At 41.5% G+C, this 144,179-nt stretch overlaps 1 protein-coding gene across 3 annotated transcripts; it reads right to left on the reverse strand.

The window, feature by feature from the left end:
* Positions 1 to 9,355: 9,355 nt before the first annotated feature.
* Positions 9,356 to 102,424, reverse strand: PMEPA1 (prostate transmembrane protein, androgen induced 1). 3 transcript variants are annotated; one of them, XM_032217617.1, is made up of 4 exons: positions 101,674 to 102,424; positions 25,335 to 25,489; positions 17,359 to 17,412; positions 9,356 to 17,267 (listed from the first exon to the last, which is right to left on the reverse strand). In XM_032217617.1, exons 1-4 carry the CDS (start codon positions 101,774 to 101,776, stop codon positions 16,737 to 16,739), a joined length of 843 nt encoding a protein of 280 aa, XP_032073508.1. In that variant the 5' UTR covers positions 101,777 to 102,424; the 3' UTR covers positions 9,356 to 16,736. The 3 variants fall into 3 exon arrangements, with proteins under 3 accessions (XP_032073508.1, XP_032073507.1, XP_032073509.1); XM_032217616.1 differs by having other exon boundaries at positions 9,356 to 17,270; positions 101,674 to 102,423; XM_032217618.1 differs by lacking the exon at positions 17,359 to 17,412 and having other exon boundaries at positions 9,356 to 17,270.
* Between the last annotated feature and the right edge of the window lie 41,755 nt (positions 102,425 to 144,179).

The raw sequence follows: 144,179 nt of genomic DNA on the forward strand, positions 1-144,179 counted from the left end.
TCCTTGCAAGTTCCGCCTTTGAGTCAGTTCTTCATTCCTGGTGATTGCCTGGACTAGCCTCTGAAGTTGGCAAGGTTTCCAGAAGTGGTTTGCCATTTTGACTTCTGGGGAAGAAATGGTGGACTGAAGATGCCTCTGTGGAAAATGGAGTTGGTGGGCTTCAAAAACTTTAGCAAGGAGTTCTCTGCCCGGTTGCTGGGTGGGCGTGGCCCTGGTGGGCGTGGCCTACCCAGTCTTCTGCACCACAGCTGGGGTGTTTTTGTGCCCTTCCTGGGCTCCAGAGGCTTTTTTCGAGCCTCCTCAGGCTCTGGAGGCCGGAAATGGGCCGGTGAACTTCCTGAACTTCTAGTAGGCCTGTTTTTTGCCCTTCCTGAGCCTCCGCATGTGCCCTGTACTTACCTGCATCCAAAATGGGCCACGTGGGCACTCCTGGGAGGGGCAGGGTGTGTGGGGCCAGCCAGGAGTGGGATTTGGGGGTGCTCTGAACTGCACAGAATCTTAGGTAGTGGTTCTCCCGAACTCCTGTAAACCTCCAGCAGTCCACCCCTGAGTTGATGACCATGGGTGGAATGAAGAGTCAGAGGGTGCACCGACTCTTTGATAATTCCCCTCTAAATAAGGAGAGGAGTTGAGATTGCCCACAAGTGCTCCAGACAGCTGCCTTTTGCAAGTAGATGGCAACAGACTGGTCTTCAGTGGGCTTAGAGCTCTTGGAGATGAGGGAATAGCCATCTTGCTCAAACCACAGTTGGTGCCTTTGAAAGAACATTAAGCGTGCATACTTCCTTTTCTAAACACATTTGGAAATTGCTTGTTAACAGCTTTTAAGCCATTAAGAAGTTTTGGATTTGGGTAAGACGTTTTATCGCACTAGGGTGATTTCCTTCAAACCTTAAGTGAAAGAAGTTTTGGCTACAAGTTTAAGAACTTACTTTTTTTCTTTTTGAATAAATGGCAAAAGGGTGATTAAAACTTTGATTTTAGAAAGTTAGAATGGACTAAGGGCCCAAATACATTTGAAATAAGATTTTGGAATTAACTATAAAGAATCATTCCTATGGGAAAAGGCTTCTGCTTTGATTTAAAAAAATAATAATACGATTTTAAAAATTGGACACTAAATGAAACTAGAGAGAATTAAATCTTATAATTAAAGAAGAAGAATATCCAAACTTGACTCACCATGACAGAATGAAGTAAACTATTTTAATATTGGGCAGATACTGAAGCATAGTTTTGAACAATGAACTCAGAAATTAATTTCAATAGTATCTGCAAGATTTTAAATATGGTTTATAAGTGAAGGTTATTAAGGAAGAGAACAAGTTCTACCTGAAAGATTCAGATGGATTTGAAAGTGGATCGAAAAGTTTCAAGCTACAAGAATGATGTGGAACATGTTATTACTCTGCACATACCAAAAAAAACCCCATCTATTATTTTAATAATTAAAAGGGATTTACAAATAATAAACCAAAAGAATAACCTAGGTAATTTTCCTATACTGAATTTACAAAAGAGATTTGCTTTGAAGAATTTTGTGGGAAGGAACAAAGAAAACATGAAGAAATAAAATTCTAGGACGTTGCTTGAAGATACTACCCATCAAGATTGTTAAAACTGCCATCTGTCAGAAATAGTATAGGTTGGATTAAATGACCTACAACAGTAAAGCGGGAGCAGGGCAGGGGGGGACGTACGCACACGTGCCCACTCCCATAGCTATGCATCCTCCCCCACACATGCATGTGTGACCTCCCATCCCCCCACACTCCCTTTGCTTTTGGCACACGATGGCACGGTGGACCTGCTTTCACCCTCCCCAGGCTCCAGATCAGGGATGGGTTTCAGGCGGTTCGCGGCGGTCCCCATGAACCGGTTGGTCGGCGAACCCGGAAGTAAGTAACTTCCGGGAATGCCGAAGGATCCACCCGCCCGCCTGTGTTTCTTACCCGGTTTTGACGAGTTCTGCGCTTCCACGCATGCGCAGAACGCATACAGCGCCTGCGCGATCCTCCAGGAGCAGCTGGAGCATCGCACAGGCGCTAGTACGCATGCGTGCACTGCACGCATGCACGAGGACGCCGCCGGCCCCGTTCCAACCGAACCGGTTGGAACGGGGCGAGAAACCCACCCCTGCTCCAGATGCTTTCTTGGAGAGCCTGGGTAGGGCAAAAAAGGCCTCCTTCCCCAGAGGCCTCCGGACGCCAAAAATGGCACATTTGCCAACTTCCGGAAGGCCCATTTTTCACTCTCCCCAGGCTCCAGAGCCTTTCTAGGAGCCCGGGGAGGGCAAAAATGGCCTTTCCCATCCCCCATAGGCCCACCGGAGGTCGGAAACAGCCTGTTTCCTGACTTCTGGTGGGCCCAGAAGGCCCAAAAAAACAGCTGGCCGGCATGTGTATGCACGCTGGAACTCAGCTTGCATGCTCATCAATATGGCTTGCCACCCGGCAACCTACAAGACCCCTTCCAACTCTGTTAATCTGTATCTAAAACTATACTCCCCCTGCAAAAACAGCCCACTGAGAAATGGGTAGAAATAATGGTGAGGAAAGGAATATCCTGAGAACTTAGGTGAAGAGAATAGAACGAAATCCCCCGGAAGATGGGCTACCGGGCCACCTTGGAATTTTTTTTAGCAAGAGCAACCTTTGTGATTTTCCCCTCTTATATTTCTTATTCTGATCATTGCAAATACTATTGGACAAGGGCTGTGATCTCTTGTCTGTGTATCTGCCACAGATGGCCCAGATTTGGAGAGTTCAGTTTAGTTTGATCCAGGAGGATTTGCATAGCCAGCTGTTTTTGAACTGCTTTACCATAAAATTGTTCGTGCTTGTGCTCAGTGGCTGCAGATTGTCTTAATGAATTTCATTACTGCCCCCGGTTTACTTTTTGTAAAGAATTTTCTGTACTGAATCTCATACCCTGTTCTTTAATAAGAAAAATATGAGATTTCCTCTCTGCTTTTTCCAGACAATGCAGAATTCAAATGTGTTCCAGATATTTCATCCTTTCCTTGTTCCAGCCCCATAACCTTTGAGGCTGGATAGTTATGCCATTTTTAAAATATTTTTTGCAACCACTAATGTTTTTTTATTAACTATGTTACCTAGTTTGGGTAATGAAATGCCTGCAAGAAAATAACAATGCTCAGAGAGCACCAAGCACCCCCGCTCTTATCTCTCTCTTTATTAATACAGACACTTTGTGGGTTAAAGTCGCCTTCATTAGATGCCCTGTAAGAATTGACTTCTTACAGGGCATTTTTATTGTTATTCTAAACAGAGTTGGAAGGGACCTTGAAGGTCTTCTAGTCCAACCCCTGCTTAGGCAGGAAACCCTACACCACTTCAGACAAATGGATATCCAACATCTTAAAAACTTCCAGTGTTGGAGAATTCACTACTTCTAGAGGCAAGTTTTTCCACTGATTACGGTAATTGTTTTAACTGTCAAGAAATTTCTCCTTAGTTCTGAGTTATAGTTATAGTTATAGTTTTATTGATTTGTATGCTGCCCACTCCCGAAGGACTCCGGGCGGCTTACAATAAAACAAGGGAGGGGAATAATACACAAACAACATTAAAATATACAACAGTCACAATCTCCGGGGGGCTGAATATTACGAGAGCCCCCCGGCCTGCTGGAGCAGCCAGGACTTAACAGCTTTGCGGAAGGCCGGGAGGGTAGTAAGGGTCCGGATCTCCACGGGGAGATCGTTCCAGAGGGCTGGCGCTGCAACAGAGAAGGCTCTCCCCCGGGGAGTCGCCAGCCGACATTGGCTGGCAGATGGAATCCGGAGGAGACCTAACCTGTGTGATCGAATCGGTCTATGGGAGGTGATCGGCTTCTCTCCAAGATTAGTTTCCACCCATTGCTTCTTGTTCTACCCTCAGGTGCTTTGCAGAATAGTTTGATTCCCTTTTCTTTGTGGCAACCCCTGGGATATTGGAACACTGCTATCATGTCTCCCCCAGTCCTTCTTTTCATTAAACTAGACATACCCAGTTCCTGCAGCCATTCTTCATGTTATAGCCTTCAGTCTTCTAATAATCTTTGTTGTTCTTCTCTGCATTCTTTCTAGAGTCTACACATCTTTTTAATCGTGGCGACCAAAACTGGACACAGTATATCCAAGTGTGGCCTTACCAAGGCATTATAAAGTGGTATTAACACTTCACGTGATCTTGATTCTATCCCTCTGTTTATTCAGCCTGAACCGTGTTGGCTTTTTTGGCATCTGCTGCTCACTGCTGGCTTATATTTAAATGGTTGTCCACTAGGACTCCAAGATCCCTCTTACAGTTACTACTATTGAGCAAGGTACCACCTATATTGTACCTGTGCATTTTGTTTTTCTTGCCTAAACTTTAAAGGTTCCTCAAGACTGGTTATTATATTTAATAATTAATTTAACCCTTTTATATCTTAAGTATGATAAGAAAACTATGCATATTTCAAACATGGTTGCATCACAGATCTGTATGGAGACTTTGTATTACTGGCAGATTTATTCTCAAATGATAAATGAGAATAAATAAATAATAAATGAGAAATGAGAATAAATGGCCAGGATAGAACTGGTCATTTTTAAATCAGTTAGTAGGCAACAGATAATGCCTACCTTGTCTTTTTAATAAATAAACAAAGGCATCAATAAAAGCCTGCAAACAGGGGGGCGTGGCCTGTTGCCGAGGAGGGCTCCACCGAGCTCCTCAGAGATCTGGTCTGTATATCTAAATAACATCATAGATAGCACCCCTTTTTGGCTAAGAAAGGGGCAGGGAGGGTAGCTCCGTAGACTAGGGTCTATTCGTAAGCCACAGCCTTTTTCTTTTTTTGGCTGTGGAAGAGATTAGATCCAGCCGAAGCGGAGCTTTTATCTCCGGCCAGTTCTTCTCAGCTGCCTTTTTTTTTTTTTGGCAGCCCCAGACAGGCTAGCCCCCCCCAGGACAAAACAAAGTTTTTTTCAAGCTAGATTTGATACGGGAGGGTACCACCCCTGTGAGATTTATGCTTTTATTACTATCTTAAATACCAGCACCATTCGTCTTAAAGACTTCTTTGTTTAAATAGACTACAAAATGGCGATTTCTCTCCGTGGATGATTACTGGATGTACTTAGCCGGGCTTATCTTCCTGCAGACCGCTCCTTAACAAAATAAACTCTTTTTCTTTGGAAATAGAGGGGAGCGAAGCGCTGCTTACTTGTTTATTTATTATGGCACCCAGATCAAAGAAGCGTCTTGCTACAAATGTGTCTAAAGAATTTAAAGAATCTTTTTTGGAAATACAGCCTTTGTCTCCTACGCCCTCTACTGGAGAAGTTTTAACACAGGAATATCTCTTTAAAATTTTTGATGCCTTTAAGCAAGAACTTAAGGAATTTGTATTGCAACTTTATGATGATCTAAAATCTAAAGTTAATCAAATGAAGGCAAATACGTTTGCAGCCGTGTCTGCCCTGTCGGATTACTCTGCTGAAATAGAGAACAAATTGGAAAGTCTGGAGAAGGCTAATTTTGATTTGACTACCAATATTCAAATTTTACAAGAAAAAATTAGAAATAACGAAGAACAGCTTATGATGCTAAATTTTGATAGGAAGGCATTTTCAATAAGAGTCAGGGGATTCCGTGAAAAGGAGCAAGAGAATTTGAAACAGACCTTTGCTGAAGCCTTCAGCCATGCGCTGGGAAGCCCGGGACTTAACTTTGATTGGCAGATTCGGAAAATCTATCGCCAGAACTCATTGACAGCGGAACAGCGACAGCTCCCGAGGGATATAATTATATATTTCTCTACCAAAGAATCTAGAAACGCGATTGTGCAAAAGTTTCATAATAACAGTCTCCGAGTTGATGACCAGGACGTGATTGTCTTCAAAAATATACCTTCCCAGATGTTGAAAGCAAGAAGGGACTACACCTTTTTAACTAAAGAGCTTAGGAGTCAACAGATTCGATACAGATGGGAGGCCCCTGCCGGCATCACGGTTACATTTGAGAATCAAAGATTTCGTCTTAATTCTGTTTCAGAGGCTCAAGATTTCTATTGTAGGATTCTGAAGGCGGGATTTCCTGATGCGCTTGGAAGAGAGGAGAGACAAGCGGAAGGAGAAAGCAAACGGCTGGCCATGCGGCTGCAAGATGGAGGGGGTAGCCCCTCCTCCCTCGGAGAAGCAGAAGAACGCAGATCAAGAATTTAGATACTTCAAAAGACTTCCTAAAGTTGAGGACTGAATGGGGGTTTGAGACCTCTCTCCGGTAGAAAAAGTGGACTAATTCTTATCAGAAGGGAAAGCTGGGTGAAACTACTTTGAGCTAGATTCTAAAGTAACGTTAGCATAAATTTGATAGTGGTTAAAAGAATGCGGAATGATTTATGTTGTTTAAACTTTGTTAGATGGGACTATTTTAAAATAGAAGGTTAACTGACTCCTGCTGAAAGTATTATTTGAATATGATCCATGCTATTTAACTTTTATTTGAAGGGAAAGTTGGTTGTAATAGTTTTGAGTTACATTTCAAATAAACGCTAGTATAAATTTGATAGTGGTAAATATTAGACAAGCAAGAGATGAGGGTAAAATGCATGTGGAATGAACTACGTTATTTGAGGTAAATACTAGACAAGCAAGGGAAGAGGGCAAAATTTATGTTGTTTAAAGCTTATTAGAATAAGAAGCCGCTTGGGATTATTTTAAGATAACTGTAAAAAGAATGCGGAATGATTTATGTTGTTTAAACTTTGTTAGAAGCGACTACCTTAAAATAGAAGGTTAACTGATTCTTGCTGAAAGTATTATTGGAATATGTGGAATGATTTATGCTACAAATCGCTCTGAGTTATATTTTAAACAAATGGTAGTATAAATTTGATACTGGTAAATATCAGACAAGTGGGGGATGAGGGTAAAATACATGTGGAATGAACTAAGTTATTTAAATTCTATTAGAAGGGGAAGTCGGTTGGAATTATCTTAAGATAGAAATTGATTCCTGTGTAAAGTAATATCTGATCTACGCTGCTTAACTTTACTAAGAAGGGGAAATCTGGTTAGATTATTTTGAATTACTGTTTGAAAAAGGGGTAAAGAAAGATCACTTACGTTGTTTAAATTTTACTAGAAGGGAAAGTTTGATTACTTGTCTGTAAAGTTATATTTGAATATATGGCATGAACCACGTTGCTTAAATCTTATTGGAAGGGATCATGAGGTTTAGGAAGGGAACGGGAGAGCCTACAGAAGGTCGGGGTAAATAGCAAAGAAGTAAGAGATGAGAATAAAATATAGATAGAATGATTTATACTATTTAAGCATAGATAAAGATGGGGGCTGAGATCAACACAAAGAGTGGTTTCTTTTTTTCTTTTTTCTCTTTTCTCTTTTCTTTTTTTCCTTTTTTTTTTTTTCCTTTCTCTGCTTTTCCCTTTTTTTTTTTTTTTTTTGATATATTACTTTTATTTTTTAATCCATATGTATACAAGATATTTTAGATAGAAGGTAGTGCCAGGTGTGGGCCCTGGGAAGTCGGGAGGATTAGGGATGGGGATTGTGGGGGGTGGGGTGGGGGGTGTTAATATAGTTTTAATAAGAACAAGAATGTATTTATATACGGTGGTTCTTTTTTTTTATTATTATTATTATTTTCCTTGGTTCACTTTACTTTTATCAGATCAAACAACACTCGAATAAAGGCATACACCAAGGAGGGAGGTAGAGGGAAGGAAGAGGGAGGAGTAAGGAAGGAGTAAGGGGAATATAAGGAGTATGTAAGGAGGGTGTCTGGGGAGTAAGGGGAGAAGGAAGGTTTGAGGGGAAAGGGAAGTAGGAGGGGAGTGTTAGAGGGAGAAAGGAAAGTTGGAGGGGGTAGATGGGGTGTATGGAGGATGCAAGGGTTAGGTGGGGTTGTGAATGATGAGTTGTGTTTCCTTTTTATTTGTTCGTTTTATTCCCTTTTTCTTTTTTTTTTCTTTTCTTATAGTAAATACCCTGTATATAAATGATTGCAAATGGAATGTGAAAATTGAATAAAATATTTTATACACACAATAAAAGCCTGCAAACATTTGAATTTTCTAGTAACAATTTTGATGTGATCACTCTGATTTGATCAAAATAGGAAGAGACAGGGAAGTGGAAGGAAAAAGCTAAAGATCCTCAAATGAACTACAATTAGAATACATAAGTTAATTGAAAATAAACCAAAAATGAAGACACCCCCCCTCAAAGGTTAGATTCAGTGGATAACGGGTCACTTTTGCTGTCAATTTTCTGTGTTTATATGTTTCTAACTGAAGATGTGTCAGGCACAAAGAATCAGGACCATCTGTTAGATTGCAGCATACAACATTTATTCAAACCTACACACATAAGAATTCAGTCAACTAAGGCTCAGCACTAAATTGGCACTACGTAATGGTCAAAGGAATTCAATGGAGGTGGGGGCTGCATTTGGATAGTTTGCGGCAATGTAAGGACTCTAAGCTGATGACATATTTAACTCCGTCCCCCAGCTCTACCTGTTCTTTTCCTACAAGTGTTGACAGGGAACAAAAGTTTTGAACTTCTGACCATCAAACATTATCTTCTCAGGACAAGAGTTGTCATCTCTACGAATACCATAATGTAAACCAGGAATGCATGTTTTCAAAAAAGAATGCACATTGTGTATCCTTTCCATACACAACATATCCTAAACGAGCATATATTCCAGAGAGTGGATTACAGTTTATTTGAAGAGGACAAATCTCACATAATCTGATCCACTGAAATGCTGTTATTTTTTTTAAATGCAAAAATCATAACCAGGTTCTTTTTTTAATTTGTTCAAAACATGGATGGTGTATCTATTAACCATGGTGGGCTCAGTGGTTAGAGTGCGGTATTGCAGGCTACTTATGCGGAGTGCCAGCTGCCAGCAGTTCGAGTCTCACTGGCTCAAGGTTGACTCAGGTGGCGCAGTGGTTAAATGCAGCACTGCAGGCTACTGCTAGATCAGCAGTTCAGCGGTTCAAATCCCACCGGCTCAGGGTTGACTCAGCCTTCCATCCTTCCGAGGTGGGTAAAATGAGGACCCAGATTGTTGGGGGCAATATGCTGACTCTCTGTAAACCGCTTAGAGAGGGCTGAAAGCCCTATGAAGCGGTATATAAGTCTACTGCTATATTGCTATCCTTCCATAAAATGAAGACCCAGATTGTTGTGGGCAATATGCTAACTCTGTAACCACTTAGAGAGGGCTGTAAAGCACTGTCAAGCGGTATATTATTCTAAGTGCTATTGCTATTTTGTAGAGAAAACAGGTTTAGGTGAAACAAACCAAAAAAGGGAAGGCAAGCAATCCAAAGTATTGTAAAATTTATTGTTTTTAAGTATTGCAGCTTTTTAAGGATAGAATGACATATCATTGCCACTATTGGTTACTGTTACACAAGAAGCATTTTACAAGAGTTGTGGAAATTGGCATCAGAGTACATATTCATACAAAAACAGCTAAGTATAGATAAGTACTGCATTGCATGTGCTGTCTTTTGTTTACATAAGGTTTTTTTTTTTAAGTTGAACAAAAATTCAGGATACAGGACTGCATATAATAAACTTCAAAGCCAAAAGCAATGCAACTGGAAATTGAAGAAAATATTAAAATACAATGAAATGTGACTATAAGGCAGGCAAATCAGGACTTTTAACGTAGTACTCCATGAGCTTCTATATTACAGCAAAATAATCTGAAAGCACAATTTATGGAAAAGTTTAGTTTTTCTTCCCCAATCCTTTTAGTTTGTGTATCGTATACAGGGGAAAATTGTGTGCACGTATGTTTGCGTGCATAGTGTTGCACAGGTCATACTAGAGAATACAGATTCTCATCTTGGCTAGAAAATTTTATGCTACATATCTAGCTTTTAAATTTGATTCTTAAAGAAGAAAAATTGTGGATTTTTTCCCCATTAAAGGTATCATTTCATGAATGTTTTTTCCCCAAAATTCAGCTGTAAGTAAAAAGATATTCTCAAGGGTGATATTTTTATTCTTCTCATCACTTATGACCAATTTTCACATCCTACCTTAATAAATCCAATTTCTAAATCTTAAGATTTACAAATGTAGAAACTGTGAATCGTGTATAATTTTAAGAACCTGCTCAAACCCGCCACTATTATTTCCAAATCCATTATTCTCCATCACAAGAGTTGTTTTCCACTGGATTTGGTCTTAATAATGCTTTTTGACTTTCTTATGTACCAGGAAATATTGATCTTTTTTCTAAAATACAACCTGATTTGACCATTAAACCTTTTAACAAATAAGCAGGTAGATACAGGTTGATAAATATAAACTAAGCCTATTTTTTCTGCCATTCAACTTTGCTAATTTGACCTCTTTCTGAGCTGTCAGCCTCCATTCTATAGTCAAAGGCTAACATCTTATTGGTATTTTGTCAAATAATCTTTTATAATTCTGGCTTGTTGGTCAAGAAAGATCCAGATTCATAGAACTTAATGAGCGCCCCCTCCCCACCTGGCTTGGTTTTCAATTTAATGGGAAAGAAGATAATTTCATAATATTCTTCTGTTTTTGATGAAAAAGTCTACTCTGTAAAGTACATATAAAAGAATTCTTAATATAATTTCTATCAGGAGTGAAAGAGTGTTGGGATCACGTTTGCAGGACTGGAAAAAATACAAAAGTTTATAAAGCAAGATTACCGGCTTATTGGTGCAACGGACTTCATCACAAAATTATTTGCAATAGATGCGGAGATGAAAAAATATGGTAGAGAAAGGTGAACTGATTCGGGAACCTTTAAAGCAGGTGTGAAAAAAGGAAGCCCAGTAAATAGGGACTCCTTGTTCAAGTGAATTCAGGTTTTTGAATTCCTATGGTCGCACTTCTATTAAGTGCAAGGGACCCAGCAGAATTCCTAGAATTGATTCACAATTGGTCAAAAATCCAAACAATTGCAGAATTGCACGGCATGGGAATAAATTATTTTCGATGATCAAATGTCTGCTTTCCATGTAGCAATGCTTGTCAGAAGAGGCAATGGCTTAACAACAACCTGTGAAGTTGCATTTGTGTTATGTTAAAATGCACACTCAGCTTCCCAGTTTTTTTTTTTAGTGAAAGGACAAATGGGGTAATAGATACTTTCATGGCTGAGGCCCAAATACCTTGAATGGGGAGAAGATGTCCATCTCAATAAACTATTTTAAAGAGAGATCTCACTGAATAAGAATACACTGGGGCCTTCTTAACCCAAGATAGATGTTGAAAGCCCAAACGGGCAAGTCAATGGATGGATCTGCAACAATCATGGATATTAACAATGTGGTTGGTTGAGTCAACTAAATACTCCCATGGGAAGTACGGACACAAGGGGAGGAAGAGAAGATAATTAGCAGCTCAGAAAAAAATAAGCAAAGTTGGACATTTCATTTTGTCCTGGCGTAATAAAACCTATCTGTTTTCTTTGTTGGAAAAGATGCCATCTTTTTTTTTCTGATCCTGCTCTTGTCTAGTTAATAGAAGCTGACACAGAGAAGTGGAACTAAGTATTTTTTCTCCCTCATACCACTTCATCCCAATGACGGAAAAGTCACTTCTTTTCTTCACTGCTATGTATCAAGTCTTCTGATAAACGTAGAGAAGAGACAGGAACAAAGTTGGCAGCTGAGTTTTAGAATATCAGAAACACTTGTGCAAACCACTCCTTCCACCTCTTTACGATTCCTATTTATCCCTTTCTTTCTCCTCCACTGTTGCGTTTCGTTTGGCCAACCTCACAAGGCAAGTGAGGAAAGTTTGCTTCCACCATATTATGGGGGAACAACCCTGGCAAACTTAGAAAGGCTCTGGCCAACCGGTCATGCCCCCCCCCTCCACCCATGCCATTGCACGGCCATGATTGTAACATGCACCCAGCGATGCCAACTCAACACCAGTCCCAAATTTTGGTTCATTTTGTACAAGGCACTCCCGTGACTTAGTATCTTGCAGCCATGCTGATGGTTCTTTAATTATGGTAGAGAATTTAGGCATTGTATTTATGTATACAGGTGTCTAGTAAAAACCACAGATCCAAGGAGGGAGAAAAAAGTTTTTAAAAACCCACAAAAATTACTGTTTACTAATTTTGGCTCAAGAGGGTTTCTTTTGGTTGACACTCTTGATTATATTCTCTACCACAATTTTACTACCTACTAGGGTAGGATATGTGCATAGCAGGTATTTATGCTACCTACCAAGCACATGGCAAAAGATGAGCAAAGAGTGCTTCATGTAAATAAATACATTAGACTGGATGTAAAGGAATCAAGTGTACAGACTTAAAAAAAAGAGAGAAAACTTGAAATCCCAGGATTGATCGAAAAGAAAAGTGACCATACTATGGAAGTTCCTATCACTACCAATGATAGAATCTCCCCCTCTTTTATTTATTTTTGCAAAAGAAAAAAAAAAAGGGAGGCTTACTGTTTCTTTTAATAAGGCACTAAATAGACATGTTACATAAAGGAAAGATACATTTTTTAAAAAGTCTATAAATTCTTTGACTTTCACAGGAAGATAAGAGTTATTCCTTGTTTTTATCTTTTTAAAAAACTGCAAATTGGAGTTGTTGTAAAGCTATTATTAAGGAGCTATATAGAGGGAGGTTGAGGTTGTCTATTTCTAGGTCCCCCCCACAAAAGGTGGCATTTTCTTAAAATGTTCATTTCTATAGTTTCATTACAATCCCTTTAATATATATATTTATATATTTATATATATAAATAGCATCCCAAATTATTTAAAACTTTAAAACACGTCAGGTTGCTCTCAAGACTTTCTTCTTCTTCAAGTAATACAAAAATCACATAAAAACAAGAGTTATTGCCTTTATATCTTTCATTTATGTTACCTTCCTAGTTAGCATCTGGCAAAAACCAAATTACACCTCCTTGTATACACATACAGTTCCCTCTGCTAATTAGGTCTGGAACGGTGTAGTCATAAAGTTTGCCAACTTCTCAACTGGGGCCCCCCGATAGCTGTTCCTTGATCACAGGGGTTCCAAACTGGGGTGGGGTGTGAGACGATATTCCAGGGGGTATGAAAACTTGGGTTTAGATGTTTCAAAATTATAGTGTATAGGCATAATTATATGCATATCATTATCTATTTTTGTAAGGGGTGCGAGAATATATCAGAAGCGTTCTAGGGGTGCGAGGTATAGAAAAGGTTGGGAACCCCTGCTTTTATCAGCAGCTAAAGATGTCCAGTGAGCTCAACGGCCTTTTTTCACAGTTTTGATCAAAGGCGGATGATATAATTGGAAACAGGAATATTGATACCCTTTAGTGATCAGCAAAAATCGAGATAGTAGTTTGGAACTGGAGACACCGATGGGCCTGTTCTCCTCAGTCTGTGCAAATAGGGTGAGATCAAGTTTCTAACCTCCACTCTGTTCAAAGCTCTGCTGTCTACCCAGGATGGCTTTTTTTTGGAAAAACCAACGACCTTCCTAGTTAAAACTTAAAACGTTGTGCATTGTCTAGAGAAATCCAGAGATTGATAATCTGGAAATGTTTAAACAATTTCTTCTTCTTCCTCTTTGTCATTTATGCCTTTCACTTTCTGTTACTCAAATCATATATGAATTAACCATATGGATCAGTGGTGGGTTGTTAATTTTTTACTACTGGTTTGGGCGTGCTCCTGCACACCCTCATGACACTTCTGCTCATGTGCAGAAGTGTTCCCGGCAGGTGGGCGGAGCCTCCCGCTACCGCTACTACCGGTTCGCCTAATCCGGGCGGAACTGGCAGCAACCCACCTCTGATGTGGATTAAAAAACAACCAAGCAGACCTTTAAACCTTAGAAAAAGGGTAAACAAAAGACAAAATGGTTTATCCAAAGAGAGGGAAGGAGGGAGGGAGAGAGAGAGAGCGAGAGCAAGACAATGCTTTAAAGAAGCAGATGACATGAGCTGATTTGTTGGTTTGAAGGTTAGATGCACCCTTGATCCAAAAGGATCCAGAAAGTAGGTGCACCCTTGATCCAGAAGATCCTGATTGCAGATGGCAAACACAGGACAACATTGCTAAGAGGGTATAGATTTGCTTCTAGAAATTGAACATGATATCTTTTGCCTTGAATACATCATGGTAGCTGAAACATTTCCATTTACATGTCTCCCCTAGTCCCCAGCTGAAATAAATAAAACACGGTTAACAATCAAGGGCAGCAGTCAAGAGAGGAAGGTAATTTGACAAGGGTGATCTTCAGGACCCCGTCCTTTTCTTTCAGGATGGAGTGACACATGAAGATAGATGGAACTTCGGACCATGAAGCACAGGGCTGCCTGCAATTTCCTGAAAACCAACTATTAGGCCCAAGTGCCTGGTGCTATTGTGAACAGTTAAGTGGAATGCTGATTTAGTGGGGGATTAATATCTTCCCTATTCTTTTTTTTAACCCTGCTTTTTTAGTTTGAATCTGAAATTTGGGGCGAGTGGTTTCTTTCCTCCACTTAGCAGGATGCAAGGTAGAACTAGCAAGCTGCATTTGGCTAATCTGCAGACTCAGATTAGCAGATGTAAAGAAGGGCAAGGCTCATCTTCCTTTAACCGTGGGATAAACGAAAAGTATTTTAGAGTAAACTCCATTTGTGGACCCAAGAGGACAAGCGTAGGCTTGTCACTGGTCTCTCCTCCTACTTAAAAAATTATAAAAAATTGTTTAAAGCAGCACAGGGACCATGGCTTTGCCATGGGAGCAACCTTCACTGATAAAATTTACTTAAAATCTTTGCAAAAACCAGGGTGGCTGGACCATGTTGTCAGGAGCACTATGAATCTCAAAGGCAGGACTTCTGAATCTTAATGTTCCTTCACTCCTTTTATTATCTTAAGCAGAGAGAGAGAGAGCCATATTATTTTGTTATTAAAAAATAAAATGATGACAATTAGAAGCCAACACCCGGTCATTAAAAAAAAAGAAAATAATTTAATGACCGGGTATGCTTTTATGGCTTTCCTGAAATTAACAAGACAATAAAAACAGAACAGCCATTCCAATTTGCCTTTTGGAGGGCTTGATTTTGCAAAATGTGAAAGACCTAGGTGCTTCAAAGTTCTGGAGCAGATAAGTAGTTTATCTACGCAAGAGATCGCCTTTGGTTTCAACCCTGAGACGAATTCTACTCTAATAGAAGAGGAGAACAAGCTGTAGAGAGGTCAAGGGGAGAAGGTCTTGCTTAGACATTGTTTTAACTGCCCACCAACCCAGGATGAATGGCTCTCCAGCCCAACTGGGATAACGCATGGTGCTTAACATTTTGTACGATTAAGCTCTTCATTTTGAATCCTTACTTTTTTTTTCATGCTTTCAATAGCCATAAATCAATTTCACATGATAAATGTTCCCTTAAAAAAAAAAAAAAAACAACCACAATGATTTCATAGGGAATGTAGGATGATGTAAGCATTATGCTGGCTTGACAAGCCTGGAATGAACACCCAAGTGCAAAAATAAAATAAAAATAAAACCCAGTACAAAGAAAATACATAAGCATCGGATCAATGGAGAAACATATACTCACAGGTGTAGAAATGGCCTCTTCCCCTTTTGAAGCACACCCTCAAGCACAGAGGGGGAAACTGTGGGGCTTGGGCGCAATTTACCTTGTTCATTTCTTTTAAAGGGGCAATTTTTATACATGCTCGGCCCCTTCACAGTTAATGAAATACATGTATATATGGTGCGTTCTAGTCTCTTTTATAGGCATCCGTCTGTACTTGTCGATCGGTGTCAAGGAACTACCAGAGGTCTAAGAGAGGGTCATGTGACTCTGAAGAGTTAAAAAAAGAAAATTTTGCACAAGATGCAGTCCTTCTCCCCCCTCCCCCCATGACTCTGTTCAGACCTCAATGTAATTTCCTCAACAGTTTTATGGTAGACAGGATATAAGAGATTTCTAACCAACACAAGCACTGACACATTTATATTAAAAAATAGTGCAAAATTTCAACATTTATATAATAATTCTAAACCCCTGCTTTTGTTTTTTTTCTTTTTTTCCTATTGTTTTTCTCTTTCTCACTTTTTTTTTTACAACGCCATACATGCTTTCTTGAGTTGGCTCTCAAAAGTTGCCATGTTTTATATTCTAAGTTCAGAAAAAAAACCACAACAAATCATTCCCCCCCCCTCAATAGGCCTCTTCTAATATAAAAATACTCCTGCTTCCCACCCCCACACACATACAGTTTCTCTTATTTTTTTTAATATATATATTTATATATATATTGCAGATTTTAAACAAATGTTTTTGTGCAAATATTTTTTTTCAATCTTTAAAGTTAAGTGAAATAAAACAAAACAAGTCGTAGCATCCACACACGCGATTCAACTAGATACAAAACTGGGGAAAGGGAAATGGAGGAGGAGGAGGAGGAGGAGGAGGAAGAGGAGGGGAAGGACTGCTGTAGATTTATTTAGAAAGGGGAAAAAAATAAAATCAAAATCTTCCTATCAGAGCTCAACAAAGAAATGTTTTTGCAAGTTTTGTTGGCTTGTGCATTCAGACCAAACATAACATGTAAATATTTATACTACACAGAGGTGGAGAAGGGCGTTTGGTTTCACCCCCCCCCCGCCTCCCCGTCTCCATATACTACCCCCCTCCTATTTATCAAGAAGTGCAGAGTGTTTCCTTTCTTTTTTCTTTTCTTTCTTCTTTTAAAAAGGGTGCCCTTTCTGTTTGTCCTTCTCTTTGTTCCACATTGTTGTGCTCTCGAGATTGCTGATGGGCGAAGGCGAAGGGAACGAAGGAACCCCACTGTTGTTCTGCTGGTGCTGGAAAAACGTAGATCCCGGGAAATGCCCAATGACCTCATTGTACGTGGGAGGAGGCCCTTCCATTCGGCTGTTGCTCCCGTAGCAGGTGGCACTGATGCCCGAGTTGCTGCTCGGAGGGCAGGGCCCACCGTAGACTGAATTATCTATCAGGTCACTGTCAAAGATGGTTCTGTTGGGAGGGGCTCGGACCGACTCCCTGTTGAGTTCCATTTGCTGCTCGGGGTCTCGGAGCTGCAGGGTGCAGGGCCCCTGATAAGGAGGCGGCTCTTCTCCATCCGACAGGGAGATGGTAGGGGGCAGGTCAATTTCGTGCTGCATATAAGGGTAGGTTGGCTGGAATCTGTTGAAGCGGTCTCTCTGCAAAAAGGATGGGACTGCTAGTCTGTCGGTAGGCCTTGGTGTATAAACTTGCTGCTGGAGAGGAGGAAGAGGAAAAATACATGAGGTTGCCATGCAAGCCAAGGAGCAGGACTTTATCCACTATTTCATGTCCGTTCCTTACCTCTGTTACACCATTTCCTGATACTGTGCTTTCCGAAGGCCATAAGCTGCCATCCTAAAAAGTGGAAGGAAGACAGCAGGTTTTTAGAATAGAATAGAATAGAGAATGGAATAGAATAGAGAATAGAACAGAATAGAGAATAGAATAGAAAATAGAAAATAGAATAGAACAGAATGGAGAACAGAATAGAACAGAACAGAGAATAGAACAGAATAGAGAATAGCATAGCATAGCATAGAATGGAGAATGGAATAGAATAGAATGGAGAATAAAATAGAATAGAACAGAGAATAGAGAATAGAAGAGAGAATAGAATAGAATAAAAATGGAATGGAATGGAATAGAATAGAGAATGGAATAGAATAGAGAATACAATAGAATAGAATAGAGAATGGAATAGAATAGAATACAGTATAGAATAGAATAGAGAATAGAATAGAGAATAGAGTAGAATAGAATAGATAATACAAAAGAATGTAACTTTATTGTCACTATGAATGTACATTAATAGGTATATATTAAAATGAAAATTCGACACATTTAGCTCACAAAAGGTCACCACCTCCAATATAATTTTGTATTTATTTATTTTACTTATTTTGTTTATTTATTCATTTTATTTATGTTTGTTTTGTAATGTTATATAGTGTATATTGGAGGTGGTGACCCTTTGAGAATCAAGAGGTTTCACATGCAATCCTACACAAGGCTTATATTACCAATTTTGTCTTTTAACATCCTCCCCCCCCCCCCCCCCCAATTTTTGCAAAACTTAGGGACAAATATTTGATCCTGCCTATTGTGGAGAAGTTTGAGGAACACATCTGTCCCATTTTGCACTCTGAAGAAAAGTCAATTGTCAGGCCTGGAAGCCATCTTTTGCATGGGGGGGGGTGTTACTTGGAACCCTGACATCAATGATATTGAGCATAACGGGTCAAGAGACTATAGTTGTCTTAAGAGTGGAAGCTGGCAGAACAGATTCTTGTCTAATGATATTTCAGAAGGTTTTGAATGTGACAAAATTCAAACTGTGTTTTTCATAGGTTTAAGATCTCTCTGAGTTGCAAAGGAGGGGTATCACATTAGTGCTACAACCTATTTTAAAGCACATGCATATTAAAAATGATAAGCATTCATTAGTAGTGTGTGGCTTTCAAATCCAAATGCTGATTTAGGGGAAATTAAGGAAAGTGAGTGATTATTTATTTATTGAACTCTTCTGGCAAAACTACTCCTTTTCAAAAAAGTATTTTCAAAATACACTTTGATCTGCAACATACTATTGAGGGCATTGTTAAAAAAAATAAGAAAATAACCACTGATTGAAATATCTATTTAATCTTGTTATTCTTCAAGGGTTTCAAGGTGACATCCCTGTATTTTCTCTATTAAATCCGCATAGTAACCCTATAAAGTTGATTAAGCCCAGCCAAAGGGAAACAACTAGTCATCGAAGACAAAAAAAATCAACACAATTCCATATTCATCTTGCTGCTTTTTTCAATATATTGGTTAAGTAATCAGGCCTTTATGGTAAACTATGTTTCTATCATTATTCTTTATTGGTGGAAGCCAGATTTCAGCAAGACAGCTCAATCCATGGCTTTTATTGAGACTAATGAGTATCAAGTATCCTTTGTTCTTAACCTCTTGTTAATTAGCAGTAGAAAAGACACAAAAAGAAATGAGTGTGATTTCCTTCCAAATTCTCCATTTCCCTATTATTTCTGTCTCTTCTTTCACTGAAATGCACTTAATGCTTTTTTTGTCAGGGACTGGGAAATTCCTATTGCAATTTTTCTCCCCCCCCCAAAGAATTTATAAGACAAAGCAAGCATTTTAGTGCATATTTAAAAGCTTAATCCACATTGTTTCACCTTGCTCTTCATGAATGTCTAAAACAGTTCTTCCCAGCCGAGCCCTGTTGCAATTCAAATGCATTTATTGGTCATTAAATTTAAGAGGACTGTCTAGAAAGTTGTAAATCACAAAAGAGACTCTTCTCAGGAGAACTGGTTAAAATGGGAGCTGTGGAATACAGTAAAGACAATTAGTTTTAGAACTTGGAAAAGCCCAAATGCACTGGAATCTAATCATTTATACTCCTTTAAGCTGTGTCATTTGCTTGCAATTTTCATATTCTAGCTCTATAGGATTATAAACATTAGATGTGGATTTTCCCTTTATCCAAATCTGAACTTCCCCAGGGGAATTTCATCAATGAGTTCTCGGCTTCTTCATTCAGACTTCAGGATCTGCAGCATATTGAATCAAGTATTTGCATGGCCACGCATGCCTTTAAAAAGGAAATGAGCAAAAATGAAAATTGTACCTCCAGTTGAAACCAGAAGAGGGGGTGACAAATTTATTGGTGTGCATCTAAACCAAACTACCTGATAATTGGCAATTATCACGCAATAAGGGAGTTATACAAACTTTGCATAATGAATGCAAATTGGATAGAAACTCCCAAAGTTATAAGTAGCAAGAGATAGGATGCTAATCTGTTCAGATCAGTAGAGAGAAAAAAAGAGTGTTATGTTATATCCTGTTCCTGTCTATGAAGTTTTACCTGACTTCCCCCAAACCAATGTCAACTCTGGAGGGATGAAAAAAAAAATCCTCTATTTTTGCACTCTGATGGTTTCAGTGCCTCATGTAGTAGGCAAAATAAGTTAAAATAAAGATGGCTTCAAAGGTGAAAGTATGCCGTGCCAGCTTGTCTTGCAGTATATTTAGGCATTAAATGCCTATCGAATGCATTCTGTTCCATTGTGTTTTAAAACTCTGCTCTGCACTCATAAAGCCCCAAGGCAGTGCTGCTACTCTAAGAAGGGGAAAAGAAGTGATTTATATGGAAATGAACCACTCCAGATGTTTTCCCCTTCCTTCTGTTTTATGGCAAATCTTATCACAAAAATGGCTCTGTATACGATAAGGGACTCCTTTGAAGTGAAAGATAACGGATTGCCAGCATTGATTTCATACGGCGTATTAATCCGGTTGCAGCATTTGACTGATGTAACTAATAAAAAAAATCCGTATTTCAGAAAGCTCTTGTGAGTCGCTGCAGAATTACAGATTCAGGTGGGACCTGAAATTTGGTTTCTCTTTTAATTTAACATAAACAATAACCAGTGTACTAAAAATTAGGGGTGCACCTTCAGATGGTAAGAAATACACTTGGTGTTTCACCAAGTGAAGATTTCATTAACAAAAGAAAAGCAAAGCAAACAAGCAATGCATTAATGCATGAAAATTTCCAGCAAAATTATTCCATTAACTTCTTTTTCAGGTTAGGGTTCCAGGGAAGTCATTTTATACTTATATAGAGATGACTGTCTCATTTGTTTATTAATTCATATCCTGACTGTTTTCCAGAAACTGAAGGCAGCCTAAGTAGCATTTCTTGCAATTTTCTCCCAAACAATAAGCCTAGGCTACACTGAGAGGCAGTAATTGGCTCAAAACCACCCAATAAACTTTCATAGCTCAGGGTAAACAACTTTTCCAAGTCCTAGTTCAAAATCCTAACTAGGATAACTGCAACTTTGTGAAACTCACCGCAAGCTGAATCAGGGCCCTTCTGCTCCATGCTTCATGTTTGTCCTTTTATAATTCTAGAGTGGATTTCTAGATTCCAGCCAATTCTAGATTACTGAAGAGTAGCCCAATGTATGTATGTGGCACTCACTTTCATGAAGACAGGCATAAAAACTTGTCTCAAACAATATGTAATACTAGCTTTCAAAGGGTGTTCATGCTCAGACCAATCTTGGTCTGGATCTTGTGTTTGGATGAGACATCACAGGCTGAGTTAAAAGTGTGATCCTCCACCTTCCTTGAATTGGACAAAAATGATTATTTGCTCTTCCCTGTTCTGTTGCATCTGTCCTCAATTGCTGCTGATTATGTGTATCCTTATTATGTGTGTGCTGTGCATAATACAGAAAAGGATTAGTTGAATTACCTGGCTTGGTTAACCTTCCACTTCAGCACATCACTAGCTGAATGGACAAACATCTGTTCTTTGGTTTTTTAAAAAAATATATTAATGTTTTATGTTGTAGTTTTTATAGTTTGCAGCAGAGATGGTATTCAGACGGTTCGAACTGGTCCAGGCAAACCGGTAGCTCAACGATCAGCTGGCACCGCCTACCCGCCCTATCCTGCCTTTATTTTCTGCTTTCTAGCTCATCTCAATCACGTGGCACAGCTGATTCCCCCCCCCCCGCTGTTCTAGTTATCGTTGTTGACTTGGAAGGTAAATAGCGGAGCTTCTAAATGCTCTATTTTCAGTGCTGCCAGCAAACACTTTTGGCGCACATGTGCACGAAGCAGGAGCAAAGTGTGTGCTCACCAAACCAGTTGTTAAACTGGCAGTATCCCATCACTGGTTTGCAGGCCAGAGTCACTTTTTTGTAAGATGGGTAATCATATAAATTGTATGGATGGATCTGTCAATTATAGCACTGCAGCAGGTATAGAGTGGGTCTGATTGCAGGCATATCTGTTATCTCAACACCCTAGCTGGCTTCTTATCTTACATCTATTCCGGCATCACCATACTTCAATAAGATTAAGCCATAGATTGAAAGGGAGCCCAACCAAAGTCAGATTTTCCTCTCCTTCCTTTCCCCTCTCTATAAAGGCTTCCTTATACTGACTTACAGATTCTTTGGGGTTATATTTTGGAAGCAATGGGGTAGGTAGGTTTTGAACTGGTTCACTCAACGGTTACACTATTTCAGCCATGCGCAAAACTAGCAAGGAGCCAAGCCAGCAAAGCTGTCTAACACTACTGAGCAATTCTGATACACACACACACACACCCGCTTAATTTACTACCTACTGATTGTTCCCACCATTCTACAGGGGATGTAAAATCGTCACATCTATTCATCATATTCAGCTGATAGACAAGGATTTGCTGGAGGGAACTGTGTGCATGAAGCTACAGGAGGGTGTCCAAAGAAATACGAAGGGGACATTTGTTTGCTCTATCACCCTTATGAAAACCAAGAGAGTTGTTGTGTTTAGAACAGCACAATGACAGACAACGGGGCTGATCAGAGGTTGCACCAGAGGCCCCGAAACAGCTAATAACTGCCTCACTGGTCCCAGTTACAGCTGGTCACCCAACATGCTATCTGATATAATGGGTGACAAAAGCAGGCTTGATGCACCTTGCAAGTTGACATTGGATGCCGCCACCTTAAAGAGGAAAACAATTCTTTCAGCAAGGATACAGCAGGGAATAATTTAAGCTTGTCTCACTTAAGAGTTGAGGTTGAGATGAAGGCAGTATCATGCAGATTTGGGCAGGAAAAAAAACAGGGATCTGAAGGTATGAGGACCCAGATTGTTGGGGGCAATATGCTGACTCTGTAAACCGCTTAGAGAGGGCTATAAAGCACTGTGCAGCGGTATATAAGTGTAAGTGCTATCACTATTGCTCTGTTTGTGCCCTGGTTAGGCGCAAGGAGGAAAAACGCCTTTGATGTAAGTCAAGAAAACCTTGTTGGGTTTACGAGCCTTGAAACAACATCAGGAACTTGATGTCTAGGTCTTCTCATCATGTCAGGTAGACAAGGGGACACGCCGATCAAGATTAGCATGTAAGGAGGACGGTAAAAAGTTTCCTCAAATGGAAAGCTATACGTGGCATTTAATAAAAGACTTAGTCCTGAATCATTTCGAGCATATAAATTCACGAACCCTGCTGTCCCTTGGATCAAACTACACTGCCTGAATGCACAAAAAAGGCTGTTTCGAGCATTTTGGCTAGGTTTTTGCATGTGAAACAGCTCCATTTCTGGTGTGAAACACACTGTTTGGGGCTTGAATTTCTTCCCAAATGCTCCAAGCAGTCAATCCTGCATTCAGAACAGGAGTTTCTCCCCTCTCCCATAAAATTCAAGTTGCGTGGGTTAAAGATCTGCCTGATAACAGTCACACACCTACTAGGCAGAGAGGACAGAGTCACAGTTAAACATAAAAATGTTTATATTTCATCATCCCGTGGCAGATTTATTAAGTAGTGAGTATATCATTGCCTTCTGCTCCCTGGTGTCTATTTAATTTAGCAGTGAGGAAAGCTATTGCATTATTCCATCTGCTTCTACAGTTCTTTAGGCTGATGTCAAGCTGACAGTCTTGTGTGGTGAAGGCAGTTAAAGGCTGCCACTGAGTTGAGAAGCTGAGGCTCTTTGACCTTCTCTTTTTCCTTTCCATTTTTTAAGAGCTTTGTGCCTCCTCTACACACTGCTTTTGATCTGGATGAATTAATCCAGATTAAAAATTCTAGAACCAACCTTACACTGGTTCACATCTTAAGTCAACATTATGTCCCACTCAATTGTGACATAAAATTAAATCATCATCATCTTCTTTTAAAGACCCTGTAATCCCTGAGCTGAGTCTTTACTGGCCGGATGCCCTTCCTGTCACCAATGCGGAGATTGTTTAAGCAGATATATTCTCATTGTACACACAGAGAGAAATATCTGCCTCTACCTAGGATTGAACTCAGAGCCTCCTGATTGTGAGGCGAGAGCTCCACCTCTAGGCCACCATGCCACTCTGTAACATAAAATTAAATATAAATTGAAATCACATACAGGAGAATAGCACCCTTTGGGCTCTGATGGATTCCTGCATTACTCCGTTGTATAGTTTAATTTAGTTTATTTCAATTCATTATTAAGAAACTTATTTGGTTAATACGGTGGGGTTTTTTTTTTGGGGGGGGGAGGTGGGAGGTTAGAAATCTATGTGCAGGAGGGATGATCCACAAAAGAAGCCCACTAAAAATAAACATTCTAAAAGGGGAAAAAATATAGTAAGGTTTGGGATAAATTATTATAATTAGCTTTTAATAGATGTCATCTTTATAAAATCGTAAAGTAAAAAAATGCCCCTTTGAATGTAAATAGGCAAAACAGAAAATATAAAATTAAAAGGGCTATAGAGGGAAATTCCTGGTGAAAGCGGAATGGAGCGAAATGGAGCAGTGGAAATTTTATCGTTCAAAACCCCTTCTGTCTTAGAAGTGGGGGAGCCATGCTGTTTTGCAAAGCAGCTTTCTGGGGGTGCTTAAAAGATAAGTGCCCTTATAAACACTCCATGGATAACAGTTCTTGCTCATTCTTCTCTCACCCATATCAATGTGTGTGACATGTAACATAGGAATCTAAAGCTTTGTTCAGAGAAGTCATTCACACTGTCCACAGAGATAACCTATTTGCCACCAAGCAAATATTCACAAGTGGGATGGGTGGGTGGGTGCTCTTGGCGTATCCTGCCTCAAAGCCACAACAGAGTAAATGATACTTTTTTTCCTCCTGTTTAGACATCCAAACAAATTCTTAGCTGTATCAAATATAGGAGGTCCTTGGTTAATGGCAACTCATTCAGCGACTGCTCGAAATAATTAAGCCTTGAACAAGGTCCAGCTGTTGTAGGACCTTGTAGTCATGTGAACTTGCCAATCAGCTTGGATTTCTGACCATTACAACACCCCACATTCACGTGGTCGTGATTTGCAACTGCCCTACTGTTTTCCCACAAGCAAAATCAATGGGGAAGTCGGCAGGAAGTCAACAGTTGTGGTTACATGAAGTCTTCAGTTAATGACCTGTGGAAATTTGCTTAGTGATGATAACTGAGGATTGCTAGAACTGCCAGCGCTAGGCGCTGTGTTTGTGTGTGTGTGTGCAGCATTGGTATAAAAAAAAGGTTACTATCTTTCACCTTTAATATTTTAAAGGCATCGGGATCTGCATCATGCATTGGAGGAACGAGGAGACGACAGGCAAGATAGCAAATGGAGCTTCAAGGTGCTGTGCTTGCCATCTTGCTTTTTCGGACATCTCCTTCACCCCATCCTCGTGGACCGTAACGGTTGGACGGGCTGACAAATAGGAAAGTCTTAATGGATAACAAAATGAATTGGGGGCCCCCAACCTCCTTACCGATGATAGGTTTTCTTCTCTTCTCCGTCCTTGGCTGGGCCGATGGATGAAGGACCTTGCGGAAAGTTTGTAGTGATTCAGCAGGCACGTGATGACAACCACCATAACCATCATGACCACCACAATTATGATTATCTGTACAAACTCTAATTCCGCTATAAAAGAGAGAGAAAGAGAAGAATGATTGTATTTTAATAGGCCTCGATGCAAACCAGAGACAGATAAACAAGAGAAAAGGGAAAATTCTGAGGACAACAGTGGATGTTGACAACAATTAGTCATAAGAACTAGCACCTTACTATTATTTTCCCTTTTGGGGGCATGCCTTTTTTCTAAGTGTAAGCTTGAAAATCAGGAAAATTTCTTTACTGTCCATTAACTATTCAGGGAAGCTGCATGAGTGAAGAGCGAGAGGTAGATGCTTTATATAAGGGACAAAGCAATAATTTCTCTGTGTTGTCACAAAATGAAAGAAGAAGCATGGCTTTAAAAGGATTTGCAGTATTCTGAACAGAAAGGATTTGAAAATGGTGTTTATAACATAACTTTTTCTACCGCCTCATAAGAGATCTTATGCAAAAGGAATCTGAGACAATATTCATGTTCAAAGTTCACCTACTGATTATTTGAATCTTCCAAAGTTTGAAAGATTAATCAAGTAAGACAACTCCCCCTGGGAAAATAATATTAATAATAAATGATAACAAATAATAATAAAACTTACATCTTACAAGAATGCCATCAAACAGCAACAGCTAGCTAACCTAAGTCTTTGCAAAGGCCTTGATAGGGGGATAAAAATGCCAAATCCAGTCTAAACATCTGGCTGACTGTGTGATGAATTTATCATCATCATCTTCCTAAGACAGAATGCCAGTAAGGAAAAGTACTTCATAGTCAATTTCTGCAAAGACTGAAGGGAAAGTGGATAAAGATAAAACCTGGCAATGACCTTCAACTGGGATACTTTTGCATATCCCAAGTCAATGGAAGGACTCGATAGGTGGACAAAAGTGCCAAATCCAGTCTGAACATCTGGCTATTGTTAATATTATTATAGGTAGTCCTTGGCTGATGACCACAGCTGGGAACAAATTTCATAAGTTGTTGTGGTCCTAAGTTGAGGCACCACATGACCCCCACTGTTTTTATTAGTGATCATTAAGCAAATCACACAGTTGTGAAGTGAACCATATGGTTGTGTGAACCCATTTTATTCGCTGAACATTTTTGCCGGCTTTTGCTAGAAAATGGCAAAAACCAGTGCAAAGCGTGATCACGTGATGCAGTTGCTGCAACCCGTCCTGAGTGGGGGCCAGTTGCCAAATCTTCATCATGGGATCACAGGGTTGATGTGGCAGTCATCACTTCAAGAATGAGTCATAAAGAACTTTCTTTAGTCCATCATAACTTTCAAAGCTCATTAAACAACCTGCAATAAGTTGAGGACTACTTTGTAGTACAAAATCACCATCAGTCATTTCAAAAGCTACTTTATTTGGAGCAGCTTACATCCTGTGATTAAAAACCTTTCATATTATTAAAACATCTGCCTATTTCTTTTCGGGAAGGACTCAATGCATCAAGGGTGTCAAACTCGCCACGTCACTGTCGCATGACACATCGTGATTTTTTCTTTCTTTCGCAGAGCTGGGGTGTGCATGTCACATGATACATGTGGCCCATAGGCCGTCAGTTTGACATCCCTGCAATACATAGACCAAAATCCCAAATCCAGTCTAAGCATTTAGATGACTGTGTGACCAACAACAACCACTTATTGTCAGGTTCCGAAGGGTAATGAAACCAGCCAAACCCAGAAACAGTTTGTAAATGCAGTTTGTATTCTTTTCTTCAGCACGAACTGACCAACAATAGCAATAGCAATAGCAGTTAGACTTATATACAGCTTTCATAGGGTTTTCAGCCCTCTCTAAGCGGTTTACAGAATCAGCATATTGCCCCCAACAATAATCCCGGTCCTCATTTTACCCACCTCGGAAGGATGGAAGGCTGAGTCAACCCTGAGCCGGTGAGATTTGAACAGCCGAACTGCAGTCAGCTGAAGTAGCCTGCAGTGCTGCATTTAACCACTGCGCCACCTCGGCTCTACAAAGCACTAAGGCAATGAATAAATTGTCAGAGCTGCCACCCTGTGCTTCTCCCACCCCTTTTATAGCTCCATTGGTAATTAATATAAGCTGCATCCCGGGCATGCGCGCACCCATCACCTTGTGACCCAGAGCGAAACCACCTGGCAATTAATCATGGATTGTTAGTATGAATTTCTTCAGTTTGTGTAGGTGGGACGGTGATTTTTGGCAGCTGGCCCAGTCTTCTCCCCTGAATGCCAGCTCCAGGCCTGAGCTGGCCGGAGCTGACATGCGGCCCCTACCACAGAGACAGCATCTGGGGAGCTATAAAATTACAGTTAGTTAGGAGTTGAAGGGCCACTTTTCCTGGTTTTGTGGGATGTCTGCGGTGGAATCTCACTACCAGGTGGGGTGCCCTACAGTCCTTGCTATGAACCCAAGATGCCTCCAACAGGGGATAACGTTTCCATAAAATAAGGTATTGTAACCTAGCCAAAAATCATCACCACAATTTTCAACCAGTGATTTCTTAACCAGAAAAACAAACAATCTAACATGTAACACTAAACATACAGTGTTTAAAAAGTACTACCGGGAATGTCAACTTTCAAATCGGCAGTTTAAAAAAATACTTCTCCTTCCCCCACCTCACCACCGTCCCCCCACAAATATCACAGTCACTTTTGCAGTGAATATATCAAGGCAACCTAGTGGAAGTGAGTAAGGTAGAAGCTGGAAGTGTGAGAAGTTTGAATTACCAAACAAAAGGTGTCATCTATTAATTACTAAAGGGAAGTCCACAGTTTAATCTGAAAGTGAAAGGGAGGCTAATCCCCCACCCCTTTGAAATTTATTAGAGGATTGTCTAAAATTCAGGGGAGGGGATTGTTTTAATTGTGACATCTTCCTTTGGGATAGATACAGCCTTATCCTCTCACTTATTCAAAGACAGCCTTAAAAATGCATGAGCATTTGGCTCTTTTTTTAACTCAACCATGGCCAACCGTCCATTGCACCCATCTTCTTTTCTCTATGCTTCAAGAGATTCCTTCCATGGAGTCAACTGCACCAATCCACGGAATGACAACAGCCTGGCCAATGGAAGCCCCCTCCCTCCGCCACCTGGGCGTTTGCCCACCACTGAAACTGCAGCCGCCGCTTCCAAGCTGATCCCCAGGGGTCTCCGCATGCCAGACTTCCAGACGTAATTTAATTCAAGGCTCAGTTCAGCCAGCTGGCAGAGGCAGCTTGAATGACCTGAGCTGGCACAAAAGTGTCTTGCAAAGGGAAGCAGGAGGAGAGGAAGATGTACAAAGCTGTCAAGGAAACAAGGGCAATCAACAACAGGCTACTCGGAGAGTTGGAGGAGAAGAGAAGACACACAAGCCTGACGCAGAAATAGGTTCCTGAGTTTCCATTACAAATGCAGAAGAGCAGAAGCGGATGCCAGATATAACCATATCTGGCAGGTTTAGCCAGGGAGGAAGCTGCCCCAATCAAGCTCTCTGTCCTTCTAAGGACCGAGACTCTTCATGGTTCTCCAGGTGGAATGGAGCAATGCTCTTTCCCTTGTAGATGGCAGGTTGAATGGGGCTAATAAGGGTCCATATCTTAATGGCCTCCGGTTTGTTGCAGGATCAATATTTCTCAAAACTGGCAACAAGGTTAACTGGCTGGCTGTGGAATTTCTTAAATTGCACACATCTTAAGTTGCCAAATTTAAGAAGCCCTGGTGTAGATAAAGTGTAATAGGAAAGCTGTACATATTCCGATTACTTGGTTTCTTTAAAACGGTAATTACATTTTAAGAGTTGTTATCCGATGAACAGCGTGTGGCTTCGTGGTCTGTACTGGAGCTTGGTAGAGGCAGATCCATGTTACATAAATGTTACATACAGTAGTGAGAGGAGAGAGTTCATATTGTACACATGGCACAGATAAGGTAAACATAAAGGTTCCCCTTGCACATATGTGCTAGTCGTTCCCATTGCTAGGGGGTAGTGCTCATCTCCGTTCCCACCAAAAGTGGTTCCTATTTTTACTTGCATTTTTATCTGTTTTCAAACTGCTAGGTTGGCAGAAGCTGGGACAAGTAACGGGAGCTCACTCCATTACGCGGCGCTAGGGATTCGAACTGCTGATCTTTCTGATCGACAAGCTCAGAGCCTTAGCCCCTGAGCCACCACGTCCCCCTATGGCACAGATAGCTCTATCTTAAATACATGCTTCCATATGCACCGGGTAAGCCAGAACTTTGCATGTGATTGTGAGTGCCTGCAATGGGTGTCTTTAAACTTTTATCCCTGCCTGTTGTGTTCCAGCCCCATACCTCTGGACAATGACCTCCCCTGTGATCAGCAGGCTGGCTATTTTAAGACTGGGCATAGACTTCAGCGCTGCCGGCCTCCCTTTTCCGGGGGGTCTCTCCTCATATCAACAAAACAGCAGACAACTTCTCCTCCTATCACCTGGCTGAGTGCAGGGTTTCCCCTGGCTGCTGCATTCTTCACAACAGCTGCCACAATTAGCAAGGTTGAGCAACTGACATTTCACTCCCCTGCATTTAGAAGGCCTGTGAACATGTTGTGACATCACTTCAAGGCCTGGAAGGGCAAAATTATTTCTCTGACCTGGAAATGACACAGAACTTGCACCGGAGTTTAATGAGTTGGGTTGGTCTGTGGACAAACTGCTTTCAGCCACCTTAGTTTCTAGCCTAGTTTATCTCCCAAGAACAAACAATGTTGAAAACAGCTTCTCAAATCCTAAAGGTTCAGGGCCAATAAAAGCAAAGGAGAGACTGGGCAAATAGTCTACACCTGCTTGTAACTGTGGAGCAGGCAGTCCTGCCAGTTTTAAAGCACCTACAGATCTACAGCAAGATAGCATCCCAAATAATTGTGAACCATATAATTCAGCAGTTATGGCGTTAGGATACAAAACGTCAAGATGGCAAGCACAGCTGTGCAATTTAAGCCCCCCCCCCTTTTTAAAAAAATGCATGACGTGCATGAAAAGAAAAGAAGCGAGGCTTCAATCACGTCCTTGTGGCAGCCATCTTGACTTTTTGGACACCCCTGCTTAACTCTCTAAAAAACTTTTATTTAACACTGCATCCGTTAATCGAGGTTCAAACGATTCTCTTCTGGCAAACTAGATGAAAACAGAACATGAAAAGGGACCTGCGATGTTTTCGGTGTTTCCATTTATTTTGCAAGCAAGTCCTCTGCTCTCTCTTTTTGTGATCATGAGATACGTCTCAAAGCAGTTCAGAATGAAAACAATAAAACGACCGTCATGCAAAAACCATCACCTCCCATAAGATATTGTACTATGAAACATCTCTTATGCCATCACATACACACAATACACATTGCAGATAAATGCAAATCCATAGGATTAAACGATCTAGTTCTGTGAATCTGTTTTTAAAAAATTGCAACCTAAACAAACGACCCTGAAAACCATCTCCGTATCCGTACCCGAAAGAGGAAAGGCAAGCTGCACTTTGTGAAGTGGGGTGTTAAACTGTAGGTTGCTCCTACAAATTCTCCTGTGCTTTAGTTCCCATCTCTATTTTCTTTTTACATTTCAGACAGATATGCTCCCTGTAGCTCAGATCAACTCATTCACGTCATCTATTAATTCTTAGATATTCCACTGCTTTCCTTCATATCTCCAGCTTTGGAACAAACCCCAAGTCTACCCAGATGGCATGAAGCAGGCATATCGTGGATTGGGAAAAGTTAAACTTATCTCTACCCCATTAGTTCTGCATGTGTCTGTGTGTGTGTGGGGGTGTTATCGGGGGAGCCACCCAGTGCCCATGAGAGCCTGAAGGAAGCCTAATTTGCCGCGGTCCAAGGAACGAGGGAAATCTACCCAGCAACAGTATAAAACAATTTGCCATTTGGTGATGCTTCCCAAGTTTTAAGCGAGGGTATTAGCCCCTGCGCCCCCCCCCCACTTCAGCTGAGGATCATGCTGTGTGCGCATTGTTCCCCACCCCTCCATCCACAACACAAGCTCTCACAGCGGACTGTCTGAAAAGCTTGTATATAAACAGAGCCACTCCAAAAATGGGGTGCAGCAGAGTGGGGGGGGGGGAGGAGGAGGGTTGGGCTCCCTCTTTGTCCTGCAATGAGATATATGTCCAAAAAGGGTGGTTGTGTTTGGCATCCAGGACTGAGCAGCGCGACTAGGCTGAGTAACAACAAAGCCGGGTCACACACACAGGGCTGTTGTTCCATTCAAATGTTTACCCCCTTGAGGAGGGATTGGGGGTGGTGGGGTGGGGCTCAATGGCTCCTTTTGTAAGCAGCCTAGTAGCAGCACTGCCTTGCCAAAAGACTCCAGGTTGATGTCTTTGGGCCTTTTGTTTCAGGGCAGCCAGGAGGAGGTCAGAGGTCACAGGAACCCAACAAGGAGGGGGGGGGAAACGACAATCTCCTTGTGTTCACTGTTTTTCACCCCTTCCCAGCTGGCTAAGTGCTAGACAGGTTTAGGCACTCTAGCAGATAGACAGTGCATCTTTTAGCCCGCAGCTTTTCAGAGCCACACTACGGGCCACGCTACACACTCGGTGCTGCAGAACACTTGGGACTCTTTGCTTGGTGCCCTAGACGGGGGGGGGGGGGGGATGGGGGGGCAGGATAAATTCAACTCACTCATTTTACAACTCAAAGGCTAAGATCCATTTACCCAAATTAACTTAAACCAGGTCACCGAAAACAGCTGCATTGCCCTACATACTAAGGATAGTTACTGTTAATCTTGGTTAATGGAGGAGTGGCTTAGCTTGGCGTGCAAATCCAGCCCTTTGGGTATTTCAAAGTATTGTTGATATGCAGACGGTATGTTAATATGGAAAAGAGTGAAACATGTTTTGGGAATCACATCCATTTGTGTTTGTGTATATGTTTGTCTATCTCCCTCCTTAAGTAAATATACACCAGTCACGTACCCGGCTCTCTCCTTCATCTTCTGCTATTTATATATACAGAATATCCCGTCAAGAACGATTTCCAAAGGATTCTCCCTCCCCTTCCCCATTTGGAAAATCTCTCTCTCTCTCTCTCTCTCTCTCTCTCTCTCTCTCTCTCTGTGTGTGTGTGTGTGTGTGTGTGTGTGTTTTATTTGTGCTGATATTTGTATTTATCAGCATAAAATAAAAAAATAAAAAAGAGAATGGAAGCAGTTAGCTTCCTCCCATAATTGGGGCATACCAGGGGTTGTGACTTTAAAGATAGATAGATAGATAGATAGATAGATAGATAGATAGATAGATAGATAGATAGATAGATAGATAGATAGATATAGATAGATATAGATAGATATAGATATAGATACAGATATAGATACAGATATATATAGATATATATAGATATATAGATATATATAGAGAGATATATAGATATATAGATATATAGATATAGATATATATACATACATACATACATACACACACACACACACACACACACACACAAAGCATGTCTAGAATTGCCTGATTAATATTGTGATCACATCTTTTTTTCATTATGCAAAAAGGAAAGGAAAGGGAAGAAAAAGACACTACGACCGTAATTTCCACTGGGTATTCTTAGACAACTTAGATTATGTACCCTCCAAACATTTGTCAGCATTAGCAGAAGGAACGGCACCGTGTTGCAAGGAAAACAAACACGGATGGTTTACATTAAGTAAATGATATACAGAATAAGTAGTAGAAGTAAATAGCTTCCATTAGAATCAACAGCCGGCAAGCCTCACAAATTAAATTCCAAACATACACCTCTGCCATTGCACTACACTCTATATGGGGGCTCCCTTTAAAGACTGCAGCTGGTGTAAAATGCAGTAACCTGTTCATGCGTGGGTGAGAGCTGGCAGTAATGTATGACACCAGTTTCGCAGATACTGTACAGCAGGGATGCCCAACCTTGGCAACTTTGAAGACCTGTGGACTTCAACTCCCAGAATTCCTCAGCCAGCTAGGTTGCCTGAGGAATTCCAAGATTTGAAGTGTACAAGTTTTAAAGACCCCCCTGCTGTACAATATTGCGTTGGCTTCCCATAGCCTTTGGGAGATAGTACAAATATCTGTTTTTAAGACTGGGTGCTCGGGAACGTGCAAAGATCACCTCCTCTAGGCAGAACCAACCTGTCCAGTTTGTTTGTTTCAAATGGGCATATGAAATCAGGAGGCAGAATTAGGAAACCTAATTTTCTGTGATTGCCCCATTGCTATATAATTGCTCACTTCTGAAGGGGTGGATGCCACCCAGACAGAACTTCAGAGGGCAGTCAAAACCCAGAAACCCCTGCAGATGATATTATAATCAAAACAATTCTGCAATGCAGAGATGGATAGGTTAACCCTAAAAATCAAAGGAAAAGAAAATTCGGATTATTTCATAACATGGGAATTATTCTATAAATGAATGACAGATACTGAGGTTAGAGGAGTGGAAATAAGTGAAATATGGTTTACACGAGAAAGAAAAACAGATAAGTAAAATTTTGTTCACCGTTATATAATCAATACTATAATAGAAGATAATACATGTTATAATACCATTGATGTTATTGCTTATTTGTTTATATATTATTGCATATTTGTTTATAATGATGATGATGTTTGTACGTTTGTAGGTTAACACCTTGGACACCTAGAGAGCACACTGCTCAATACAGAAAGGAAATGTATGATATAAAACAATTAAAATATTTTTTAAAACCAGGACTTTTCTGCAGAGGATAAAATTTATGTAAAGTAGTGGGGGAATCTAATTATTTGGATACCAGGTTCTGCTGTGAATTTGCAGTTTTTATCCATTTTATATTGCAGACCTCCAAGGAACTTTGCAGAGGCAACAGTTGATATATGTTGCTATTTCATGCATAGTAAATAATCATTTTCCTTGTTGGATTTTTTAAATTATTATTTATTTTACCTATGTCCCATATTTGATCCCTTCACTTCCAGAAGGCATCCGGTTGTCACAATTGCAGCCATTCTTAAAAGTCTAAAAATCCCAAATGAGACATTGCCTAACTATGCATAAAAGGGTGTGTGCTGCTTTTCCTTCAAAACTGTGATTTAAACCACAACATCTGTGGTTTGAGATCTGTAAAAAAAATTGCTGCGTTTATAAAAAAGGGAAGAAGTCGTATTCCTCACAATTAAAGATCAGAGTGAAATAATAGCATCCTGATAGGACTTGTGCCATAGATCGATCTTTTGTGAAATAGCCTAAGGCCTTTTAAGTATCTCTATCCAGAAGCTTAACAGGCCTCCAGGATTTAAAATGAAAAACAACTTGCAATGTTTTTGGAATCACAGGAGTTGAAGAGGCAATAAGTTGGCTCATGTGCTAAAAAGGGATATCACAGATCATAGATGTGAAGCACACTTTTGTGAGGGGTGGAAAGAGCATTTGAGGAAAACCGCACGGTATGACATCTTTCTTTTTCACTTGCACTAGAGCAATCTTTCTCAACCTTGGCAACTTGAAGATGTGTGGATGTCAATCCCAGAATTCTGGGAACTGACATCCACACATCTTTAAGCTGCCAAAGTTGAGAAACTCTGGACTGGAGTGATTTTATCAGTGATGGCACGCTATGCATTGACTGTGCTGTTCTGCATATAGGTTCACATTAGGCTGAATGTAATGTTTGCGTTCCAATTAAAAACTGTATTAACCCATGCACATTAATTACTAGCTGATAACTCAGCATTGTCCAGGTTTTTATTTATAGGGGGGAAAATGTCCGGACCAAATGTAATTTCTAATGTTGGATTTTCCCCCTTACCAGAGGGAATCCCCTTGTGGAGTACTGTGAAGCCATGGCAACACCACTGAGCTGTACAGTAGAAGCCATTAACATCAGTATAGTAGAAGCCATTTTAAGGCACAACAGGCTGTGTATTGTAACAGAACAACCCCCCCCCCCGAGGGGTGTTAGGGGTGTCTTACCCCCACAGTATTTGTTTCCAGAGAGTAAGTCATCTGTGTACAGAGTTTGGTTGAAATTGTTTGAGCCGTTCCAGAATTATGCTGGAACATACACACACACACACACACACACACACACACACACACACACACACACACATACACAGAGCCATTTTTATATATGTCTATGTTTCTCTATCTCTATCTATCTATCCATCCATCCATCCATCTATCTATCTTCATTCTGTCACTGCTCAAGGTTACTGGTATCTTTCGTAAAATGATTTTAATAGTGTTGCTACATGAAGTTGTGTACTCTTATTGTCTTAAAGAGATGCTGCTTTCAAATTGTTGATTTTAATGGCTATCCTACGCTCCAAATGCCAAAAGGTTGAAAAGCAGAGAAGGAAAAAAATGATGAAAAACTGCACTTTTAAATAAGCTCCGTAATTTCACACTCTGAATGGGATATAAAAGTTACTGGATTCCAGAATAAAGATATAAAAAGCCAATAACCAATTGACTACTTGATTAAAAATAACTGATATTTTAAGAATTCTAACAGTTCTAGAACTAAATTATAATCAGATCAATAATATTGTCCCATACTGTAATCTGACACACAATACTGAAAAAGACTTTTCTTGATCTCCTCATTCAGACATCATCCAAATGTATTCTTCTGAATGCATTATTAACTTTACCAAAAGAGTGATAAGTTAGGAGCATAAGCGAGCATCCTTAGATGAAACATCTTTCAACATTTTTAGTAAAACATTGCCAATTAGTTTCTGGTATTAACATATTTCTGTACATGACTGTGTTTCTATATACACACCCATCTAGAATAAAAAAGGCAAGGCACAAGAGATCAACATTAAAAAAGAAAACCCCAGAAATTAGAAAATTCAAGTTTAGTTTTGAAATATAAACAATCTGTTAAAATCAAACCAAATCAATGACTTCAGACCTGTGATTCATGGCAGCTTCTCACATAATGTTTTAATCTTTTAAGCTATTACTAGAATATTTTAGGGACGTGATGGCTCAGTAGCTAAGATGCTGAATTTGTCGATCAGAAGGTCGACAGTTAAGCGGTTCGAATCCCTAGCGCTGCTTCACGGAGTGAGCTCCCGTTACTTGTCCCAGCTTCTGCCAACCTAGCAGTTCGAAAGTACATAAAATGCAAGTAGAAAAATAGGGACCACTATGGTGGAAAGGTAACAGCATTCCATGCACCTTCAGTGTTTAGTCATGTTGGCCACATGACCACGGAGAGACGTCTTCAGACAGTGCTGGTTCTTCGGCTTTGAAACGAAGATGAGCACCACCCCCTAGAGTTGGGAACGACTAGCACATATATGCGAGGGAAATCTTTCCCTATACCTTAGAATATTTTAGATTTTATTTTAAATATTTGTAAAACGAAAGGACAAAAGCAAAAAAGAGAAAAACTGGCACAACAAACCCGCTTGATAATGTGTCACACTAACTTGCAATGTAGAACATTCTTATCTCATTCTGACCTCATCTTATCCTAGTGCCTGGGGGAAGACCCAAGTCTTAAGTGTATTCCAGAAGGATAAGACAATTAGGACCTGTTGAATTTCCAGGGGAAGAGTGCTCTGTAGGTGAACTGATGAACAAATGAATAGCCTTCAGCTAATCATGAAAAATGTCTTAAGCCCCAAGACCACCACTGTAAATGTTGCTTCTTTGGGAGAAGAAGATTGCTGTAGATTGCCCATGGTGCAAACAATGTCAATCATCCCACAGGGCCAAGTTTGGTGGCTCCTGGCCAAGTTAGGTAGATTTAGCAGGGTAGTCTAAGTCAATGAATGTTTCCCGCAAGGAAAGTGCGTTATATTCAAGCCTGACTAACTTGTTTTGACAGCTGAGGAAGAAAAATCTCACAAAATCTTGTCCCTGTAAGTAAATACAATAATAAAGTAATAACTAATAATTTGCTGCTCTTTCATGACAAATGCCTGGATAACTGCTGAGGGACATATATACACAGACTCTCCCTATTATTATTTAGTTTCAATCCTCTTTTCACTGTTTTCTTCCATGATGAATTGGTCTTATGTTACACAATTGTGGTAGCTTCTCTCTCTATTTTAAAAAAATGCAACAACTTATTGTTATCTTCTATCTTACCCCATAGGTGAATCTTTTTCAAAAGCAAAGAACTCACAACAGGAGAGATTACAACACCCCCAATGCACATATACAAAGACACCTTCGGGCTATAATTTACAGGCAGTTAAAAGACAGAACTGATTCTTTGACAGTTCCATTTCATTTTCATTAATTATATTTTCACAAGGCCAAATCCATCTGGTCAATGGTTAATGTGGACCACTAGTTAAACACAAATGGGGAGAATAATGCCCTTCCCCCAAAATCAACCTAGTAGCATTTTGCAACATTTACTGTATAAAAAAGCAATTTTTTGAGAAATGAAACAAACTGCATGAATTTATCATTCAATTCATTCATATCGTGTGCTTCCGTGTGTGTGTGTGTGTGTATGCACACACACACACATATATATGGGAGATATAGGCACACATGCACACCCACCACCCACACACCTTTTTGTAAAAAGACACATTATGTATTTGGGTTCCTAATCATTGTCACTTTTCAATTAGAGAAGACCTCATTCCATTTTTCCCTGCAATTTTCCCCAGGGAAAGATGATGGATGAAACAAGCTTTATGATACAGGCAAATGTGGCTTCGAAATGCAAAGTAAGGTCACACTAATTTAATTTAGCATAATTTTTAACTCCTGAATATATTGCAGGCCCAGGTTCAGATACTGCGTGGAAGTGACACAACCTGCTTCTTTGTATTTTCTGTCTAGACAAACACAGATGCGCTGGGAATCTAGACAGCGGGGAAAGGGAGCAATGCATAGATTTGCTTTGGTAAATAAATATTTTTCCCCTCCACATTTGTATAGCATTATCAGTTTCAAGAACCAAATGAAAACACTCATCTATCACTAAGGGGCTGCCAGCACTGATATAATTGTCTCAGGAGTTTGTGCAACAGCCAGTTTTCTTCAATTATGGCTGTAAACCTCAAACCACTTTGCTCCAGTGAGACATAATGAGGCTTTCACAGAAATTGTGGTTCTTTACTGCCTAACACCGCACTGATTGCAACTCTTTACTGCTGCAATGGACAGCCTGAAAAAGACGAGCTGTATGTTGTGTCAAGGGGCCATCACAGCTCTGGACAAGGGGGTATAAAAACTCAGCTCCTGAAAAACTATTTATCTGCTTTCAAGATTCTTCACTAATTTCTTCTTGAATCAATTTGCTTTCCAAACTCTTGTGATAGTTTTAGGGATGTTTGCAAGGGGGCGGGATAATGAAATCACCAGCATGCTGCAAGCTCAGCTCCCTTTCTATGCAGGTTGTCATATCACCCATCCTTTAAAAGGAATGAAACTTGTTCTAATCTGCTAGCAATGAATGAAATTAAAAAGGAATGAAACTTGTCACTAGTTTAGGGAAAAGAAGGAGTAGGGGGTGACATGATAGCAGTGTTCCAATATCTCAGAGGTTGTCACAAAGAAGAGGGAGTCAAACTATTCTCCAAATCACTTGAAGGCAAAACAAGAAGCAGTGGGTGGAAACTAATCAAGGAGAGAAGCAACTTAGAACCAAGGAGAGAAGCAGCCTAGAACCAAGGAGAAATTTCATGAGAGCTAGATCAATTAATCAGTGGAACAGCTTGCTTCAGAAGTTGTGAATGCTCCAACACTGGAAGATTTTAAGAAGAGATTGGATAACCATTTGTCTGAAATGATATAGGGTTTCCTGCCTAAGCAGGGAGTTGGACTAGAAGACCTCCCAGGTCCCTTCCAACTCTGTTCTATTCTATTCTATTCTATTCTATTCTATTCTATTCTATTCTATTCTATATACTTCTGGATTGTCTGAAGGCAAATAATATCTAAATATTGTAGGGTTTCTGAGCATTTGAAGCTTCTAGTCCAACATTATTATCAACCAATACCCAAAAGTCCAAAAATGATTTAATAGTAGTCAACATTTGATGGTTTCAAAGATGCAGTCAACATTTGACAGGGTCTGACAGGTTAACAATCAGTATTTGACATTACTCATCAGCAGAGTTGCAGTAACAGCCAATATGGCATTTCACAGTATCTGACATGTTTCAATCAGCTTTTCTTTGTCTTCCAACAGATTTATAGGCACACTGAACATTTTTCATTTTAACACAATTTTATTAATCAGGAAGCATCCCTTGAAGAGGGAGAAAAATTACAAAGTGCTGAAATGAAAACATCTGATGACAACTTCCTGCTTTCAACTTCAAACGGTGCTTCAATGTAAAATGTTGAAATGGAGTCATAAATATTTGTACAGCTAGCAAATTCTATTTAAACTTTGGAATGTGTTTGGATAAAAGTGTTAATGACTTGTTTTGAGATGTTAAACATTACTAGCGTTAGTATCTTCACTGCATGGAAAATAAGACTGATCATGATTTAGTGGAGAAAAATTACATAAAAATACATATCTAAGGATGAAAAAAAAAAGAGAACCACTTAGCTATATGTTGTGTGTGACTGTACAATGATATGGTACATATTACAATATGGAAGAAAGTACTTGTATTTGGGGTGAATTTTAAGGAGATTGTATATGAGAATAGATTGAAGGAACTTAGGGCGTTTAGTCTGGAGAAAAGAAGACCGAGGGAAGACATTGCAGATATTCTTGTGCGTTCTATACCTTGGAGGTTTTTAAGAAGTGTCTGGATATCTATCACTTAAAGTTAACTGGTTTTGCAGAAGATTGGACAAGCCTTATTCCTTTGTAACTCTACAGTTCTGCGATTCTATGAAAACACAGAAAATAAACATGTGTTTGAGGTTCACACTCCAGACAGTTTTACACTAAGGCAATGATAGCCAAGTGGGCGGGTTGAACATATTAAAGTAGGAGTTATGGAAGCTAGCTGAGCCTAAAATACTGGTTTTCAAAATGGAAACAAAAAGTGGTATGTATCCAAAATGCAATACATTCTGTTCTACCCTGTTGCTCACAACACAGGCAGTTTACACAATAAAAATAAAGCACCACACAATATGCAATAACTTTACAGATGCAACCCAGGTCCATTGTTCATGATAAAAGCCTATTGCAATAAGATGATTTTTACTGCTTGGTGAAATTTTAGAATCGTATCATTCTAGAATAATGGAATATTTGGAAAGTCCGGGGAAGATTTAGACTCTGGGGTGTCAAACTGGTGCCCCGTGGGCCAGATGTATCACATGCAAGCCACGCCCACTCCAGCTCAATGAATGGAAAAAAGTTGCAAAACATCACGTGATGGCAATGTGACATAGCAAGTTTGACACCCATGATTTAGAAATATTTGGGCTCAATGTGTTAAAAACTTAATGATCTTACACTGGGATATTAATTTTTTTCCCCAGAGCTAGGTACAATCCCAAATCATGGTTTCTGTAACTATAGTTCATTCATCAAGCTACAAGTAGCTAGATTGACATATCATGTTAAATTAAAGCCCAGGACATATGGCTATGTTTTGCAACGCTGGCAATTTTTAAAATGTGCAGACCGAAAGTTGAAATCCACGCATCTTAAAAATTGTCAAGGTTGAGAAATACTGGCTTATGCTGATGACTTCCCAGAATAATAAAATCCACAAACTAATCAATTAGTGATTTCCAGAGGACTGCAGGAGTCTATCAAAAGGTAAAATAAAATAGGTTGCAGCAGATTTTGTTGAAAAAACTGTAGGGATTTGTCCACTGTAATTTCAGGCTGGGGAGTGAGCTTCAAGGTTGGGAATTGAAGCAAGATATGTTGGAGATATTTCAGTACAACGAAATGCACATAAATTGTGTCACAGAACTTTAGCCTCTTAATGACAAATTTCGCTTGCACAATTGCAAAATGCTAGGAGGTGTCAATGGTTGGGCTGAATGGCTAGATTGTCTTCACCACCCTCGTAGTTTCAATAAATTATGCACTTACATCCTGAGTACATCTTGAACCCTGGATTTTAGTTTCACCATCATTTCATGGAAAGGCTGCATTCATCCATACTGCTGAACCAAGTTTTACCTAACTATGGTTTATTAAGTAAATTACAATTGACTGGATTTGAAGTCAAAATTGGGTATTATAATTTAAAGTGATATAACATTAGCTCCAAATTTTCCCCCCATGTCTTCATTTCAGCAGCTAATTCAGATGGGAATGACCTAATGTGCTCTTACTACACTTAAAAGCTGTGAATTCCTATCAATTCACTGCAAGTGACTCAGAACAACTGACATATCACAAGGTATTTTCTTAACCACTTTTGCTGTAAACTGAACCATGCTGCCCATTTCCTGGTCCCCTGGATAACTAAAAAAAACTACAGGATGCTAGTTGAATTGGAAATCTTTGCCATCTTTCTATTTTCAGTCCCCAATCTAGCTGCTCTGTTTTGTGTTGGTATTTGTAGTACCAACTACAAATAAATTCAGCCAATTCTAAAAACCATTACAAAACCAGTGTTGGTTACAAACCTGTGTATGCTTTGATGCTGCAATGTTGCATTGCTAAATAAGAGGAGCAAATCTATTTCCTCCATGATAGAAAACTGGTCTACTAAATCATTCCTCCTCCTCCTCACCCAGGCATACATATTTGCTGGCTAACAACCAAGTATGTGCAAGATCTAGTCATGTCTGGACTCCTGGCTGCCCACGAAGGCATGAGGGTGGGGGAGTGTCTCAAATTTATGAAAATCTAATTGTGTTACCCAAAGCAATCTGGGTGATAAGCTGGGAGTGATTCATTGTCATTCCCACCATCAGGTCCCATGTGACTGATTTGCAATGGGCATACAATTTCATTTATCTCGGTTCCAAGCACCGGTCAGGCAAGGTTTCTTCCTAATTGGAATGAAGACTTGCTGCTTTATAAATGTAGGCCAGAAAGGAACCACTTTGAAATGGGAGACCAGTTCCTTCAAGTGGCTTAGCTGGGACCATTGGCAGCTGAAAGAAAGACAAAATCTGGTTTTTCTCCCCTCCAAAGAATTTATTTGTTTTTAAAGTGAAGAGTAATCTTAGTTGCTGCTTCTCCACCAGTCAAAGAATACAGTTCTTACTATTCAGATGAAAATGTGCTCGTTATAAGAGCAAAAGAGAGCCAATCTGATTTAGTGATAAAGGCTGTGAGTTCTAGTCCTGCCTAAGGCATGAAAACTGGCTGGTGACTTTGGGCCAGCCACTCTCTCTCAGCCCAACCCATCTCTCAGAACTGTTGTTATTAAAAATAAGAGGAGGAAAGAGTGCTAGATATGTTTGCCACATTATTTATAAAGTTAGAGCTCTATTTATAAAAAAAATGGGGGTTAAAAAATCTTTAAAAATTATTAAAATATTCAAAATCAGAGCCATTCATTGCAAATCCCTAATATGAAGATTTACATGCAATTTACGTGCCATATGCAATGTAAATGCAACCTAGATTGACATATTTTTAACCTTTCCATTTAAAAAGCTCTGAATGATGTGGAAGTATATTCACATTGCACTTCAACATAGACACCCCAAGAGTTGATAAGGCTGCTGGATTCATGCATGACATGAAACAGTGGAATATTGAACTAAGCCTTGTTATGCTAGATTTGCATTATTGTGACCTGTAGTAGACACTGCTGCCGAACTATGCCATGATTTAATAACCATAATGGCTGAATCCACATATCCATATTGTAGTTTTTGTGTGATGTGAGAATCTAGTTAGTAGCTAACCTAGGTTCACAGAATGAACACACACACAAAGTATAGAAAACAAAAAAGGAAATAACAAAAAGAGAATTTTAAAAAAGAAAATAAATTCAATGATGACTTCTGCCATTCTTTCTATCGAGCAATTGTCATCTTTCCCCATCCTCTTGGTCTGGGTTTAATCCCCCGTTCCCCAACTCATCAATTCAATATTTTCTTCTTATAACAAGGTCAAGTAGGTTTTATTGTCATTTCAACAATATATAGTACACAGTGAGACGAAACGACGTTTCCCCAGGACCAAGGTGCTACATCAGACAACATAGATAAAAAGAAAAAGAGTAGGACACATATAGCTCTAAATCTAAGAACTTAGAGGCAGTTGATGGCTTGTGGAAAGAAACTATTATGCAGTCTGTTTGTGCGGGCCCGAATGCTTCTGTACCTTTTTCCAGGTGGCAGGAGAGTAAAGACCGTGTATGAGGGGTGTGTGTGGCCAGCCACAATGTTTCTGGCTTTACAAATGCAGTGTGTAGTGTATATGTCCATGACAGAGGGAAGAACAACCCCAATGATCTTCTCTGCCATCCTCACTATTCACTGTAGGGTCTTGCGATCCGAAATGGTGCAATTCCCAAACCAGGTGGTGATGCAGCTGCTCAGGGCGCTCTCAATGGTCCCTCTGTAGAAGATTGTGAGGATGTGTGATGGAAGCTGTGCCTTCCTCAGTTTCCTAAGAAAGTATAGACGCTGCTGGGCCTTCCTTGTTATGGAACCGGTATTGAGGGACCAGGTGAGATTCTCCGCCAGATGAACACCAAGGAATTTGATGCTCTCTACGATCTCCATGGAGGAGCCATTGATCTTCAGCGGGAAGCGGTCGTGTTGTGTCCTCCTAAAGTCAACAACCATCTCTTTTGTTTTGTTTACATTCAGAGACAGGTTGTTGGCTTTACACCAGTTCGTTAACTTCTCCACCTCCTCTCTGTATGCTGTCTCATCGTTCTTGCTGATAAGACCCACCACAGTCATATCATCAGCGAACTTTATGATGTGATTCAAACTGTGCATTGCTACACAGTCATGCGTCAGCAGGGTGAACAGCAGGGGACTGAGCACACAGCCCTGAGGGGCTCCAGTGTTCAGTATGATGGTGTTAGAAGTGTTGTTCACGATCCGGACTGTCTGAGGTCTTCCAGTCAAAAATTCCAAGATCCAGTTACAGAGGGAAGTGTTCAGGCCCAACAGGGTCAGCTTCCCCATCAGGTGTTGGGGAATGATAGTGTTGAATGCTGAAGTCTATGAACATCATTCGTACGTATGAGTCTTTGTTATCTAGGTGAGTGAGGGCTAGATGGAGTGTATTGGAGATGGCGTCGTCGGTGGCGCTATTCGAGCGGTATGCAAACTGCAGTGGATCCAATGTTATGGGAAGCAGGGTATTTATATGCCTCAAGATGAGCCTCTCGAAGCACTTCATGATGATGGGAGTAAGTGCAACGGGACGGTAGTCATTGAGGCAGGACACTGATGGTTTTTTCGGCACGGGGACGATGGTCATTGTCTTGAAGCACTTTGGGACAACAGTGGTACTCAGAGAGATGTTGAAGATATTGGTGAAAACATTTGCCAGTTGGTCTGCACATCCTTTGAGTACTCTGCCAGGAATATTGTCTGGTTCCGCAGTTTTCTGTGAGTTTACTCTGCTTAGAGCTTTCCTCACAAAGCTCTAAGCAGAGTCAACAACAACATAGTCTATATAAGGTTTCCAGCCTATCAGGGAAAAAAAGAAGTCCAATTTGGTTGTTTTTTTCTCTCTGACCAAACTTATCAGCTTCACCATTTCTGCAAGTTCAGTTAATCCATTGTATAGACAGAATGAACTTTCCCCAACTTGGCTCCCTCATGCTGGCTTGTGACTCTCATCATCCCCACCCAGTGGGGGCCATTGGGAATTTCAGATCAACACATCTAGATAGTCTTCAGAGCAGAAAGTTGGCTTCCATGAAGCTCTTGCTTGTTACTAAACTGGATCAAATTCAAGCAAAACATTTGTCAGAAGTTTTCCAGGTCAGATGGGAGTTTCATAGCTCTTCAATGAAAGAACTGAACCAGAAAATATCTACACCCAAATTAAGAGAAATGCTCTCCCAGTTCAGGTGCTCACACTGGAAGAATGAAGATACATATAGTTGAAGACCAAGGCAAACTTTTAATGGCAACTTTCCCCCAAAACTATGAGTACAGCCTGACTCAGGAATGTGTTCATCTTTAATTTATCAGTTACCTGAGAAATTTAATCTCTTTGCTGCTCTTTGGATGTTTTCCTCTCCACCCTGAAGAAACTGTCTACAATTAAGCTCTATTCCTATCATCCAGAGTGAGAACTAATACAGGAAAATCATTGCAACTTTCTGTAAAATCTCCGTTCTCTTGTTTTTTTCTTTCTTTCTAAACTATGGGGAAAATAAATCCTTTGCTTATTTTTACATATCTGGCAATGAATTCCCCACATTCTTCTACCTGCTCTGTTATTTACTTCATTATTAATTCATAGTTGTTTTATTGGAAATTTCCCCCCTTCTTCCCTTTTAATCTCATTTGTGGAAGACTTTCATTACTTTTGTGGTTTCCTTGACTCTGCTAATTAACCATGCTGGCATCTGGTGGATGTGTATAGTTCTCCCTTCCCCTGATCCAGCCTCAAAGGTGTCCCTACTTTGCTGAAGTGTGTTTGTGTTGTGGTTCTTCACAGTGCATTCTCTGCTATTCTCCCTTTTCTCTCTCTAATGTACAGCAAGTCCACTTTTAATCTGGCAAAACATTCCTAAAAATCAGGAAATGAGTCACTAGAACAAGGAATGTGTTTGCCTGTTAAATCTTGGAAATTTGTAGTAACTCCCTGTGTTCGGATGGACGTAGCTCAGGAACTGGGCAAATGGAATGGAAATTGCATTGCAGAAGTTGCTCCATTATTATATAACTAGCAAACAAGAACAATTGGTCAAAGAAAATGCAGGAGGAAAAATGCCAATAAGTGAAAAAAGGATGGAAATAGCAAGGATGAGAGGGACCAGGGAACTCTGCTTTAAATGGACAGAGGGTTGAGCTGTATGCTAACATTCCCCCACAGAAACTAGCTTTCTTTTATCCATATAAAATGAGTTCCTTTAACCAATAACATTTTGATGCGTTGTGAAATTATGTGCCTGTTGTATGTACATTAATTAAAAGATTTTTTGGGGTGGGGGACAAATTAATGGTTTATCTGACTATCCCAATGCAAACTGGGCTTTGCACAATTTTGCCTGACATCCCACAAAAGGCCTTGAAGAAATCCAGTGCCTTTCAATTAAATAAATACACTGGATGGGTAGGCATGCATAGAATGCAATTTTAAATCAGTACCAGTGTTGATTATTCCACTACAATCCACTGGTGGATTGTTGCTTGAGCAGAACAACTCCTGGGTTAAGCACTAACACCTGTGTGGAATTCCAGAGATTGTACCAGATAGACTAGGAAAGAAAAGCAGAGGGATAAAAGGATTACCAAGGATTCACACAATCTACATGAATTGTAGAATTGGAAGATAAATGGGAGCTTTCTATAGTTTATGGAGATGAGTAACTGATAACCCAGCTGAAGTTCCCTAAAACAGTGTTTCTTAACCACAGCAGCTTTCACTTCTATGGACTTGAACTTCCAGAATTTCCCAGCTGGAATGCTGGGAATTGAAGTCCATACATCTTAAAAGTTGTTGAAGTTGAGAAACTGTGCCCTGAAGAATACAACCTTCAATTTTTCAGCAGGAAAATGGTGGAGGTGAGCAAAAGCTCCCTCCCCTCTCTGTGTTCAAAGTAATGGTTATGGGTTCAAAGTAATGTATTACTCAGCATAGGTTTGTAAAAAAGAAATTCCAAAGTACCCAAGACAATGGTTTCCAAATTCTTTAGCTTTAACAGAAATTTTTGACTCACTCTGTCTTACTTTGCAGCTGGGCAATGTGTAGTTGTCTAGAAATTATTAATCTATGGCATCAAACATTATTCACCATTACTAAGTTAATGCTACAGGACATTGTAGTTCACCATCATCTCTGATCATCAGAGATTCTGATACGGGTGATATAACAATTTCTTCTCTAAGAGGGGAAGCAAACAAACAGATACAAAAGACAGTAGTGTTAAACTAAGTATTAAGATATTTTTTTGGTAATGGAAGCTGTTTAATAGTAGAATAAACTGCATCAACAAGTGAAGGACCCTTGTTCATTTGAGATTTTAATTAGATTGTAAGGATGCTCAACAGTAGATTTTCTGCACCAGTAAAGATAGGATTGGAATTATTTTTATGGGTCTATAAATTCTCTACCAGAAAACTTCCCCGTGTCTAATACCACACCACCATGTTTACCACTATATGTGAATATCTTTGGCTATGATGACTAGAAATTATAAGACTTGCTGTCTAAACATACGTGAAAAACACCATTAATGAGGAATTTTATTTCATGTTGTAGGAATTCTGAATAAAAGTTACCTCCTGAGGCAGCTGCTACAATCGTAGCTCATATTTTGCATAAACTTGCAACTCTGAATTATGATTTATTTGGGTTTATTTTAAGCCAATCTCAAGCCTAGAGATAAGTTGGGTAGCAAACTTTATGAGCAAAAAAACCCAGTACTATGGTAAAGTTATGAGGTGATAAAATATAAAATATGAACCTGATGGATGTTCCTGGAAAAAATGCTACTTGCAAATTAAAAATTACCAAAGGTGGCATAAGGCTAAACAAGAGTATTCTAGGCTACTTGGAAGTAAGACTACTTTAAAATTCAAGAGATTCTTTGTGATACATCCCACCTGCTGTGTGATTTTTGCATGTCTTGGAATTGATAGCACGAAGTTCAGAAATGCATAACAAATGCCTATAGTTGGAAGCTACAACTGGTTTTTCTAGAAATTGCTTACTATCACCCTGCCACCCAAATTAAGGACACCACTATCCTTAGAGATGTAGTCACAGAGTAATCCAGGAAGAGAAAATAAACACTACTGAGAACTGTCCCAGATTCCCAAATCCACACTTTAATCTACCGTTTTCCATTCTTGTGTGTGTCCCCCCTTCACATGAAACAAACTCCGAGATGAGCCCTTGGCAATGATTGTCACTGAACTCTAACACATGTGTTGGTTGTAAGCGACAAACATCAGGGTTTTAAAGAGTAAACAAAGCACCTTCTGAAAAAATGTGAAGAGAAGAAATAAAACTGGTAAAATTACCAGTCCTCCCCAATTTAGATGGTGAAATTCAAAGGGTTTTGTAACTGAGTGTTGTGTCTAACCACTTCTGTTCCACGTTATTTATGCCCCTTAATATTCTGGTTTCCCATTTACTAATTTTGTTCCTATAACAGACAGAGTGTAGACGATAAAACAGCTGTTGAATTTGCCCTCTAGCCTTTTCTTATGCCAGAAAAATCTATCAATTGTATATGCTGAGTGAAAAGCGACAGAAAGAAGGGGGGAAAAAGCTGTAAATCCAGAAATACCTTCTCCTCTTTCCTTTTCGGAGTGTTAGTTAAGCTCCCCGTTGGGAGAGCGAGTACGTTCAGCGAAGAGTTGTGAGAGTTGTGTTGGAGAACACACAAACCAGCATACAGAGACACTGCAGTTTAAATAGGCTTATACTTTCGTGGAAACCCAACTGTTAGATTATATTCCTAACACCGAGAATCCCTGCTTTGTTGTCCTTACCTACCCTAACGTTGACTCAAGGTCAAGTCCCTCAGGTTATAATGCTTGAAGTCCTTATTTAACAGGAGCACCTCTACATCAATAGGACTACTTCAAAGCATAGCATGCTTTGAGGATTATAATGATCACAAGCTTCCCTGGCTTCAAAAATGTTAAATAGCAATGGGAATGATACACCTCAGTCAACTTTTCTATGGACCTTAGGGGTATTGAAAGATTATTTGCAGTCTATCAGAGCCAGTTCCTTTTCATATAGTGTGTATAATTTTTTTTAAATTAAATATTGCTTTTGAAAAAGGAAGGTAGAATTATTCTTTTAATACAAAAAAGAAAAGAAAGAAAAAAGAAAGCTAAAAGTGCAAAGAAAAAAGTAAGAGAAAAGGAGTGGGGAGATGCAAAGTAGCTCCAATCTTTACAGCAGTTATAAGTACAATTATAAATATATCTCTTACTCTAGGGTTAGAACATAACTCTCTTCTGTCTAGGATAGATTATACTTACTTACTGTAAGCCGTAAATTCATTTTTTTCTCTTTTTCACAAGTTTATAAGGGGTTTCCAATTGGCAGTACACATACTGTCTTTTCTCTGATTAAAAAAATCAACAGCCTTCTCAGCAAGTTCTATCATCTTCACCAACCATTCATCCGCTTGGGGTAATGTCAGATCTTTCTATTTTTATCCCTATAATAATCTCACTGCAGTTATTATGTACAACAACAAAGTTCCACAACTTTTTCCCAATTGTTTGTCCATCAATTCCAAAAGAAAAACCTCTGCTGTCAATTGTACATTAATCTTTAAAATCCTCCGAATCAATGTGTATATCTCAAACCAGAATTTTCTAGTTTTTGACATGTCCACCAAACATAATAAAATGTTCCTTCTTGTTGTTCTCATTTACAAAGTAAATTTAGAATGCCTTTATAGCTAGTCCTTGACTTACAACCATACAAAGTTATGAGGGACTTCCAAAAGCTAATATTACAACCTGGCTTTGAAGTTATGGCCACTGCAGCACTCTTATAATCGACTGCAGGGATGCTACATGCCCACGCCTATCTCCTCCTTTATCTTGCCCCACTGAGTCCCTGCAGGCCTTTTATTCCAAGTGAGTCTTAAAATATTCAAAACCATAAATTCTTTTGTCTACTTTAAATCTGTCCAATAATGGTAAATAAGAAAACCACTGAGAGCTATATCTCTGCTACCGATTCTTCTCTTGTTTTTATTTTTACATTCCCCTTGACAAAATTCCAGTATCTTGCAATAGATTGGCCATTTGGTTTGCATATTATTTTTCATTTATAAAATGCTTCTTGTGTGGAGAGCCACAAAGATGCTTTTGGGCACAGCCTGAGTATATATCTAGTTCATATTCTCATCTTATTGATAGCAGGGCACATCGAACATAATAATGACTTTCAAAATGCACATCAACCTTGACTTTATCCTATCACATATATCAACCAGCTACTGATGTAAGTATAATCCAAATGAGAAACCTAACAGAGGAATTCTAAGTCTACCTAGATATTTGCAAGACTTACTTTTATGTAGGTCCAATATCTTATTTGTGGGTCACACATTCAAAAATCCAAGCCCCAATAAATCAAAGTGAAAAGGCAGAATTGCTCCTAAATAGATTGGATCAGAAGTTAATATATCTTTTGAGGGGATGAGCTGACGTCACGATGACACAACGGGCGATCTTGGAGCTCCAAGATCGCAGTTGATATTTCTGCTGTTTGACAGTCCTTTTGGACCTAAACTGTCCCGTAGAGACAGTGATGGAGAAGAGTACGTCCTGCTGATCTCAGGGATACCGCAAAATCCCTGATTGATCCAGGAGAAGCTCTTATTTCCGCCGACAGAAACACAGCCATTGAAGCTGCTGAAATTGGTGAGGAAATTTTATTATTAGAAAAGAGACTACCTAAAAAAAAAAAAAATCAAAGGTAAATTAAAATTGAAGACAGAAGAGGGTAAGCGGTGAAATTAAACCACATTAAACTTAGTGTGTTATCCTTTTTTTAAATCTTTTTTTTAATGGATGGAATTTTTGCAAATGTTTCCTATTTTTTTAAACTGAATGGATTTGTTTTTCTTCTACTTTTTCTTCTTTTTTATACCTATGGATTAAACATTTCTTTTTTTATAATGTTTGATTGGATTGTTTTTTCTCTCTAAGAATTTTTTTCTTTAAGTTTGGAATATAAGGAAGATATAAAGAGGAATATAAAGAGGGCTGTAACAACAGAGGGAAAAGAAGTAACACTGCCACTTAGAGGCTGGAGGCTTGGAAACATTTTTTCTTTTCTCTCTTTGATCATTTGATTTACATTTCAAGACTTTTCAGCTTGTTTACTAAAAGTGATAGTAGGAAGAACACAGGTTGTTTATACAGGTGTTCTTCAGGAATTCTATCAGTAGCTGGTTTGGAGCAAAGACAAGGCCTTGACTTGAAAGATTATAATGAACTTGCTTGCAATCTAACAAGAAGCTTTGAATGCTATAGTGGCAGTGTTTACAAGTTGGGAGAATGGCACAATAGGAAAAAGAAATTTTAACATTGCAAATGATTATGTTTAAAATTCAAAAATATTAGTAGTAACAGAAAATTGAGAAGAGATTGGAGAATATAGAATACAGAATGGTAAAATTGGATGGAAAAATTGAGGATGTTTATCAAATGAAGCAAGTGGAGGACAGAGTTCTAAAAATTGAAGAAAAAAATGAGCAAAGAGATAAGAAAATTGTAGATACTGACAGTAAACTGAGCATGGTTGGAAATGGTAGGAATGGAATATGAAATAGATGAACTGGAACTCTACTCCAGATTTCAAAGTATAGAAGAAGAAAAGAGAGAAAAATTGATGGAAGTAAGGAGAGAAATCTTGACAGAAGCACCAGTGATAACCAAAGATAAGCTGATGGAAGTAGCAGGTGGAGGGTTTCGAGTTTTCATAAGATTCGAAAGGAGCAACAAGTTGCGAAGAGAAGTCCTGACAAGACTTACCAAGAAAGTAATCAGAATACTAATGCTACAAATGGCAAGAGACATAAAACTGCACTATTACTGGAAAGATACAGGTTGATGTAATTAAAGCTATAATAAAAATTAAGTTAAACTTAGTTAAATTTAGAGTATTATGTATAAAATGAAGTGATAATAGTTATAGTCAAATACATGATTAATAATGATAATAATGCATATTTGTTTGATAATATGAAATTTTATATAATTTTATATAAACTGTAACTGGAGACCGAGAGGAGGTTTAAAAGCTTTGTTATTAAATACAATCAATTTTTATTTAGAACATGTTATAAAGATGTAATGTCATTAGATGATTTTAGGAGGATCTAATGGAATGCCATTATATAGTTTTACTTTAAAATTAGAATATTTCATATAAAAGGATGTAAAAACAATTATATGAAGGTTGAGGTACAATAATAGAGATGCATATAAATATATTTGGTTTAAAATATGTGATTTGATATCAATTGTAAGTGATGACTATGAAAGGGATGCACAGAAATCTTGTAACCAACTGACACACTTTCTATAATTTGTAATGGAAGATGGTTTTTATGTTTTTTGTTCTGTCCATTTATGTTTGTTTAAAAATAAAAACATTTTTTTTTTAAAAGAAGTTAATATATCTTTTAAGTGATTGCTCTACAGGACCACAGTGTGAGATATAATTAGACTCAAAGATGCTTTTATACTGGTGCAAAATTTAGCATAACTTCCAAAGCTCCTTGTGCAAGCAGACACATAAGAATGACTTCAGAACTTCTACACTGCATTACTATTTCAGGAACTTTCATTCTTATGCATCTTCCATTCTTATAAAACTGTCCAGTTTGCCATTTTTTCTTTGTACCTGTAGTTCTTCTGATCTTAAGCAAAATAATTTAAAGGAACTAGAGGAACAATTTCCTTTGGGAAGGCAAAGACAGAAAAACTTACTTGGATCTTATCTCTGTAGCAAATACATAAGTTATTGGAATACTTCCGAGCTCTCATAGCATTTGCAAGACCTATTAATTATTATCTTGTGCATCAGGTCTTCCAAACCAAGCTCTGTTCTGGTGAAGTTGAGACTGGCAGCAGTCCATAACACAAAACATTCCATCACTTCTGACCAGTGTCAATTCCTTTCTAGAGGCACCAATCTTTAATTTTAAGAACCACAACTAAATTACTTCTCAGACCTTCTGTAACAATGCTGTTACACACAATCCCATTGCCAAATAACTACTACATCCAAAACCTCTTTGAAAATTACCTAGTCCAGCCTAGTGAAATGCAAGATTGAAACACAGCTGAAAGGCAACCAGCAGAACTCTGCTTAAGTATATTGAATGAAAGAGAGTTTGCCACTTTCCAAGGCACTTTGCTGTTCCACTGGACATCACGAATCCACAAGAATAACATTCTAACAACTTTATTTGAACTTGCCTATCTGGTAATTGGAGCTCAGAGGTTTGAATCCAACCTTATGGAAAAATAATGTTCCATAATCCATGCCAATTTATCACCATTTAAACCATCAGAAGGCACATAAATTTATATCTAACTCAATCCAATTTGATTATTTTTATGCCCCTGCTATTAAGGTTAGCAGAACATCTAATTACTCTAGCAAACACCAAGAGAGGCTATCCGGCAGGCTCCCTTATAAAAAGGAAACTAATAGATAGCAGGTAGAAAAAGATGCTTCTTCATTTGTTGGCCCACTGCTAAAATACTGTATTACCAACATTACCTACTTCTATAGTTGTACCTCAAATGGAGTTTACGAGTCTTTGTAATGTTGACTTTGAAGCATCCCAGATGATCTAATTGTGGATTTTTCTCTCCAGAGGAAAGACGTGCATAGAACATTTATGCTGCCATCAAGAGAATGGTTTTATATTTTGTTACTTGATCCATGTATCTGCAGTGCCATTAATAGTATATGGAATATACTCAATTATACAATTTTGCCTCCAGGAGTTTTTAAGGAGTAATGGACATCCCATGGCCCTCATCATATTTGTTTCTTAATCACAAGGTCTACATTACAGAAATATATTAATTTTACAAACCATAAACATTTGTTTTTTAAGGATAATCTAATCAGATGGGCATTTTTAAATTGGCATGACCTGAAAGTCAAGTAGACCTTTTAATTTTCTGTTTATTTGAATAAAATCAATTTGCAAATAGTCCATACCTCCTTTTTGATGTAAACTACCAATTTTGTGGCTGACAATTTTCAGCTTTGACCTAATATTTTTATAGGCACACAAGTCTGAACTCTCCATAACTGAGAGAAATTCTATTATAGCAAAGGGTCACAAACTGTAAATTCAGCCCTCTAAATGCTTTCTCTGCAAAATCAGAGAACTGGGAAGTGGAGAAGACAATTAGCCACTTGTAATTTGATAGTGACTCTCAATCCTTCATGCCATGTAACATTTATAATGAAAGAGAATATTTTTAAATATCATGGGCTACAACCAAGTGCAATTGAAACTAACAAGATTTTAAAAAGCAGGAAAAAAAGATGTGAACCATTTCAACTATTTATAACAGGACTGGGAGATAGGTAGACCTGTGGATTTTATTATAATACAACTTACAGTATTCCTTAACATTGGCTGTGCTATCTGGGGCTGCTGGGAGTGTAGTTGAACAATATAAAACAACTTTCTAAAACCAAATACTATAGCTTGAGCAAACAGATCTCTTCATTTTCTAAGAAGACAAATAATGGGCATACCTATAACACTGTTGAACACTTTGCTAGCAGGAAAAACTTCTGGAATTAATGAGCTAAGTTATGTTGGAGTTAACCAAGTTATGCTGGAATAATTTGCCTTTTCCGCCTTGTTGCTAGGGAACAAACACTTTATACTTCAGAGTTTATCTTGCAGATTGTGTAATCTCTTGTCATCACTGCCTCAGCATCTATGGTAGCATAGCATAAGATCATGCATCTCGTTTGTCCTTCTTCCTTGGATTGTAAAACAGGTGATTGCCAAACTTCTGGACTCCATATCAATTACTTGGTGGATCATCTGGGTACAAGGTAGAGCCTCCTTTGCAAGATAGGTGCTCTTTGAATCTGTTTCAGTTATACCAGGTGGGTGGGGTACACTTATTAGCTTTGTCTTTCCCCATTCCTTGTAATTCTCCAGCAAAAGTTAAACGACTATCTAAAAATCAGACTGAACCTCTTCTCCTTGCTGTATGGACTTAAATATATGGGCAATGAATCTCATGGAAACTCTGAGATGTACAAGAATCCTAAAGGGCTTAAAAGGCTTCAGGTACATCCATGGGAATAAATGGCTACCTGCTTCAGAGGTTATCTTGATAATAAGAAGGGATAAGAGGCAAACTGCAATAAAAAACTACAAACCAATTGCATGTTGCACTGTTTCTTATTATTTATTTCTACAAATAAAATGGCTCAAGACTTAAGCTGGGTTATTTCTTCCAAGAAAATTAAGTCTTATTCATAGGAATAGCAAAACAATCTATGCCTAACAATCTGCATAAAATATTATGTGATAAAAATAAGACAACAAAAAATCATACTGTAGAATGGAGTCCTTGGTGCTCTTCGAGCTTGGTTGTTTGCTTGCAGATGTTCCATTACCTAGCTAGGTAATATCGGGACTAGTAAGTGTGAGGTTTACTCCCTGTTTATATGCAGTGCTTTGCCCTGCTAGTTTGGTGAGGATGTGGTTTCCTCCTTAATGGTTTTAGTACTGCCACTGAGTATGGTAATTAATTGCAGCAATTCACTCATGAGTTATAGAGACAATATATGGGCTTGTGCATGAAACATACGTGACTTTCAATTCCAACAGAAGAAATTGAACTGTGGCATCTTTAGTACTCACTGAGTTTGGTTGTTCGCTTGCAGATGTTTCATTATCCAACTAAGTAACATCATCAATGCCTGTAAGTAATCATCAGTAAGTGATGATATTACCTAGTTGAGTAATGAAATGTCTGCCAGTAAACAACCAAGATCAGAGAGCACCAAGGACACTACATTACATTTAATTGAAAGGCATATATCTCTATACTGTTGGAATACCTGAAATATCAGGTTAGGGTTAGATTGTGATGGAGAAAATCTACATGGTTGCTAGGAGTCAACAATGACTTGATGACACATAATCATATATTTATATACTGGGGTGTGGTAAGTACTTTCAATTAAAAATATTTAAAAAAAAATCAGAAAAGACTCAGAATATGTTTTCCCTCTCTCTAAATCATTCAGAATCCCAGAGAACGGAACTGTGCCTCATTAGTCATTAGCAATAGATATTTGTACTAACTACCATTTAGGAATTTCATTTCCTGCTTGATCAAATACTACTGAAAGAGGCAATTACTAAATTTGTTTCTAGTTATGAAAATAGATGCTTTTTGTTGCCCAACCACATCTGTCTCACCAGCAAACTGTCTGCTTCAGATTCCCTAAATAATAAAGAAAAGGAAACAAATTCATCTCTTGGAGAGCTTTGCTCCTGCTGCGAAAAGTTAAGTCAGATGGATGACACATATTTTTTTAAAATAATATGAAATAAAGTGAAAACTTCATGCAACTTTTTTTTAAAGAGCACCTCTATACAGAGGGAAAGACTTTTACATCAGTGTAACTGCCTTTACCATAAAGAGAAAGCATCTGGTAGATTTTTTTTTATTTCAGTTAGATGACATTTGTGATTCCCTGCACTTTGATACAATAGCATAGCTCAAACTCAGGTTTAATATTAGTGAATCAAAATATTCCAAAAGCCATGGTATCCAATGCAGGATTTAAGGTTATAAAAGCTCCTAGGTAAAGCTTGGAACTTGGTGAGTGTATGCTAAATGTATCTTTATCTCTTTCTTGACATGATGATTTTTCTCCTCTTTTGGCCAGCTTTCTAGATTCCATATGTACTAAAGACTAAACAGAAGCTGCTCCGTGAATTTATTCTTGTGCTTTGGCATGCAAGTAGACCTCACTTAATGGCTATTACTCAGTGAATATTCCAAGTTATGACAGCCCCCTCAAATTACAATCCAGTTGGGAAGTTCTGACAGTGGCAGGTAAGAAACGCACGTTCCTCAGGCGAGCAGCATAGGCCACACGTGACTTGGGGAGGGGATGCTGCACTGCAGCATAAAACTACCACAGCCCAGGAGCCTTGGCCTACTCCCTGGCCAATCAGCATATGCAAACCTGTCATGGTCCACAAGGCCTTGACCTGGTCTCCAGCCCACCAGACCTGGAAGCTTCCGCCTGCTCCTCAGGTCCCCATCAAATGCAACTCTACCTTGGCCTGAGAGGCCTCCCCTGCTCTCTGGCTCACAAAGCCTTTGGAGCCTCAAACTGCAGCCCAACTCATAAAACTTAAAAAGCCTCAGCCTGCTCTCCAATCCCGAAAGCCCAAAAAGTCTTGGCCTGTTTCCTGACTCAGGGAGCCCCAGCCTCTTCTCCAACCCACAAGGTCCAGGAAAGTCTGGGCCTGCTTCTCAACCCACAAGACCCAGAAAACCTTGGCCTGTTCCCCAAGTCACAAAGCTCAGGAAGCCTCGGCCTCTTCCCCAGCCCACAAGGCCCCAAAAGCTTCGGCCTGTTCCCCAGCCCAGAAGGCCCAGAAAGCTTCGGCCTGTTCCCCAGCCCACAAGGCCCAGGAAGCCTCGGCCTGTTCCCCAGCCCACAAGGCCACAAGGCCCAGCCTCGGCCTGTTCCCCAGCCCACAAGGCCCAGAAAGCTTCGGCCTGTTCCCCAGCCCACAACGCCCAGGAAGCCTCGGCCTGTTCCCCAGCCCACAAGGCCCCAAAAGCTTCGGCCTGTTCCCCAGCCCACAAGGCCCAGGAAGCCTCGGCCTGTTCCCCAGCCCACAAGGCCACAAGGCCCAGCCTCGGCCTGTTCCCCAGCCCTCAAGGCCCAGAAAGCTTCGGCCTGTTCCCCAGCCCACAACGCCCAGGAAGCCTCGGCCTGTTCCCCAGCCCACAAGGCCCCAAAAGCTTCGGCCTGTTCCCCAGCCCAGAAGGCCCAGGAAGCCTCGGCCTGTTCCCCAGCCAACAAGGCCCAGAAAGCTTCGGCCTGTTCCCCAGCCCACAAGGCCCAGAAAGCTTCGGCCTGTTCCCCAGCCCACAAGGCCCAGGAAGCCTCGGCCTGTTTCCCAGCCAACAAGGCCCAGGAAGCCTCGGTCTGGTCCCTAGCCCACAAGGCCCAGGAATCTGCATTTTTTTCTCTGGTTCACCATCCCTAGGACTGTTCCCTCTCCCACCAGTGCACACAAAGCGCCCCAATTTACTTTCACTGTTTTTATCCAGCTACTGAGAGGTGTGCCCAGCCTATGGAAGGGATGGCCTTCTTACCAAGGTCTTTTTCCACATTATACAAAGCTTGGAGAACAAGGCTTCTGAAGCAGGGTGGTTCTTTTTGCCTCGCCTGCCCCAGAGACCAACCACTTAGAGATGCCAAGTGGTAAAGAACAAGCCTAGAAAAAAAAAAAATTAAAGCCTTTTTCTACTTCCCCACCTTCCCTTTACAATCCTGTCTATTCAGAAGGGATTTAAATCCTGAGTCACCTCTTGCTGAGGTGGATGGCATATAACTTTAAGCAACAAATATGCTTAATACAATTGTCTTTTTTCAAAATCCAAAGTATGTTTCTATAGTGGTAGGAAAAGAAGATTGCGTACCTGGATAGAACTGAACACAGTTAATTGTCCTTTAGAAACACTCGCCCGGTTTGCATTTATTTTAATGACAATTTAGGGAGCTTCCATTTGACAGGAGCCTCGGTGGCAATTAAGCTACTTGGTTGAAGTAGAAAGGTGCTGATTAAAGGTTGTTTTTCCCACCCCCAAAAAAATGCATTAAGAGCAATCATCCATCGGATACGTCCCAAGCAGAAGGACTGATGTTAATATTCTATTACCAACTTTTTGCTCAGTGAGGTATTAACAAACCTGCTTACAATCTGTGCTTGTTAAACACAAGTGCAGGGTACAAATCACTGTTTATTTGATTGCTTGACTTAATCCCCAACTACTTGAGATCTCAATCTGTACAAGAACTAAAAAGTAAGTATGGGGGGGGGGGGTTGTGTAGAGGCAAATATTTATGGCTCCTTTAGCAAGGTCAACACCAACAATGGCTCTCCCCCCCCCCCCCTCTTGCCCACAAGGAGTGAAAGGAAACAAAGCAGATGAACTTTCTTTCTTTTTTATTGCAGAGGAAAGCCTGGCTCATCTTCCATCTCTCCACAATCCCTATCAGCCTTCACAGATGTAATTTTAGCTTTTCAGAGCTGCTAATATTTCTCCCCCTTCTCTTCCCCTCCCTGTTACTTCTCCTCCTAATGACTGCATATGAATGAAAAAAAAAGTTTCTGCCTCTTCTTTTACCCTTATTTCAAGGCAGGGGAGGAGAAAAATCACAACATGCTTAGACTGGGTGACTTTATTGTGATGAAAGGTGGAAATAAGGAGGAGACATGCTTGAAGGAGGTGGAGAAGGGAGGAGAAGAAGAACAGAGGGGATACAAGCCTGTGCAGAGCCTGAGCCCCCCCCCCCCCCTTTTCCCTTTTAACAATAAAGAAGCAGCTATGGCAACAGGGTTAATTAATGCATCTCATTTGCATAACTAAAACCTTTCCAAGCCCATTCAGAGAGCCTTGTCTCCATTCTTAAAATCTGGCGGAGGGAAGCTGCATTTTTCTCGCCAGCAACTCAAAATGCAAACACATCGGAGAAGGGGGAGAGATTTCAAAGAAGTGGCTATATATCAGATTAGAAATGTACGGTAGGCTTAGAAATGTGATCTGCTTAAGTAACTTTAAATGAGAGTTTTCCCCTGACTCCCTTTCAGAGGGAAGAGGTGGGGGTGGAGATCAAGGGGGGAGAAAAATCCCATGGAGAACACGAAGAATTGTGTGTGTGTGTGTGTGTGTGTGTTGGGGGGGGGGAGATGGAAAGCTATAATAAGATAAAATAAAAAACAGGGTAGCATTGAAGCTATCCTATCCCCAGGTGAGGATTTCAAACAGAAGGCATGAAAATACTCGGACTCTCATATAACCAGAGGGGGAAATGTCTTTTCACTGCAAACACGTATCTGAATGATGTCTAGACAGCCATAAAAAGGGCAATTAAAGTGAAGCTAACTGGAGTAGGCTAATGTCTCCTCCTGAGAAATGGAGTGGGTTTTTTTTTTAAAAAAAATACAGTATTAGGTTTTCATTCCCCCAACTCCTTTAAAAAAAAGCAAGGGGGGGCAAATAAAGGGGTAGGAGAATAAAAAAAAATGCACCAATTTAAGGCAGTAAAATTCATCTAATCATTTCCCCCCTCTACCTTATGCTATTTCCGATATTCTCCCTGCGTCCTGTCTAGACGGCCATAACAATGGGCATTAACCCCCACAAGATGCACAGTGGCCATTTAAAGGGACAGCACAGTGTTTCTCAGTTGTGCACCATTTGTCTGATTTGAGAGGATATCCAGCAGTTTATTGTTCAAAATCATATTTGTTTCTTCTTCATCCCTTCCGTCTAAAACTTCATGAACCAAACTGTCGCCTGAAAGAGCCACATTTGCTAGACATTATTTAAAACACAGGAGCAGACTACTAAAATTTAATTTAAACAAGGGAGAGATTTGTATAGATCCTGCTCTACTCCTTTTTAATGGATCCAAGATAGTTTGCAATTTAGAAAGAGCTGTAATTTAAAACAAAAATAATACACTGGTCTCGCAGTTCCATAATTGCATAATTTTATTATATTACTTCTAGCAACAATTCATTTACAGCTCCTCATGGCCTTTTCATTTTGCCTTACAAACACATTTCATTTTTTTTTCTTTTCTGTCCTTTGTCACCTGCTATCAACAAGATTGCCAACAGATCAAGAAATACTGTTTATTTATTATGAGTTCCATGTGCAGAAATTAGCAAGTAGATGGTATTAGCATTAACTGTTGATAGCTGTAGAGCAAGCAGTCTTGACAGAACACATTTACAAGGACTGCCAACAGTTACCTATACCAGTGTTTCTCAACCTTGGCAACTTGAAGTCCTGTGGACTTCAACTCCCAGAATTCCCCAGCCAGCTATGCTGGCTGGGGGATTCTGGGAGTTGAGGTCCACAGGACTTCAAGTTGCCAAGGTTGAGAAACACTGACTTATACCATATTTCTTGACCTTAACAAATTTAAAAGATATACACTTCAACTCCCAGAATTCCCTAGCCAACAAGATGGTGACCTCTTAAATGCTATTTTTTTAAATCATATTCTGAAAATCCTATATTTTCTATGAATTATTCATTATTCTTCCTCTAAAATAACTGCCTTTTTCTTCTCCTTCTCAAAATTCATTCTGTACCTTCATTGTGAATGTGGCCCTGTATTTCTAATGGCACATGATTTAAAATTTGCCCTAGCTTGTAGCATGCCAGTTAAAGTATCTGCCCTACTCTTATATTTATATACATGCCATTTATACTCGTTTTATACATGCCATAAAACAATACATGCCATACATGCCATTTTATGCATGCCATAAAACAATCATTGTACCAAAAATCAGTAATTTATAAAGGTTTTGACAAAAATAAATTATGCATTGGAGCCAATGTGACAGTACATCACAAAATTATGCCTTTCCACAAGGGTGATTTTTTGTGATGTTCCAGTTCAGATATAATTATCCCCCTCCCATAAACTGTGGATTCCTGTGTTGAAAATATATTGGCCATGCAGTGTTTATGAAAACACTTGTTTTTCACATTTTCTAAACTGGTAACTAAGTATATAATAACAGGAAGCCTACTTCAAGACAAGGTCAACTCCCAATAAGGAGATCCTTGTAGTTACCTTGACAAAATAAGTAGTTTGTCAATTCCATCTTCTGGATAGTGTGTTTTTGTTATTGTTTATTTTTCAGACTTGCCTAAGGCTTTGGATTTTCCTGATGCTGATTAGCTTCCAAAGTCTACTGGGAAAGGAAGAGCATTTTCACAGACAGCAATGGGTTTTATTTTCTGAGAATGCTTGTGAGGCCAATAGGCTATCATGGAATTGAAGCTGAGGCTGGAGGTTTCTGCACGGTTTTACACCATAAAGTTTCCATTTTTCTAATGAAGAGTTCAATAAATAAATAAGCAAAATTAGGGCACCGAGTCTAGCAGTTGCTAAGAGGTGTTGTCCCTGGGTGCATAAGGGTCTACTGGCAATAAATTACCAGCTCCTTCAGGACTGATGCTCTGTGTTGTTAATATTACAAATGACAGCTGTATCATCACAGCGGTGTGCCTTTGCATATTTTGGTGTCTGAGAGGACCAACGAATATCTGATACATACCACACAGGTCTGGCTTCCATATTATCAGCCCATTTTGATGTAGCTGGTAACTTTAGACCAAAACTCAGTTTTGAATCATTAGCATTCCACTCCTGATTCTATCATTAAGGTTCTTGTAAAGGTGCTAAACCTAATTCTGATTAAGCCAGATTCTGTGTCTTGTTCAAAATCTTCCAACAGTTCATAAAGATGAGGATGATGAGGAAGAGGAGATACATATGGGCTGGTACTATCTTTTCTCCCAAAAGCTTTCCTTTCTAGCTATTTTCTAAGTAGGCACCTTGGAAGATTGATCTGTTTCTTAGTGATGCACTTCTCAAATGTTTTTGCACCTCTCCATTGCTGAGCAACTGAAAGATAAAATATTTTTAAAGTCTATGCATACGTTTCTACTAAGCAATATCATCTATGTCTTTTCTTTCCAAATATGGAAAATTCTAGTCACTGCCCATCTCTCTCTCTCCTGTCCATTCTTGTGACTTTGCTTGAATGCTGCTAATACTGTAACTGCAAAACACATTCAGGCAAAATTGGGCAGAGCTATATGCTTAGGCAAAGAGAAGGATGTCACTAATTAGGCCATTTCTTTTGGGTACTATTACAATTTTTTTAATTTTTAATTTTGCATTTTAAGAATTAGACTTGGAAATCTGTAACATAACATTCAAACAGAGAAGCGATATTAAGGCTATTCTTCCTGGGCTTCCAAAATGTACATAACCAGTAGAGTGCAGCAGAAAGATAGAGGGGAAAGAAATCTAACTCCCTGATGCCATCTAATGTCTGTGCAGATTTCTGTAGCCTGAATAAGGTTGTTAGAGTGATAAACTGGAAACAGCTTAATGTTAGAAGTAAATTCTAGAATTTAGATCCTCCCTTCAAGGAAGAAAGATTAGCATGTGAAAGATATGATGCTTAACAGATCCCTTGCAGCTCACCATCTGTCCTCACCATAAAAAGATTTCCAGTCTCTCCAACTGTAGTATAATCTGCAGATTAATTGGGCAACAACTTCAACATGATCTCCAGTCAGATTTGGAAAGTGCTTCCTCAACTCACATTCTGTGAAACTCAGCAGCCCTTCTGTTTCTGCAAACCAGCATCAGTTGACATTAGATTTTATCAAACTCTACAAGGGCTCCATCCATGGAGTATCATCTACTGGGAAGTCCTAGAATCTAATAGACTGGTTGGGGGAAGCAAACCATCCACCTATTTGCTATAGCTAAATATCAAACCAGCACATTTTTTGAGTATGCAAAAAAATAAATATGTAAAGATCCTTTGGCTGATAGAGAACACCTGGATCATAACAACACAAAGAAATTTATGGCAAGCAAAAATGGAAGGGAGCTATTACTCTCCTGTCCTTGCTTGTGAATTGCCTGAATGAATCTGGTAGGCATTGTGTGACATGAATGCTGGACTTGATATGCTGTTGAACTTTCATTGTATTATGTTTAATCACCCACGTTGGCATCCAACTGTACAAGTTGGATCATGTTGTATGTTGTGCAATCCTATGCATGGGTGCTCAAAACCCAATGCAGCTTATCTCCAAAACAAGTCCTTTAATTACTTAGTTGAAAGCAAATCCAATTACACTGAATGGGAGCTAAATGAATAAGAATATATACACCTTCTTCTTCCCCGCACGAAAACAATAAGAAACACACACAAAAATAATCTCTAGGATTTGTGATGCAAACACTGGTATGAATGATAGAAGGAAACCAGTCTGTTATGGAAATCATAAACTACATTTGCTTCTCTTTATCACCATTGATTGCACTATCAACATCAGTAATTTCACCCATACTTCTACTGCAAGTCCCTTTCCCTCCCTAACTTGCTTGTTTCTTAATTATTATTTTAATAAGACTTCGTGCTCAATCCACAATAGCCCAAGGGCTACAACTGTTAGTTAGACTGAATTTCCCTTTACCCTGAACTGACACAGATGCATTAAGCTGTCGGAAAGAAATTGCTAAAAGAAATGGAGAATGCACCTGGATTATTTTCCTCTCCGCTTTCAAGGATCAATAAATTATATTCTTCCAAAACCCATATTGTTTATAAGTAGCAAAACCTAGAACCTTATGTAGATTGTAGACTTTCCTTTAATAGTGTTCCTATGTAATTTGCAACTTCCTAGGAATAGAAGACTGTTTTGGAACACAGTTAAGAATATTCTGAATGAGTTCAAACATGTTTTTAATTCACCAATCAGTCAATGACAGAGTTCACTCTGCCTACTGAGGCTTGACTTTCGGAGACCAAACCCCCACTGTAGGGAGGAGGAACAGACCAGATGGTCCCGCCCCAGGCGACTTATGGACCCCTTGAGGTTCCAGACGGAGCTTGGGGTTATTCCTGATACCCTTGCCCACAGTCCGGTGGAGACTCTGGTTGCTGCCTGGAATTTGGCAGCGACGGAGTCTCTTAACCGGATTGTGCCACTACGGCCGCTCCAAGGCAGTGGATCCAGGAGGCCCCTCTGGTTCACCGAGGAACTCCGGGAGAGGAAGCGCCGGAAGAGACGCCTAGAGCACTTATGGAGATCCAATAAATCCGAATCAAGCTGAGCACTTCTAACATCTTGCATCAAGGAATACATCAGGGCAATCAGGACGGCGAAAAGAACTTATATTGCCACCTTGATTGTCTCCACTGAGTCGCGCCCAGCCGCCCTGTTCAGGATAACCTGTTCCCTCCTAAATAGGAGGGATACGGGGGATCCCCTGCAGGGTAGGGCTGAGGATTACGTCCAGTTTCTAGTGGACAAAGTTGCTCGGTTTCGGTCGGACTTGGACTCCGATTCCGCAGATCCAGCCGAGGCACAAGGGAATAATCTGGTAGACCATCACTGGGTTGAGTTTCAGGATGTTGCCCCTGAGGACGTGGACAAGGCCATGAGAGCTGTGAGTGCCTCCACATGTGTACTGGACCTGTGCCCCTCCTGGCTGGTTGCTAACAGCAGGGAGGTGACACGGGGCTGGATCCAGGCGGTTGTTACCGCCTCCCTTCGGGAGGGGGTCTTTCCCCCCGCACTTAAAGCGGCGGTGGTGAGACCCCTCCTGAAGAAACCACCTTTGGATCCAGCCGTTCTTAACAATTATCGTCCAGTCTCCAACCTCCCCTTTGTGGGGAAGGTTGTTGAGAAGGTGGTGGCCTTTCAGCTCCAACGGTTCTTGGAGGAAGCTAGTTATCTTGACCCATTCCAGTCCAGCTTCAGGCCTGGCTACAGCACAGAAACCGCTTTGGTCGCATTGACCGATGACCTCTGGAGAGCCAGGGACGGAGGCTACGCCTCCATCCTGGTTCTCCTTGACCTCTCAGCAGCTTTTGATACCATCGACCATGGTATCCTTCTGCAACGACTGCGGGAGGTGGGGGTGGGAGGCACTGTTTTGCGGTGGTTCTCCTCTTACCTCTCGGACAGGTTGCAGTCGGTGTTAGTTGGAGGGCAGAGATCGACCCCTAGGCCCCTAACATATGGGGTGCCGCAGGGTTCGGTCTTGTCCCCCCTACTTTTCAACATCTACATGAAACCGCTGGGCGAGATCATTCGGCGGCACGGGATAAAATACCACCAGTATGCGGACGATACTCAGTTGTATCTGTCCGCCCCGTGCCAACTCAATGAAGCGGTGGACGTGATGAACCAGGGCCTTGAAGCTGTTAGGGACTGGATGAGGGCTAACAAACTCGTGCTCAACCCAGATAAGACCGAGTGGCTGTTGTGTTTCCCTCCCACTAATTCGGCAAGTATTCCATCTCTCAGGCTGGGGGGGTCAAACACTACGCCCCTCAGACAGGGTCCACAACTTGGGAGTCCTCCTGGACCCACAGCTGACTTTTGAACACCATTTGTCAGCTGTGACCAGGGGGGCATTTGCCCAGGTTCGCCTGGTGCACCAGTTGCGCCCCTACCTGAACCGGGAGGCTCTCACAACAGACACTCGTGCCCTTGTGACCTCTAGGCTGGAGTACTGCAATGTGCTCTACATGGGGCTGCCCTTGAAGAGTATTCGGCGACTTCAGCTAGTCCAGAATGCGGCCGCGCAAGCGATTGTGGGTGCACCTCGCTTCACCCACATAACACCTATCCTCCGCGAGCTGCACTGGCTACCTGTCGATCTCCGGGTACGCTTCAAGGTGCTACTTGTCACCCATAAAGCCCTTCATGGTAGTGGATCTGGGTACTTGAGAGACCGCCTACTGCCAATCACCTCCACTCGACCTATTAGATCCCATAGATTAGGCCTCCTCCGAGTCCCATCTGCCGGTCAATGTCGACTGGCAACCACGCGGAGGAGAGCCTTCTCGGTGGCAGCTCCGACCCTATGGAACGATCTCCCCGTGGAGATTCGTACCCTCACCACCCTTCAGACCTTCCGCACAGCCCTCAAAATCTGGCTATCCCGTCAGGCCTGGGGCTAAAGACTGTAACCCACCCGAATGGTATGAATGTTGTGTTTTTTAATGACGTACTGTCCTACATGTTAAATGTTTGTTTCCCCCCCCCCTTTTTGAGTTGTAAGCCGCCCTGAGTCCCCCCAGGGAAAAGGGCGGCATATAAATAAACTTCTCAAATCTCAAATCTCACTCACTTACATAAAAAAGAAGGAAGCCAATAGTAACTGTCCCTGTTTGCTTCTAGAACCTAATAATCAAAGATTTATTGCTAAGGAATCATCAAGTACTTTGAGTAGCCACAACTTTAAACCTAAATATTTATTTAGAGGGCCAGATAGTAGATTGTTAACTCTACTGATTTTACTTAAAAAAGCAACTTTAATTTTCATGGCAAAATCCACATCAAGAGGACCAGATTCCATGTCCCCCTCCACCACTCATCCCAACACTATGTCCGCAGAGTTGGAAGAGTTCTGAATAAAGTTTGCAATTTGTAAAAATAAGATAAATGCCTCACTATTTAAAAATAATAATAATGAAAGGACAGAATCTACGCATGCAACAATATTGGCTCAGCTGTGTTGCCATGGGAGTATATTTGCTGAGATTCTTTGCATTTAAAGTTCTGTTAATATGTTTTAACAACACCCCCTTTCTAAAAGATTGAACATCTTGTGTGTGGAACACAAAAATAGACAGGGGAACATTCATTCTTCTGTTTCCATGAGTTTTTACACTGCTCTAATCTGAATTCAGCAATTTTAAAAGAGGACATTTTTAAAATTAACATTATTATTATTATTGTCATAATTACGTTTCATCTTGGTCCTCACAACAATGTGGCAGCTTGCTTGAGATGTATTGGCATAGGCTAAAAGGTTTCTGTTTAGCAGTGTCAACTGAGAATCAGTTACATGTAAAAACTAGAGTGGGAGTAATTTTGACTGCATTTCAAAAGTACGTTTCTCTTTGGGAGAAGCCATGGTAAAGATGAAAAAATATATATCTTGTTTTTACAAGTGGGATTTGCTATCTGTGGATGAATCCTCATTTTATTTCCTAACTTCTTATGGGAACTATCCACTGATCAGGAGAGAGAAAATTGGTTGGCAACATTATCATAACTTTATGACCTCTGCTAACAAAGAGAATGAAAATGTCTAGAATGTCTTCGGTCTGAATGCAAGAGAAGGCAAGTATTGTATCCTTGAGTTACATGGCTTGCTCCAGAGAACCAGTTTTGAGGAGACAGGGAGAGAGAAAAATAAAACAACTTTGCAAGGAATCTGGTGCGGAAATAGGAATAAAGGATAGATACATATCTTTTCTAATCGGGAAATGGGGGGACCAATTTAACACGCAACAGCGAAAGAAAACCAAACCATAGGCCATTTCTAATTTTGGCTTGTTTGGATCTGCCTCCTTGCACTCCAGTTGTGCAATGTTTGGACTCTCCCCCCCCCCCGCCCTTTCAAATTTTATCCTTCAAGTTGATCTTATGAAAGCGGAAAGCATATATACAGTATGCTTCTTGAGAGGTGTAACTCCCGTTAAGTTCAATGGAATCTATTTCTAAGCACGCATGAAGAAGTTGTATTAGGTCCACAGAGGGTGAGTTTCAGCCTGCTATCTAACTCAGCCAAATGAAAGAAATCTGATGGAAACATCCCCTCCCTCCCTCCCCGTCCCTGCCTTTTGCACACTGGGTCCTTTAAATGTAACACTCTGGAACTTTTTCTAATGAACAACTTGGGTTTCTTTCAAAGCAGGTTGTTACAGGGCATCCATTTTACATGCTCTCCATGTATCCTGTTCTTACCCGTGTAAGAACAGGACTTTAAAGAAGTGAAATATGCAAACTCACTTGATAAAGTGATTCAGCCAGCAAAAGGCCGCACATCCACTAATTAACTTGTGTTCCCCTGGATCTGATATGAAAAATATTAATTCTGGCATTCTATTGCATTCAAGATGGCTAACTGTACACGAATCACGGAAGTCAGGCACTCTAGAATTTTTATTCCGGCAAACAGATTTTAATATTTGTCAACATGCAGATGACAAAAGCTGAATCTTTCTGTCCTTATAGAGCTGGAAATTAGAGCCAGGGCAGCAAATAGCAATAGCACTTAGACTTATATACCACTTCACAGTGGTATATAAGAGAAAGCTTTACAGCCTTCTCTAAGAAGGTTTAACAGAGTCAGCCTATCGCCCCCAACAATCTGGGTCCTTATTTTACTGACCTCGGAAGGATGGAAGGCTGAGTCAGCCTTGAGCCTGGTGAGATTCGAACTGCCAAATTGCAGGCAGCCAGCAGTCAGCAGAAGTAGACTGCAGTACTGCGCTCTAACCACTGCGCCACTACAGCTCTGGTGATGGAATCTCAAACTCTCCAAGCCTTGCTAGGAGGCAGAGTTTAGGGCAGGGGTGGGGAACCATGGGCCTTTTATGACTTTCTGGACTTCAAGTCCCAGAATTCCTCAGCCAGCCATGCTTCTCAGCCATTCTGGGAGTTGAAGTCCACAAGTTATAAAAGGCCCATGGTTCCTGACCTCTGGTTTAGGGCACCAACTGTGCCACCAGTGTATGCTGCAATATCAGCTGACTTCAAAGACCTACAGCTCTCTAAATCCTCAAATCTAGTTCTTTGGTCTGGGCTAATTGGTTTCCGTTAACTCTGCCTGGCTCTTGCTCACCTTATTTCTTTGATTTATATCCTATATTTGATTTATTTCCCCCAGAAGCCTCAGGTAGCATACCAGAGACCTCTTTTCCCCAGCTTTATTTCAGTATGAATTTGGTGAGTCTGACAAGAGGGACAACAGTAATCCAGTGTTTCAGCTGGCTGGGGAATTCTGGGAGTTAAAGTCCACACATTTTCAACATTACTGAGGTTGAGAAACACTGCAGGAGCCCAATCTCATATTTCATGGCCTCATGAACATGGGTTTGATCATGGGAGCCCTCAGCCAATCAAATAACCTGAATAATATCATACCAACTTGCCTGTTGGATCAGATATTGTCTATTGCTCCTTGTTTGCTGCTGGACTTTACTTCCTGATCGTTTGGACTCTTCACCTGTTTCCAACCCTTTGGGATAATCCACATGTCCCTGAGACTTTGGGACTTTGACAGAGCCAGTTAAAACTTGGCGAGATCCCTCTGGAAGCAACTGTCCCATGGTTCCTGCTTTCCCTTCAGGCTCTGATTGATACCTAGGGCTGAAAAATATATCTTTCAGTGACACCATGCCAATGGGTTTTTCCATCACTTCTTGTAGAAATGACAACCCAATGAAATGCAGAAAGGACAGGCTATCTAATACAGCGATGTCAGCTTACACATATTGTAGGTGAAATGGTACAAGGAAAAAGAATTGGAGCAGCACACCATGGCAGACTTTGGAGATGGACTATTAATCCCTATCGCTTTATATTACTGGCGCTGGCAGGGATTTCCCAGCCCACTTGAAGATACCTGGGACTGAAAGGGGACTATTCTGCAATTAAGTATGATATCTATCATCCCCTACAGCATGTCTCAGACAAGGGACAGCTGCTGTTTTTACCAAATACATGACCTGCCATATCTAGTTCCAGATGAAAAAGTGGCAGCTCATGTCTATGAAATCTACGGTGAAAAAAAAATCTCCTAGTTTACAACATGGAACTTGTTACTTCAAGGTTTCCTATATATTTCTCGTAATGGTTTCTCTACTAATCACTGAGAGAAGATGCAGTTCCTCTTAAGAAGTGCCCCACTCCATCATGAGTAAAAGAGAACGGAGTTATTGCTTTGTATTTTGCCCGAATATATTATATTTTTGGATTGCTTTGGGGTAAAAAAGGGGTAAAATGTATCATTTGTGCTAGGTGTCATGTAACCCCTCCTAAAACATTTGCTTCTCCCTCTCCCGGGAGCGTATTTATGTGTGGCACGACAAAACCGCGGCGATAAAACCGCGTCGCTAAAGACGCGACATCATCACCGTGCGTCATCACTGCCACGACAAAAGCGCGGTGACAGAAGGGCGCTTTAAAACAGCACGACCGCAGAAAGCCGATTTAAATTAAGGTTAGGATTAGGTTTAGGGGTTTGCTTTAGGGTTAGGTTTAGGGTTAGGTTTAGGGTTAGGTTTAGGGTGCTGAGTGCTTCGGAAGGCGCGGATTTGCCCTCTGCCCTTATGTCAGCGCGGTAAGGTCGCATTTGCTTTAGCGATTTGGACGGCATGGATTAGGGTTCACGCTTATGTCTCCGCGGATAAGGGCTTCGCGGTATTGTGGTGGAACCGTATTTATGTATGTGTTGATCCTGCATCGACCAATTTTTCCTTTCAGAATCGGGACAATTTACCTCCCATTGAATTAGTGGGGGGGAGGATTGCTAAGAATTAAACCAGGCTGCCCAAATCCTTAGAAATCAAATCACTTTCTCCACCACATAATAAGTATTAGGAGGAAAGGATGATGGCGACAACTTCTACAATGCAAGCCAGCAAAAGAAACGGCTTCTCATGGAAATGTATTGATTCATAACTGTAAAATTAGTCTACAGTTTGTCCATTCCCAGCGGGAACTTTTATAATTAAGAATGGGTTGTGCTTTTTAAGCCATAGCTGAGAGTCTTTCAACTATGAAATGTAGCATAATAGAATGAAAGGGATGAAAGGACTTGAAGCCACTTAGTTCAACACCCTGACAGTTCGGATATTGCAATGGCCCTCGAACCCAAGAGTCTCCAACCTTGTGAACTTTACGACTTGTGGACTTCAACTCCCAGAATTCCTCAGCCAGCATGTGCTGGCTGAGGAATTCTGGGAGTTGAAGTCCACAAGTCGTAAAGTTCACAAGGTTGGAGACCCCTGCTCTAACCTCTACATAAACACCTCAGTTGAAGGAAATTCTATCATCTCCAGAGTAGTCTCTCTGTTCTACTGTTGAACAGCTCTATTTGTTACGATCCCCCCATCCCATGAAGTCCAACTACGATCTGCTTCTTTTAAACTCATTAGTTCTATGCTGACTTCTGGAACCGTTTCTGAACAATTCTGGGCTGTCTTTTGCATCTTAGTCCTTCAGATCCTTGGAGACAGCTATCCTGATGTTATCCTAATGGCAGATCAAGGAATGCAGTTCCCTGCAGGCACCAAAGGCTACATTCCGAGCACCGCATGATTTTAATTTCTTTTTCATTCTTTAAAAAAAAAAAAAAAAACCGAAAAGAAATAGCAAGCTAGCATTCAGCGGAGCAAGTCATCAGTTTCTTGCCTTGCCTTTTTAAACAAATTTGCCACATGGAAAATCTTATAAAATAAGAATAGTATATAGCTGTAATTCTTTGTTATTGGACACTAAGAGCAAAAAAATAATAATTAAATATATTCTTGGATTAAGCTTGATTTCTCAACTACACATCCCTTGGGGGTTTTGTTTTGTTTTTGGCAAAGTCTGGAGGGGATTTGTCGCTGCTTTCACCCAGGATATTTTCAGTTTAACATCCAGCCACCTGCTCTGGAATTCCTAGGGTTGTAATCACCGAGAAGGAGCAGACCATGAGCCAAGGGAGATCTAGGTACGGTGCTGGTTTCCAGACATAATTTGGATGAGTGCCAAGGCATATTTTTCACCTGTTGCCCAGAGAAGGAGGTGCTACTGATCAGCTGAGAGCTGAGATGTTCTGGTTCATGTATTATGGATTCCCTTCATGAGGGCCCATCTTAGGGCAGCAAATGTGCTATATGAAGTGAACAAACTATGAGAAAGAAGAAGGCTAAAGCACTTGAGATCCCTTAGATTATATTTCCTATGGGAGAGTGTCAGAGTTTGGCAGCGTGACTATTATTATGAGATAAACCCAGGAGCAAAACACAGCACACAGCACCTTTAGACAATTAATAGTAGTTTATATACAAATATATACAGACATATACATGGTAGATAAATCCCTTACCACTCAGCTACAGACACAAGGAGAGAAATGAGATACACGACGAGAAAGACGCCCTCTAATGGCCACCTAGATAGATAGATAGATAGATAGATAGATAGATAGATAGATAGATAGATAGATAGATAGATAGATAGATGAGATAGATAGATAGATAGATAGATAGATAGATAGATAGATAGATAGATAGATAGATAGATAGATAGATAGATAGATAGAATTGGTGAGTCATCCTCATTGCATCAGCCACTGCATTAGCTTACAGTTTACAACCTTACATCAACTGGCAGCTATTAAATCCTCAATGCCTGACAGAGAGTAAGATGTAGATCTCATCTCAGGATTATTCCATACTGTACCAGCACAGATTTTGACCAAGTTTGCATCCGGCTGGTTTTGTCTCATTTAAGCAGGCTTGAGCTTGGCTAGAAGTTGGATAAGTGACTTCATTTCCCCAGTGGTATTATAGTGGTCTGCGGAAAGCAACAAAGCAGCAGCCGCAACAACAATAAATGCTGCTCCAACCTTCTACAAGGACTGGAATTAAGGCAAATTAAAGTAAAATTGTTAATAATGCTGCAAATTTATGAAGTTAAATCAACCTTCTGGTAGCTCAACCTTCTCCCCAAACAGCTGTTTGCTCTTTCAGATGCACTGAAAGTAGAACTGCATCTGAAAGTATCTCTTGTCACTCGTCAACCAACTACAAAAGTAACCTGGAACTGCCAAGTTCCACAAAGGGTTTGTGAATAACAGAGAGAAAAGGTCTGTCTTAATCCAAATGGTTAATATTCTCAGAAGTCTGTCCTTGTTTTGTTATGCCGGACAAGCTTTCTTTTTCTTTACTATTTCATCTAAAATAAAAATGTATCTCTCCCATTGTCTATCCTGGGCACTGCAAGCAAACAGAGAAAAAAAGGAACAATTATTTGCAATAACTCTTTCCAGAAGTATTTATTTAAAATGACTAATATGGCCACCTATGTCACACAGTCATCCTAGGCTGCTCAAAACAACCAGTAAAAAAAAGAGAAGCCATACAATTTATCATGACCTTCCCATCTAGATGTCAGAACCACCCATATTGTCAACCTCTTGACTCATCTCATCCTAGCCCAATGTTTGGAGGAGTAGCCAGGTCTTTGGCATCTTCCTGAAGTGTAAACAGATGGTGGTGGAAACAAAGCTTATGGGAATCTATTCCAAAGGACTGGGGTAGATACAGAGAAGGCTCACTTCCAAGGTCCCATCAGATGGCAATATTTAAGGAGGGAGACGTAGAGCACACACACACACTGTATTTAATCTAGTAGAACAAGCAAATACCCTCAAGGATTGGTAGTCCCGGAAATAACCTGGTCCTATGTCATGTAGGGCTTTAAAGTTGATAGCCGACATCTTGATTTGCATCTGGAAAGAAAGTGGAAAGAGTGCAGCTCAAGGAATGTGGCATAGCATGGGTGAACCGAGAAGCACCCAGAGCTGCATATGCTGCCAGATTCTGGACCAATTGCAGCTATTCTGACCGAGGCTTCCCAAGAGCATGAAGCAAACTCCTGGTCCCAACAAAAAACCCTTTTATTAATTTTCTGTGAATTCTGCTCATTTACATCCAGCAAAGTCTTTCAAGGGAGGATTTACAGTCACAGACCTAATCTGGCTTGGAGAGCTGCCAGGTCAATATCTGCAAAACTTGGCAAGGAGTCTCAGAGAGTCACAAATAAATTATGTGAACAAATTGTCTCCCGCAAACTCCATTCCCCTTTTGCTCCTTTTTTATTTCCTCTGGGAGGGGCCATTCATCGTCCACCTGTGGCCTTATTCCCAAGTCGGCCCCTGTTCTTTAGCTGTTCCCTTCGTCTGGCAACTCTGTGCATGAGCACACTGGGAAGAGGCTCCAGCTGTTCGTCTGCCTTACTGATGTCTGACTCTGAAGGCAGCTGATAATTGGCATATGGCTGTGGCCCCATCTCTGCCTCCAACACAGAGCCCTCATCAGAGCCTTCTCCAGACCCCAGGACTCCCCCCCAATCTCCTCACTGTCCGAATCTCCTGCCAGTTCCACTGGCCGCTGGCGGGCAACAACAGCCGTGGCACGACAAAACCGCGGTCCACTAAAGCGCGCCCAATTAAAGCGCGTACCTGACATCAGCAGCAGCGCGACAAATACAACCGCGGAGAAAAAAAGGGCGCTTTAAAAAGCGCTTTTAAAGCAAGCCGATTTACGTAAAGGTAAGGGTTAGGTTTAGGGTTAGGTTAAGGGTTAGGGTTAGGTTTAGGGTTACGTTAAGCGTTAGGGTTAGGTTTAGGGTTAGGTTTAGGGTTAGCGTTAGGTTTAGCGTTAGGTTAAGGGTTAGGTTTAGGTTTAGGGTTAGGTTAAGGGTTAGGTTTAGGGTTAGGTTTGGGGGGGTTAGGGTAAGGTTTTCGCGTTAATTTTAACTTTACCGCTCACAGCGTGATGTTTTCCTCGCGCTGTGATGACGTCAGGTATGCGCTTTCGTCGAGCGCGCTTTAGTCTACCGCGGTTTTGTGGTGGAACCACAACAGCAGCTTCTAGATGGCTTTCAATGGCAGTTCCATGTTCAACACATTGCAACAATCCAATAATGAAGCAGCCAAGTCCCTCATTGGAGGTGGAGCTCTTTGGAAGATGCCTCCTGCTATAAAATGATTAGCACTTCATGAAACTGAGGACAAGCAACCACAGGTCCATACAATAAGAGGGCTACGTGGAAATAATTCAGAACGTAGGCTTCAGCTCCTGTGCATGCACAGCATCTTTCTACTGCTCATTAAAGTAGCCACTCTTTCCTAAAGCTCCTGCCTTGATACTGAGTCAAACAAGGCAGCATCTTGAGCCTCAACGGCTTATGAAAGAAAATTCCAAAATTTCAAGTATGTGTGCAATATGCACTAAATCCAGGACTTTGAACAACTTGAAACCCTCTGTATAAATGTGAAGAACACCTATCGTCTTATGATAGGTTTCAAGCTCTTATCGGCTTTCCTAAAAAGAACCCAAAAAATGAAAAACATGAAAAAGAATTTCAACCCTTTTTATGAGGCTTTTTCACAATAGCAGTATATATATAGCCCTCTGCAGGAAACCTTGCCAGAGCCTAGACATTTCTGAAATTCTCAGCTGAGTTACTTTACCTGGGAAAAAAGGTGGCGAGATATGCAATGCCTGAAGACATCTGAATGAAAACAAACGACCACAAACAAACTTGTCTGTCAGCATACCCATTCTTTCTGTCTCACAAACCTCACATGTGGCAACGCTCAAGAAGGGCTGCCAGGAGCCACTTATACGCTTTGGAATGCAAATGAGCAGGGCTTCAGGAAGTGCAAAAATGGATCCGTAGCCCCACACGTGTCATTCACAGCAAAATTGCTTCTCCAACCTGACACCCTCCAGAGGCACAGAGCTTATAAACTCCTTCAGTCAATCTAGCTGCTACATTCTGTGAGTAGCAGTCCCAGCATGGCAGGTGAGTAAAAAAGTTTACAGGTAGTCCTCAAACCTACGACCACAACTGAGCCCAAAATTTCTGTTGTTCAGCGAGACATTTGTTCAGTGAGCTTAGCCTCATTTTATGACCTTCCTTGTTGTTGTTAAGTGAATCACTGCAGTTGGGAGTAACCTGATTGTTAAGTGAATCTGGCTTCCCTGTTGACTTGGCTTGTCAGGGGGGGGGGGCGCAAAAGGTGATCACGTGACCCTGGGACACAGCAACAGGGGATAATAAATATGAACCAATTGCCAAGCATCTGAATTTTGATCACGTGACGATGGGGAGTGTGCAAAGGTTATCACTGTGAAAAACAGTCATAAGTCTCTTTTTTCAGTGTAACTTTGAACAGTCACTAAATGAACTGTTGTAAGACGAGGACTACCTGCATTATAAATCATGCTAGAATAGTGGTGGAGGGGGGTCTTGATCTTAGGACAGTGATGGCAAACCTTTTCGGCACCTATGGTGGGTTCTGGATTCCGTGTGTGGAACCAGTGGTGGGTTCTGGATTCCGTTCCAACCGGTACAGTTGGAACGGCCCCACCATCACCCACATGGATGCATGCATCGTACTTGCCTGTGATACCTTCGCAAGCCTCTGTTGACATTCCAGCTGCTCGGCGGAGCGCTGCGCAGGCACCGTATGGGACATGCGCATGCGCGGAAGCGCCAAAGGTTTAAAGGACAGGTTAGGAGCTCGGGCAGGCAGGTGGGCCCTCCAGAGCACTGTACCGGAACGGTACCCGGTATCTGGGCAGGCTCCGGTATGCCTGTACCAGGGTGTACCACCTGCAACCCACCACTGGTGTGCACACATGCGCTCCAGCCACCAGGTCTTCAGGTTTACAGCATTCTGGCTAACATGAAGACCAGCTGGCATGTGCACAGCGCTGGAAACCAGAAGAGCAGCTTATACGCACGAGCCCACAGAAGGGGCTCTGCATGCCACTTCTGGCACGTGCCCCATTCCTTAGCAAGCTAGGAATTTCACACTAGACATCCAGTACCTTTCCAAGCAGTTTAAATGAACTGAGTCCATCAAGTCATAATTGTTGCGTCTCTTAAGCCCATTCCATAAACACTTGAAATGATCTCATGAATAAAATGCCAAGTGCAATGCAGCTGGTATTTTCTTCGCTAGTCCGTTTTTTTTTTCCTTTCATCATAAAAATCCCAAACTGAAAATTGTATCTCCTGGCAGGGGTTATAAATATCCGAATGTTCATAAACCTCGGCATGTGTCTGCAAATATTAGCAGTATATCACCTTAGAAATGTCCTTGCTATAAGTTGGTATTAAGGTCTCCCTGACACCTGAGCAGTGCAGTTTTGACAAGCATTTTTGCCTTCTGACATGCTAATTGTACTTTCTGTCCTGTGAATACCACTGATTTCTTTTGCACATAGGACTATCTTTGGAATTAGTCAAGGGAGGGTTCTTTCTCTTCACATTAAAAAAAAAATCCCAGAATGACCATATTTTTCAAAGTATAAGACGCACCAGAGTATAAGATGCACCAACATTTTGAAGAGTGCCTTTAACCACTACAAGTAATCCTCGTTTACTAACTGAGCTGTTTAGTAACTGTCCAAAGTTATGAGAGTGGGGGGAAAAATCAGCTTTTTGTGAACAGTCCTCGTATTTACGACCATCATGTCCTGATCCGTGATCATCATCTGCATCCTTCAATTGGCTTCCAAGAAGCAGAGTTAATTTAATTTAATTAACCACATTTATATGCCGCCCAATCTCGAAGGACTCCAGGCGGCTTACAAAAATAAAGAGGGGAAAAAAAAATACACATAACGAACACATAACAAAAGAAAACGGTTTAAAATAGCAACACCTCATACATTCATTCTAATCAGGGCTGGATCTCAACAGTGATACAAAATACAGAAGTAAAATTGCCAGACATGGTCAAGTGATGACTCATTTAATGACTGTGGAGTTTTGCTTAACGACTGAATGGGAAGAGATGTTGTAAGCCCGAGGCAGTAACGTTATTTTCTGCTTAGCAACACAGTTGGCAGTCTCGATTGTGGTCGCTAAACGAGGATTATCTATGATCCAAACTAACTATCCTTATTCCCTCTAAATTGGGCATCCGGCTTTTTGAATTGAGCTGGATTCATGTGACTGAGCATATACAGAACTGCACAGCAGAAATAGCAATTCATTCAACAGTTCTGCAGCAAACTATCCTCCTGAAATGGCTTCGTACGGGCCAAAAAGCAGGGGTCAATTCCAGAAGCATCTGTCGCTTTGCAACAACATCTGCAGCAGGGTTAAGCCAGTGACAGTAGCATCACAACTTTGTGGTGCACGCCCTACTTCTCTTCAGCGTGCTGTGTGCCATTGCACATATGTCCTACAGGGGTAGACTTTGCAGCCCATCCCTTCTTTTCTCAATCTGACGAAAGCGGGAAGACCTTTGCACACGACGGATGCTTTGTTATCCGCGTGGCAAGTTTATGACTTCATTCTTTTGCAAAAAGGTGGCAAATCTTACATAAGCTGTGCTGAACCTAGGCACTAACACTTCCGAAAGGCTCCGAAAAGGGGGAACTCTGCCTTGCTCACTTCTGTGCAGACATGCGGAGGAAAGGCAGAGGTGTCACTCATCCCCTTGGTTGTTTCAGAAGGTTTTTCAAAATTAAGACTAGAAAAAGATTCTCTACTTTTCAGATAGCCATAAAGAAGCCACCGACTGAACACTTTGAGGGATCCTTGGTGCTCTCTGAGCTTCCTTGCTGTCTTGCAAAAGTTTCATCACCCTCACTAGAAATATTTAACTCCCAGTTCCTGATTTTTAAATGTTGCAGGGATGCAGAGTGTGCTAGTGAGCCGTGTTTCTCAAAATGTGACCCTGTAACCCCCAAAGACTCAGGTGTTCTCAAAATCAAAACCTGTTTGCCATCCTTCTTTTTAAATTACACAATATTAAAATCACACAAATGATCATGAGACGTTGTAGAGGCACCAAAATGCATCCATTTTTAATACTGTAAACATCAATAAATATAAATGCGTCAGTTAGAACAATTAATCAGTGGAACAACTTGCCTCCAGAAGTTGTGAATGCTCCAAACCTGCAAATTTTTAAAAAGAGGTTAGATAACCATTTGTCTGAAGTGGTGTAGGATTTCCTGCCTAAGCAGGGGGTTAGACTAGAAGACCTCCAAGGTCCCTTCCAAATCTGTTATTCTATTCTATTCTATTCTATTCTATTCTATTCTATTCTATAAGCCACATAAACAAAAGCCCTGTTGGGATTCTCCATAAGTTTTAAAAGGAGGAGGGAATCCCAAGAGAAAAAGTTTGAAGAAACCCTGCTCTAGAGAAACACCATCCTGGATAAAGCAAGCTTTGCCCACCCCACCATACAAAACATACAACTTGTAAAAACCAGCTGCAGGAGAAATAGCAATAGCAATAGCAGTTAGACTTATATACCGCTTCATAGGGCTTTCAGCCCTCTCTAAGCTGTTTACAGAGTCAGCATATCGCCCCCACAGTCTGGGCCCTCATTTCACCCACCTCGGAAGGATGGAAGGCTGAGTCAACCCTGAGCCGGTGAGATTTGAACAGCCGAACTGCAGAACTGCAATCAGCTGAAGTAGCCTGCAGTGCTGCATTTAACCACTGCGCCACCTTGGCTCTAAAGTTCCAAAGATGGATCACTTTGAACAACACAATATAAAAATACAACTACTACTCTTATTTGTTGGACAAAAGGTTCATGGGTGTTTAGTGAATGATAAGCCTGGCCTCCACCAATGTTGATTATTTTTTTTTACATTTATTTTTTGTTTCCTCTCTTGGAAAATTGCCACCTTAAAGTCAGCCTACTAACAATTTGAGGACAAACTGTAAATAAGATTTTGCCATAAGGAGCTCTCTTGGAGGTCACAGCACCTGAACTTTCCACTAGTCGCCATGTTATCATTAGCCTGCCCTCATCTGATAAACCTTTATTTAAATTCAACATCTCGGACCATTTATCATAGGGGAAGGAAAGAAAATTGAAAAACAGATCTCCGAGATCAATGCCAACAAGTGTATTACCATTCCTTGCCCTTGGTGACCTATTCCTCAAAGGAGAAACGATTTGTTTAAACTTTGCAATGGCAATAGTTACTCACACAGATTTAGTTGTGAACTGAATTAAGGGCAAACACCATCTCTTTATCCAAATTCTATGTGTGTTAAGAGCACAGGTTTATGGTGGAAGAAAATTGTGTTGTGTTTCTCAACCGTGGCAACCTTAAGATGCATGGACCGCAATTCCCAGAAACCCCCAGCCTCCAAACATCTTACAATTGCTAAGGATGAGAAACACTGATCTTATTACCTATAGTACATTAATAGAAATACAACATGGATTTTGAAATATCTGTATGATGGCTAATCTGCTGCTGACCTGTTAGGAAATGAAAATGAGACAATTGTGATGGAACTTGGTGAGGAGTAAGGAAATAAGTCTAAACATGTAAACTTTTTGATTAAAAAATTCCAGGTTTATAGATGAAAGCAACAATTAAAAGCCTGTTTTAAAATGTGAAGTCTTTTGAATAAGTCAAGAAAGAAGTCAAACTCAATCACCCCATCCCACAGAGATCTAGGATAGCTTCAAGTGGAGGCCCAAATATAAGTCACCATGAGACAAAATCACAGCAATTGTAGGTGAAACTCATGTGATGAAAAACCACCAGAACACAAAAGAGGTTAGATGTGATAGTAGTGTTTTATTTAAAATAGATTTAGATGGTTATCAAAAGAAATAATAGAAAATGAAAAAGATGTAACATTTCTGTTGTGGGATACTTAACTGGCTTTGAATCAGGTTTGGAAAATAATTAAAAGAAAATTAAGAAAATAAACATGTTCTTTTCCTAACCAAATAGTAGTGTCTTTGGGAGAAGAATGACTAATTAGAAAAACTTGCAAAAATGTTTGTATTAGACCAAACCTAGGAAATGAAGAAAGAATATACAGGATTATGAGTACAGACATTGAAGCCACAACTGAATTACTGATATAAACTAATAAAGGTAAAGATAAAGGTTCCCCTCGCACATATGTGCTAGTCAAGAATGACTCTAGAGGCGGTGCTCATCTCCGTTTCAAAGCCGAAGAGCCAGCACTGTCCGAAGACCCCTCCGTGGTCATGTGGCTAAATGCCAAAGACACATGGAATGCTGTTACCTTCCCACCAAAGGTGGTTCGTATTTTTCTACTTGCATTTTTACATGCTTTCGAACTGCTAGGTTGGCAGAAGCTGGGACAAGTAACGGGAGCTCACTCTGTTACCTGGCGCTAGGGATTCGAACCGCTAAACTGCCAACCTTTCTGATCAACAAACTCAGCGTCGTAGCCACTGAGTCACCACATCCCCTATAAACTAATAGATCTGTCTAAACTGTTGGAAATTAAAAAGACTAAAGCTGCTTTAAAGTTAATGTCAAAAGTATACCTCACTACTGGGGGGAAAAACCATTTGTAAGGACTGCATGCCTGTAGTAACTGCTAAATGGTGGCTGCAGACATTTTAAGTCTGAATAATTAAACAGCCACTTAATTAATTTCCAGCTATTTTAATACTGTGTTTTGCTGATTGGTAATTGAGTAAGCCTGGCTTTCCACATGTTTTGTTGAAAGCATATCCCAATGGGTTTTACTGCGAAGTTGGCTTCTACAGAATTTGAAGCAGCCTGAAATATCCAAGATCTAATAATTTACTTCATGTTGGATTGCTCCTTTATTTGGTTCAAAAAAAAAATCTGGTGGCACAGAGCATCCATGTGTTAACTAAAAAGTTAAGCAGATGTGGCGTTGTTAACGCAGCTGCATGGCAGACTGCCTAAGGAACCCATGGAAATTGCTTTGGAGGGGGAAAAATCCCTTTAATTTTACACTTATAGTCTACTTAACAGCAGTGCTTGATTTATTTTTGTATGCATGTATCCTCCCGTCTCTCTTCACAGGAATATTATAAGTGGAAGCCAGGCTGCACTCTCTTTTCTCAAGCAACATATTTTCTTTTTTTCCAGGTAACCCTACAAGGCAAGAAATTATGAGCCCTGATCCTCTTTGGGCTTGTGAGACACTCAGAGGGTTTGCAATTTTAAAAAAAGATAATTTAGCTTTAGGGAAAAGGGACCATTAGCCAGGAGTGAGTTTTCATAATGCCTAGACAGGTGAAGAATGAGAATGAGAAACTCAGAAGAGTTCTGGGGCAGGGATGGGCAATTCATTTTCCCACCATGAGAAACTGGGATTGTTCTGGAGGGCCAGACCAATAGAGCTGTGAAAATACACAAGTTCTTCTAGAACAGTGTTTCTCAACCTTGGCAACTTGAAGATGTCCGGACTTCTTCAAGTTGCCAAGGTTGAGAAACACTGTTCTAGAAGTACTAGAAGCGTGATGGTGAACCTGTGGCACACAGAGCCATTTCTGAGGGCACGTGAGGTGTTACTCGTCAGCTCTACACCAACTTATTTCGGCCTTGACTTTTGATTGTATTTCGCCCTTCTGGAGGGCCTTTCGTGCAAAATGGAACTCCGAAAACGGGCCATTTTCGGCTGCTGGAGGGCCTCCAGGAGGGCTCTTTCACCCTCCCCAGGGTCCTAGAAAGGGTCCAGAGCCTGGGAAGGGAGAAAAATGGGTCCACCGTGCCATAGTGTGTCAAAAGCAGGGGGAGCGCAGGGAGTCCTGCGTACATGCGCAGGGGGAAGGCGCATAGAATTATGGGTGTGGGCACACACGCGCATGCCCCACACGATCCCCACGCTTTTGGCACGTGATGGCAAAAAGATTAGCCATCACTGTACTAGAAGAAACTGGGGCCTTCGCTTGCCTCAACTGATTTACCATTTTATTTATTCTAAAGCAGGAAGACCTATTTTCCCATAGCTGTTGCAAACTGCATCAGAAAATGTTTCATGATAAACACTATAAAGTATCCTGACTTCTAAGCCGCAAAGAGCCCTATCTTGATAAAATAATATGGCATTTTGGCTGGCCATCGATGTTCTTCAGATGATATTTTAATGGAAAACTAAGAAAAAGCATCTGGCCGTTCAAGTGAAATATACTAATACAGCTAGTCCTCAATTGATGACCACCACTGAGCCCAAAATTTATGTTGTTAAATGAGAAATTTGTTAAGTGAGCTTTGCCACATTCTGCAACTTTCCTTGCCACATTTGTTAAATGGATCACTGAAGTTGTTAAGTCAGTAACATAGTCTGGCTTCCTCATTGTCTTTGCTTGTCTGAAGGTTGCAAAAGAGGATTACATGACCTCGAGACACTGCAACTATCATAAATACATCTCAGTTATCAAGTGCCAAAATTTGAGTGTGCTGCAACGGTCGTTAAGTGTGAAAAATGGTGATAAGTCACTTTTTTCAGTGCTGTTATAATTTCGAACAGTCATTAAACAAAAAGTGTATGTCAAAGACTACCGTATTTTTTGGAGTATAAGACACACCAAGATTTTGAAGAGGCAAATTTAAAAAAAAAGTTTTTACACTTTGCAGACCTCCCCAAAACAGCCTTTTTTGCTCGCGGGGGGGGGGATGAGCCCTCCCCAGCCCCCAGGAGCAATCTGGAAGCCTCCTAAAGGCTATGCACAACCATTTGGGTGAAGGGGTGGGGGGTTCGGAAAGCCAAAAATGCTGTATTCATTGTATAAGATGCACTCAGATTTTCACCCTCTTTTTTGAGGGAAAAATTTGCGTCATACTCTGAAAAATACAGTACTTGTATTTTGCTGAATAACATGCTTGAGTCAAAATATGGCACAGTATATCAAAGAAACTCATTACGACAACGGCCGTAACTGAGAAAAATTATCATAAGTCACTTTTTTCAGTGCCATCATAACATAGAACTAAACAAACTGTTGTAAGTCAAGGACTATCTTTACAGCCATGAAAGTCTCAACAAAACAGGCAGAAATTAGAATAAGTGATTCTGTTATTTCCTAACAGAAACCTTTTGTTATGAAGAAATTAAATTTCAGCACAAAATATTGACCACTGGGATATAATGAGAGTGAAATTAAAATTTAGTATTTTATGGTATATTCTAACCTCATCTTAAATTTCATATGGATTTTTCAGAGATGCAATATGTCTACGGAGTTTCTCAGTCACATATAGGTCATGGTTATCCCAAAGGTGTTTTTCAAAGATGCAACAGTATGCAGACTTCCTCTTCACTTTTTCCAAAGTTAGACAACTTTGGAAAACCCACTATAGAAAAATACGTTTGAAGCAGGTGATGTTGGGTTTACTCATATTTCAGTGAAACTCAAATATATATAGTACACAGACACAGACACACACATATCAAAGGAATCAATTTTCACTCTTTCCCCAAAAAGCCTTTCCTTTCAGCCCTACGTGAACAATAATGTCAATAATTTAATCAAAAGAACAAAATTATATATCTCTCTCTTTCAGAAACATTCAAATATGAATTCTGTTTATAGACTATGCACTTTGTAGGAGACTTCAGTAAAAATTCCTAGACAGATAGTCAGGAAAAATGTAGACCTGCCTAAAGCAATAATGACACAAACATACTTCAAAAGCCTTTGGAAAACAAAGCAAATATGCTTTGCAAAGTAGAACAGTCTCGTCTACCCCGCCTTCCTGCATCCTGCTGTCCTTTTTTTAAATCATAAATAGGGTTTTCATAATTGCCCATCTTTTAAATGCAAAGACCAGTCTGCATTTTTAGCACTGTTACAAAATGTATGCACACGTTTCAAAGAAACAATCTCCATGAGCTGAACAGAGACAAAATCTTATGGTCATGCCTTTTGAGGAACTAGATTGTTGGGGGCAATATGCAAATAATGCTTCTACATTATAAATTGCCCAAAGAGTGCTGCAAAGCACTATGGGGCAGTATATAATGCTATGGAATACCAAATCTGAGATCTGCTTAGCTATTTAAGAGTCAATATTACATATATATATATATATATATATATATATATATATATATATATATATATATATATATATATATATACACACACACACACACACATATATATATATACACACACACACACACATATATATATATATATACATATATATATATATCAGAATACAACAAGACCAGCACACACACACACACACACACATATATGTGTGTGTGTGTGTGCGCGCGCACGCACGCTGGTCTTGTTGTATTCGGATATATATATACAGTATGTGTGTATATGTGTGTGTGTGTGTGTGCATGTGTGTGTGCTGCATTTGTACTGATAAATAAATAAAGGATTTTCTGCCTAAATGGCTCCTAGGGTGAGCCAAAAGACAGAAAAGGGAAGCAGTACGCTCCCTCCCACATTTGGGCATACCAGGGGTTGTGACACAATACACACACACACACATATATGTGTGTGTGTGTTTTTTTGTAGATTTTTCACAGGTGTAGGTATGCTGGTCTTGTTGTATTCGGGTCTTTTCCCATGTAAGGTTGAGATTATATATATGGAGGGAGGAAGGGAGAGATAGATAGATATGTAGAGAGGGAGGGACAGAGGGAGAAATAGTGAGAGAGAGAGAAAGCGAGCGAGAGAGAGAAAGCATTTTTGAATAATTCTATCTATCTACCTATCTACCTATCTACCTATCTATCTATCTATCTACACACACACACACACACACACACACACACACACACAATTATTTATAATAATTACTCATCAGCCTCTAGTATCTTTTTCTACAAGACTGTTTCTGAACCAGAGGGGTATTCAGCACAGATGCGCAGAAGGTGCATGTGGTCACGAAGTGAACGGGTGAGCATGGGGTGAACCAGTAGTAAACCTATGCGAAACCTACCTCTGTTCTGAGCCCATGCACATTCCCACAGACAATCTCCGAAAAGGAAAGTGATGTACAATTGCAGCCAGTACTTTTGTTTTAGAAATGTACTGACCTGCTCAGAAAAAGAAAGGAGAAGAAAAAATAAATTGGAGAACTAGATAGCATCTCAGAGACATTGTGTGGAATAAATTCATCAGGTTGCTTTCTGCTAAATGGTTTGGCTCTCCACAACTACTAGAGCAAGCCACAATGTGGTAGCATTCATATCATGCTTTTGCAAATTCCAAGGGAGCTCTCCAACCCAAAACAGCCACTTCTCCAATGATTGGCTATACACAACAATTGTGAACTAAGATGGAGGCAAGGAAAAAGAAAACACCCTACTTCCCCATTTTTTTTCTAAGCAAAACCCTCCATTACTTTCAGTATAAATTTGCAGCCTTATAGAAGGGCCAGAAATCTATTTCTAGACATTCTTCAACAGAGGAAGTGCTTTATTTTAAATCAGTTTCACTTTCCCCAGATCAAGTCTCTGTTGCTTAATAAGAGGAGATAAATAGTCACATTCAGAGTGCAAGGAGAAGGCTTATCCATGCCTGGTTTCACACAGCTAATGCTCTTCTCATGCCTCCAGTTTATGGTGGCTATGGACACAGCATGTTCAGGATGTTTGGGTGAGATGTAAATTGTATGATGGGCTGCGTCAGTCTTAGGGTTCCAACATAAAATAATAGAATTGGAAGGGACCATGGAGGTGTTCTAGTCCAACTCCTTGCTCAAACAGGAAATCCTATATCATTTCAGTCAAAAGCTTGTCCAATCTCCGCTAGTAACCCTAGGGGCTAGTAACCCTAACCGTAATCCTAATCCATGACGTCTGTAGGCAAGTTGTCCCACTGGTTAATTGTCCTCACTGTCAGGAAATTTCTCCTTGGTTCTAATTTGCTTCTCGATTAGTTTTCATCCACTGCTTCTTGTCCTCTTCTTGGTGCTTTGGAAAATAAATTGACCCCCTCAGTCTTTGTAGGAGCCCCTCAAATTGAGGGCTCCTTGTATCCCCATTTTGCATTTCCATCCTTTGGGTCTACTGATAATTGATCACTCAGGCCTGATCAATGGATTACTAGAGGAAAACTTGGATGAGAGGAGGAGATATCATCTCCAGCCATGCATGTTTGGGCGAGGACATCTCCCCAGCCAGAGAGCCTCTGATAGAACCATCCATAGCTTGCTTCTCTTTAGCTAAAGCTGCCTACAGGTGAAGATGTATTTATTGATTAAACTTACATGCTGCCCATCTCACTGTTGCAGATGGAGAGAAGGAGACAGAGGGAGATTCAATTTTGGTCACCACAATACAAAAAATTACGTTGGACTCTGGAAAGAATGCAGAGAAGAGCAATAAAGATGATTAAGGGACTGGAGGATAAAAGATACAAAGAACATTTGCAGGAATGGGTCAGAGGTAGGTGTTGCTCCCGGTTCGGCCTGGTTTGGCCCAACCCGTAATTCAGGCTTGAGTCGCAGAACCAGCAGCGACCCAGGCCTGCCACGCCCCTAAACCAGTTCACTCACTTCCACTGGGCCGCCACCATTTTGGGTTTTAGTGACTGCGTGTGCACAGTTCACTGTAAATTGTTCTGCGCATGCGCAAAGAACAATTTACCTTGAACAGCAGATGCACACGCAATGCACGTATTGCGCTCGTGTTGCGAACTGGTAGTAAAACCGGCAGCAACCCACCCCTGGAATGGGTATGTCTAGTTCTGCTTGGAAAAATGACAGATCTTTACACAAAAATGACTCCCAAGAGCCAACAGATCTTTCCGAATTGGAACAGAAAGCTTTTATTTCAACCAGCCAACATCACCCTGAGCATGTCAAAATTAAAAGGTTCAGCTACCTTACATCAAAGTGACTTAGCCTACTTTAAGACAGATTAAAGATTAATGGACACGAAAGCATTGAGCTACGCCCAGAAAGATGTGTTTATGTAACGGTTAGCATTACCCAACTGGTTTATTCACCATGGTAAATGGCACCCGTTCCATCACCCTTCATACACCCACCTCTTTTCCCGTCACCATAAATAGATCTGAAAAGTTTCTGGAGATGAACATGACCCTGTCTGTTTGTGCACTTAGCCATGTATGATTCATTCTTGGCTAGTGGCAGCTCCGCAGAATGACTGAAAGATAACTAGTTGACAGACAGACCAATGGATGACTCATGCTTTCCATAAAGCTATACCTTTGGCCTTCTATAGATACCAACTGCAAAGCTTGACAGGGCAGGGGGGGGGTGGTGAAATGAAAGGAACAAAGAAATTACTCATGCCCTTTGCATAAGGCTAAGTAAAGTTGATTAATGAGCTGCAGATTTATTACTAGAAGTAGTTTGCATGTTGGGCCAGGAAGCAGTAGAACAAAACCTGAGATTTGGAAGACATAAGCAGCTGAGGAGCACAGTACCGCATTTTAGTCATCTTCTTTTGAAGGAAAAGAAAAAAGAAAATAAAGAAATCACCCAGGGGCAAGTAACTAAAATGATTTAAGATGCTGAATTAAACATTGGAGTAATCCAAACTCAAAACCAAACTTAAAGGACGAAGAGCAACTAAGGTAGATTTTGCTAAAGTTTTATAAATCTTGCACAGTGTACAGACACTAAAAAAAGGGACACAGGGCAAATTGTTCTGGTTGACTGAAGGCAAAGTAAAAAAAAAAAAAAGATTAACCTCTATATTACAAAATCCATTGCAATAGGATATGGTGCATTGGGGAGGTGGAAAACTGGTTAATGGAGGAGAGATCTATCAATGGTTATTAGCTATAATGGATGTATAAACTTCCCAGGTTTTTGAGCAACAGTAGAAAAAAAGAGGGTAGTGGGGAATATTAGGGTCACATCCTCCTTGCGGGGTTCTGAAAGACATTTAGGTCGCTGCTCTGAGAAACAAGATGTTGTGGCCCACCAGCAACCAGTGGAGCCAGCAGCAGATTCGGACAATGAAGAGGTTGGGGAGGAACATGGGCCAGTCCTGGAGTCTGGGAAAGGCTCTGATGAAGGCTCTGTGTCGGAGGCAGAGAGGGGTGGCAGAGCCGTTTGCCAGTTATCAGCTGCCTTCAGAATCAGACATCAGTGAGGCAGACGAACAGCTGGAGCCTGTTCCCAGTGTGCGCATGTACAGAGTTACCAGATGAAGGGAACAGCTAAAGAACAGGGGTCGACTTGGGAGTAGAGCCACAGGTGGACAATGAATGGCCCCTCCCAGAGGAAATAAAAGAGGAGCGAAAGGGGAGTGGAGTTTGCAGGAGACAATCAGTTCGCTTAATTGGTTCGTGACTCTGTGAAACTCCTTGCCAAGTTTTGCAGATATCGGCCTGTCAGCTCTCCAAGCCAGATAAGGTCTGTGACTATAAATCCTCCCTTGAAAGAGTTTGCTGGATGTGAATGAGCAGATTTCACAGTAAATTAATAAAAGGGTTTTTTGTAGGGACAAGGAGTTTGCTTCATGCTCTTGGGAAGCCTCGGTCAGAACACAAGATGCTTTAGGCAGAAGACTTCGGCTCATCTTTCCTCTATTGTCAGTTTGCAATTCACTTGCTGACTACAGCTTGAAATACCAACCGGTGTATATTAATTGGCCTTCAGATTCAGAGTAATAGATAGAAAACTCTTAATGAGTTCAATGCGGTAGGGATGGGTCACCCTTCCTACAAATACTGCCCACCAAAGCATCCATTTCATGGAGTTCTTGGGCTACTACAACCTGAAATTAAATAGAAGACATTTATAGATGCTAACCTTCACTACCTCCTTTGTCACAGACGCCTGTCCTTTTCTCAGGCCCCCACAGCTGCAGTCATCATGCAAAAATCATGTCATGTAAGTGACTAAGTTTAATAATGATGATGCTTAAAGAAAATGCAGAGTCAATCCATTCTAAGTGCACACTAGTCAATGATTCGTTATCCAATAAGAAAAGATCCTGTATGTAATGCCACAGCATGACCTAAGGCAATTTGTCACACAAAGCAAATTAATAATGTAACCTTCACTGGGCAGTCTGCTTTTGCTTTCACAGATCAGTGCAATTGATGAAAAACTGAAACACTCTTTCAAAAAGGAAAAAACAACAACCGACTACCGTGTAAACTTGCTTACATTTAAAGAGTATCTAGATCTAGAAAAATCTGTTTTCTTGCAGCGCTGACTTATAAAACTCTTATCATTCTAGTTTAACGACTGGGAATAGAGGGAGTCCTCCACTTATGACCACAATTGAGTCCAGAATTTATCTTGCTAAGTATTTGCTAAGTAACCCTTGCCCCATTTTACGACCTTTATTGTCATAGATGTTAAGTGAATCACTGCAGTTAAGTTAGCAACATGTTTTCCCCATTGACTTTGCTTGTCAGAAGGTCCCAAAAGGGGATCACATCACCTTTAGACACTGCAAGTGTCATAAATATGAGTCATTTGCTTATCTGAATTTTGATCACATATATATGTATGTATGTATGTATATGTATATGTACATGTATATGTATATGTATATGTATATGTATATGTATATGTATATGTGTATGTATATATATCAGTTATCAAGTGCCCAAATTTTGATTATGCTGCAATGGTCGTAAGTGTGAAAAATGGTCATAAGTCACTTTTTTAGAGCTGTTGTAACTTTGAACAGTCACTAAATGAACTGTTGTCAGTTGAGAACTACCTGTATTGGCAATTGTTATCAACACAGGCAGAAGTCAAGGTTTTATACAGTCCCCAACAGTAGTGATGAGTGCACTGTTGGAAGAGCTGTAGTATCAGATAGTGGCAGGTCATCATGGAGAAAAAACACCTATGTGGTTAGTAAAGAGTCAACAATGACTTGATGGCATGTAATAGCATAGCTATTAGACTTATTTACTGCTTTACAGTGCTTTACAGTCCTCTCTAAGTGGTTTACAGAGTCAGCATATTGCTCCCAATAATCTGGGTCCTCATTTCACCAACCTCAGAAGGATGGAAGGCTGAGTCAACCTTGAGCCAGTAAGGATCGAACTCCTGGCGGTGGGAATGCAGAGTTAGTCTGCAATGCTGCATTCTAACCACTGCGACACCACAGGCTCTTAATCATCCTCCATCATCATCCTCATAATCAACCCTAATGCTTAGTGTCCTCAAAGCAGGAGTTTCAATGATTTTAAAACATAAAAATATTCTTTGTGAAGCATTCTAGAAATTTCAAGCACACTCGTACAGCTTTAGCACCGTGAGTAATTATATCTGACTTACATAAATGTAGGAGCCATTTTTGCTTTCTGTTCGGGAAAAAAAACATAAACATAGGACGATTCTTCATTTTAGAGGTTCAAGATAAATGTATGCTTTTGATGTAAGGAAAAAAAGAACCGTGGATATTGCTTTAATACCCTTTTAATTTTGGCAGTGAAAATACCCCAGTAGAGTTTAGAACAGGGGTATCAAACTCAATTTCATTGAGGGCTGCATCAGGTTTGTTTTTTACCTCGGGCGGGGGGCAGGTATGGCCAGCTCGACATCACTCCTGTCGGGAGTGACTGTGATGGGCCGAGTGCTCTGCCAGCGAAAACAGGCTCCCAAGCTCCATTTTCAGCTGCCATGGCCTCCTGCAATCCTCTGCCAGTGAAAATGGAGCTTGAGAAGGCTGCATGCGGGAGCTCGAGAGCCCATTTTTGCTGGCAGAAGCACCAGGGGCTGGTCCTTTGCTTTTCCAGGGCAGCCCCGCAGGCCAGATCTAAGTACCCTGTGGCCTGAATCTGGCCCCCGAGTTTGACATCTGTGGTTTAGAAGGTGAGAGTAGAAGTGAATAAAATCGGAGGTGAAAAGGGCCATTCAAGGCTCTTGAGTCCAATCTTCTACCCAATAGTCCAATGATCAATTCTTAACATCTTCAGAAAATTGGTATCCTCCGTTCAAAGATTCTTACAGGACTGTAACTTTGTTGCTTGTATCCTTACAATTTATATTGATATTGTTTCCTGATGGCTTATTGGTACCCTGTGACTATCATTAAGTGTTGTACCTTAGGGTTCTTGACAAATGTATATTGTCTTTTTATGTACACTAAGAGCATATGCACCAAAGACAAATTCCTCGTGTGTCCAATCATACTTGGCCAATAAAGAATTCTATTCTATTCTATTCTATGCTATGCTATTCTAATTCTATTCTATTCCATTCTGTTCATAATTCAGGAAGAAGATTCCTTAGTCTGGATAATGTCTATTTGAAAACTTAATGAGGGGATGATTTAAATATTTGGGGGATAGGCTTTTCCGAGGGTAGAAAGCTGTTACAAAGAAGGCTTGATTGCAGGATCACTGTTAGTGACATTTCCTTGGTGTTGTGACCTTAAGTCTTCTTTCCTGATTTATTGGATGGGCATCTTTTGTGTAATTGTTGTTAGCTAAGGCTGATGGAAGGCACCAGATAATCTATGCCTGTTAACTGTCCTTGTGCAAGTCCTATATTCCATGCTGAAAAGTGAGGGCATAAAAGTGTGATCATGATTTTTGGAAAGGAAAACCCAACATGAACAATGAACAGAGAACAAAGACAGCCTCAGTAATGGGTTACTAAGTTGTGGGTTTTAGAGTCAATGCACTTCATTTCCTGAGTGGATTTGTGAAGGATTCAGGAAGACAAACACTGCCTTGTTGGGTTAACCTTCTGAGATAATCTTATCAAAAATGCCATCTTGGTTGAGAATACAAACAACCATTTACTGGGCAATGGGTAATTAGCTATGCTTACAACAGTGAGAGCAGCTGATTTACCAGGGCAGGGAAGATTAGCAGCCCTTGTTCCTACCATTTCTAAAACCCTAAAGGAAACTACATTTTTTTGGGGGGGGAGGGGGTGTCTTGCAATACTTTTTCAGTTGCTCCTGTGCTTGGACTCATGTTGACTTCTGGGGATCAATTAACATTAGGGATTCAACCCTACTTATTTTTGAGCTGGCCTTCAAACACAGTGTGAAGTCAGTCCCTTCCAAATGGAGACTTAGTCCAAGACTAGTGGCTAATTTTATCATTGAAAGATTCAAACAAGTACAAAATATAAAGTGAAAGTTACCCTATCAATATTGGAATCAATCCACATCACAAGTTGAAGGCCCATTAAGGATCTGTATTTGTATGCGAATTTGTGGCACAGTTTGGAATCCTTCCAATTCCTGAACGCAACTATTTTCAGGAACACTGAGTTATCTTTTGACTTGCACACTGTAAGTGTCTCTAACGGGATTCAGCGTTGACCCAACTGTTATCTTCAGCAATTCCCCATAGCTTTCAGGGAAGTCTAAATGGCTGCCAACTCAATATTTTTAGTTCACGTATATTTAGAAGCCCATTCAGAGAATATTCCGTTCAGGGAATATTTCTAATCTTACACATATCAACAAAGGGATTTTTTTTTAATGTACATGTTCTTTCTAAAAAGCACCCAGGATCTATTTATCTAGACAGATCACTCAGATTAATAACCTCCTAACTGGCTATTTTCTGCTAATCAACATGAGGCAGAGAGCAGCAATGTACAAAACACTGTTTGAAGTTTTGAGGAAAGAAATTAACATTTTTATATAGAAATGCTGCCAATTTGGAAGCTCAAGCTGCTCCAGACAGATACCTGATGATTAAATAAGTTCCCTAGAGGAATATAAACACGATTCTATGTAGATAACCGCAGTTATAAAAAGTCATTGGACTGTGAAGACCTGAAACAAACTCAGTGCAAAAACGAACAGTGCTGGTGTTAGCTGGGTTTCTTCCCGCCATGTGGAAAGGATAGGAAGCTTTCATTCCAATTTCTCCCCAGCCATGCCGGAATCTTCCATCCAAGCTTTAAAAAGAAATCAGGCTGAACTATCCTTTATAGAGAATTCATTGGCACATTGCATTAAGACACAATGTGTTCTTTGGGGTTTGGCCTTTGTTTTAAATTCTTGGTAGATGAATAGGCAGCTCCTTCTTCTAATCTATAGTAAAGAAGGCCAATTTGCATTCAATTCTGTCTTCAGCTTCATGGCTTTAGAGCAGGGGTCGGGAACCTTAAAGACTCAAAGAGCCACAAAGGTCCTAACCGGAAGACCCCCACTCAATTCTGGAGCCGACCGAAAATCCGTTTCCCCACCATAGAGTCTCCTCCTAGCGTGGCATCCTTTTTTCTCTACCTGTCCTAACCGAAAGTCCTATCAATTGTGGAACTGACTGGAAAACCCGCCCCTTGCCATAGAGTCTCCCCCTGGTGCCCCCTGCTTCCCCCCCTAACCGGAAGCTCCTCTCAAAATTGTGATGCTGACTGGCAACAGGGAGCCACAGCAGAGGGATGAAAAAGCCGCATGTGGCTTCAGAGCCGTGGATAGTGACCCCTTGCTTTAGAGGAACAGAATGTTTCATTGCTCATAGAATGGACCTACATGTGGTGCAGCTCTGAGACGAAGTTGAAAACTGGGCAATGGAGTTACAAAGAACCAGCCCAAAAATATGAAAGAAAAACCAGAAGTCTCTTTTGTCATTTGGACAAAAGAGCTGGGCAGAAGGAGGCTTGAAAGAGAGGGTCTCTGAAGAGATATTAAAATAATTTAGATTGGGAGGGTCTCGTGGATAATTGAGGAGAACCTTAGGAAAGCGGGATAAGTGACTAAGAGTAAGAAGAATTACATGCTAAAAGATAAACATTTGAAGAAGCAGATAAAGCTGGGGTACAATCACGATATGGCAATAATACCAAGGTAACAAAATGATGTCCTCATTTATGCAATCCAAAATTATAAATCCTTTGTTTACAAACTTGGGTGCCTTTTACATATCAGTTTAAATGAAAAAATAAACAAGTCATATTACAGCTTAGTATAGTGTGGGAATTATGGTTTGAATGGTGTCAACATGAAAATCAAGAGAAATTGAGATTGGGACTGTGGTTCACTGACCAATGCAAGAGCAAATAAAATCTGGGAAGTTTAGGATTGTGAGATAAAAATAGCAGAAGGCTATCTGTATCCATAATCCATGTAGCCATGGCAGTTGTAGCTTCTCATATTATGCGGATCCACTGCTCGACAACCTTAGGCAGCAATAAGTAGTAAAATGAACTGTTTCTGCAGAAGACTCTTAAACAGAGCAGGTGAAAACCTAGCAATTGCATCCATACAATTAGTTAACCGGCTTCTATGTTTTCTTCATCCATCGATGGTTAAAGGAGTTATAATTTAATGTAACACATGCATCTATCTTCTATGATCTGAATCTTCTAAAAGGAGGCCCTTTTAGAAAGAAGCAGGATCTTAATTATTTCAAAACCACCTAAAAGAACTGAGCAGACCATAAAGGAAATATGCAGGAAAGCAAAGCGGTTGAGGAATTAGAACTTTTATACAAAATGAATCGAACAGCTATTTTTCAGGCACACGTACCTCTGCTGAAATATAACTTTTACTCCACTGAAACAACTGCCCTGTTTTAAGAAAGCTTGCACAAATAAATCCCCAGAGAAAAAGAATGGAGTCAGTACACAGAATTAATTATTCCTAGGAACCATCAGAAGCCTGGCGGATGGAAGAAAGACGTGGCCTTAATCTACCATTGTGAACTATTTGTTATTTCCAGACACTGCCAATAGCATGCACTCTCTTGACCTCATTTCACTTTGTCTGACTGATTAGGACCACATCAGAGATGTCTGGCTGCCTAGGAAAGCGTCACACAATGAACAGTTGTTACACTGGGTCAAAGTACTTGCCGGTCTGTACAGTAGTCAAGACTTTGAACTTGGAAAGGGAGGAGGGGGTGGTGGAAAAGAGACTCTGTTTAAGACTCATTCAAGAAGGCAAGAGGGAAGCTGGCTAATTCCTGTCTGCAGGTGCTAAAATGAAATAAAAGCCAAGCTGAACCCCACTCTTCCCAATTAACCTACATGTGGATTCAAGCATACACAGCGAGGTTAACCCCTTAAAAAGGAGATATTTATTAGACCATTTTAGAATCTTCTTTTTTCCCCACTGGCTTCCAGATTTGAAGCCAGGGCTTCAGCAAAACTGGAATAGATTTCTACTTCTTTCTCTATGTGTCCATGTCTATATTTGTTCCCTCTACATGCCCCCCCCCGCTCTCCCTCTCCCTTTCCTCTCTCTCCTCTCGCTTCCCTCCCTCTCATTGTATGTATGTATCAGTGGTGGGTTGCTAATTTTTTTACTATCGGTTCTCTCGCATGCACAGAAGAGTCCAGGCGGGTGAGGGGAGCTTCCCGCTGCCGCTACTATCGGTTCACCTGATCCAGGCCGAACCAGGAGCAACCCACCTCTGGTATGCATGCATGCATGCATACATGCATGTATGTTGATGCTGATGTGGCTCAATGATCCCTTAACATTTATTAACTGAGTTCATACAACAGACCAGGTGGTGAAAAGAATGGGATGGTTCATGCTATAGCATGTTGTGAGAGACTTGCCATTATCATAGAATATTGTGGGAATCAGATTTGACATCTTGCACCATAATTCGGGGACTGTATTTAAACTCAACACAACAACTGTGTTTTGCTCATTTGGGTTTAGTGTATTCTATGAATGCCACTATTAGGTTGAAAGGACTCCTTTCAACAGAGGTGGGCTGCATCAATATGTCCATCCATTTTCCTTGGCCACACTATTGGGGACTGTATGGAAGAACATGGCTATTGTCTTCTTCCAGGATGGAATTGTCTGGCTCTTTCCCATCCAAAGAATAGCCAGGGCCAACCCTGCTTAGCTTCCTAGCTCAGATAAGGTCAGCCAATCCTGCCACCTGCTGAAGCCATTAGATCATATTATTGAACAAATCATAAGTGGCTTTAAGGTGACCTTTCTGCCACTGTTAAAGGTAGACGGGTTATTTTAATAACCTTAGCAATTATTGATAGAATTATTGTGGAAGTAATTCTAAATTAATTAAGCGAGGGGAAAATCAGTATAAAAAATAAATCCAAACATCAAAGAGAACAAAGAAAAGACTTTAAAGCTCATTGCATATTTTAAAAAGTGCCATATCAGCTTACTATTTCAGTCATAAAGACTAAAACACCAAGGTTAACGTTTTAAGGGTGGTTTATTTCAAGTAATGCTTAACGTTTCAAAAAGGGGTCATCTTAAATTACAAGGCAGGGTTTTAGTGCCTGGATCCAAAGCAAGCACAGGCATATCTGGTAAATCGGAAATGAGTTTAAGGAAACTTACTTCCGGTTAAATTTCTTTTGAGCTTCAGCCAATACTACTGAGAATAAACATGCAAAATCCAAAGCTCTTCATTAGACTTAATACACATAATACTCTATTGTGCTCTTGCCCAAAATCAATCTTAAACGAACTCCCAACAGTTTTCCATATTAGTTGCCAACATTAAAAGAGGATCCTGAAAACCTAATTCAAGCTTCAAGCAAAAATTTGGAAAAAGGATAAATGGTTCCCAACAAGAAACGCCTGCTGTCTGTCATTAGAAGACTTTGTCCTTCAATGGAAGGCTGAAGGCGGGACTGATATTTTGGGATATTCTCCCCCCCCCCCTTGCAGTGTCTATCAACTAAAAAATTAAGTTCGTTTCTCAGCTACAGAGGGAGAAGAACGCCATGAGACATGGCCACTTGTATTCAGCTTTGATATCTATGGTGCAACATTATAATGACAGTCATATACATTCTAGTTCGCATATTATGTCTGGAATTGATATTTGGGTATTAATCCATATACACAGAGTGAAGCACTCCAGTGATATTCAGTAGAACCTATTTAATATGGAGTAGTTCCACGGTGACTTTTATTGCAAGCTGGGCAGTGAAAAGTGTTTTAATGGAGGCTTTCTAAATCTGATTCCTATCTTATGTCTTGGGGTAGAATTCATATCAATCAACACTCCCAGTTCAACATATTTGAATGGCACCAGACTATGGGAAATTGTTTCAGAGCGTTTTTCATTTTGACAGGAAAATTTGGAAAATAGATTCCAGAAATTTGAAATGGGGTTTACTCTTAAAAAAAAAAAAATCTACCCCAACAACATATGGGGTAGATTTTGCAATAACCTCAAATATAATGCACATAAAAACACACAAGCACAAGCCCACATATTCCCCTTCTCTAATTAAGAGGTCTGGAAGTTCCAACAGATTCAGGCAAATTTATTTGTTCAAAAGCATTTTTTTAAAAAGAAGACTATGTCAAAATCAGCTTGCAAAAATGAGTCCCTCTCCCATTTCATTCCTGCCTGTCTTGACAGCTAAAGAATGCATGCATTTTATATGCATATTACATATTGAATGTTGTTCGTCTTAATGCTAACCTTGCAGGTCGAAATCCCCTGAGTATCACTTCATCAGGAGTGAGAAATGAAGTCTATTTGGAAGAGCAGACAACTAAATTAACGAGACTGCCTTGTGTCAGCCAAAACATCATTACAGCTGATTAGCTGAGAGGAAGGAACTGAAAATAAAGGTGATGAATTTGAAAGGAAAAGAAAAATATATAGACAAGCCCTGGGAAAAAAAGGGAGGCAAACATTTGGGGATATAATACATAGCAGACAGAAGCTCCATACGTATTTTTATTAGCAAAGAAAATATTGTCGGGTGTTGGGAATCTTTGGATAGGTAAACAGTCAAGACCTATAGCCAAAAAAAAAAAAAAAGGGACACTCTATCTATCTAGCAGCAAAGGGGAGAAACATCCATTTTAATCGCTGCAATATTTAGAAGAATCACATTTCCATGGACATTGATTTTTAATTAGCTGATTTTAAAGAAGAAATAATTGTACACTAACATCTCTGACAGAGGGGAGAAGACGACACTGTTCCACAATAATTATTAGCCTGCTGTGTCTGGGAATCTGTGATGTAGTAGATACATCAAGGGCACTGGCAGGCTCATAAATAAGGAGGGTATGGCCATGTACTGCGTGTATTTTTTGCATCGATTGAGTTTAAACAGCAGATCCTTCACCAGAAAAAAAGGGGAGAAGAGGCAATCAGCCAAATTCATCACAACGATGCAGTATTTTAAATATTCCAGTTCTGGGCATTTCCCCAATGCCTCACTGTGTTGGATAATTTAAAAATGGCAGGGAATGGCAATTTTTGTCCATAATATTACAGACTAGAAAGGAAGAATTGGAGAACAGATTTCTGCTTACAAAGCAAAGTCAGACATGCCAACAAAATAGGAAGTCTCACTGTAATCAACAGAGCTCAGGTCTAAGTTATGGATAGGAGGGAAACAATTTCTCCATCACCAGAACAGCAAAATGTTTAAAAAGCTCTTCTCTCATCCAATTCCCCCTGCCCCTTTTTTTCCTCTTTTTTTTTTTTGGAACTGTAACAAAGATCTGTTATGATTGCAGAACAGAATAAAATGCAGATGTGGGCAGGAAAGAGAATTGATGTTATTCCTTTAAATATTGGGAACTCTGTGACAATATATTTGCTTAGCTATCTTTACAGGCACAGGCACACTGGGGAGGGAGGGGGGGAGACTAACTTTGTCTGACTTAGTCTTTCCACAGGCTAGACAGAGCTGTAATCTACTTCTCAGACAGAGTGATTACTATTTATAGTCACAAATTCTGGTTTGCTGGACATAACAGTTTGCATTCTCAACACATACGCGAGACTCCTTGGTGAGATGCCTTAATGGCTAAACAATTATTCTGTCATGTCATGATGTGCTGGCTATAAGTATCCTTCGCCACAACTCTGGAGCCAGAACTGTGACAGAGCCCAGCAAAGCTTTAAAAAAAAAAGTCCTATTGGATCAGACCACAACTCACCATCAGTCAGCTTTAGTCCTCTGTTCCCAACACTGCTGGGCTATGCTCACAAACTCTCACAGTCCTATTCTACTGTTGGGGGCCAAAGATATACTGTCTTTAGCCAAGGAGGCTTCACCTCCACAGAATTGTCACTTATTCAATCTAAAGCTTCAGGAACAAGATAATAATAATAATATTTTTTTAAAAAATCAAGGGCTTCTCTTTCCATAAATCAAAGCATGAAATCATTGCAAAAGAAGAGCGGGAGGTGCATATAAATATCCGCGAAGGTGAAAGAGTTATTCATACAAAACGGTTTAGGTCAGCTGGAAGGGAAGGGTCTGGAGGGGAAGGGGACTCCCATCTGCAAAGTTCAGGAAGAGCAGCAGATTGCAGGAAGGCAATTTAGGGAGGCGGGGGGGACAAAAAATCCCAGAGGCAGCGACAATAAAACCCAAAAGACGGTGCTGTCTAGTCTTGGGAAAAGAGATCTCCCCGGCTCGCCGGTTGGAACCTCCAATCCAGCGTGTGCTTTAAATAGCCCGAACAGGCTGTTTTACCGTCTGGCTTGGGAACAAAGTTCCCGGGGCGATCAAAACTCACTGGGGAGGATCGAGTCACCCCCACCTCCCTCGTTTTCGGCTCCTTTTCCTCTCGTAAAGGGGATGGGGAGAGATTCAGCCGCGCAGCCCAGCCAGACAACCAGCCTGGAAAGCCTTCCCCGGCGCGTTCCCACGGTCCTTTGGGTCTCCGGAGCGCGAACGGAACGGGCCGATCAATGGAACGACTCCGCTCGCCTCTCTCTCGCTCTCTCCCGCCATCTCTCCCCCCCCACCCCTCCGCCTTCCGCCTCCCGCAGCCCCGCCGGCGAAGCTGAAGGGCAACACACACACAAACCAAGCGGGGAGGATTTGATCCGAGCTGAAATTTCTCCCTCTCCCGCGCGCTCAAACCAACTCGGGTTTCCTGCTTTATGATTGCAAGCGACGAACGTTGCCCCACTGCAGATACGGTACGCAACTATCTGCTGGGAAAGACGCTATCCGACAGAGAGAGAGAAAGAGGGAGGGAGAAATAGAGAGAAAGAGGGAGAGAAGGAAGGAGAGAGAGAGAGAGAGAGAGGAAACGAAGCGCCCCGGATTGCAAGAAACGCAACTTTTGAAGGAGAGGAAATGGAGGGAAGGGGTGGGAGAGGTAGGAGAAAAGAGGAGTGGGTTACAAGAAAGGAGAAAAAAGGCTGAAGAGGGGGTGGGACGTAAGAGAACTTAAACCACCCAAGTCTCAGGCTCTTGGTAAGAAGGGCAAAACTGTTCGCCCGGAGAGGGTTTTCTTTGCGCGTTAAAAGCCGCAGGATCGGACCTCCCCCCCCCTCGACGAAGCTGCAGAAGAGGGACGGCGGGGAAAGTCTAGATCGCATTTCAGACGCTTGGAAAGTCTGGATCGCATTTCCCTGAACGGAACCACGCAAGGCGATCGGTCAGGTCGCTGTCTGGATCCAAATTCCGCCCCCATCCCCCAAAGTAGGGAGAGAGAAAAATGAGAGAGAGGGGGGGAAAAGACAGAAAGAGAAACTGAGAGAGGGAGAGAGAGAGGGGGGAGAGAGAGAGAGAGAGAGAGAGAGAGAGAGAGAGAGAGGGAAAAGCAGAAAGGGAGGGGGAGAGGGAGAAAGGCAGAAAGAGAGGGGATAAAGGGAGAGGGAGAGAGAAAGAGAGAGAGAGAGAGACGAAAGGAACTGTAAAAGCAATAAAAATAAATCGAAGAAGTACTTACTGATCTCCATACTCTGAAACAAAGACCGTTTGCAGTTACAAGTACAGGAGACATTAGGCTGGTTAGGTCCGCCGGTATTGTTGAGACCCATCAAGTTATACATTTAAAAAAAATCAGCCGGAGAAACAAAAGGAGCGGCGAGACCTCAAAAGGTCTCCGGGAAGCCCGACATAAAGACGGGAGCGCTGGCAGGAGGAGGGGGCGAAGGCTGAGAGAGAGAGAGAGAAAGAGACGGGAGAGGAAACCGAGGCAAACGTAACTGACTTTAAAAGTGAGTGAGTGAGTGAGTATGTGTGTGTGTGAGAGAGAAACCTTTGCGGAGGAAGGAGGGAGGGGGGGAAATCTCAACATAAAAAAGAGCACCCTCCTCAGTTTCACGGGGCTGGGGGCGGGGTGGGGGGAAGGAGAGATGTGTGGGTCTCTAGCTTCAGAAGCTGGTCAGAGAAGGCTGGAGCTCTGCGAGGTGCGGCTCGGCCCCCATTTCCCCCGGCAGACCTAGAAGTTCGCACACGGAGCGGACCAGACTTGCGACTTTGTTTCTCTCTCTCTCCCCGTCTCCCCTCTCTCGCGCTCGCCTTGGCCAGGCAAGATGTGAGTTCCTCCCTCCTCCTCCTCCCCCTCCTCCGCCCCCGGCCCCCCCTCTCCGTCCTCTGCTCCTCATTCAAGTCCAAGGAGATTCAGTTTCAGATGGGGGAAAGAGAGAGAGAGAGAGAGAGAGGAGACTGAAGCAGACAGACGGGGTGACGTCAACGCTAGACTGGAACTGCCCTTTCCAAAGGGAGGGGGAAAGCGCGCGCGCGCTGGGGGGGAGGAGGAGGAGGAGGGAAGGAATCTATTGGGGAAGGCGCGGTAGACTGGGAGGCGGGCTGGCGGGTTGGGAGGGGGGGGAGGTTCGGGCAGGACCGGCCCCCGCTGCCCAATGGCAAGCGGGAAGAGCCTGCTGGCCCCTCCCACAGCTCGGGATGTCGGATCTGCCTCTTAAAGACAAAGGTGCTCGGAGTCTGGCCAAAAAAAAAAAAAAAACACCCAGTCGGAATGGGGGGGGGGATCATCCTTGGCGGGGGGGGAAGCGGAGGGAGAAGAGTACTCTGCCAGGCTTCCGAGGGACCGAGGGAAGGAGATGTCTTGGTGGGAGGTGATGGGCATCAATCTGCTTTTCTTTATGTACGAAAGCAAAGGACCCTTGTCTCTGTCTGTCTGTCTGTCTGTCTCTCTGTCTGACTGTCTGTCTCTGTGTGTGTCTGTCTCCCCCCCCCCCGTCTCTGTCTCTCCCACTCTCTATCTGTCTGTATCTCTGTCTGTGTCTCTCCCTCTTTCTGTGTCTCTCCCTCTCTCTGTCTCTCCCACTCTCTGTCTGTCTGTCTGTCTTTCTCTCCATTTCCCTCTCTGCCTGTCTCTCTCTCTGTGTGTGTCTCTCTCCCTCTGTGTTTCTCCCTCCATCTCTCTGTCTGTCTCTCTGTCTGTCTGTCTGTCTCTCTCTCTCTGTCTGTCTGTCTCTGTGTGTGTGTGTCTCTCCCCCCCCTCTGTCTCTCCCACTCTCTGTCTGTCTGTATCTCTGTGTCTCTCCCTCTTTCTGTGTCTCTCCCTCTCTCTGTCTCTCCCACTCTCTGTCTGTTTGTCTGTCTCTCTCTCCATTTCCATCTCTGTCTGTCTCTCTCTGTGTGTGTGTCTCTCCCTCTGTGTTTCTCCCTCCATCTCTCTGTCTGTCTCTCTGTCTGTCTGTCTGTCTCTCTGTGTGTCTGTTTGTCTCTGTGTGTGTGTGTCTGTCTCCCCCCCATCTCTGTCTCTCCAACTCTCTGTCTGTCTGTATCTCTGTCTGTGTCTCTCCCTCTCTCTCTCCCACTCTGTCTGTCTGTCTCTCTCTCTCTCCATCTCCCTCCCTCTCTGTCTGTCTGTCTCTCTGTGTGTCTCTCCCTCTGTGTTTCTCCCTCCATCTCTCTGTCTCTCTCTGTGTGTCTGTCTATCTCTCTCTCGCTTTCTCTTCCCTTCTCTATCCCTTTGGTCAATAAAATGTTCCTAAATCGCCCCAGTCCCCAAGTTATGAAGAATAAGTGAGGTCCAACCGGCTTCCATGAGGACCGAACTTGGTAAGTGAAAGGATGCTGTTAGAAAAGGAGGGAGAGAGGGAAAGAGAAGCAGCCTCTAAATGCTCCGCTGTGCCAAATCAGATGGGGTATCAGTTAAAAAGGATCTTGAGTGGGGAGATTGGGAAAATTGAAGGCCCGAACACCTAGAAGTCATCAGGTTGGGGAGATTTTATTACTGCCCTGATCCTTCTCATTTCTAAAGCCTCATTTATCTCTCCCACGTAAATCAATTTGGGGGGGGTCTTTTAACCTAATGGGAAGTCTTTATATCCTCCCCTCCAGATATGCAAAGAGAGCCCTACAGTTCTATCCTACTAATTTTTGTTTATTTGAATTTATTGGCCATTCAACTCCTATGGACTGCCCAGTTAAAAGTGAAGAATTCACTCTAATCTAAGATTAAGTTTCACCATAATCTAGGATTTGAGGAAACAGAGTGGGAGGATATCAGATGAAGATTCCACACTTTGCCAGATCTCAGCTCCAACCACTCAGACATCCGACAGATAGCAGCAAAGGGTAGAGAAACAAGTAATTCTTTGCTGTCATTTAGAGATCTCTCTCTCTCTCTCTCTCTCTCTCTCTCTCTCTATCTATCTATCTATCTATCTATCTATCTATCTATCTATCTGATCTTTATAATCTATATAATCTATATAATTTCTATAGCCACCCATCTCTATCAATGACTCTGGGGCAACTTACAATTTTGAAGATATATTGGTTGTAGTGCATTAAACGTACATGAGATTTGTCTGATTTTGATTCAGGGTGCTTTGGAAATCTAGCCAATTGTGGTTAATTAAAAAAAGTGTCTAAATAAATCAAGGTTTGGTTTAGTGTGACGTGCAAACTTAGTCTACCTTCATAGCAACAGGCTGTCACACTGGACTTTAAAAACTATAATTTGAGAATGAACAAAGGGTTGAAAAATTTAGGCCAAAATATACCTACCAGTGCTACATGACAATATTTTTGTGCTGTGACATCTAACATAATTATTGCCTGCAAGAGTTACAGTGTGGTTACTGAATGCTAGCCAAATAAATAAACCAGATACTTAGATAAACCCTATTTTATCATAAAACTTTTAATTCAAAAATTACCCATGTAAACATTTCTTTATACTTTGGATCACATTGTATATTAGGATGTTGTAAGTGTGTACTTATTTTACTGCACAGTGTCTTACTGCCAAAATGCAAATGCAGTTTAGTCGGTCATGTGCCAACTGTACAGGTAGAGTTAGAGCTAGCTGAAAATTTAAACTATTAATAGTTTAATGAATTAGTATTGCCAATTAACATTGATAACATCAGCACATATGATTCTTAACACATCTAAAGCTGCTTCTTAGTAAAAGGGCTAATAACTATTTGTGTAGCTCTTTCTTGATGAAAACAATATTATAGAGCTTTGCTATTATTTTGGATTTTTTTAATTGAATCATTTTTCTAAGGAAAAAGGCCAACACAGTGTACGGCATGACGGTAAATGAATTATCTTTTAAGGAAGTTAAAATAAAACTGGCAAAGTATTATGTCTTTGTGTAGAGCTACTAGAACTGTGGGAAAACCACTATTAGGAGGCAGGAAAAACATTTTGCTGCATCATGTCATCTGGTTTTTTGCACCCCAGATTCTACCTTAAGCACATCCATTCTGGGGTCCTAGTCAGCATACTGGAAAAAGTATATTGCAGAACCCCAAGTACAACCCAAATTATTATAATTTTTAATAATATTTTTTATTTTCAAAACAAACACAACACAAAGAATCCTCCTTTACATACTGTAGAAAGTGTACCAGTTGGTTACAAAAGACTTTCGTGCATCTCTTCCACAGACATAAACCGTAATTCATATTAACTCAAGTATTTTAACTCAGATATTTATACATATTACCATCATCATACCTCGATTTTCATTTGACTATAATTGTTTAAACGTCCATCATAAAATATACCAAGATTTAAAACATAACCACATACTGGCATTTCATTTGCTATTTCTAAAATCCTCCAATAACACTGAATCCTTATGGCCTATTCTAGCTAAACATCCATAATATTTAGTAACAAAAATATCTAATCCTCCTTTCCAAATCACTGTTTACAATTTGCATCCAGTTTCCTTATGTTGTGTATACACACACACACACACACACACACACACACACACACACACACGTTGTTATCATTATCCCTCCTTTATTTGACTGTATCCTGTAATAATATTTTCCCCCCAATAATCAAAACTTAACTATATTTAACTTAGTTCTTTTTTATTAGCCTTTATATATAACCCATAAGATTTCTAATCTTCCTTTCATGGGTACCTTCAATATTCGTATGCAATTATTACTTATCATAACAATACATATGTATACATTATTATCATTATCAATTATTTATTTGACTATATCTATTGTCACTAAATTTCACTAAGTTTAACTAGTTTTAAATTATATACTTCCATCTATCAACCTGTATCTTTCCAATAGCAAAACAGTCTCATGTCTTCTGCCATTTGTGGTATCAGTCTTCTAATCATCTCCTTAATCAAATTTGTATAGACTCCTCTTAGCAACTCATTGCTTATTACTGTATATACTCGAGTATAAGCCTAGTTTTTCAGCCCACTTTTTGGGCTGAAAAAAGCCGCCTCGGCTTATACTCGAGTCAGTGAAAAATTTGCCCAAAATGGAGGAGAAAAAGGGGCGGGGCCATGCCGCTGGGTGACACTCGTGAATGGCCTAGTGCCCCTGTGAGTTTCCCCTCCCTCTGTGTCAGTTTGCCGCGCAGCGCGCACCGCACCATCCCCCCTCCTCATGTTCTAATGTAATGCAGGGCTGTCTTACGATTCCCCTTCCTCCCCCTCCTGCCGCTCTGCAACAATGTCCCACCTCCTCCTTGTTATGGCAAGCAGCCACATAGCGATGTCCCACCTCCTCTGGTACAGTGATCCAATGATAGGAATCACTGTGCCGTGTGTCATAGGAGGCGGGACATCGCTCCCGCGGCTGCACGGGACATCATCATCACAGCGGGACATCAGCATCATGAGGTGAGTGAAGTATTTCATTGAATACACCGCTAGTTTACTGTTTTTCTTTGAAATAAATATTCAAAAACATTATTGGTATCTATTTTTATTTTTGAAATTTACCGGTAGCTGCTGCATTTCCCACCCTAGGCTTATACTCGAGTCAATAACTTTTCCAGTTTTTTGTGGTAAAATTAGGTGCCTCGGCTTATATTCGGGTCGGCCTATACTCGAGTATATACGGTAAGTCTCTCGTGTAATTTCAATGCCCTTCTTCTGTTTCCTTAACCAGCTTATCTTTAATTGTCAGTAGTGTTATCAATGATGTTGCTAATAAAATTTCTCTCTTTAAATCCATTTAACAAAATTCTTTTGTTTTTTCTTCTGTATCTTGCCATCTGGGATAGAGTTCCCCTCCATTTAATTCCTCTTTCAGTATTCCACTCTTTCGATTTCCAGACTACCCATAGCTGCTAGGCTCAATAGCTGTGAATTAATTCCAGAACCAAAGACTGCTTGCCCTTAATAGCAGGTGCTGAAGTGGAAGAAAATTCTTGCCCTTGTCTCCCATTTATAAATTTTCCTTCCTGGACTCATCTAAGAGAGACACTGACTGTTGTAGGAAATAGATGTTTGGAGGGATCCATCAAAGTTTTTAAGTTCTTAGAAAAGAAGGCAGAGCTGGGGTGTTAGAATTCTGGATTGTAATCATTTATGAAGGCCAGAGGTAGTCCTACTTTCAAAGCGACACACGTACACATTTAATATATTGGTGCATCAAAGAGAAAGGAAGGCTCGTCTTTTCTTTTGAAGGTTGCAACGCTACACTCACTCTGCTGAACTCAGGTATATTTACTTCTGAGCAGGTACGCACAGAATTGCATATGAAAGGAGAGTGGCATAATCTGAAGCATTTTCATATCTAGTCTTAACTAGGTATATAGAGAGTCCTCATTCGAAGTTATGACAGACCTCCCTGGGGCTGCTTATGCCCCAATTTCAAAATCCCCCCTATTTTCCAAAGCACCAGAAGGCAAGACAAGAACCAATGGATGGAAATCACTCCAGGAAGGAAGCAACCTAGAACTAAGGGCTAACGGTGAGAACAATTAATCAGTGGAACAGATTGCATTCAGAAATTGTGGATGCCCAATTACTGGAGGCTTTCAAGAAGAAAGTGGACAGCCATTTGTCTGAAATGATATTGAGTCTCCAGCTCAAAATGGGTTAGACTAGAAGACCTCCAAGATTCCAATTCTGTTATTCTTTGATGTTTATGATGGCAGCACCTTCCCTATTTTAACTATGTGCTTCACTGAAAGTGAATTATTTTTTACTGACCCTGATTTTTACTGATAACTGATCCCTCCCTATCTGCATGAAAAACTTACAATGGGATTACTTGAAAGAGTGAATCTGATTTATGTTGGCTCAGCAACGGCCCAGCGATCTTTTCACGCTGATTAAAGGTGTTGTGGAAATCTATAATTTGGAGGCTTACCAGGATCTGATTTGGTTCTTCTAAAAGGATTATTTTTAAAAGGACACTTGGCAACAGAAACATCCTCCCCTCTCTTATTCTCATTATCATAATAAAAGCTGGACCACTTTTTAATGCTTGGGTTCACAAATCACATTTAAACAGATCTATGATTTATATTCAACAATAGCTAGTTTTGTGATCCTCATTACAAACTAGATTAGCAGAGCTTACTTAGATCCCATTACAGGTAGTCCTTGAGTTATGACCACAATTGACCCCCAAATTTATGTTGCTAAGCAAAACATTTGCTAAGTGAGATTGTCCCATTCGTGACTTTTCTTGCCAGAGTTGTTAAGTGAATCCTTTCATTTGTTAAGTTAGTAACATGGTCGTTAAGCGAATCCAGCTTCCCCCAATGACTTTGCTTGTCAGAAACCTGACGGGAAGGTTACAAATGGTGATCACATGACCTGGGGACACTGCAACCGTCATAAATACGTGCCAGTTGCCAAGTATCCAAATTTTGATCACGTGATCATAAGGATGCTGCAACGGTCGTAATGTGAAAAACGGTCATAACTCACTTTTTCCAGTCCTGTTGAAACTTTGAACGTTCACTAAATAAATAGTTGTAAGTAGAAGACTACTTGTGTTATAGTTTTACACCTACAGGTAGTCCTCAACGTATGACCACAATTGAGCACAAATTTTATGTTGTTAAGTGAGACAATTGTTAACTGCTCTCAACACAGCAATAGCAATAGCAGTTAGACTTATATACCGCTTCATAGGGCTTTCAGCCCTCTCTAAGCGGTTTACAGAGTCAGCATATTGCCCCCAACAACAATCCGGGTCCTCATTTTACCCACCTCGGAAGGATGGAAGGCTGAGTCAACCTTGAGCCAGTGAGATTTGAACAGCCGAACTGCAGAACTGCAATCAGCTGAAGTAGCCTGCAGTGCTGCACTCTAACCACTGCGCCACCTCAATCAAGCATTAACTGTGATATCAAATATTGTTTTAAACATAATTTTTATTAAACATATCAAAATATAAAATACAAATGAAAGCAATGAGAAAAGGAGATGGGGGAGAGAAAAACATTAACTTCCAATTCTTTTCAGTATAGTAGAATAAATATAATAACATTACAACTTCAACTTTTGACTTTTGCATGCTTAAAATGTATTAGCCATTGCTATAACAACAAACTTGTCTAATCAGCAAATCCCAAAGTCAACTTATTTTTTTCTATCTCAAGCAAAAAAATCCAGAAGCTGTTTCCAAGTAGAAAATTGTGACATGAAGTATTTTCCCTGTTGAGAGGGCACACAATCATGTACTTTGTATTATCTTGGAAAACTGATTTAAGGCCTGTGTTCAATATTGTTGAAGGATATCAACAATATTTGTCAGAAGGATCTTAACAAACTTGAACATTGGGCACTATCTAATAAAATGAAATAGAATGGTGAAATGCAATGGTTTCTTGCCTACATTTAAGCAAGAAAAACGAAATACAGTATAGGTGGTACCTTGCTCAATAGTAGTAACTGTGAGAGGGATCTTGGAGTCCTAGTGGACAACCATTTAAATATGAGCCAGCAGTGTGCAGCAGCTGTCAAAAAAGCCAACACAGTTCTAGGCTGCATAAACAGAGGGATAGAATCAAGACCACATGAAGTGTTAATACCACTTTATAATGCCTTGGTAAGGCCACACTTGAAATCCTGCATCCAGTTTTGGCCACCGCGATGTAAAAAAGATGTGGAGACTCTGGAAAGAGTGCAGAGAAGAGCAACAAAGATGATTAGGGGACTAGAGACTAAAACATATGAAGAACGGTTGCAGGAACTGGGTATCTCTAGTTTAATAGAAAGAAGGACTAGGGGAGACAAGATAGCAATGTTCCAATATCTCAGGGGCTGCCACAAAGAAGAGGGAGTCAAACTATTCTCCAAAGCACCTGAGGGCAGGACAAGAAGCAATAGGTGAAAACTAATCAAGGAGAGAAGCAACGTAGAACTGAGGAGAAATTTCCTGACAGTTGGAACAATTAATCAGTGGAACAGCTTGCCTCCAGAAGTTGTGAATGCCCCAACACTGGAAGTCTTTAAGAAAATGTTGGATAGCCATTTGTCTGAAATGGTATATGGTTTCCTGCCTAGGTAGGGAGTTGGACTAGAAGACCTCCAAGGTCCCTTCAACTCTGCTATTGTATTGTATTGTATTGATATAAGACCCATGGTGGTGCAGTGGTTGGAATGTAGTATTGTAGGCTGACTCTGCCCTCTGTCAGGAGTTTGATCCAGAATGGCTGAAGGTTGACTCAGCCTTCCATCCATCTGAGGTCAGTAAAATGAGGACCCAGATGGTTGGGGGCAACATGCTAATTCTGTAAACCTCTTGGAGATGACTGTAAAGCACTGTGAAGTGGTAAAGAAGTCTAAGTGCCAGTAGAGATTCTCAGTCATGCAGGTCATGGTTGTCCCAAAGGTGCTTTTTTCAGGAGGCAACTGGGCTTTCTCGTTTTTTCTTTGAAGACATTTCACTTCTCATCCAAGAAGCTTATTCAGCTGTGACTGGATAGTGTGGAATGAAAGGATCTATATTCCTTACAGGATAAATCTTTAAATCCTTCCGTTCCCCACTCTCCTGTCAGAACTGAAGAAGCTTCTTGGATGAGAAGTGAAAGGTCTTCAAAGAAAAAAACAAGGAAGTCCAGTTGCCTCTTGAAAAAAGCACATTTGGGATAAGTCTAAGTGATATTGCTATATTCCTGCAGGTGTCACGCATGCAGAAACAAGATGGCAGCTCTGATCTTCTGACCTTTAAATTGTAGAGTTCTACAAAGTTTTGACCCTCTGTGTTGGGTTGTCAGTGCCTGAAAACTTTGCTGAAAACTTGCCCTTGGAGTTCTAAAGGTAAAGGTTCCCCTCGCACATATGTGCTAGTTGTTCCCGACTCTAGAGGACGGTGCTCATCTCCGCTTCAAAGCCAATGTGATAAACACACTTTTTAATGGAAAATTTACACTGTGGGGGAAGACAAACAATTTGTATTACTGAATTCAAATACTATGTTAAGCTGTGGCTGGCTGAACAAGCCACAGTGACTGGAATCAAGCATTAAAAGGTTCCCCCGCACAGGTGTGCTAGTTGTTTCCGGCACTAGGGGACAGTGCTCATCTCTGTTTTTAAGCCAAAGAGCCAGCGCTGTTCGAAGACGTCTCTATGGTCATGTAGCTGGCATGATTAAACGCCGAAGGTACATGGAATGCTGTTACCTTCCCACCAAAGGTGGTTCCTATTGTTCTACTTGCATTTTTACATGCTTTCGAACTGCTAGGTTGGCAGAAGCTGGGACAAGTAAAGGGAGCTCACTCTGTTACGCAGTTCTAGGGATTCGAACCGCCAAACTGCCGACCTTTCTGATCGACAAGCTCAGCCACTGAGCCACCGCGTCCCTTAGAGTTCAACATGGTGACAAAAGGGAATTGAGTTATGATCGCCTCCATCCAGGTGGTTTTATCTGACTTCTCAGTCTAGCATTAGAGGCCTGGGATTTCCTAGTGGTTTCCAGCCCAGGTGTTCATCCCTTTCAGCTTTTTCCAAGATCAACAAGGGTGTCTCTAACACATTATTATTTACTCTGTCCATTCAGGGGAATCTTTTACATCCACCTTGCTCCACCTGGCATTTTTTTGGGGATGGGTTCCGATTTCATTCCTTAGATTCCTTGGTAACACACAAAGACCAGGATTGTGGGAGCTGTAGTCATAGCACATCCCAGTTAGGCCGTAGCATGTCAAGGGGATGTCAAGGTTGCTTTTCTGTTTATTTATTCAATTCAGCAGAATTCTCTCCTTTTATTAATCCATTCCCTTGTTTAAGAATGTAGGTCATTAGGGAAGAAGTCTGAGGAATATGTATGTAACCAGGCTGATACAAAGTCAAACAACTAGACTGTTTAGTCTGTTTCATTAGTCTGGCTTGCCAGGATCAGCTTGTTTATTTATTTATTCAATCAATTTATATAGTCTTGCCTTAGCTCTGCCGGTTAACTATGAATTTTAAGTGTATTACGGAGCCTCAGGTCCTCTGCACGCAAAGCATGTCTGCGGCCTTGCAGCCACCATACTCCTGAAGGTTGGATAGGCACTGAAAACCAGTTACCCGAATAACTTTCTGAAATCTGCATCCAAGACATTGTAAAATATTGGACAGGACATCCATGCACACGATGAATGTTCAATCCAATAACCTTCTTACAGTGAATTTTGGTTTCCCCCTCTGGCAAGAGTTGTGGAAAATGAAATGGAAAAATGACTCAACTCTCTCCGAATGGAGACTGCTGGGTTTATAATTCATAGCCAGTTGTCACTGTTCAAAGTTTCTGTTAGGACATTCGCTGGGATGCCTGCCAAGAAGAAAGTAAGTGTGTGTGTGTGTGTGTGTGTGTGTGTGTGTGTGTGTGTGTAGTATGTGCCTAAGAAAGGCTTCTATGAAGGATATTGAACCCCACTGTTTTACAATCTTGAATATTTAGGTTTACAAAACACAGGTAAGGTTTTAAAAAAAGAAACCCTGGCAGATTTGTGCAACGTACTAAGCTTGGTTAATATGAACGGCTGCTGCAAAACTGTGCCTGCTGTTATTGTTCCCCTCTTCAAAGGGAAAGACAGCAAGAGTGAATGTCGAACCTAGAGCGGGATTAATTTGTTAAATGTGTCTGAGAAAGCATTTGTCAGAATTCTGATGGAAAAAAGTAGCAGAGGTAACAATTGGGAAATACAATGGGAATCTCTGCTGTGCTGGGCATATATGTAGATCAGAATAACAGAATAGCAGAGTTGGAAGGGACCTTGGAGTCTTCTAGCCCTAGCCCTGCTTAGGCAGGAAATTTTATACCATTTCAGACAAATGGTTGCCCAATCTCTTCTTAAAAACTTCCAGTGTTGGAGCATTCACAACTTCTGGAGGCAGGTGGTTCCACTGATTAATTGTTCTAACTGTCAGGAAATTTCTCCTTCATTCTAAGTTGCTTCTCTCCTTGATTAGTTTCCACCCATTGCTTCTTCTCCTGCCCTCAGGTGCCTTGGAGAATATCTTGGCTCCCTCTTCTTTGTGGCAGCCCCTGAGATATTGGAAGACTGTTCTCATGTCTCCCCTGGTCCTTCTTTTCATTAAACTAGACATACCCAGTTCCTGCAACCGTTCTTTATATGTTTTAGTCTCCAGTCCCCTAATCATCTTTGTTGCTCTTCTCTGCACTCTTTCTAGAGTCTCAACATATTTTTTACCTTGTGGTGATCAAAACTGGATGCAGTATTCCAAGTGTGGCCTTACCAAGGCCTTGTAAAGTGGTATTAACACTTCAGGTGATCTTGATTCTATCCCTCTGTTAATGCAGCTATTTGTTTTCCTCAGTAGGTTATTAAGAATTGTCTGAATGTAAAGGAAAGGAAATAAAATTTGTTTATATTTGTTCATTGAGAAAAAGTGCACAACAAAGCGAATAAGCCCGATTTATGGAATGTTTTGCGTTTTTATTTATTTCATTAGTCACCCACTTCCAGTGGATTCTGCATTGAGTCCAGTGGTGGGTTTCAAAAATTGTTCGAACCTACTCTGTGGGTGTGGCCTCCTTTGTGGGAGTGGCTTTGTGGGAGCCGCCCCAGACGCCCCCCCCCCCCTCGGATCTACCTTTGCTCACCTCACTATCTGTTACCTATCCCACTACCTACTATCTGCTGCCTGCTCCTGCGGCCCCTAGAAAAGATCTGGCCGTCCTAGGCTGACTGGTGTGCTTACTCGGGCAGGGAAGAGGACGATCCTTGAACTGGACCCTGCGTCATTGCAGCCTCCTCCGGATTTTGCTCCTGGGCCTTGCTTAACCATTAGGAGGAGTAGGATTGTGGCTGAGCTGGCGTGGGAGCAATAGAGGATGGCGGCTGCAGTGGCGAGGACTGAGCCCCGAAAACATCAGTACTTCCCCCTCCATCTGCTAGAGTGGCACAAGTCAGCCTCGAACTTTGGCCCCCTACATTGGGGCCCTTATCCATCTTCAGGAAAGAGACTTTTAAATATACAGCCCGCTAACCTTCATTGGCAGGGTAAGACTGCATGGTTGCCGCCCATGAATTTTGGATCTTTATATCTAATCCTGCTTGTATACGGCCACCTTATATATCACGCACTTTTGACTTGGTGGCCAAGGACGTCTTCCCAGGACATAAGAAGGGAGAGGAGCGGATCACCGCTCCCTCCACCCTTTCCACATTACTATACGTTATAATTGCGCAATTTTAAAACAGTATGATGAGTGTATGGGAGTTGGCTGGAATTGAATGGATGGCCCACTTTTATTATTTGTTACTATTGTATTTTTATATGTTTTTAAATATTACGTGGGAATTGCTAGGGTGGATAAATGAGAATGTTTGACTCGGAGGGCCTGCTGGGGAAGACGGGGGTCAGTGGGGTGGTCGGGGGGACTACTGCTACGGGAGTGGGTCGGAGCATTACGGTCATTACAGGGAGGGGCAGACATGGCAGGGACTTTAGGGCTAGCCATTACCGGGGAAGGAGGGTTCGCTACATCACAGAGATCCCTCCTTCCGGCCCTATGAGCCCCACTCCAAGACCAGATGGCGCGAGTAGTCAGGACCCTGGTCTCAGGCTGTTGTCGCTAAATGCCAGGTCTGTTGTACACAAAGCTCCTCTCGTCCGGGACTTAATTGTTGACGAGAGGGCAGACCTGGCATGTATTACTGAAACCTGGCTGGGCACAGAAGGAGGAGTCCCCCTTGTAGAGATGTGCCCAGAGAGATTTCAGGTGCTTCATCAGCCGAGAGCCCAGGGAAGGGGTGGCGGTGTGGCTATTGTTATCCGGGAGTCTCTGTTACCTCGTAGGGTCCCTGCTCCGGAGCTTGTCGGGTGTGAGTCCCTGCTGATAAAGTTGGACCTCAAGGGTCAAGTGGGTTTGCTGCTAACGTACCTGCCTCCCAACTGCGTTGCAGCATCCCTCCCCTCGCTCCTCGAGTCAGTAGCCGAGCTGGCAGTTGAGTTCCCCAGGCTTATAGTTCTGGGGGACTTTAATTTGCCATTGCTCGGTGAACGCTCTGATGTGGCGCAGGAGTTCATGGCTTCCATGACAGCCATGGGCTTGACCCAGGTAATTCGGGGCCCAACCCATGCAGCGGGTCACATGCTCGACCTCGTATTCCTCTCGGAGCAGTGGATGTGTGATCTTGGTCTGAGGGGTAATGAGATCATACCCCTGTCGTGGTCAGACCACTGCCTACTGAGGCTTGACTTCCGGAGGCCAAACCCCCACCGTAGGGAGGAGGAACCGACCAGGTGGTTCCGCCCCAGGCGACTTATGGACCCGTTGAGGTTCCAGACGGAGCTTGGGGTTATTCCTGATACTCTCGCCCACAGTTCGGCGGAGACTCTGGTTGCCGCCTGGCATTCGGCGGCATCGGAGTCTCTTGATCGGATTGCGCCACTACGGCCCCTCCGGGTCAGTGGATCCCGGAGACCTCCTTGGTTCACCGAGGAGCTCCGGGAGAAGAAACGCCGGAGGAGATGCCTAGAGCACCTGTGGAGGTCCGATAAGTCCGAGGCGAACCGAGCACTTCTGACTACCTGCACCAAGGACTACGTTCGGGCATTAAGAGCTGCCAAAAGATCACACATCTCCGCCTTGGTAGCGTCCGCCGAGTCACGCCCAGCCGCCCTGTTTAGGATAACCCGCTCCCTCCTTAATAGGAGGGATGCGGGAGACCCCTTGCAGGGTAGGGCTGAGGACTATGCTCAGTTCTTGGCGGACAAAGTAGCTCGGTTCCGGTCGGACTTGGACTCCACCGCAGTAGATCCAGCCGAGACACAGGAGGATTACTTGGCAAATCATCTCTGGGTTGAGTTCCAGGATGTTGCCTCTGGGGATGTGGACAAGGCCATTCGAGCTGTAAGTGCCTCCACCTGCATTCTGGACCCGTGTCCCTCCTGGCTGGTTGCCAACAGCAGGGAGGTGACACATGGCTGGATCCAGGCGGTCGTGACCGCCTCCCTTCGGGAGGGGCACTTCCCCGCCGTACTCAAAACGGCGGTGGTGAGACCCCTCCTGAAGAAACCATCCTTGGATCCAGCCATTTTAAACAACTTTCATCCTGTCTCCAACCTCCCCTTTATTGGGAAGGTTGTGGAGAAGGTGGTGGCCTTCCAGCTCCAACGGGCCTTGGAGGAAGCTAGCTATCTTGACCCCTTCCAGTCCGGCTTCAGACCTGGTTACAGCACAGAAACCGCTTTGGTCGCATTGACCGATGATCTCTGGAGGGCCAGAAATGGAGGCTATGCGTCCATCCTGGTTCTCCTTGACCTCTCAGCGGCTTTCGATACCATCGACCATGGTATCCTTCTGCGACGACTGCGGGAGGTGGGAGTGGGAGGCACTGTTTTGCAGTGGTTCTCCTCCTACCTCTCGGACAGGTCGCAGTCGGTGTTGGTCGGGGGGCAGAGATCGTCCCTGAGGCCCCTAACATGTGGGGTGCCGCAGGGTTCGGTCTTATCCCCCCTACTATTTAACATATACATGAAACCGCTGGGCGAGATCATTCGGAGGCACGGGATAAAATACCACCAATATGCGGACGATACGCAACTGTATCTGTCCGCCCCGTGCCAACTCAATGAAGCGGTGGACGTGATGAACCGGGGTCTTGAGGCCGTTAAGAACTGGATGAGCGCTGACAAACTGGTACTCAACCCGGACAAGACCGAGTGGCTGTTGTGTTTCCCTCCCAACAATTTGGCTAATGTTCCAACACTTAGGCTGGGGGGTCAAATTTTATACCCCTCAGATAGGGTCCGCAACTTAGGAGTCCTCCTGGATCCACAGCTGACTTTTGACCACCAGTTGTCAGCTGTGACCAGGGGGGCATTTGCCCAGGTTCGCCTGGTCCGCCAGTTGCGGCCCTACCTAAACCGGGAGGCTCTCGCAACAGTCACTCGAGCCCTTGTGATCTCTAGGCTGGAATACTGCAATGGGCTCTACATGGGGTTGCCCTTGAAGTGCATCCGGCGACTGCAGTTAGTCCAGAATGCAGCCGCACGAGTGATAGTGGGCGCACCGCGGTTTGCCCACGTTACACCTATCCTCCGCGAGCTGCACTGGCTACCTGTCGGTCTCCGGGTGCGCTTCAGGGTACTGATGACCACCTTTAAAGCACTCCATGGTAGTGGATCTGGGTACTTGAGAGACCGCCTTCTGCCGATTACCTCCCTCCGACCGATTAGATCGCACAGACTGGGCCTCCTCCGAATCCCATCCGCCAGTCAATGTCGACTGGCGACTACATGGAGGAGAGCCTTTTCTGTTGCAGCTCCGACCCTGTGGAACGATCTCCCCGTCGAGATCCGCACCCTCACCACCATCCAGACCTTTCGCGCAGCCCTCAAGACCTGGCTCTCCCATCAGGCCTGGGGATAGGTTCCCAATTTACCCGCCCGAGTGTTGACTGTTGAATGAAAGTTGTGTTTTATTATTTTTTTTTGTTCACATTTTGTTTGTTTTTTGATATTGCACCCCCTTCCCCGTGATTGTAAGCCGCCCTGAGTCCCCTCAGGGAAAAGGGCGGCCTATAAATCTTAATAAATGACTAAAATGACTAAATGGCTTGCCGCCCATGTGACCGGATGGGAGTGGCTTTCCACCCATGTGACCGGATATGAAGATGCCGACGACACTTGTCAGAACCACCTTAAATTACCTCACACACAGCACTGGCATGCATACGAATATGATGTAAACTTCTTTTTTAAAAGGCATCTTTGGTTTGCGTTAAAACAACTTCAACACACGCAATGTTCTGATTGCACCACAAACGCAGTAGTCCTCCTTACCTTTCACAGAGGCACTGAGTTTTATAAATATGAGCATGATAGCGTAGAATAATCATATCCAAGGACCAGTGGTGGGTTTCAAAAAAATTTGGAACCTCTTCTGTAGGTGTGACCTGCTTTCCGGGTCCACTGGTGGAACCTCTTCTAACTGGTTCGGTAGATTTGACGAACCGCTTCTACCGAATAGGTGCGAACTGGTAGGAACCCACCTCTGATTGAGTCCAATGCATGAATCTGCAGCTGGTTGAAATGTGATACAACCCATACATGATGGAAGTAAAGCATGAGAATAACCATAATGGTTCAACATTGAGCAAGGAGTAAGAATAACTGCAATGGTTCGACATTGAGTAAGAAGTAAGAAAGGGAAGATTGCTTCATATATCTATGGATAAATGTATGAAGAATGTTTATGGTGAGAGCAGAGATACAGTAGAGAGATATGTTGGTTGGAAACTTGAAGAGACTGGTATTTTTGTATGCAAATGATGTGGTGTCTGTTAGCTGAGAATCCAAATGATTTGCAGCCAGTGGTAGTTTAGTCAGAATGAGAAAATAAATTAGGATTAAATTCTAAAACAAAACTATGAAAATAAGAGCAATCTGTTTGAGAGGCGGAGGAAGACCAAGGAAGTGGTTGGATGGAGCCAATAAGGTTTTCAGCATGGAAAAATAAGGCATTTAAGGAACAGAAGACAATGTATAAAGCAGTGTATTGTTGTCCTTAGCAAAGATAATTTGCAAGGATAGAAATGTTAGTTAATAGCAATAGCATTTAGACTTATATACTGCCCTATAGGGCTTTACTGGACTATCTGCATGGTTTACAATGTCAGCATATTGCCCTCAAGAATATGGATCTTCATTTTCCTGACCTTGGAAGGATGGAAGGATGAGTCAACCTTGAGCCCATCAGGATTGAACTCCAGACTGTGGGCAGAGTTAGCCTGCAATACTGCATTCTACCCACTGTGCCATCAGAGCTCTTTTTAATCATAGAGTCTTAGTTAGAAGTGACTTTAAAGGTAATCTAATGCAACTCCCCTGTTCCGCAAGACCTATCAGACCAGATTATCTCTGACAGCTAAGTTGTCCAGTCTCTTTTTGACCGGTAACGGACCATTTTATGTCGCTGTTTGTCCCATTGGAAGTTCCTCCTGATGGCTAGCTTGAACTTTCTTTCTTGAGGTTTCATCCCATCCATCCATCCATCCATCCATCCATCCATCCATCCATCCATCCATCCATCCAACCATCCATCCATCCATCCATCCATCCATCCATCCATCCATCTTCCTTCTTTCCTTTCTTCTTTCTTTCTTTTGCTATAACCCTTCAGATAGTAATAGCACTTCGACTTACATACCGCTTCACAGTGCTTTACAGCCCGCTCTAAGTGTTTACAGTCAGCATATTGCCTTCAACAATCTGGGACCTCATATTATTTGATATTTGAAGACTGTTCTCCTATCTTTTATCCAGATACAGAATTCAGTAACTCGGGATAATCTGGCATGACCCATTGATTTGAATTGATTTATTGCATTTCTATGCCGCCCTATTCCCAGAGGGACTCAGGGCGGCTCACAAACCAAAATAAGGGGGGGGGGATACAAACAGGAGGAAAACAACGGACAAACACTACAACAATTTAAAAACAATCAACAACCACACAATTCGAGCGGGGATGGAGAACTCGTCAGCCCCAGGCCTGTCGGAACAGCCAGGTTTTAAGGGCTTTGCGGAAAGCCTGAAGGGTGGTGAGGGTCCGAATCTCCACGGGGAGCTCATTCCAGAGGGCCGGAGCAGCCACAGAGAAGGCCCTCCTCTGGGTGGTAGCCAATCGGCATTGGCCGGCGGATGGAATTCGGAGGAGGCCTAGTCTGTGGGATCTAATAGGTCTTTGGGAGGTAATTGGCAGAAGGCGGTCTCTCAAATACCCAGGTCCAATACCATGAAGGGCTTTATAAGTGACGACTAGCACCTTGAAGCGTATCCGAAGACCAATAGGCAGCCAGTGCAGTTCGCGGAGGATAGGTGTGACGTGGGTGTACTGGGGTGCACCCACAATCGCTCGTGTGGTAAAATCATGTTGATTCAAGCGTAGCACATCTACCTAAATTCTCACAACATGCTGCTTGATCATCTGTTGGAAGGTCTTGGCCAGTGTAGATGTCAAGGTCTGTTATTTTATTGGTTGTACTTCCACATTTTGAAGCTTCAGATTTCAAGGAGTTCTGAAAGGTTACTGAGAATGATTCTGAGATCACTTCCATTGGTTTCTTCAGAATCTTCAAATAAACTCCATCTATCCCTGGACTCTTGAATTCATTCTTTTATTCTGTCCTGGTTAATTTTGCAGTAGTGGCTAATAGCATCGTCATAGTATCATCCAAGGTGAGATAACGTCTGCCCACATTACTGTAATTTTGGTACAACGATTGTTGGATGACTTATGAAGAAATGAACGCAACTTGCAGAAATTATCCTTTTCTATCATAAATGTCAGTTTCCTCATTTCCCCTGAAACAAAACAGTGCCCATTAGGGTTCCATTTTATTTCAGAAGGAAGATAAACACAAACTAAGAGTTAAGAAGTTGCATCTTATCATTTGTTACTGCTTTCCTATTTTCTTTTTCCAATGGTTCCTACACCCTTTGGCTTTTTAAAAAAATTTCTAACTTTTAATTCTTGGTGCTCTTTTAATGTATCTCACAAGCTTCACCCCATTCTGAATTTTAGGCTGTAGACTTGACACAGTTCCTCCATATTATCTTGTAGGCTCGGTTATGTTCTTCTCCTTCCATGTCTTGTGAATGTCTTTTTTCTCTACAGTATTTTATATCTCTTCATGAATCTTTCCTGGCCCCAGTACATTTCCCATTTTCCCTTCTTGTGGGCGTTGTTTTTGAGCCATTCATACCTCATTTTGTATCATTTTCTTTTCTCTCTGGGGTTAGGAAGGAAATTTCATATAACTATTTCTCAGGTATATTATTGCATGAGACTTTGTCGACTGCCTTTGAATGTACAGGATCTCTTCTTCTATCATTGCTTCCATGTTTGCTGGGATCCCAGGTGTTCAGTTTTGATTCCCCCATTGCCTGTTCATTCAAAACAACAATCTCAGCATCTGCTTTTGAAAAATCTGGATGGTGCTTAACATCAATGCGTTTAACACTCTCTTATAGAGCAGACATTTTTCCCAGATGTGTTTGCATGCCACAAGATGAACAAATCGTCTGTAGCTAAAGAAAGGAAAGATGCATTATTGTGGCTTCTGTCTACAAAAAGTGGGTAATATAATCCAATGTTCACAAAAACCTTAAGACTTCACTTACAAATATCAAAATGTATAGAAAGTGTTTCAGAAACATTCAAGTATGCTCAGCCATAGTATTTGCTGTAGGAACTGTGTTAGGTTACAAGAACAGGGATATGTGTTGATAAGGTAGGCTGAAAAAGATCTGAAGATTTGGGTTTTTCTAGGAATGGTTCAGCTGACAAGATAATACAATTCACTAGACAATAATGATAGAACAAGTAGTCCTCGACTTATAATAGTTCATTTAGTGACCGCTCAAAGTTACAACGGCACTGAAAAAGGTGGCTTAGGACCATTTTTCAGTTATATCCTTGCCTCATATGTATGATCATGTAACCAACATTCATATGATTGGCAATTGGTTCATACTTATGACCATTACAAACTCATGTGATCCCCTTTTGCGACCTTCTGACGAGCAAAGTCAACGAGGAAGCCAGTTTCATTTAACAGCCAGGTCACTAACTTATCAACTGCAGTGATTCATTTAACAATTGTGGCAAACTGTAAAATGGGGCAGAACTCACTTAACAAATGTCTCACTTAATAATAGAAATGTGGGGATCAATTGTGGTCGTAAGTCAAGGACTATCTATATCTAGAGACCACGTATGCAAAAGGACCGCCTTTATTTTAAAGATTTTAGTCTGTTTAATTGGCTCCCAATTGTTGGCCTCCACAACAGTTCAAAAAGTCAATGAAACTTTTGGGATTAGGCGCTTCTCTTCCTTGGTCAAGTTCAATATTTCTCAAACTTGGCAAAAAGTCTGTAGAGATTCTCAGTCATCCGGGTCATGGTTGTCCCAAAGGTGCTTTTTCAGGAGGTAACTGGACTTCCTTGTTTTTTCTTGTGAAGATGTTTTGCTTCTCACCCAAGAAGCTTCTTCACCTCTGACACGATAGTGGGGAATGGAAGGATAATATTCCTTCCCATTCCATATTCTTGCCTGCAAGGAATATAATCCTTTCATTTCCCACTATCCTGTTAGATCTGAAGAATCTTCTTGGATGAGAAGAGACACGTCTTCAAAGAAAAAAACAAGAAAGTTCAGTTGCCTCCAGAAAAAGCACCTTTGGGACAAACTTGGCAACTAAAATATGTGGATTTCTCATGGATTCCCCAAGCCAGTGGAAGTCCACCCATGTTAAAGTTGCGAAGGTTGAGAAACACTTCTCCAGAGCATGCGCAGACATGAAGATAACAGCTGTTGGCAACGCCTGAAAGCAGGCGCACCTTTTCTCAGGAAAATGGGTCTGCAGCATAATCCTGGGAAAAGGCATGTTTTGTTTAAGGAGTTGCCAACAGGTGCTACCTGTGCACCTACATGCATTCTGACACACCTTTTTTTTTCCTTTTGGTTCTAAAGGGCTGCACAATTCTATGAAGTATGTTGTCCTGTTGAGAGCAATAGGATGTAATCTTAATGCAAAGTCTACCAAAGTCTACCAAAGTCTACCAAAGTCTACATTCAGCAAATCTTCCCGCCGGTAGCACAGCATCTAACTACTGTTTGTAGGCATATCTTTACTTTTAGGTTTGCTTGATGTTGTGGCAATCCAACCACTGTGCTTTGCAAAACATGATTAATGACCACAGCTGCATTTGGACATCTCGAGGATGCAACTTATAGATGGGCCTCAAATGTTCAAACTCTTAAGGTTTGGAGGACTTTAAGAGATGAAATAAATATATTAAGACTTGCTTTAAGGCATCCGTTGTGCCAATAGCATCCCACCCCTCCCCAGAATAAACTGATTTGAAGAAAGCAAAGTGTTAGAGCAGGGGTGTCAAACTCGTTGCCCGCGGGCTGGATGCATGACATGCTGGCCACACCCATGCCAGTTTAATCAAAGGGAGGAAAGTCACGATACATTGTGTGATGACAATGTGATACTGTGAGTTTGACACCTCTGTGTTAGAGGGTAAAATATTTAAACGGTAATGATTTTGCTCCTTAATTATTATTTTTTTAAATGTTTAATGCACTGGAGGCTCAGCAGATGATCAGGGGGATCATAAATTGATTCTGGGAGTCCACATTTACTTTACAAAATGCAAGTTATCCATCTTTGGCTTGGTGTAATGCTTGAAGGGACGCAGTGGCTCAGTAGCTAAGACACTGAGCTTGTCAATCAGCAAGTCGGCAGTTCAGCAGTTCAAATCCCTAGTGCCATGTAACGGAGTGAACTCCTGTTACTTGTCCCAGCTTCTGCCAACCTAGCAGTTCGAAAGCATGTAAAAATGCAAGTAGAACAATAGGAACCACCTTTGGTGGGAAGGTAACAGCGTTCCGTGCACCTTCGGTGTTTAGTCATGCCAGCCACATGACCACGGAGATGTCTTCGGACAGCGCTGGCTCTTCGGCTTAAAAACAGAGATGAGCACTGTTCCCTAGTGCCAGAAACAACTAGCACACCTGTGCGGGGGAACCTTTTAATGCTTGATTCCAGTCACTGTGGCTTGTTCAGCCAGCCACAGCTTAACATAGTATTTGAATTCAGTAATACAAATTGTTTGTCTTCCCCCACAGTGTAAATTTTCCATTAAAAAGTGTGTTTATCACATTCCCTGTAAAGATTAGTTCTGCAATATTCTTTTCCTATGCGATGGTTTGAACCCTGTTATATAGGAAGGAAGGAAGGAAGGAAGGAAGGAAGGAAGGAAGGATATTCATTCCGTTTTAGTCTGTCAATAGTTCAATTTGTTTTTTCATAGATAAGTGCCAGGGAACAAAATAAGTCCAGGAATTACATCCATCTTTGCCCCAAGATTTAATCCAAAATTAGGTGTTTCCCCCCCCCCCCTTCCACCAGCAGAGAAATAAACCTGTGTGAAAGAAGGAATTTAAATTTTAAAAATGCTGATGTAAGCTGAGCCATAGCGGTGTGAACAAACTGCTAAAATACTTTTGAGAATCCTGCTACTCAGAGATAAAGACAGCGCTAGGATATCTTGTAAAAAAAAGGGAATGTTTTCCCCATAATTCGTGATAGGTATGATTTAGTACTTGGAGTTTGTTAAAGGCTCTTTATCTTGCTCCTCTGCTCCCTGGTGAAGGAACAATGCCAAATGTACTAATAGAAGCAAGGAGGGTTGGCCTAAGGAAGTAACATGCAAAAGTAAAAAGACCATGCACGCTTAGAAAAAGCACAAAGCACAAGTCCTGGATTTTCTTACCAGCAAATGTGAACTTTTATTACCTACCGCAGAAGATGAGATTTGAAAATAGCATTAAATATGCCTTTACAGTCTCTAGAGTCTGTTTAGAAGCTCTAGCTGATGAAAATAATTGATTTTTTTAAAATATATACATATAAAAGATGTAGAAACAGACTTCCAGAAGATTGTTTAATCTTCACACTTTTGCCACCTGGCAAAGTGTGCCTGGCTTCAACAATGCTTTTTATTTTTTTAAAAAATTCAGGCACTGAGAAGAAGAAAAGTCTTGTATCTGAAAGGAGAAGTAAGATTTAGAAGGGTAAGCAGCTGAAAATGTTAGACGTAGAATTGGAGATCGAAGCGAGAAAACTCACTAGGTCACAGTAACCAGTTCTCTGGCAGTGTTTCTCTCCCACTTGTCATGTCTGTGTGCAGAGGGAATAAAAACATCTTTGTTGTTAATGAAAAACAGTTGCAGGAACTGGGTATGTCTAGTTTAATGAAAAGAAGGACTGGGGGGGGGGGGACATGATAGCAGTCTTCCAATATCTCAGGGGCTGCCACAAAGGAGAGGGAGTCAAACTATTCTCCAAAGCACCTGAGGGCAGGACAAGAAGCAATGGGTGGAAACTAATCAAGGAGAAAAGCAACTTAGAACTGAGGAGAAATTTCCTGACAGAACAATTAATCAGTGGAACAGCTTGCCTCCAGAAGTTATGAATGCCCCAACACTGGAAGTCTTTAAGAAGATGTTGGATAGCCATTTGTCTGGAATGGTATAGGACCGGGAGGCGCTCGCAACAGTCACTCACGGCCTCGTGACCTCAAGACTGGACTACTGCAATGCGCTCTACATGGGGCAGCCCTTGAAGAGTATTCGGAGACTTCAACTCGTCCAGAATGCAGCCGCGCGAGCGATCGTGGGTGCACCTCGGTACACCCACGTTACACCTATCCTCCGCGAGCTGCACTGGTTACCAATCAGTCTCCGGATACGCTTCAAGGTGCTAGTCGTAACTTATAAAGCCCTTCATGGTATTGGATCTGGGTACTTGAGAGACCGCCTGCTGCCAATTACCTCCCACAGACCCATTAGATCCCACAGATTAGGCCTCCTCCGGGTGCCATCTACCAGCCAATGCCATCTGGCTATTACCTGGGGGAGGGCCTTCTCTGTGGCAGCTCCGGCCCTCTGGAATAAACTCCCAGCAGGGATTCAGACCCTCACCTCTCTCCAGGCCTTCCGAAAAGCCGTCAAAACCTGGCTTTGCCGGCAGGCCTGGGGGTGATGAGTTCCCTCCCCTCTCAACATGCATGGTTGTGCGACTGTTGCCTATTTTTATTATTTGTATTTCGTTTTTATGTTCCCCTTTTCCCCCGTTTGAATTGTTTGCCGCCCTGAGTCTTCCCGGAGAAGGGCGGCATACAAATAATAAAATTCTATTCTATTCTATTCTATTCTATTCTATTCTATACGGTTTCCTGTCTAGGCAGGGGGTTGGACTAGAAGACCTCCAAGGTCCCATCCAACTCTGCTATTGTATTGTATTGTATTGTATTGTATTGTATTGTATTAATGCCAAAAAACCCAAGCCACACGTGTGCCAATGCTTTTTCATTCTCAGTTTTTAACAACAAAGTTCCCAAGAAAATTACCTGAAATAAATTTCAGATGTAAAATGGTTAGGGAAAAAGGGATAGTTTCAAATCTTCAAATCTCTGAGCCATTTTTTACGTTTAAAATACTCTCTCTGTCTCTGTCTCTGTCTCTCTCTCTGTCTCTCTCTCTCTCTCACACACACACGGTGGGTTCTGGATCCCATTGCAACCAGTATGCTGCGATGGGGTTGGGTGTCCACCATGTGCATGCGCACTGTGCACACATGCGCACTCACCACCCATGATGCTCCAGCTGCTCAGTGGAGCATTGCACAAGCACCATATGTTGCGTGTGCATGCGCAAATGGCTCGGTTGGGTCAAATACAGCTCAGGAACGCAGGCAGGCGGGTGGGCCCTCTGAAGCACCATACCGGAACGGTGCCTGCTGCTCCCAGCAGGCACCTGTACACCCGTATTGGGGCGTACCAGCCGGGACCCACCACTGACACACACCATATCTATACGTTTCACAGACGTTAGAACTATATTTGAAAAGATGTTTTCCATAACCAGCCAGTTCCATATACCAATTTGATACATTTTCTGGAGAATTAAAAAGAAACCATATTCCTAATACTTATTATAAATCCCTTCCCATGGTCAATCAAAGAGATTGTCAGTAAATCCTTGTAGAGGCTTTGTAGAGGTGGTGTGATTTATTCTGCAGGGCACTACCTTTGCTTATCTGTATACTACTAAGACTCTAGTGTGATGGTTTGCAATCTTTAATTGGGCGAAATGTTGCAAACCGCCAATGGGTTAACTTAACAGAAAGCATCCAAAATCTGGGACTCGTGATTCCTATGGGATTGAAATTTGAGGAAGTTGTGGCTGCTTCACTGCTCCATGCCATCATGGTCAGCTATGGTTATGTGACTGTCATTTTCAATCTTTATTTATTTATTTCTTATTTATTTGTCAATAAATACAATGAAACAAGTATGAAAACACATGGAAAAATGGCACAAATAAATGGATATAAATAAGCAAAACATAGCCATAAACACATAAAAAGAGTACATATAAATGGGGACAGTAGACAGGGACGGTAGGCACGCTGGTGCACTTATGCACGCCCCCTTAGGGACCTCTTAAGAAACGCATAAGGTTCATGGTAGACAGCTTAAGGTAAAAGGTTTGGGGATTAGAGGAGCTAACAACAGGATCAGGTAGGGTGTTCCACACATTTACTACTCTATTGCTGAAATCGTTTTTTCTGCAATCAAGATTAGAATGGATTACATTTAGTTTGTATCTATTGATAGCCCTTGTGTTATTGCAGTTGAAGTACAAGTAGTCATTAACAGGTAGGACGTTATGGCAGTAGAGCCGAGGTGGCGCAGTACTGCTAGAGTGCAGTACTGCAGGCCACTTCAGCTGACTGCTAGTTCAGCAGTTCAGCGGTTCTAATCTCACCAGCTCAGGGTTGACTCAGCCTTCCATCCTTCCGAGGTGGGTGAAATGAGGACCCGGATTGTTGTTGGAGGCAATAGGCTGACTCTGTAAAACCACTTAGAGAGGGCTGAAAGCCCTACGAAGCGGTATATAAGTCTAACTGCTATTGCTATAGATTATCTTTTGACCTAAGCTCAGGTCAGAATGTAGTCGGCATAGTTCAAGGTTATCCAGGCCTAAAATTTCTAGCCTGGTGGTATGCGGAATTTTATTATGAGCAGAGGAGTGGAGTACGTGTCTTGTAAAAATACCTCTGGACCCTCTCTAATGTTTTAATGTCCGAAATGCAGTGTGGGTTCCAGACAGGTGAGCAGTATTCAAGGATAGGTCTGGCAAAGGTTTTGTATGCCCTAGTTAGCATAGCGTTACCAGAGAGAAATCTACGTAAAATAAGTTTGGCAACTCTGAATGCCTTTTTGGCAATGTAGTTACAGTGAGCTCTGGAGCTTCGGTCTTTCGCAATGAGTACTCCTAGGTCCTTGACAGAAAGACAAAGTTCCATGACAGTTTCCCAAACAAACTTGCAATCCCTTGCTCCTTCTGGGAAGGGAAGCAGGGGTGGGTTTCAACCGGTTCGCGGCGGTCCCTGTGAACCGGTTGGTCGGCGAACCCGGAAGTAAGTAACTTCCGGGAACGGCGAAGGGCCCACCCGCCCGCCCGCGCTCCTTACCCGGTTTTGATGAGTTCTGCGCTTCCACGCATGCGCAGGATGCATACAGCGCCTGCGCGGTCCTCCAGGAGCAGCTGGAGCATCGCACAGACGCTAGTACGCATGCGTGCACTGCGCGCGTGCACAAGGACGCCGCCGGCCCCATTCCAACTGAACCAGTTGGAACGGGGTGAGAAACCCACCCCTGAAGGGAAGGGAAGCTTCTTGAATGAGACGTGAAATATCTTCAAAGAAAAAAAAACAAGGAAGTCCAGTTGCCTCTTCAAAAAGCACCACCATGATTTGGGACAACCATGACCTGGATGACTGAGAATCTCTGTAGACATTTAAACATGTAATCCCTGTGTGCAAATCAGATTCTTCCTTCAGGATCTGGTTCTCCTCTTCCTCTACCAATAACTTTGGCTTCCTCAATATGATCTCTAAACTAGATTCAGATAAAGTTTAGGTCCCTTGGGTCACAGAGAACCCGAAGCCAGAACTTTGGAAGACCAACTTTGGAACAAAAATGACAGCATGTACAGTTTGCACATATTTTTACACTTATAATACATAGACTGAATCATGAATAAATCATGGAGTTTATCAAGGCACATTTGTACATGTTTCATCTGAAACCATTAAAAGTTGACCTACTTAACTAATCTTACAATTAAGACTCACACACTCTAGGTCTTCTGTGTGGGCATTAGTTGCTCTTAAAATACAAGGACCGTTGTTCTTATTGTTTTTTTTTCTTGTGGGTGTTCAACTGACAATATATTTATATTTATTTTTTTTGTTTATTTTTTTAAATTTTATCAATTTCATATATACATTCACAATTATATGCTCTCATAACTGTTATTAATAATATGTATTTATAACAATTTTTCCCTACTGTTGACAATATACTTGAAGATTGCTTTTTTAACATCCTATAGATCCATCTTATCTTACAACGGTCCTACTTCTTCTTCCCTCCCTCCCTCTTTCCTTCCCTCGTTTCTTCTCTCCTACTCCCCTTCCTTCCCTCCCTCCTTCCCCTTCCCTCCTGCTCTCCTTCCCTCCTTCCTTCCCTCCTTCCTTCCCTCCTTTCTTTTCTCCTTTTCTCCTTCCTTTCCCCCTTCCTTTCCTCCTTCCTTCCCCCCTTCCTTCTCTCCTACATTCCCTCTTTCCTTCCCTCCTTTCTTCTCTCCTTCTCTCCTTCCTTCCCTCCTTCCTTCCCTCCCTCCTTCCCTCCCTCCTTCCTACCCCCCTTTCTTCTCTCCTTCCTTCCTTCCTCCTCTCCTTTCCCTTCTCTCCTTCCCCTTCCTCCCCTTTACCCTTCCCCTCTTCTTTCCATTCCTCCCCTCTTTCCTACTCTTACATTCCCTCCCATTCTTCCTCTGCCTTTCCCTTTCTCATATTCCTCTCCTTCCTCCTCTCCTTCCTATCTTTCCTTCTACTCCTCCATCCACTCATTATTCTTATTGTAACTGCAGATAAACATCAGTCTTACTACTACTTTCTCTTCATCTATTTCTCTGTTAAAAAAAAAGATGGTCTAAGCCTGAAAAATAGCATTTTAGTCACCCTATCCCTAAATACTTGCTTACTGTTGTTCATCTTGGGTTGTCTTAATCAAAGGGTGTTTATTTTGACAAATCAGTACAATTTACATCTTAACCTTTTTTTCTTACAAAGAAAATTATTGTTTGGGTAGCTGACAAGTAGAAATCTCATATAAGTTATTTAAGCAAAGGTACCTTAAAAATAGAATTGTTGAACTAGCAATTTGTATTTAAAAAGTTAAATAATTACATTATTCATAGCCAAGAAAGGCCACATGGGAAAAAGCAGAAAAGAAATTTCAGGTTTTTGAATTATTTTGACTTTATAAACCACTGTAAGCCATGTATTAATAAAGTTTTGAAACATCTTATCTGAACACGCAAACATTCTGAGTAACATTAGTTAGGTTCTACCTACACCTTTATTTGTTGAATTTCATTTCTCCACTAAATCAAGAGATCAATTCAGATGAAAATAAGGGTAAAATATGAATTTGTCAATTGTTTATTTAAAAATTTAGGCCAGTTTTGAAAAACAAAAGTACTTAATGGTAATGGAAAGTATATATTATCAGTGTAAAATAAATAGCACCAGCTATTAAAAACAACTTTGGCCACTACAGTATGTCAGGTTACAAGCCAAAAGCTTGCCAGTGAAATGACCATCAAGATGAAATCCATTCTTTTCCAGCAAAGAAATTTGCAGAATTTGGGAGCATCAATTACTATGAGCTGTGCCACTAATGATAGCAGGACAGAGACCAAATTCTTTTCTATTGTTTTTAATATATCAGAATTCTCATAGGAGGTCATGTGGTCTTTCAAATAATTGTATCTCCAATTATGTAGGAATTAATAGGTTATAAGCAGCACTTTGAACTGTGCTCAGAAATGGACTTACAGCCAATTATACCTATAACAAAGGGATAGTTTGCTCCTTGTAATTAGGATGCAGAACAGGTGACTGAACATCTATTTCCTGCAATCCAAGCCAGCAAAGCCAATTATGAGTTGGGCTAAAAATGATAATTTATCAAAATCTGGGGAGGTATAACGACACTTCTACAGTACCCTCCTACTGTAATCAGTTTTGACCAGCAACATAGTCATATCCTGTGGTGGAATTCAAATTTTTTTACTACCAATTCCATAGGCATGACTTGGTGGGTGTATTAGGGGAAGGATACTGTAAAATCTCAATTCCCACTCCACTCCAGGGGAAAGTTACTGCAAAATCCTCATTTCTTCCTAATCAACTAGGACTTAGGAGGCAGAGAGCAGATGGGGGGCAGGGCCAGTCAGAGGTGGTATTTACTAGTTCTCCGGACTACTCAAAATTTCTGCTACTGATTCTCCAGAACTGGTCAGAACCTGCTGAATCCACCACCTCTGGTCATATCATTGCAATAGTGGAGAATATCTGTAGCTCGCGTGTAGGACGAGGATGAAGAGTTTGTCCTCTGAGTTTGTGGGTTGGTTTCTGAACGGTTCATTACCAGGCTAGGTAATATTTTCAGTGGAGATTTAAAAGAAATTAAAATAATTTAGAATTTTAAAGAAAGAAGAGTTTTGAAGAAGCCCTCAACCGTGGAGTGCAATTTTCTTGCATTTTTAAAAATATTATGAGATAACCAGAAGTTATGGATGCCCTATCTTTCATTATGCTATCCAGAGGTGGGCGTCGCATAAGGTAGGAAGCGGTTCACCCAGCACCAGAAATGTGAGCATGCGCAAGCACACGGCTCCAAAAACAGGGTGATATATGGCCAAAATAGCACTGGGACAGGTGGTTGGAATTTCTGCAAGGGTGGGTTTCAGACGGTTCGCAGCGGTCCCCCGAACTGGTTGGTCGGCGAACCCGGAAGTAAGTAACTTCCGGGAACGCCGAAGGATCCACCCGCCCGCCCGCATTTCTTACCTGGTTTTGACGAGTTCTGCGCTTTCACGCATGCGCAGAACGCATACAGCGCCTGCGCGATCTTCCAGGAGCAGCTGGAGCATCGCACAGGCGCTAGTACGCATGGGTGCACTGCGCGCGTGCATGAGGACGCCACCGGCCCCGTTCCAACCGAAACGGTTGGAACGGGGCGAGAAACCCACCCCTGAATTACTGGTTTGCCCAAACCGGCTTGAACCGTCCCAAACTGGCAGTAGCCCACCACTGATGCTATCTATATGATGGTCAGAAGCCTCCTTAGCTTCCTATATGCCATTAATTCCCAGGTGGAGTCCTAATGACCAGAGGATTTTTTTTCAGAAGCGGCTCTGTTGTGACTATCTGTCCTTGAGAAATTGTTGGAAGGCTTCTCCTTCCTCTGGAGAAATTCCTCACCCAATTTGGCAGAGGATTTCAAAAGGCTCTTTGTGCCTGCTTTTAAGACACACACACAAACTATGTCTAGAGTATCCCCACTGAAATCAGAAAACATCACTGACTTATAAAAGTTAAATGCAATTTTTTTTTTAAAAAAGCCACTAGAAAGTGTCATCTTAAAAGCAGTATTTCATCTTCAGGTTATTGTAGAAGAAACTATAAGAGCAAAATCTATTAGAGCATGCTATGTAGACCATAAGGGATGTGGTGGCTCAGTGGCTAAGGCGCTAAGCTTGTCGATCAGAAAGGTCAGCAGTTCGGTGGTTCGAATCCCTAGGGCCATGTACCGGAGTGAGCTCCCGTTACTTGTCCCAGCTTCTGCCAACCTAGCAGTAGAAAAATAGGGACCACTTTGTTAGAAAGGTAACAGCATTCTGTACGCCTCCAGCGTTTAGTCACGCTGGCTACATGACCATGGAGATGTCTTGGACAGTGCTGGTTCTTCGGCTTTGAAACGGAGATGAGCACCACCCCCTAGAGTTGGGAACAACTAGCACATATGTGTGAGGGGAACCTTTACCTATGTACACCATATTAAAGATAATAAAGCTACCATTTATGCAGATTTGAATCATAATCCTTTGTCTATTAAGATGTAGGTTCCACTGTGTTCAGTTGGACATATTTCGAGCTGAATGTAAACAGAAGTACAAATGTATTAACTAGTTAAAATTAATTTGATGTATGACTAGGATTTCTATAATTATGTGTCAGCCAGGGGTGGGTTTCTCGCCCCGTTCCAACCGGTTCGGTTGGAACGGGGCCGGCAGCGTCCTCGTGCACGCGCGCAGTGCACGCATGCGTACTAGCGCCTGTGCGATGCTCCAGCTGCTCCTGGAGGATCGCGCAGGCATTGTATGCGTACTGCGCATGCGTGGAAGCGCAGAACTCATCAAAACCGGGTAAGAAATGCGGGCGGGCGGGTGGATCCTTTGGCGTTCCCGGAAGTTACTTACTTCCGGGTTCGCCGACCAACTGGTTCGCGGGGACCGCCGCGAACCGCCTGAAACCCACCCCTGGTGTCAGCCCTACCTTAATTTACCTTAAACATTCTTGGTGGCTAGGAATTGACATCAGAAGGAGCAGTACATTGAGTGAGCAACTTCACATTTTATAAACAAATACATTTCCGTTGGCAGAACACAGTTTCTAGGAATATGTTTCTTATCACTGAAATGATTTATAACCTAAAAAGTATAATTCAACCTTGCTTAGTTTGGGCCTCTTCCATAGGTGTGGGCTACAGTCCTCAGCCAGCAGAAGAGAGCTGTAATGTATGAAATTAACTTCACCGAATGTCATGGCTTAATTATTTTCAAGATTTAATGAGATCAGGGTTAAACTATGTACTCAGTCATGAACATAGTAAATACCCTTGGGACAATGGCTATTATTGCTGCTTAACTTATTTTGCAGGATTGTTATGAGCCCCCTAAAAGAAATTGACGACACAAATAGGGTAAACAAAGAAGATTAATATTTTAGGTACTTAACATCTCCAATTTATGAGTCCCATCAATCTCTCATGAATTTACAATATAGACATTTGAGGGATATTGGTATTTCTTCCTGCCCCTCTTCAATTTCAAAATACATGTAATGCTATCTCAATTTTAGTTGGAGATGAGAGGTTTACCGCCTGGCCCACTGAGGCATCTGTACTACGGATTAAATATGAATATTTAAAGTCAGCCTAGATACCTCATCTGAACCCATAAAGGTCATCAAAAAGATCTTGAATGATTTATAACAATCTTTGTTATATTTCTCCTTTCCCATCTCAAAGCAGAACTGCAATTATCTTGTTGGACAAAGAAATTGTAATAAAACCTTGAGGGACACGGTGTGGTATTTCTTTCTCTCTGTCTCCCCCATCCTGCTGTTGTCCTGGTCAAGATAGAAAGTATAAAGTGTATGTAGTGATGTGTATTCATTTGTGATTGTGAATGTTTTTCCTTTCTTCCTCTCTCTGGCAAAGCAGTTTTTTAAAAAAGTTGTTTTCTATAATGATTGTAACAATAAATGTTTGTATGGAGCCTGGAGTGGTGCAGTTGAAAAGTCCAATTAAAATATTTCTCAGGGGGAAAAATCAGTTCTGAATACAGCATATTCAAAAGCAGCTCCAATTCCTCCCAATAATTTTGCTTATTGAACATGTATTTTTCTTCTCTCAAAGCTGAGAACTTTTGCCATGATAGTCTTGTGTGTTCACAGGTGTGTATGCTTTTTGCACCCAGGTATACTCTCATGACCACTACAAGAACATTGGGCTCTTTTACAAAGATAAGGCATAGCTGAAAAACAGATGCATTGTATTTAATCAAAGCAAAAAAAATAGTTCACCAGCAGAAAATAAAATTAAATCATATGAACATCATTGTTTTGTAAATGTTCATAGAAAACAACCGGATTTGGTTTTCTAGACAAGAAAATTAAGAACACTTGGTTAAATAATGAGAAAGAAAAGTGAATGATTTATATTAGATGTATTTATAAAAAAATAACTGAGACAGAAAGATGTCTATGGATGTCGTAAGGATACAGTCAACAAAGTTACAGTCCTGCAGTCATAAGTGGGAAGAGATGGAAGATAGGGATGATGAGAAGACTAATAGTAATAGTAATGCAGCCTTAGTGAATGGTTTGACAATGGTGAGGGAATTATTTGTTTAGCAGAGTGATGGTGTTGGTGGGGGGGAGACTGTTCTTGTGTCTAGTTGTCTTGGTGTGCAGTGCTCTATAGCATTGTCTTGAGGGTAGGAGTTGAAACAATTTATGTCCAGGATGTGAAGGGTCTGTAACAGTGATGGGTTTCAAAATTTTTTGGAACCTACTCTGTGGGTGTGGCCCCCATTGTGGGAGTGGCTTGCCGACCATGTGACCTGGTAGGAGTGGCTTGCCGACCATCATGTGTTCTCTCTCTCTCTCTCTCTCCTTCCTTTTGTCTCTCTGTCCCTTTTTTCTTTTTTTCTTTCATCTCTCTCTCACTCTTTTTCTTTCTTCTTTCTTTTTTCTTTCTTTCTTCTTTTCTTTCTCTTTCTCTCTCTCTCTGTGTCAGTCTGTGTGTGTGTGTGGGGGGGAGGCAGTGGTGGGTTTCAAAAAAATTGAAAGCAGGTGTGGCCTGCTTTCTGGGTCTACTGGTGGAACCTCTTCTAACCGGTTTGGTAGATTTGACGAACTGGTTCTACCGAATAGGTGCAAACTGTTAGGAACCCACCTCTGGTCTGTAAATATTTTCACGACCCTCTTTTTGACTTGTGCAGTGCACAGGTCATCCATGGAAGGCAGGTTGGTACCGTAGCAATTGTTTTTTCTGCAGTTTTTTCTGATCACCGGGTTGCCAGCAGTTTGGCAGAGTGAATCTCGCCAGGCTCAAGGTTGACTCAGCCTTCCATCCTTCCGAGGCGGGTAAAATGAGGACCCAGATTGTTGCGGGGCAATAGGCTGACTCTGTAAACTGCTTAGAGAGGACTGTAAAGCACTGTGAAGTGGTATGTAAGTCTAAGTGCTATTGCTATTGCTTATTTTAAGTTTAGATTTCTTAATCGTTTTATAGCTTTTACAGTACACCTCCCCTTACACTGTTTTTCCTAAGATCGGTAGTCATATAAATATGGTAAATGATTGAATAAATAACAGGCTTTGCCATCTAGCAACCTCTGTAGTGCAGTACTCTAGGGGAAGTTGCTTTATATCTTTTTTTCCCCCTTTTAACACCGAGCGACCTCTGCCCTCTGGAATGAGCTCCCCCTCCCCCGAGATTTGAATGGGCCATCAGCATCCCAATCTTTTGAAGGGCCCTGAAGATCTGGTTTTTTGGCCCAGGCCTTTGGCAAGTGTGATTGAAGAAAGCCCTTTTCCCATTGTTGCCAACCAGGTGTGTTCTCTTCATCATCTTCGTCCTTCTTTCTGTTTTGTGCGTTTTCTCGTTTTTAACACTGTGTCAACCCGCAAAGTCACTGGGAGTCAGGCAGCATATAAATTTAATTAATCGATTGACTGATTATTACAGCTGATGGCATCACATAGTTAAAAACACCCTTTGTTTTCCCAACCGGCTGTAGCTCTGTGAAAACAGTGAACAGCACAGCACATTCGGTCAAGCCTTGGCTTGATCTGGCTGCCCCTGTTGCCTTGCTCACTGCAGGGTGTGTTGTGCTATGCTTCTATCCTCCTGGTCCCTTCCTTCACAAGGCTGGTTCCCCCCATAATAGAAACCTGCATGCAATTATTTCAGAATAGCAGAAGTTGGCCAACAGAGCAGTAAAAGTATCTCGCGGAAGACGCCCTGCCTGATCCATTCCTAGTTTTGAGCTCTGAGCACATGCCGTCTTACTTAGTATATCCTCAACCCCTTAAAAGTGCTCACACACGCACACGCAGGCTCTATTTTAAGTTGAGAATTTCAGGGTGCTAAATTCTGCGTTTGAGCACTTCCCTACACACACCTGTTTCACACTCCACATGAAAAGAACATCTTTGCACCGTCCTGGGAGTGTCCTCACTGATGGCATCCTTCCTTCGCACAGAGCTCACCCTGTGCCAACTAGCGTGCCCTCCAGCTGATTAAAGGGAGGGGGGGCATTCCCTCCAGCCCCCCTGATTCTCGTGCTTGCTTTGCCTTGACGGTTTCCAGGGTGAGAGAAAAACAAACAAACAGCTTATCTTTAAGCCTGGTGAACTGGGGACAGATTACCATAATGCTTAACTTTTATTAGTTTGACAGAAGTGCAGTAAAATGGTTCCGAGGCTCCATGATGTGACGGCTTCAGGAGGGAGGTGGGGGGAGAGCAGAGGAAGGGAAAAAATTTCCGCTAACATAAAACCATTGGCTCAAAAATCAGTACATAGCAGCCAAATTACCCTGTTTCCCTGAAAACAAGACCTCCCCAGATAATAAGCCCAATTGGGCTTTTGAGCGCATGCACTAAAATAAGCCCTCCCTGAAAATATTGCAAAACAGCAACAGCCATGAGGTGACCACGCTCGCCCCCCTCCTGCACCTCAAAAATAATAAGACCTCCCCCAAAATAAGGCCAAGTGCTTATTTCGGGGGGAGGGTGTCAAAAGAAAATAAGACCCTGTCTTATTTTTAGGAAAAATAGTGGATAGTCCTCTTGGGATAGTCCTCTTCTTACAACCGTTCATTTAGAGACTGTTGAAGTTACAGTGGCATGTAAAGTGACCCACAACCAGTCCTTACACACCTGCCTGCCGCAACATTTTATTTATTCTTTATTTTATTTAGAAAATGTATATTGCCGCCTATTCGCACATGGCGACTCTGAGGCGGCTTACAGGAATATGAAAGCATCATATTAAAAAAAATTAAAAATAATCAAAGATTATATTAATTCATCAAATAATAAATTAATAAAATAATATAATAGCTCCCCACCCCGGTGACAACACATCCCACAAGCCGTTTCATGGTCAGGCGATTAAGATTGATTAAAATTCAAGTGCTTGGCCATCAGCATATATTTCTAATGGTTGCAGCATCCCAAGATCATGTGATCATCATAGAGCCGTGATGGCGCAGTGGTTAGAATGCAGTACTGCAGGCTATTTCTGCTGACTACTAGCTGCCACCAGTTTGCAGTTCAAATCTCACCAGGCTCCATCCTTCCGAGGCTGGTACAATGAGGACCCAAATTGTCGGTGGCAATATGCTGGTTCTGTAAACGGCTTAGAGAGGGCTGTAAAATACAGTGAAGTAAGTTACTTACTTAGATATAAGTCTAAGTGCTATTGCTATTTGTGACCTTCCCAGCCAGCTTCCAACAAGCATAGTCAAAGAGGGAAGCCAGTTTTGCTGATCCACCACATGATTCATTCAACAGCGGTTGTTCACTTAACAACCATGGCCAAAAAGATGCTAAAATTGGACATGATTTACCAATTGCCTTACTTAGCAATGGAAATTCTGGTCCTAACTGTGGTCCTGTTGAGAATTCCCTTTAATCTCAATTCAGAATTTAGTTAAACCTGACAACTTCAGAAGGATGCGAGGATCCCCCACATGACCATGGGGATGTTGCAAAGACAGGCGGTGCTGATCTCAAATTGGTGCAAATTCCCACATTGGGAACAGGGCTTACAGCAGTGGTGGGTTACAGGTGGTACGCCCCGGTACAGGCATACCAGTACCTGCCTGAAGCACCGGCTATCATTCCGGTACAGTGCTCTAGAGGGCCCACCCGCCTGCCCGAGCTCCTTATCTGTATTTGAGCTCTTCGGCGCTTCCACGCACGTGCACAGAGCACACAGCACCTGCGCGACACTCCGCCAAGCAGCTGGAGCGTTGCGGAGGCGTCGCAAGAGGTAAGGATGCATGCGCGCGCTGCGCCCATGTGTGTGCGTGCTGCACGCGTTCATATGGTGGACGCGGGGCCCGGAACCCACTACTGGCTTTCAGTCAAAAATTTGCATATCAAAGGAAGGGGATGAAAGGGGAAGAGATAGCATCTTCCATTTGGAATCTGAACATCAGAAGTCAACGCCTTTTCTGACCAACAACTATTATTAAAAAGCATAACCTTTTGTGAGCTGCAGCTCAGTTCCTCAGATGTTGGAAAGGCAGAATTTCCTGAATCTTATACATTCAATTCTTAGCCATTTAATACAGGTAGTCCTTGACTTACAACGACAACGGAGCTCAAAATTTCTGTTGCTAAGTGAAACATTTGTTAAGTGAGTTTTGCCATATTTTACGACTTTTCTTGTTAAACGAATCACTGCTGTAGTTGAGGTAGGAACATGGTTGTTAAATGAATCTGGCTTCCAATTGCTTTTCAGAAGGTCGCAAAAGGGGAATCACATGACCACCTTGGGACACTGCAACCTTCATAAATATGAATCAGTTGCCAAGCATCTAAATTTTGATTGCATGAGACCATGGGGATGCTGCAAAAGTCATAAGTGTGAATAAGTCACTTTTTTCAGTGCTGTTGTGATTTCAAACAGTCACTAAATGAACTGTTGTAACTCGAGGACTACTTGTAGCAAATGATGGGGAAGGCTAAGACAGGAACTGTAGCCCCACATATATAGAGGATATCAGATCGGGGGGTGGGGAGGGCCCAAGAAAGTAATTATTCCTAAAACGAAGGCAACTCTGACTGCTTTAAAAAGATCCAAATTTGGTATTGCTAATTATTAAACACATTTTTTTTTAAAAAAAACCTGCATTATACTAAATCGTGCCGCGGCAGGGTAGTATGGAGGTGTATCTATCTATAGAAAATCTTGTCCCACAGCATTTTAAAAAGCGGCATTTCTGACTCATTCCCATTTAGTAACATATTAAAATGCACATTGCAATAGCTATTTTCAACAGGGCTCCATTAACACTGTAGGTAAGAGTGCGGTTGCCCCCCCCCCCCAATTCAGCTGTGAAATTCTTGTAAGAAGTGCAGTGAGTGAGTGAGAGAGAGAGAAAGTTCCCAAATTGGCAACAGGTATTTGTTCTCACTTTCCCTTCTGCTTAATTTATCTCCCATACTTTACAAAACACACACACACACACACATACAAATCTGGATTCCTCTCTGTACTCTATGTCAAATTAGATATTTAGAGCTTAGTTCAGACAAAACATTAACTTCTATACTTTGGAACAGTGATCCCCAAACCCGTTCTCTTGTGAAGAGCAGATGGGGTATTCAGCAGGTTCTGACCAGTTCTGGAGAACCGGTAGCAGAAATTTTGAGTAGTTCGGAGAACCGGTAAATACCACCTCTGACTGGCCCCGCCCCCATCTATTCTCTGCCTCCCGAGTCCCAGTTGATCGGGAGGAAATGGGGATTTTGCAGTATCCTTCCCCTGCCAGGCTCACCAAGCCACACCCTCCAAACCACGCCCACCAAGCCATGCCCACAAAACCGGTAGTAAAAAAAAATTGAATCCCACCACTGATGAATAGAGGGTTTCTTGCGGACCGGAGGGCATGTGGTTTTGCAGATTAGCCTGCAACCGAAGGATTGGGCTTCGCTTGTTTACATGGCCTGGTTGCTGGCATGCCACGCCCCGGTACCAGTTCACGCCCCGGGAGTTCAGGCTCCCTGCTTTAGAGCAGTGTTTCTCAATCTTGGCAACTTTAAGATATGTGGGCTTCAACTCCCAGAATTCCCCAGCCAGCATGCTAGCGAGATGATGGTTTAGCAATGCCAAATCCAGCTCATTATGATTTATTCAATAAATGAAAATTGAACAGGCCATAGCTTAACATGATGTATTTAAAAAAAGGCAAAATAAAAATATGTCGACTATTCCTACCAGCCTAATAGGGCCAGGTGGCTTCCTACGACGCAGGAATGAACAAGAACAGCCCCAAATGTAACAGCATTGACTCAGCCACCTTATCTATCTATCTATCTGTCTGTCTGTCTGTCTGTCTGTCTATCTGTCTATCTGTCTATCTATGGCTGTGTGTGTGTGTGTGTGTGTTCCAGCATAACTCTGGAACACCTTGAGCAATTTCAACCAAACTTGGTACACAGATGACTTATTCTCTGGAAACAAATGCTGGGGGGGGGGGGTAAGACACCCCTAAGACCCTTCGGGGTGTGTGTTCTGTTACGATACAGCCTGTTGTGCCTTAAAATGACTTCTACTGTATAGCACAGTGGAGTTGCCATGGTAACAGCTTCACAGTACTCCACAAGGGGGGTCCCTCTGGTAAGGGGAAAATTCCAACATTAGAAATTATGTTTGGTTGGGACATTTCCCCCTGATAAATAAATACCCAGACAACACCGGGCTATCAACTAGTTAAGGAATAAAATACATATTGGTCGTGCATGCACTGAACCACAAACCGACCATCCAGATTTTAGTTTAATATTGGATTTTGTGCTGACTGCTGGTGACTGCCTGGACCAGCCTCTATAATTTTCTTGGCAAGACTATTAGATACACAGCTAAGAATGCAGACATTAGAGGTAGTCCCAGTTTAACAACCCTAATTGAGACTGGTGACTCTATTGCTAAGAAAAGTGGTCATTAAACAAAATATTGTGTGACTGCTCTGTTTAGAAATGGCAATTCTAGCAGTCTCAGTTGTGGTTGTTGCATAAATCACCTGCGGTCATTAAGCAAGACATGGTGTGACCACAATTTGTAACCTTTGGCTGTTTTGGAAACTACCTGGAAAAAAATCCGCAAATGGTGATCATACAAACACACTAGATGGCTGCAAATGTTATTGATCCATGATGCTTGCCAGGTGCCTGAATCGCAACGATAAGGATGCTGCTGTGATTGTAAATGCACGGCCCAGTCATAAGCCCTCGTTTTCAGTGCTGTCCTAACTTGTTGGCAAACAAATGATCAAGGCATTTGTTAAGTGAGTTTTGCCCCATTTCCCGTCTGAATACTCGAAACGTCTCCGCCTCTTTCGCTTCCCCCCCCCGCTTCCCCTCCCCCTTGGCCAATCCGAAGTTCAACCCTCGCAGGTGGACGCTTCCCATTGGTTGGAAGGGGAGTTAATCAGCGCCCGGGGTAAAGAAGGGACTCGGCCTGTCTGAACCGCGGCGGCTTTTGAAGCCACGTGGCTGGCGGAGGGAGGGGCTGTCTGGAAAGGCAGACACAATTCATTACCCGGGCAATCAGCGCTGTTGAAAAAAAAAAAAAACCACAAGAGGGGGGGTGAGTTGTCTGTTAACCTCAAATTGACCTAACGCTTTCACAAAGGAATAAACAGTTTCTCCTCTCCACTCTACACCCCCCCCCCGGCCCCGGTTCGTCTTCTCGAAAGCCGCAAGCTGGAGAGCCTCCCCGTTAAACGCTTTGTGTCTGCTTGGGATAAGGGAGAGGGAGGGGGAAAGCGTCCCCCCAAAATCGAGAGCGGATCCCAGCTGCCGCATAAAGCTCAAATCGGTCGAATTGGCGTTTTCTGGATTTAGCCTGAAAAATAAAATAAAATAAAATAAAATAAATGACACCCCCCCCCCCCCAAAACCACTCATTGGCTCTTCTGCGCTTTGCTTGTCCGACTTTGCCGAACCAAACCGTTTTGTTCAGCCGAAATGTGCAGGTGCTTAGCCTTGGGAGGAGGTGGGGGCGGCCCGGTCTGTAGATTCGGATTTAGGGCGCGGCGGAGAAAGTAGAAGCAGAGCTAGTTAGAATAGAATAGAATAGAATAGAATAAGACAACAGAATTGAAAGGGACCTTGGAGGTCTTCTAGTCCAACCCTCTGCCTAGGCAGGAAACCCTACACCACTTCAGACAAATGGTTATCCAACAACTTCTTAAACACTTCCAGTGTTTGAAGGGAGGTCTTTCCAAGTATCTTTCTTTGGAAATAGAGAGGCAGCTGGGACTCTGAAGCCCCTGGAGAGCCTGCTGGTAGCAAAAGTTAACAAGCTTGGACAACTGGACTTTGCATGATTACACATTCCCAATTCAAGAATTTAAAAGAGTTGACTTCCTCTCTGGAATAATGCTGGTTTGTACTGCCCTGATTCTCAGAATTGAAGTGTAATGTGTACAATTTGCTTTAGTCCCAAAGGTGCTTTCTTTTTTCAAGAGGCAACTGGATTTTCTGGATTTTCTTTTAAAAAGTTTCTCTTATCCAAGAAGCTTCTTCAAGCAAAATGTCTTCAAAGAAAAAAACAGAAAGTCCAGTTGCCTCTTGAAAAAAAGCACCTTTGGGATAACCATGACATGGATGACTGAGAATCCCCATAGACTGCTTGCTTAATGCAGACACTGTGGTTTCCAGAGTCTTGCAGAGTGTGTGTGTGTGTGTGTGTGTGTGTGTGTGATGCACATGAAATGGACAAAAGTTTGATTGCATCCTTGGGGATGCCCATGGAGACTTTTTGGATCGTACCCTGTGGAGGCTGCCACATTCTGCCTTCAAAGGTTTTTTAAAAATAAGGGCTCTCTTGAGTCAAAGTCAACCATTGGAGACTTCTTTGTCATATCAATGTACTTTTCTTGGCAACTACAGCATATAGAAATGGGTACTGTTGCTATCTCCTGGGAAATGTATTGATTTCATAGGCTAATTTACAGTCTTGGTATTCCCAAACCAATGTCTCATCCAAGTTTCTGAAGCTGGCATGTAAGCAGGGTCAAGATGGGTGTCTTGGCTCTCTTCCAAAGTAGTCTAAATACAATACATTTCAGTGAGCCTGTGTGAATGCAAACAAGCTATCTCCATCCAGATATATCTATGTCTGAATCAATGGAACTAGTTGCGATTTTCAAGAAGAGACTAGATGATCATCAAGTTTGGAGACTGCTCCTTGAGAGGGAAAGTGATCCTGTTTGGAGCAACTACACACTATTTTGATTTGTAAATTATAATTTGTAAACTTCCCAGAATCCCTTGGAAGTTGGGCAGCATATTAATTCAAATAATAATGTGCAATTTGCCATATGAATCACCTCCTAGGAGAACTTCAGTTTTATTCAGACTGAAGCTTAGTTTAACTGGCACTCATCCAGACCATTATCAAGTTTGGATACTGCTTTAGGATATTTTTCTACCCAACCTGAATTTGATAAAACGATAAGACAGAACTGTATGTCAATTGCTCTCTTCCAGATATTCGCTCCTAGGAGCTTCATGTCAGTGTTAAAAAAACATAGGAGACAGAATAAAGTTCAAGGCAACAGTTACTCCAGAATCAGTCCTAAAGGCAAATGAAGTACAAAGGGAAGAAGGAAAAAAATATTTCAGGTACTAATTCTTAGTACTGTATTTTGTGGTTCTAATAATGCTCAGCTATGAAGAAAATTAGACTACACTTCAGCACTCTGTAACAGATACCGGTAGCTTTGTGGTTTTTTCTCATGAGCAA

The sequence above is a fragment of the Thamnophis elegans genome, chromosome 5 (genome assembly GCF_009769535.1).
Source record: "Thamnophis elegans isolate rThaEle1 chromosome 5, rThaEle1.pri, whole genome shotgun sequence".
Classification (NCBI taxonomy): Eukaryota; Metazoa; Chordata; class Lepidosauria; order Squamata; family Colubridae; genus Thamnophis; species Thamnophis elegans.

Coding starts and splice junctions, on each gene's coding strand:
- PMEPA1 (XM_032217616.1), bottom strand. CDS start 101,776: ATGTATAACTTGATGGGTCTCAACAATACCGGCGGACCTAACCAGCCT. Junction 17,413..25,334: donor GAGAAGAAAACCTATCATCG/GTAAGGAGGTTG, acceptor TCCACTTTTTAG/GATGGCAGCTTATGGCCTTC. Junction 17,271..17,358: donor CAGGAAATGGTGTAACAGAG/GTAAGGAACGGA, acceptor CCTCCTCTCCAG/CAGCAAGTTTATACACCAAG.